Below are 144179 nucleotides of genomic sequence, written 5' to 3'. Positions count from 1 at the left end.
GGAGATGGGTTAGAGTTTGTTCATCCTGATTGCAAAAAGTGCATTGTATATCAAAAACTATTATGGGATTTATACAAAAATATGCCTGTTTTTTTTTTATGGTTTACAAAACTAAGCTTGTTTTTTTATTTCTTACAAAATTAGACTAGTTTTGACCAAAAAAAATGGATAGAGAGTTATCCCCGTTAAGTGGACCTAAAAAGACCTAATTGTCTTTGGAGTCCGTCATTGATAGCTGACTCGATGATTTGACTCTGTACCCATCATTGAATATTGCATACATGGCACTATATAATATGTGGCACCATCTTTCAAGCCTTTAATGCAACAATTAGTTATATCATCTTAAGCTCAACCGTGCTTAAAACATTTCAACAACATCACCCATTTCAGTTACACGGCAAAACACTGATCTTCAATAGCACAACCTCAAAACCATCTCAAACCACCTGTTTCAACCTCAAACACCACAGAATCACCCAACTTATCTCCAAAACTGCATCTGCACCATTTTCTTGAATTCACGCAAACCCATCTTTGTTTTCTCAACTACACAACCTGACAACCACCTAACCTGCAATGCCATAACAGCACCAGAACCCATCTGCTCAACATTCAACACCCTACAAAGTCAGGATAAGAGCCATGACCTGCAATTTCATCTTAAACTCAACTATACCTTCCATCTCTGTTCATACCAATAACACCATCAAACCATAGTTCAGAATTTCTAAAATTTACCTTGCACATTAAATAAAATTAAAATAAAATTCAATCCCAAGTTTTCATTTTGATCAGTAAACAAAAGACATAAGTCAATTAGCGAATTTACTTAGTTGGTGACTCCGTCTTTGTCTATTTGGTAATCTTTGAAGAACAATAGAATAGTAAACGAAATCGAATAACCTGATGATGGGATTGATATGTTGATTTTGCTTGTAATCTTTGCACATCCACGAGATATCCTTGTATGAGATTTTGACGATAAATTGACTAGTCAGCGCGAAATATTGCCTGACATAACGGATTTGGATGGAATCCGTTCAATAGGCTTAGTTTTGTAAGAAATAAAAAAAGAGGCTTAATTTGAAAACGAGGGTCCAGAAGACCTGTAAGTGTATATATTCCAACTATTATTCAATCTGTTTATATCCTGGGGAAGTTGACTGCAATGTAATTGTGTAATCCTTTTCTTTAGTGAAAATATGGATCTTAGGGATAATATCATTGACGTTCTAAGATTTTCTTCAGGGAAACTCATGAATAGACGAGGAAGAGGGACTTTCCTCTATTAACAACTTCTTTTGTCTTAAAAGAGATAGAGTTGGATCGAAAAGGAAAAAAGAAATACAAGAAGAGGAGGCGCCTAAGTGCGTACAAGAGGTAAAGCAGAAGCAAACCCAAGCACAGAGAAAATGCATCAACTAGGCCAGACACCTAGACGCCGCAAAAACTAACAACAAACCGAAAAGGGGCTTTCATCTCGTTTTCTTAGCAGGAGTTCTCTTATCTACCAAGCTTCAGGGGCCGATGTATGCACAGGCTTCCCCTGGCTGAAGCTAGAGGTCAATCAAACAAAAAATATTTTTCTAAGGTAGTAAATGATAGCTTAATTTTGTCAAACCCAGCTACACATAGAGTCAATCCAGGGTAGGAATTTAGTGTCAAGCCAGGGTAAGGAATTTTGTTGAGAGGTTCTTAAAAGAAGTATGCAATTATGGATAAGAGAAGTTGTTCTTTTCTTCAATTAATTCCATCGGAACTCAGTAGATGTGGTAATGGTTCGTAAGTGATGTTTTCCATTGAATGCGCTTATAGTTTTTGAAAAAATTACTCATCCGAGTCAGATCTCTGCACATTACTAATGAAGACGACATCGACATGTGTTACTGGGATTGAAAACATAGATTGTTCCATCAATCTCCAATGGAACAGAATCCGGGAGCTGTTAAATTCCAGTGATGGAGGGAGTTCCATGACGCTTTCGGGTTTGTTAAACTCCACTGATGGGTTATGGTCTTGTTGTGGAAGTAAAAGAATATTTATCTTCACTAGAAATCACATTGAGAAACTAGATCCACAATTACTAAGAAGTGGAAGGATGAATATGAAAATAAACATGAGCTTTTGTTCATTTGAAGCATTGAAGGGTTTGCTAAAAAACTATGGAGCAAGTGATATGGTTTTCTTTGCGTCTGTGAAAGGTATGGAGCAAGTGATATGGTTCATTTTAGAGCTTTTTGTTTTATGTGTGCTTCCGTTTGCGATCCTGTGTCCTTTCTTTGCACTTTTCTTGATTTCAGATTCTTATTTAAATTGAAAGAGTGATCTGGTTTCTGTATTATGTTTCTGTCATCCTTATAGCGTCTCCCAAATATGTGTATACATAACTGTTGTGTATGGATCGTACCTGCATAAGAGCTAAACCCCCACAACATGCAAGAACAGTAGAGTCAGTAGTTCACCATCGCAAATTAATCTATAATCGTTATATATCTTTTGTCCGGTTTAGTTATTGGCAGTTGGTGCCGAAGAGAAAACCTTATACACTGCATACACAATCGTGTTATTAAAGAATTTGCAGTTAGAATTGAAAAATGCACTCAGTATAGACAAAATGATCCCCTATATTTTTAGAACAAAGTGTAATACGATCATTTATGAACACCGGCAGTTTGGCACACAAAAAAGTTTCACTTAACAGCGTGCCTTTCATAAAATCCTTTAATTTTTTGAACGAATGCTATTCATAAACTGATGACTTGAGTGGTTTCTATAACAGAAAATCTACTTTGTTGTTTTGGGGCTTGCCTGTGATTTTGCTAATCCGATATGCATTTATTGGGGTGCATTCCTTAGTGATACTTCTAGTAGTGCTTGGCCCATCATGAAACACATTGAGAAGCTGCCGCCCATATCACCCGGAAAAGATTGTCAAAAAGGGACATGATATACAATTATGCTAATAGGACATCCGATGTTCTTTTAATAGGTAATCTTCTTATTTGTCTAGCACCGTAAAAAAAATTTATAAGTGCATAATTTTTTTCTTCCAAACCACCCCAAATTTTCAATCCTGATTACGTCACTGCCAAACTTGTCATTGCAAGAGACCGCATGCAATTCAGTTTAAGATGTTGGCAACATCTACAGGGTTGCCTCTAAGAAGCACATAAAAGAGTATAAAGTTGCATAAACTTGTTTAACTATTTTTGTACATTCAAGGGTCTCCCACCATGGGTCCTCCCTAATATTAAAGCCCATGGACGGCCCGCCCAATGTTTGGTTCAGGGCGCTTACATATATAAAGGAAAGAGAAGGGCATAAATCAGGGCGGAGCTAGGATTTTACGAGAGGGTGCAAGAAAAAAAAATCTGAAAAAACTAGGTATCAACACACTTGCAAGTCTCATGTGCAGTCTCCTGTGATTTGTGTTTATGGGAGAAAAAGAGTTTGGTTAACGTATTTGCTTTTGGGCTTTAGTTTGGGATGGGGTGCATATATTGGACTTTTAGGGGTGCAAATGTTTATATATATATTCTTTAGCTTTAGAAATGGAGGACTTGGTTAAAATTTTGAAAATCAAGGGGGTGCAATTGCAACCCTTTGTAATGGGCTGCCTCCGCCCCTGACATAAATTCTGGTTTCTTTACCCCAAATTTGTGATACAAAACTGAGCGGTGAGAATGGCGAAAGAAAAAGCAAAGGGCAAGAGTGAAATTGAATGGATTGAGAATTTCAGAAGCAATCACAACCAAAGAAGAAGAACAAAAAGGGATCAACCATAGCTGTTGTTCCAACTAGAATCGAAGAAGCAGGAAGGAAATATTGTTGTGCTTCATACGGACGAGTAACCCATGTTCTTTAGAAAGGAGGAGAGTCACCCTGGGAATAAATAAGATAATTTAATTTTGAAATACGGTTCATTTTGAAGAAAAAAATTACTCCCTCTGTTCCTTTTTAATAGGCTGGTTTCTAAAATAAATGTTTTAAAAGAATAATCTAGTTTTACAATTGGGAAAGTCAAATGTTACTTTAGTTTTCTGGGACCACTTTTCTCTTAACTTCTTCTGATGACAAGTGTTATGTGGACCATTTCACTTTACTTCTTTTGTTGACAAGTGTCATGGGGACCATTTCACTCCACTTTCCTTATTGACAAGTGTCATGAGGACCACTTTCATTGATTAGTTCTCTTAATTTCCTTAATTTTCTCTAAAAACAAAACCAACCTATTAAAAAGTAACGGAGGGAATACAAATCATGTTAAATAGACTAGAATTATTGATCATGAAAATCGAAACAACTGCATTATGGCAAATTGATCTTATTTTAGAGTAATAATATCTTGAGAATCATATGGTAACAACTGCATTATGGCAAATTGATCTTATTTTAGAGTAATAATATCTTGAGAATCATATGGTAACAAATGCCATAGATCACGCATTAAATTTTGATTACCGAAAACCCATTATAAATGCGTTCTTCCTCGGTCAATCAAACGACAAAAGATAAAAATGGGAAGTTCCTCAATGAAACTAGTCGTGGTGGCTCTGATTCTATCTTTATTGCTTCTCGGTGGTTTCTTAGCTGAAGCAGCAGGGAGGATTAATGGTTAGTATGTATATATTTAGTTTCAAAAGTTCTTAATTATAAAAATTCAATATTTGTTTTTCTCTTTTGACAATCTTAAGTAATGTAGATCGATAAAATATGATCAATAGCGATCCATTAGATAATCTATGGATGATTTTTTTTTTTTTTTAACACTATGCAGATGATGCAGCAGCAGCAACACTAGCAGTAACAGCAGACAAAGAAAGAAGATGCGTCTACCAAGATAAAAGATGTGAAAGTACTCAAGAATGTGATAGTCGCTGCAAATCACTAGGTTATCCTCGTGGTGTATGTTTTATCGCTGTAGAATATTGTTGTTGTCGTCCAAAGAAGTAGCCATGAATGATGAAGCTAACAGGAAAGAACTAAAAATAATTGAAAATTATGTTATTTATAAGTAGTTTATTTTTAAGTTTTCTTGGTGGATAAATTTATGGTGCTGACCAGTTTGAACTTTGGTCATTGCCGGTAACTGGCCGTCTAGCCCAGCAGTCGTAATATATTCAAAGAGAAACTACATATATACCGGTCGTTGGTAGTACATTAATTTCGAACAATTTCAGAAAGAAAAAAAAAAAGAACATACCAATGATAATAGACTTCCAGCCACATCTACCCAATGGCAAAGCTTTTTACACCCAATTCAAGATATGATACATTATAAACACTAGATTAAACGTGTTGAACTATGAGAGGTAAACCGTTTGTTGGTCTAAGAGAAAGCATGATAGCAGGAGAATGGATGTAACTCGGGGAAAGAGTAAATGTAAACCTAGTGAGTAATAGAATTAAAACAATTTTTTACTCCATAATTGTTAAGTTCCTTCCAATACACATTCTTCCACCAAAACCAAATGGCAGATACCCCATTTTGTGTTTGCATCCTCCATGTAGAGTATCATCTTTAAACCTCTCTGGTTTGAATTCATTCACATCATTCCCCCACAAATCCGAGTCGTGATTCATGCCTACCAAATCGACCCATATGTTTGTTCCGCTCGGAATTATGAGTTCACCAACTTGAATGTCTTCTCTTGCTTGTCTCTGGACATTTGGTGCTGCTGAATATAACCGCAAGACTTCATTCATCACCCATCCCATCTGTACATATGCATATTCAAGACAGTTAATAATTAATTTGTTAGCGTCTACGGCCAAATTATGGGATGAAAGTCTATTTTCAGGGAAATAAATAGAAGTACGAAGATCAGTATACCTTCTTAAGTTTTCTGATATTTGTGAGATCATTTAGAAGCAATTCCCCTTCTCCAATGACTTGTTTGATTTCTTCTCTAAGATGATTTTGTCATTCTGGGTGCAAAGCTAGTAGGAATAAAGTCCATGTGAGTGCCAAAGCTGTTGTCTCATGGCCACTAAAAAACAAAGTCTTGCATTCATCAACTAACTCCTCAACACTTAGTTTCTTATTTTTACTATTATCATGAAGCATAATACCTAGAAGATCTTTTCCAGTAACTAAGACTACATTGTGAGGTTGCTTTGTTTTTTTGGCATTTCCTGACCTAGTTGCCTTTCCATCATGTATGGTTAGGTCCATCACGGTTACCCTATAAAAGGAACAAGTTATCTCCTGAATTTCAAGGATCTCAATGTCTTTCTCTCTAATGTCTCAAAAGGTTGTTATCCCTAGCATTCCAATTTCTATCTTTTCGGTGATAAACAGTATGTAAACTTAGCTAACCGGATACCATGTGACGCTAGAAGTTTCAAAAGTGCAACTAAAACGTTCTTCCCCACCCCCAAACTTAAATCTAACATTTCCTCAATGTTTCTAATGAAAGAGCAATACCAAAAGTAAAATAACACGAGGAGAAGTTGGAAAGATAGTACCTGGGTGAAGAAAATCAAAAACTAGTATACAACATACCACTTCCTCGATCGATGGTCAATCAAGGGTAAACAGGGTCCTCTAGAGGGACCTCCTCAACATCACTTGTAGGAAAGGGCTCTAAAAAGGGTTTCAACCTATGACCGTTAAACTTCGAAGAACTACTACCATCCGGTGTCTCAATTTCAATATCTCCATGAGGAAAGACAGTGCGAACAATAAAAGGACCCGTCCACCGAGAACGTAACTTCCAAGGGAAAAGGAACCCTGATTTTGGGCATACCAAAATCTTTCAAGGCATACCACATGAAGACAAAAAAATGTTGTGAAATAGCAAAATCAGACTACCCCTTAACCCAATTTTTTTTTAATGGAAAATCTGCCCTTTACGATTAGTGTTAGTAATATTGATTAGTGATTAAATCTTTTGTTTAGTGATTAAGATAATTTTCAGAATTATAAAAGGTTGCTTAGATGATTTTTTTGATCATGGTTCGGCGAAACATGTTGAGGTTCGGCTCACATCTATGAGCCGAATCTACCAATTGATGAACGATTCGGCTCACATCTATGAGCCGAACAACATCCTGAATAGCCCAGAAAAATAATAATTACTGGTTCGGCTTATATTTCGAAAATCGTATGAGCCGAACATCAATTTGTTATTTTTTGGGTTAAAATGTTGTTATTGGTTCGGCACATATTGAGAATATCGTAATAGCCGAACCTCATAAATCTACTAGGTTCGGCACATATTCTGATTATCGAATATGCCGAACCCCTATGCATCTCTATCTGTGACTAGGTTCGGCTTGAAATTTCATGAAATTTTAAGCCGAATTGTTCATATACACTTACAGGAAGCTTTTGTGATGAACAATTCGGCTAAAAATGCAACTCAATTTTGAGCCGAACCCAACACTGTAACCGTCATTTAATCGATGTAGGAGATTGGGTTTGTAAAACTTACTTTCTTATCCTTATTTCCGGAGTTGGAGATGCAGTTGGTTCAGTTTCTGGTTCAATTGGTGGTTGATTTTCAGTTTCTACACCTTCATCTTCAATTGGTTCTTCTTCTTCAATTGATGGATTAGAAGACGATTTGGTTTGCCTAGTCCCTAGTTTTCTTTGTACGAGTCATTATGTGGTTGAGTTTAATTGACGATCAAATTTTTACGAATCGACAATTAATCACGATAACGAATTTTTTTTTCGCAGGAGGGGGAAGAGTTCGGCTAGAGGAGGAAGAAGAAGAAGAGATGTTAAGGGAAACTGATTTTGATTAGAAAACTGATTTTAAATTTTTATATTAAGGGTATATAGGTAATTGAACTACCCATAGGGTACCCCTTATAAGGTCACCCAAGATGGGACTATTGTTTTGTATGCCTTGAAAAATTTTGGTATGCCCAAAATCAGGGTTCGGGAAAAGATGTAAACGGGTATCATACAGAAGAACTTTTTGACCTGGAGAAAATGACTTCCGTAAAATATTTCTATCATGCACAAGTTTCATTTTGTTCTTATACTCCTTCGCACTATCATAAACATCTATACGAATCTCGTCCAACTCATTGAGTTGAAGTTTCCTATGGGCTCCTGCCTTGTCAAGTGAAAAATTTATTTTCTTAACAGCCCAATAAGCTCTATGTTCTAACTCAACAGGTAAATGACATGTCTTGCCATACACAAGACGATAAGGTGACATTCTAATGGGGGTCTTAAACGCAGTACGGTAAGCCCATAAGGCATCAATAAGCCTAGACGACCAGTCTTTCCGATTAGGATTAACTGTTTTCTCTAATATACGTTTTATTTACCTATTGGAAACCTCTACCTGACCACTATTCTGCGGATGATACGGGGTATCTACCTTATGTGTAATACCATATTTCTTCATCAGAAACCTAAAAGGTCCATTACAAAAGTGCGACCCTCCATCACTAATTATAGCTCGCGGTGTACCAAAACGTGTAAGTATATTATTTTTCAAGAACTCAATCACAACCCTATGGTAATTGGTTTTACACGCAACCGCCTCAATCCACTTAGAGACATAGTCTACGGCGACAAGGATGTATAGGTTACCAAAAGAATTAGGAAACGGACCCATAAATTCAATTTCCCACACATCAAATACCTCAACAACTAAAATAGGGTTCAAGGGCATCATGTTCCTACGGGAAATGGTTCCTAATTTCTGGCACTGCTCACAAGTAACACATTAACTATGGGAGTCTTTAAACAACGAAGGACAATAGAATCCACACTGCAATATCTTAGCAGCAGTCTTCTTAGCACTAAAGTGACCTCCACAAGCATGATCATGACAAAAGGAAAAAATACTGGACCGGTCACTCTCAGGTATACATCTCCTAATAATCTGGTCTGGACAATACTTAAATAAATAAGGATCATCCCTAAAGAAGTGCTTAACCTCGGCTAAAAACCTAGAACGATATTGTTTACCCCAATGTTGGGGCATTCGACCAGTAACAAGATAATTCACTATATTCGCATACCAAGGTGATTGGGTAACAAAGAACAGTTGTTCATTAGGAAAGCTATCCCTTATAGGAAGGGATTCCTCATGGGAATCAACAACTAGCCTAGACAAGTGGTCTGCTACTACATTTTCAGCACCCTTTTTGTCTCTAATGTCTGGAGAAAACTCTTGCAACAAAAGTATACAACTAATCAATCTAGGTTTCGTATCCTTCTTAGACAAAAGATATTTCAAAGCAGCATGATCAGTATATATGACGATCTTAGAACATAAGAGATATGGTCTAAACTTGTCTAAGGAAAACACAATGGCTAAGAGTTCCTTCTCGGTAGTGGTATAGTTCAACTGGGCATCATTCAGAGTATTGCTAACATAGTAAATCACATGAAGTAATTTGTTTTCTCGCTGACCTAGCACAACACCAATAGCATAATCTGAAGCATCACACATGATTTCAAAGCACTAGTACAAATCTTTACATTGGCCACACTTAATCACCGTGTCCATAGGATTTTGGTCATGGATTTTTTTCACTCCAAAAATGTGGCATCAGGTGCCGAGACAAAAAGGTATCCCTATGGCTACATAAACTTTGAGTGGCTATAAAATATGATTTACCATGGCCATAACTCTAAAATCGTGTCTATATGGTACTCAATATTTTTTTTTGTAGTTAAGCATTTTCACTATCACCATGGCCATAGGATCCTTATAGACACACAATTTAATTATATGTGGCTAAAGTTTACCTTAAAGTCACGTGAATTTTATTATAGTCATGGCCTTTGTCATCAATTGGACACGCAAAATTCATTTTATCATGGCCAATTCATGAGTTGCAGTCACACTAATTTTTCTCAACCATGGACATCTCTATCATTTGGACACACGGAAAATAATTTAACATGGCTAATACATGATTTGTAGTCACGTTTAATCTATGGTACCATGGCCATCCATATTTTTGGACACATGATAAACATTTTACATGGCCAATTAATAAGTTATGGCCACTAAATATTTGTAGCATCGTGGCTAAATTTTTTCGAAAGACACATCAAGTGTTTTGAATGTAGCTATTGTTCACCTTTTGGACACATAAAGTGTTTTCAATGTAGCTATTGTTCACCTTTTGGACACATAGGATACCACAAACCATGGCGATAACCTTTATAAAATGACATAAAACGTATTCAACGTGGTAAATATTAGCTTTTAGTCACTCGAGAAAATTTCAATTTTATTGCTCAATTTATCTTCAGGGACCTATTGGCCCCTCTTTTAATGTAGCTAATGGTTAACTTTTACCTACCCTTATCTGAGAGAATATGTAGTCAGAATTATTAATATATCAAAATTGATATAAAATATCTTTTATTAATCACATGAGGGAAACATCACATATCTTTGATAAGTTTAGCAGTAAGCAGAACTCGGAAAAATCACCATTTCAGATGGAGATTCAATAATTAATAATTCACATAGTAAATCCATAGTACCACGACTATATATTTATCTGTAACTAGACTGTTGTACTCTTCATTTTCTTACTATTTCTCATATTCTTCAGTTCCCCATAATCCAGATCCGAAGCTTTAGCAATCTTCTTAATCTTCTTGGTCTTTGGGTATGTCATCATACTTATCTTCTTAGTGTTCTTAAGCTTTAGTCCACTCTCTTGACATCATCATGAAACTCAAATTAAACTCTTATTACTTTGGAACAGTTGTAGCTATCAAAGCCAGCACTTGTACCAGTCAAAGCTAACACTGATACCCCAGGAACATGGTTCCTTACAGGCGAAAGGTTGGGATAGCTGGGCCTGAAGAAGTGCAGGGAAAAAATATTGAGAGTTTGAGACTACAGATAGAGTATGATGATAAACTACTGAAACTGATAGATTCGAATGTCATTCCCGCTGTTAAGCAAAACTAAGAACAAAAGTTATTCATCCTGTTTGGTGCATTACCTTGTTATGTCGTCATCACATACTACTTAATAGCTCCGAGATGCGCATCTGATAAAAAAACACCATCCCCACATGGAAATGACAAACTCTACCATAAATGAAGTATCCATCTTGACAAACTGATTGAACATAATTACATGTATATGGGTAGACAGTCGAATATATACATACCTCACCTATGAAAAATAGATTCAGTAAACCTCTAGGATATAGCTTGGTCTGCTTTGACGATGAGATTCAATAAATTAACCTTGAGGTGTTGCAATAAGTTCTGGAAGTAACCTTAACACGGCTCTCGGAAGTTGAATCTAATGACAAAACCAGAATATACAAGTCAGAATATATATGTTCTAAGTTTACCTCCCTTTACAGTTTTATGTTTAAAAACATAAATATCCAACACCATGATCAAATTTAACCCCCATCGTAGTTCTACTAAGCGTATATTCTTGGGTGTTTCACATACCAAAAAGGATAAAGAAGTTACCCTTTTCCCGATTTCTAATGTTTGAGTGGATGACATATATTCTACAATAATCCTTTTTTCTTTAGTGTCATAACTTGATTTTCCTGTTAAAGCATGACATCGATATGATTATATATAACCCTTCATAGCCGAAAGAGAACTTCACTTAAATAGATAGATTTGATATAAATAAGAGAGATTGCATGCATACTACCAAAGTTGTCAAAGGAATTCAAAAGAGCAACATAAACAGTTGGAGTGAACACAACATGAACTGACCTCTTCTGTAAGCTTGAAATTTTTAACCATCAGAAATGCATAAATATGGAAAAATGCTTTCGCCTAGTAGTGGAGAAAAAGCAAGACCAAAACCTATTTTTGCGAGGGACGGTATCTGGCAACACAGGGACTTCCCCCTCTATGACACAAAAAAATCCCTACATTAAAATGAGATAGAAAAAAGATCAAGTATAAATTTATAGAGAGACCAACTATCTATAGGATGCGTTATATACAGAGGCCTTTTTCTCAGAGTGAGATGTGCACACAAAGCGTAATGTATGTTTTAGACAACTATAGAAAGCCACAACGAATATCTTTACCTTTTTAACCTACAACACCAAGCCTGAACTTCAAAAATTCCCTACTCTTGGAGGATTTTTCCTTATATTGACGCTCATGTGATCAAGTTCATTGGTTTCTGGGTCCCCAATCTGATTTATAACTTGTGTCATATACCTATCCAATTTATGCCTAACCTAAGCTGAACCTTAAACAGCTAAAGAAAGAACCTTCAATCACTTTTGCAGATACATTTAGTTTTATAACCTTTTGTCGGTCAATAGGTAGTTCAATAAATAGGGATGTAATCCCTCTTTCAAGCATAAAAAGACACTGTGTAGACGCGAATTTTGTGGCAGTTCAGCATTTAAAACAACTGTTTTGATTCCAAACTGTGACAATACGTGATTGAGTCAATTATAACCGAAGAAGTGAAGAAAGCGTATCAACAAAACAAGAAAAATTGCTTTTGGAGTAGATTTACACCTTACCTGTTCTAGAAAGAGCTTCAGAAACCCATATCAATAGTTCCAACTTCAAGAGTGACAGCATGTAGAGTTGCTTATCACGAGTACTGCATGAAATCTGCCAGCAAAAGATGCACAAGATGAGTTCTAAGATTTCATCTTCATGTGTGGCATACCCTTACTCTTTTAAAATAGAAATACTAATAAACTACTGGCTCACCCAGAACTGTTGAACGTTTTTTGGAATCATCTCATCCTTGACATCTCCAACTTCGAAAAGAGTCAAAATAACTGGACTGTGCAGCACAAGCTTTTCCAGCTTCTCAACATCAGCACTGCCAAAGTCACGTAAAACAAAATAAGAAAATTGCATTATAGCTAAATATGTATATTCATACCCGCTAAAAAGATGTTGTCAGTATAAGCAGTAGAAAAAACTGCAAAGATATAATTTATGCAAGTGGGCAATAAAAAATCACAAGAGATCAGTAGACTTTCCCCTTCTTAACATCCTTGTCTTTGGGTCTGTACTTCAGCAGCATCTTGAAAAGATGCGTGGCCACAGTAAATGTAAGACAACGTACTAAGAACGCAAAATGGATGGAAAAGTCTCAGGCCAGTCTGGTTTCTCAACATGCGTTCAATATATTCTTCAAAAGCAAGATCTATATTTAAATACACATCAAATACTCTTGCTGAACAGTACAGATGCATCATTGGAGTCTGGAAAACAAATCCCCAGAACAATCAACCCATCATTCAAAAAAGAAAAATAATATAATTTAAAGTAAGAGATAAGAGAAATGTGAAACTGGGGATCAAAAAATTCTTCCAAACAAGAGACAAGTTCTGAGTTTCAAACTTGGATTTTACTGAAAGCAAGCACCGAGAACCTTATATCTTAATAACCTCTAGATGTTCTAAAATTTAGCTCACCAAATAGAAAAATAACAGACTCAGTAAAACTAAATACAGCAACATACCATACAGATTTTGAAACTCCTTGAATCAAGAGCTGTTATTGACTAATATTCCTCCCCCAATCAAGTATGAAACTGGGTTTCATGTAATTACAGATTCAAAAGCGAACACACTGGAACAAAATCACCTGCTCGGCTAAGAACCGCAGTTAGTTAACACAAAAATTTCCAGACTGAGCTGGATTTGGCACCTAAAAGTTCTCGAATATATACATCATCTGCAAAATGAGATCATCCTGCTAATTTTCTGAGTCTTTTCTATGCGACTTTTGCAACCTTGTTCTGTGAGATTCCAGAAAAAAACTGCTCATAACTGTCCAGAAAAGCATTGAACCCTTATTGAACTAGTTGAAGTTGAAATTGTTAAACCAATTGTAACATCTCTTCTTTCCCTTTCATCAACGAAGTGGGTCTGTGTTTTCTAGATTTACAAGGTTTTGTTGAGAAGAATTCGAAGGCCTGGTGATGGACAGAGTTGGGGTTCACTGATAGTGTTGCTGCTGGGAGGAGCTTGAGAAATCATCTGAGAATTATTCAAAGCGCTGAGTTGAATTGAATCCGGCGAAAAAGAACAAAATAGAAGAACGGGTTTGAGGCACAAACTTATTATATGGGTGGATTTCTGGTTTATAAAGACCAGATGTTGCTGGTGTTTGCACTCAAATCCAAATTCATCCACCACCCAACATTACTGATCTGATGTAATTTGAAATCCGCGTAAAACCCATCCCTCAAAGATTTATTTTTTCTTCGAAGATTTTGATTTTGAAATCTAGGGTTTGTTTTTTTCAGCTCAACATTTTTTACTTTTGTTTTGGAATTTAGGGTTTGAAATCTACAACTTCCATACGTTTTTTACATAGAAATTGAGAGCGAAAAAGAGATTTGGCGGTAGTTAGAGATTTGTGGGTTAGGGTTTTCTTCTGTTAGGAGGCGGAAGACGACAGAAAGAGTAAGGGAGGAAGAGATGGGAGAAACAGATTAGAAAAACTGAGGGAACCGAGAGAAAAAAATATTGATCGTTTTGTATAAAGGAATTGGACGGTAAAGATTTGATGAAATGCATTCATACGGATTATGAAAAATCTATAGACGGTAAAGATTTGATTTAAGACTGTCATACGGATCAAGGCAAGTGTGTTTCTTTGTGCTTTCTCTTTGTGTTAATAAGAACTCATGTTTTCGGTTTAATTATCAACCTTCGACATGAAAAAAATTCAAAAAAAAAATTAATAAATTTAGGACATTGTTATCGACATTCAGATATAAAAAAATCCAAAAAATAATAAGAATGAATCGGGAAAATGAAAAATGAATTCGATAATTGGTGTGCTTCTTTGTGCTTTTTTTTGTTTTTCTGCTTTCTCTTTGTGCTTCCGGTTTGAATTTCGACTAGTCGCATAGGTCATGAAGTAATTTTGACAAGTCATACAGGTCATGAAGTAGCTTTAAGTTCACACTGGTAAACTCAGGTTATAAGATTACTAGAGATGGACCACGAAATTCAGGATGGTTCTGACTTTAAACTTAGCTGGATACATCATCGAAATTGATATATATGAAGCTCAACGTTAATTCGAACTACAAATGTGGTATAACGACATACAAGTAATACCTACGAAGCTGTGGGAGAGTTCTAACTTCAAACTTAGTATGATACATCATTGAAATCGATAAATATGAAGCTCGATGTCGATTCGAACTTCAAATGTGGTATAACGACGCACAAACTATGAACCAAGAAGCTCTGAGAGGGTTCTGACTTCAAACAGCATGATACATATCGAAATCGATAAATATGAAGCTCGGTGTCTATTCGAACTTCAAATGTGGTACGACGACATATAAACTATGAACCAAGAAGCCCCGTGAGGGATCTGACTACAAACTTAGCAGGATACATCATCGAAATCGACAAATGTGAAGCTTAGTGTCGATTAGAACTTCAAATGTGGTATAACGACATACAAACTATGAACCAAGAAGCTCCAGGAGGGTTCAGACTTCAAACTTAGCAGGATACATCATCAAAATCGATAAATATGAAGCTCAATGTCGATTTAAACTTCAAATGTGGTATAACGACATACGAACTATGAACCAAGAAGATCCGGGAGGGTTCTGACTTCAAAAGTAGCAGGATACATCATCGAAATCGATAAATATGAAACTTAGGAGTTAAATCAAACCTGGCCGGGATTGACTGTTATAAGTCGGAAACTTAGTAAAAACGATGAATCCAACCATTCGTAGGTAAGATTCCATCGAGACATTTTTCAAAACCTTAACAAACCCTTTTTTGGCGACTTTGATAAAAAAATTGCTCCGAGATCGAAACCTTAAACAAAACCTTTTTACAACTTGCATCCAATGTAGCTTGTGATCGGTTATACCTTGATTTTCAAAGTAGCTTGTAACCGGTTATACCACCTGCCATCTACTAATGACTACAACCATGGCTAGTATTTTAAAAGTTAAAATTCAATCTCATGTGTCCAATGGATCCGACGCTATGGTCACAATTTGTTTTCATATAGCCATATCATAATCCTCCCAAAAAAAAAGAAATGGTGTAACCATATGTCAATGTTTTGTCATGTTTGATTAAATGTATCAATTCGTCAGTACATGTGTGTCTAATAAACCATATATTATGGACACATAAACAAACCAATGTGACTAAATAAATCCTTTTTCCGCCACGGATTAATAGGTGTGTCTATTGCCATCCTACAATTTCGACATACATAATTATTTAATGTGGCCATATACGCATCTATGGCTACATATGATAGGATTAGACTGAAAACTATGACCAAACGATACCCTATGGATACAGTTGATGGGTTTAGGATTAAACCCATGACCAAATGGTGCACTATGGCTACATGGTAACACAAAACGTGGCTATAGTTATATTGATGACATGTAGTCACACAAAAACCTGAAACGTGGCTGGGCTGTAAACAAAAAAACGTGGCCTATGTGAAGATTTGTACTAGTGAAGGGTAGGTTCCACTTGGGTGCCTGGACTATGGGGGCGGTAGTGAGTAAAGTCTTAAGCTTCTCAAAAGCCTCTAAACAAGCATCATCAAAGACAAACTTAACATCTTTTGCAAGCAAGTTGCAAAGAGGTCTAGAAATCAAGCTAAAATCCTTAATGAATCGACGATAAAAACCTGCATGCCCTAAGAATGACCTAATATCTCTTACGGTTTTTGGGACCTGTAAAGTCTTGATAAGGTCAACTTTTTCTTTATCTACCTCTATACCCTTAGAAGATACGATATGCCCTAAGACAATTCCTGATCGAACCATGAAATGACATTTCTCCCAATTAAGCACTAGATTCTTTTCCTTACACCTAGTCAACACTAATGACAAATGATGCAAGCACTCATCGAAAGATGAACCAAACACTGAAAAATCATCCATAAAGACCTCTAAAAACTTTTCTACTATATCGGAAAATATGCTCATCATGCAACGCTGAAAAGTCGCAGGGGCATTACATAGCCCGAAAGGCATGCGTCTATACGCAAAGGTACCAAAGGACAAGTAAAAGTAGTTTTTTCTTGGTCTTCTAGGGAAATGACGATCTGATTGTAGCCTGAGTAGCCATCTAGAAAACAGTAATGACTATGTCCAGCTAATCTCTCAAGGAAAAGGGAAACATCTTAAGTTTCAAAACTTCATCAGTGAGGTCTTTTATTCTAACTTTCCCACAGATTTCCTCAAATTCCCTAATATGAAAATAAGGGTTCTCATCATCTTTTCCTAATAACATAGGGATAATTTGAATAATACTAGGTTTTATCTCGAAATTAGACGTACTGGCTGGCAATTTTAATGCACGAATCTCGGTTGGTCCTAGTTGGGAACATGTAATCTTTCAAAGTTGCCATCGCTGGCACAACTGAAGTACTAGGGGTACCTTCCTCACGAAGAGACAGATTTTCAAAACTGAAGTTTCCAAAAACGGGGCTCTCAAAAGAAGAATCTTCGAGCTCCCCGCCTTCACAAGAAGAACTACTAGGTTTATCACTAATCAAACGACCTAGAGTGTTTCTTTTCCAAGCCCGCTCTCTGATAACCTCGGGCATACACTAGAGAAACAAAAGAAAAAAAATTCCTAAAAGGAAGAGAAGTTCTATGCAAACACAAACAAGGCTGACTCCACCACAGAAAACCTACTGATTTCTAGCAAACAAAAAGTATGATGACTCCACTTAGATTGTTTCTAGACCAGCTTCTAATCCTTCGAATGGGAATTCGTTACAATTTGTGCAAACCCCTCTGGAATCAATCCGAGTCAAAGTAAGTTGAATAGAGGTGAGGGAAGCTGCGTAGAGCTTTGATACCCAAGGCCTCATCGCATTCCAAGGCGGCGCAGTCACCCATTCAACTCACAGAAACCATCATGAACTTCGAAGTATGCTCAAAAGATTAACCAATATTTTTCGAACGACTTTCCTATTAAGCCTGTTACCCTATAGGTCTCGTTCTATTCCAAATTTTAGGTTTAGGTTCACGTTTGGTTTTGTTTTCCTAAGGCGGGCAAGAAGAGAACGGTGATGAAACCCGAACCCTTATCTTGTATGGCCAGTCCTTGCCCTTTACTAGGAAATTAAAGCAGTCGTTTTCATGTCCTCAGCATATATGCAAACGAAGGAATACAGTAACTCGCTGACAGGGGATTCACGAGTGTTTCGACAAACTTACCTCCCGTTCCAGACGGGGGATGAATCGCTGAAGTCGACTCGGGCCACAACTCCAATGTCGTGTACGAACCCGAGGGGCCGAGGTGATATCGTAATCACCGTCCTTCTCTGCAAACAGTTTAATATTTAATACTACCCTTCTGTAGGGTTTAAAAAAAAGAATGTCCAAATGTCCAAGTCCAAAGTCCAAAAGAAAAGGAAAGTCTAAAAAAAAAATAATAAAAGAAAAAAAATGTCTTTTTTTTTCTCTCCTTTTTTTAATAAAAACAAAAAAAAATTCTTCTTTCGCTCCTTTCGCTTTGTCTTTTACTCCAAGTCTTTAAGTATTCACCAAAGCTTTGGCAAAATTTTCTTTCGCTCCCAATTCCAAAATCTGTAAGGAAAAGACAAAAACCCAAAACGTAAAGAAAAACAAATAAAAACCTAAAAAAATCTAAAAACTCTAGCCTAAAGACAAGTACGCGTCGTCGGCGCAAAAAATTTGATGTGGTTTTCAAAGTTGTTGTAGATAGTGATAAAAGGGTTGATTTAAGACTTGTGAAGGCAATGAATTTTAGACTTAATAAAATTTAAAAACAAACAAAACTTATTACAAAATTGACTTCAAGATATGAGAAATAACCAGACACTGATTCCACTATTACACATGAATTAATGATGGTAAATAATTCAAAACTCTAATTATCTTTTAAGTCCTTTATATCTTAATTCATTAATAATCAACCAAATTCTCAAACATCAATTGTATCCTTTAAGCATAGATTATCTAAACAAAGCATAACCTATCTAATTGAATCACAACTGATTAGGAAAATTACACAAACAATTTAAAACTCTACAAAAGCAGTGATTGAGTGAATTATAATTAAAGATTAGAGAAAATGTCATAATTTCCAAATTATCCATGCGTAAATAGCTTTCTCATTGCCTTGGTTGTGAGAGAATTAGCCGCTCATCATGTTGGAAACACGCTAAAAAATCATTATTATTGCTCAAAAGGTGTTTACAAATGATGAAAATGGAGAAATAATTCAAAACCGGGTTTTGCAACAATTATATTTGTTACAAACCAAAATAAAGACGATACAGAGGATGTGTCACTGTTACTGTTGCTCTACGACCCACGGCTGTGAGTCGTTGTTACTGTTGGGAAACGACGGTCTTGGATGGTGCGTTCTTCGTGTTCTTCAATGGCAGCAGCAGCAGGTCTCTCTGCAACTTGGTGTTTCGACTCTGTGGTGCTCTATTTCTCTCCCAGACTCTCCGTAATCCATCTCTGCTATCCCAGAAACTATTTATAACCCAACAGCCTCAAAATATCACGCAATAACTTCATCGAATTCTCCATTACTCGGTATTGATGAAAAATATTCTCGGGAATATTTTCTTCCACTTTTAGCTCTTCCACGCGTATACAGCTACTGAATCTTCCTCATTTAACTTCTCCACGCTTCTGGAGACCCAGCTCAATCCAAACACGATCAGCACACGTTTAACCACGCTGTCATCCCGTGAATATCTCATCCAGCGTACGTGTTGCTCTGATTTTTTCTTGCGGGTTATCTAGTCAATTTAAACCGACGAAATCAACCATATCCTTCCTATTAACCTTAATAGAGTCCCCCCCATCAATATGAGCCATTGAGTCTCTGTATAATGCCTTCCAAATTCGAACGAAAATTCTTCAGGTGAGAACCATGCTTTCCCGCCTTTTTTCAGAATTCAAAAGATGAAGATGGGTGCCCCTTATCCCTCTGTGGGGTGTGAATATAAAATGGGTGTTGTGGACAAAAACGGGTGTTGTGGACAAATGGGCTACACATAGCCATGGGTGACACATAGCAAAACTGGGGGTCCGTATAGCAAATGTCCTCCGGGGTGCTCCGAGTAACTTTTCGAGCCAAATTTTCCAACAATATTTATTTCCAAAAAAATACCTACAAACACACAAACACCATAATAAGGACGAAAAAAAGTACTAACAATACGAAACATTGAGGACAATTTAGACACATAAATGCGTCTATGAATGGTGTACCCCATACTGAGGATTTCTAACCTTGCAGGAATATTTGCAGTTGTGATCTTGTCACTTTAGCGACATTAGTGTACATTCTGAAAATCGATTATTCTTTGTCACTTCTCATTTACATTTGTGGAGTGAAAAAATCAATATGAGACACAGTGGGAACACACCACGACAATTCCTGTCGTTCCTTAGAAAATATGTTTTCTTATCTCCCTCTAACGACGGGAAGACTGTCTCATTAAAATGACAACCCGCAAATCTAGCGGTAAGAGATTTACTGTCAAAGATTTTAAAAATGCAGATAATTTTTGGGAACTCATTTACAACATAACTTAACAGTTTTGAGACCCACCATAGTACGCGTGGAGTCGTAATGGCACATGTGTAGTGCAACCAAAAATACGTAAGAACACGTATGTCAGGCTTAAATCCAGTTACCAACTGGTACGCAAAAAAGGTGACTAGTATTGGGGTTTAAAACGAATTAAGTAAAGATTATCGCTAATATTGCATATCCCCAAAGCAATAAAAGGTAGGTTAGTACGCATTACCTATTCCTTAGACACCATATCTAACCTTTGATGGTAGCGTCTGCGAGACCATTGGGTATAAGATGCTCTATATTGATCCTATTAAACATGCAATATTCATCAAGACCTTTTGATGTAAATTCTCTAGCATTAACAAGGGTGGTGAGCCTTTGCATTGTGTTATATGTGCTAGGAATTTTCACACGCAAATTTCTTGGGAACTATAACTAGTCCAAAATGTCAAAACATTCACCAGATCCATAAGTCACTTTAATGGTCCGCATTCTGCATGGATATTTTTCTAAATTTCACCTTGTTATCTTTGTAATATGGATTGTTTACCATTTGCATCTTAGGATGGTCTCTATCCTGTTTTACTGAAGAATTTGTAAAATGAGTGATATGCTCTCTTACTTAAAAGCATAATGGGAGGGAGGAGGGGGTTGTGCATCTGGTACTTTAGAAAACACTTATTGAGGGATATGTCGTTGATTACTTCGCATTCTGTCAATCTTTTTTGCGTTGTCTCGTCCACTCAAACACATCGATGTACGTATGAGTCCTTTCAAAAAGAAACATCATGTCACAACCAAAGTGCCTTTATGGTTATGTCAAAGTGTGTATGAGTCCATTTCCAACATTTCATCGTCGGAGTCAATATGGATTCAATAATCCAAATTAATAATATAGTGATTCACATTTCACTAAATTGACTCACTAGTTTCTCTAATACATTAGAGACTATAAAAGATGCATTCAATTACATTCTCATAATCTACCGCCGGTCTTAATTTCGACGGCCAGAAATCCGTTGATTTTCAACGGCTCATTTTCAAAGTAGCAGATGGTGGTGTTATATGTCTCGGAATACGCTCATTTTTGGTAGGCATGTAGAACTTGGTAAGAGGAACATATCCCCAAAATATTAGCTTCAAATCCGCTACAGTTTGGTTTTTATTCGCAAAAATGATGCCCAACGTGTGGTATAGTGTGATAATAAAAGTTTGAGGGGATCCCTCCTCATTAATTTATTTTTAAATCTTGGAGAATCTTATTAGTTAATGCCAGCGCGCGTGGACCCTAGTTATGAGTATATGATTACCGAGAAAAACCATTACAAATATATTCATCAGTAAATCAAACCACAATGTAATAGAGATGAAAATGGGTAGTAGTTCCTCAACGAAGATAGTCATGGCTTTGGTTCTTTCTTTTTTGCTTCTTGGTCATTTCTGTGCGGAGGCAGAAGGAAGGATAAATGGTTAGTATATACTTATTACGAACTATACATTTTACTTTTTCTTTAAATCAAAATCCTTTATCTATCACCCGTGTAAATACCGCGAACAATAAATTACGATTAATGACATATGATGCAGATGAAGCAGCAACACCAACAGTATGTTTCCAGCAACAAGAAAGATGTCCGAGTGGTCAGGATTGTAATAGTTGTTGTAAGTCATCATTGGGTTACTCCCGAGGAGGCGTTATGCTGCTAGGATCTTGTTGTTGCATTGAGGGTTCGATCAAGGTCTAAATTCATTACAATAGTTTGCTAATAAGAACATCTCCAATGGGAATATGATATGGTTCCTCCATGAAACGCAATGTAAAAGCAAAAAACCTTTAATCAAGGAAGATAAAATAAATCTCTAATCGTGGTGTTTTATATACATTTCTATAAATTTAATAGTGATTCTACACAGACCCTATAGAAAGAAACCATAGAAAAACCGCCCCTCAAATGGGGACGAATCCCACCCCTCTATGAATTAGTAGGGTGCCATTTTTAGGCCCCACCATTGACAAAAATGTGAGGATTTTTTCTGCATGGCATTTTCATGTGGTCCGTGAAGAGTGTTTTGGATAAGTTTACAAAATAACTAATTTAGAAAGAATCAACGACATCCTTTAAGCAAACCTCTTAAACAAGAGGATAAAGCCGAGGATGTGATCGAAATAGCCAACCATATCACCTACATATTTCTGTTGCCGTTGGAGAGGATTTTTTTATTAACATAAAGAAATCCAATTAAGGTGGCCTAAAAAACTAAAAAGACAACTCAATCTCGTTTGAGACTCTCTAAGCCTCTAAGTAGTTGGAGTTGTAAAAGAAAAAAGAAACATAAATTAACATCATCTTGAACAGAAATGGTTCTTTTCAGCCGTTTATTGAAGTGAAACAGTACTGAATCCGTCAGACTCATAGCACTGGGTGATTGGATCATATGCTACCAACAACTCAAAAATTCAAATTTGAATCAGAAAGTAAAGCTATCATCACAGAATATGATAAATAACAACAATGAGTTAGACTTGTGCTAAGGTGCAAGAAATTGTACTGGTCTTGCATACCCCCCTCACACTTGTTGGTTACCATAATCTCATGTGTTAGAAATTCCCGTGCCTAACTAATCTCGAAAACCGGCTTGCAAGGTTAGGATTGTCCATGGCTTATTGAGCATGGATCCTAGGTTGCCCTAGACGATGTGGTACTATTTAACATCCCCCTCAATGACTAGGGCTACACTGAACTGATGGGTATGACAGCCGCTGACTGGACTACACTGACAGGTATGATACGAAAGCCGCTGACTGGGCTACACTGATGGGTGATACGGAAACCACGGACACACGGATGGACATGGGTGGGTTGAGAGGGGCCTGACTCTGATACCATGTTAGAAATTCCCGGACCTAACTAACCTCGAAAACCGGCTTGCAAGGTTAGGATTGCCCATGGCTTATTGAGCATGAATCCTAGGTTGCCCTAGACGATGTGGTACTATTTAACATCATGAATATATGCTGATTGGTTTAGATAAAAATGGATACGATATGAAATGATTCGTAACAATTTTGAAGAATGTAACATTCACCACACCAACAATTTATTAACAATCATATGAATGGTAATACTGATACATTTCCAACAATTTCAAAAATGGAAAACAAAACAAAAAGACCATCCAATGGTAGTACTATTAGGTGAGTTAAAAGAAGTGAGTTGTGAACATCACATGCCATTATTTGTAAGTCACAAATTGTCTTCAGAGAACCCGCCACTTGAAAATGTAAAATCATTTGGTTTATTGCTTTTCTGATATTTTTCATATAATACATGCACCCATTTTCAGCATATTTTTATCTGAAGATTGTACCTATTCAAGGATGAAGCATTTTGGATTTAAATGGCAAGTCCAGCGCAATTGTAGACTTTTTATAGATTTTGCTCGCGGTGGGACATTCAACAGGAGATGGGTTAGAGTTTCTTCATCCTGATTGCAAAAAGTGCATTGTATATCAAAAACTATTATGGGATTTATACAAAAATACGCCTGTTTTTTTTTTATGGTTTACAAAACTAAGCTTGTTTTTTTATTTCTTACAAAATTAGACTAGTTTTGACCAAAAAAGATGGATAGAAAGTTATCCCCGTTAAGTGGACCTAAAAAGATCTAATTGTCCTTGGAATCGGTCATTGATAGCTGACTCGACGATTTGACTCTGTACCCATCATTGAATATTGCATACATGGCACTATATAATATGTGGCACCATCTTTCAAGCCTTTAATGCAACAATTAGTTATATCATCTTAAGCTCAACCGTGCTTAAAACATTTCAACAACATCACCCATTTCAGTTACACGGCAAAACACTGATCTTCAATAGCACAACCTCAAAACCATCTCAAACCACCTGTTTCAACCTCAAACACCACAGAATCACCCAACTTATCTCCAAAACTGCATCTGCACCATTTTCTTGAATTCACGCAAACCCATCTTTGTTTTCTCAACTACACAACCTGACAACCACCTAACCTGCAATGCCATAACAGCACCAGAACCCATCTGCTCAACATTCAACACCCTACAAAGTCAGGATAAGAGCCATGACCTGCAATTTCATCTTAAACTCAACTATACCTTCCATCTCTGTTCATACCAATAACACCATCAAACCATAGTTCAGAATTTCTAAAATTTACCTTGCACATTAAATAAAATTAAAATAAAATTCAATCCCAAGTTTTCATTTTGATCAGTAAACAAAAGACATAAGTCAATTAGCGAATTTACTTAGTTGGTGACTCCGTCTTTGTCTATTTGGTAATCTTTGAAGAACAATAGAATAGTAAACGAAATCGAATAACCTGATGATGGGATTGATATGTTGATTTTGCTTGTAATCTTTGCACATCCACGAGATATCCTTGTATGAGATTTTGACGATAAATTGACTAGTCAGCGCGAAATATTGCCTGACATAACGGATTTGGATGGAATCCGTTCAATAGGCTTAGTTTGTAAGAAATAAAAAAAGAGGCTTAATTTGAAAACGAGGGTCCAGAAGACCTGTAAGTGTATATATTCCAACTATTATTCAATCTGTTTATATCCTGGGGAAGTTGACTGCAATGTAATTGTGTAATCCTTTTCTTTAGTGAAAATATGGATCTTAGGGATAATATCATTGACGTTCTAAGATTTTCTTCAGGGAAACTCATGAATAGACGAGGAAGAGGGACTTTCCTCTATTAACAACTTCTTTTGTCTTAAAAGAGATAGAGTTGGATCGAAAAGGAAAAAAGAAATACAAGAAGAGGAGGCGCCTAAGTGCGTACAAGAGGTAAAGCAGAAGCAAACCCAAGCACAGAGAAAATGCATCAACTAGGCCAGACACCTAGACGCCGCAAAAACTAACAACAAACCGAAAAGGGGCTTTCATCTCGTTTTCTTAGCAGGAGTTCTCTTATCTACCAAGCTTCAGGGGCCGATGTATGCACAGGCTTCCCCTGGCTGAAGCTAGAGGTCAATCAAACAAAAAATATTTTTCTAAGGTAGTAAATGATAGCTTAATTTTGTCAAACCCAGCTACACATAGAGTCAATCCAGGGTAGGAATTTAGTGTCAAGCCAGGGTAAGGAATTTTGTTGAGAGGTTCTTAAAAGAAGTATGCAATTATGGATAAGAGAAGTTGTTCTTTTCTTCAATTAATTCCATCGGAACTCAGTAGATGTGGTAATGGTTCGTAAGTGATGTTTTCCATTGAATGCGCTTATAGTTTTTGAAAAAATTACTCATCCGAGTCAGATCTCTGCACATTACTAATGAAGACGACATCGACATGTGTTACTGGGATTGAAAACATAGATTGTTCCATCAATCTCCAATGGAACAGAATCCGGGAGCTGTTAAATTCCAGTGATGGAGGGAGTTCCATGACGCTTTCGGGTTTGTTAAACTCCACTGATGGGTTATGGTCTTGTTGTGGAAGTAAAAGAATATTTATCTTCACTAGAAATCACATTGAGAAACTAGATCCACAATTACTAAGAAGTGGAAGGATGAATATGAAAATAAACATGAGCTTTTGTTCATTTGAAGCATTGAAGGGTTTGCTAAAAAACTATGGAGCAAGTGATATGGTTTTCTTTGCGTCTGTGAAAGGTATGGAGCAAGTGATATGGTTCATTTTAGAGCTTTTTGTTTTATGTGTGCTTCCGTTTGCGATCCTGTGTCCTTTCTTTGCACTTTTCTTGATTTCAGATTCTTATTTAAATTGAAAGAGTGATCTGGTTTCTGTATTATGTTTCTGTCATCCTTATAGCGTCTCCCAAATATGTGTATACATAACTGTTGTGTATGGATCGTACCTGCATAAGAGCTAAACCCCACAACATGCAAGAACAGTAGAGTCAGTAGTTCACCATCGCAAATTAATCTATAATCGTTATATATCTTTTGTCCGGTTTAGTTATTGGCAGTTGGTGCCGAAGAGAAAACCTTATACACTGCATACACAATCGTGTTATTAAAGAATTTGCAGTTAGAATTGAAAAATGCACTCAGTATAGACAAAATGATCCCCTATATTTTTAGAACAAAGTGTAATACGATCATTTATGAACACCGGCAGTTTGGCACACAAAAAAGTTTCACTTAACAGCGTGCCTTTCATAAAATCCTTTAATTTTTTGAACGAATGCTATTCATAAACTGATGACTTGAGTGGTTTCTATAACAGAAAATCTACTTTGTTGTTTTGGGGCTTGCCTGTGATTTTGCTAATCCGATATGCATTTATTGGGGTGCATTCCTTAGTGATACTTCTAGTAGTGCTTGGCCCATCATGAAACACATTGAGAAGCTGCTGCCCATATCACCCGGAAAAGATTGTCAAAAAGGGACATGATATACAATTATGCTAATAGGACATCCGATGTTCTTTTAATAGGTAATCTTCTTATTTGTCTAGCACCGTAAAAAAAAATTTATAAGTGCATAATTTTTTTTTCCAAACCACCCCAAATCTTTAATCCTGATTACGTCACTGCCAAACTTGTCATTGCAAGAGACCGCATGCAATTCAGTTTAAGATGTTGGCAACATCTACAGGGTTGCCTCTAAGAAGCACATAAAAGAGTATAAAGTTGCATAAACTTGTTTAACTATTTTTGTACATTCAAGGGTCTCCCACCATGGGTCCTCCCTAATATTAAAGCCCATGGACGGCCCGCCCAATGTTTGGTTCAGGGCGCTTACATATATAAAGGAAAGAGAAGGGCATAAATCAGGGCGGAGCTAGGATTTTACGAGAGGGTGCAAGAAAAAAAAATCTGAAAAAACTAGGTATCAACACACTTGCAAGTCTCATGTGCAGTCTCCTGTGATTTGTGTTTATGGGAGAAAAAGAGTTTGGTTAACGTATTTGCTTTTGGGCTTTAGTTTGGGATGGGGTGCATATATTGGACTTTTAGGGGTGCAAATGTTTATATATATATTCTTTAGCTTTAGAAATGGAGGACTTGGTTAAAATTTTGAAAATCAAGGGGTGCAGTTGCAACCCTTTGTAATGGGCTGCCTCCGCCCCTGGCATAAATTCTGGTTTCTTTACCCCCAAATTTGTGATACAAAACTGAGCGGTGAGAATGGCGAAAGAAAAAGCAAAGGGCAAGAGTGAAATTGAATGGATTGAGAATTTGAGAAGTAACATTTAACTTTAGTTTTCTGGGACCACTTTTCTCTTAACTTCTTCTGATGACAAGTGTTATGTGGACCATTTCACTATACTTCTTTTGTTGACAAGTGTCATGGGGACCATTTCACTCCACTTTCCTTATTGACAAGTGTCATGAGGACCACTTTGATTGATTAGTTCTCTTAATTTCCTTAATTTTCTCTAAAAACAAAACCAGCCTATTAAAAAGTAATGGAGGGAATACAAATCATGTTAAATAGACTAGAATTATTGATCATGAAAATCGAAACAACTGCATTATGCAAATTGATCTTATTTTAGAGTATATATATCTTGAGAATCATATGGTAACAACTGCATTATGGCAAATTGATCTTATTTTAGAGTAATAATATCTTGAGAATCATATGGTAACAAATGCCATAGATCACGCATTAAATTTTGATTACCGAAAACCCATTATAAATGCGTTCTTCCTCGGTCAATCAAACGACAAAAGATAAAAATGGGAAGTTCCTCAATGAAACTAGTCGTGGTGGCTCTGATTCTATCTTTATTGCTTCTCGGTGGTTTCTTAGCTGAAGCAGCAGGGAGGATTAATGGTTAGTATGTATATATTTAGTTTCAAAAGTTCTTAATTATAAAAATTCAATATTTGTTTTTCTCTTTTGACAATCTTAAGTAATGTAGATCGATAAAATATGATCAATAGCGATCCATTAGATAATCTATGGATGATTTTTTTTTTTTTTTAACACTATGCAGATGATGCAGCAGCAGCAACACTAGCAGTAACAGCAGACAAAGAAAGAAGATGCGTCTACCAAGATAAAAGATGTGAAAGTACTCAAGAAATGTGATAGTCGCTGCAAATCACTAGGTTATCCTCGTGGTGTATGTTTTATCGCTGTAGAATATTGTTGTTGTCGTCCAAAGAAGTAGCCATGAATGATGAAGCTAACAGGAAAGAACTAAAAATAATTGAAAATTATGTTATTTATAAGTAGTTTATTTTTAAGTTTTCTTGGTGGATAAATTTATGGTGCTGACCAGTTTGAACTTTGGTCATTGCCGGTAACTGGCCGTCTAGCCCAGCAGTCGTAATATATTCAAAGAGAAACTACATATATACCGGTCGTTGGTAGTACATTAATTTCGAACAATTTCAGAAAGAAAAAAAAAAAGAACATACCAATGATAATAGACTTCCAGCCACATCTACCCAATGGCAAAGCTTTTTACACCCAATTCAAGATATGATACATGATAAACACTAGATTAAACGTGTTGAACTATGAGAGGTAAACCGTTTGTTGGTCTAAGAGAAAGCATGATAGCAGGAGAATGGATGTAACTCGGGGAAAGAGTAAATGTAAACCTAGTGAGTAATAGAATTAAAACAATTTTGTACTCCATAATTGTTAAGTTCCTTCCAATACACATTCTTCCACCAAAACCAAATGGCAGATACCCCATTTTGTGTTTGCATCCTCCATGTAGAGTATCATCTTTAAACCTCTCTGGTTTGAATTCATTCACATCATTCCCCCACAAATCCGAGTCGTGATTCATGCCTACCAAATCGACCCATATGTTTGTTCCGCTCGGAATTATGAGTTCACCAACTTGAATGTCTTCTCTTGCTTGTCTCTGGACATTTGGTGCTGCTGAATATAACCGCAAGACTTCATTCATCACCCATCCCATCTGTACATATGCATATTCAAGACAGTTAATAATTAATTTGTTAGCGTCTACGGCCAAATTATGGGATGAAAGTCTATTTTCAGGGAAATAAATAGAAGTACGAAGATCAGTATACCTTCTTAAGTTTTCTGATATTTGTGAGATCATTTAGAAGCAATTCCCCTTCTCCAATGACTTGTTTGATTTCTTCTCTAAGATGATTTTGCCATTCTGGGTGCAAAGCTAGTAGGAATAAAGTCCATGTGAGTGCCAAAGCTGTTGTCTCATGGCCACTAAAAAACAAAGTCTTGCATTCATCAACTAACTCCTCAACACTTAGTTTCTTATTTTTACTATTATCATGAAGCATAATACCTAGAAGATCTTTTCCAGTAACTAAGACTACATTGTGAGGTTGCTTTGTTTTTTTGGCATTTCCTGACCTAGTTGCCTTTCCATCATGTATGGTTAGGTCCATCACGGTTACCCTATAAAAGGAACAAGTTATCTCCTGAATTTCAAGGATCTCAATGTCTTTCTCTCTAATGTCTCAAAAGGTTGTTATCCCTAGCATTCCAATTTCTATCTTTTCGGTGATAAACAGTATGTAAACTTAGCTAACCGGATACCATGTGACGCTAGAAGTTTCAAAAGTGCAACTAAAACGTTCTTCCCCACCCCCAAACTTAAATCTAACATTTCCTCAATGTTTCTAATGAAAGAGCAATACCAAAAGTAAAATAACACGAGGAGAAGTTGGAAAGATAGTACCTGGGTGAAGAAAATCAAAAACTAGTATACAACATACCACTTCCTCGATCGATGGTCAATCAAGGGTAAACAGGGTCCTCTAGAGGGACCTCCTCCAACATCACTTGTAGGAAAGGGCTCTAAAAAGGGTTTCAACCTATGACCGTTAAACTTCGAAGAACTACTACCATCCGGTGTCTCATTTCTCAATTTCAATATCTCCATGAGGAAAGACAGTGCGAACAATAAAAGGACCCGTCCACCGAGAACGTAACTTCCAAGGGAAAAGGAACCCTGATTTTGGGCATACCAAAATCTTTCAAGGCATACCACATGAAGACAAAAAAATGTTGTGAAATAGCAAAATCAGACTACCCCTTAGCCCAATTTTTTTTAATGGAAAATCTGCCCTTACGATTAGTGTTAGTAATATTGATTAGTGATTAAATCTTTTGTTTAGTGATTAAGATAATTTTCAGAATTATAAAAGGTTGCTTAGATGATTTTTTTGATCATGGTTCGGCGAAACATGTTGAGGTTCGGCTCACATCTATGAGCCGAATCTACCAATTGATGAACGATTCGGCTCACATCTATGAGCCGAACAACATCCTGAATAGCCCAGAAAAATAATAATTACTGGTTCGGCTTATATTTCGAAAATCGTATGAGCCGAACATCAATTTGTTATTTTTTGGGTTAAAATGTTGTTATTGGTTCGGCACATATTGAGAATATCGTAATAGCCGAACCTCATAAATCTACTAGGTTCGGCACATATTCTGATTATCGAATATGCCGAACCCCTATGCATCTCTATCTGTGACTAGGTTCGGCTTGAAATTTCATGAAATTTTAAGCCGAATTGTTCATATACACTTACAGGAAGCTTTTGTGATGAACAATTCGGCTAAAAATGCAACTCAATTTTGAGCCGAACCCAACACTGTAACCGTCATTTAATCGATGTAGGAGATTGGGTTTGTAAAACTTACTTTCTTATCCTTATTTCCGGAGTTGGAGATGCAGTTGGTTCAGTTTCTGGTTCAATTGGTGGTTGATTTTCAGTTTCTACACCTTCATCTTCAATTGGTTCTTTCTTCTTCAATTGATGGATTAGAAGACGATTTGGTTTGCCTAGTCCCTAGTTTTCTTTGTACGAGTCATTATGTGGTTGAGTTTAATTGACGATCAAATTTTTACGAATCGACAATTAATCACGATAACGAATTTTTTTTTCGCAGGAGGGGGAAGAGTTCGGCTAGAGGAGGAAGAAGAAGAAGAGATGTTAAGGGAAACTGATTTTGATTAGAAAACTGATTTTAAATTTTTATATTAAGGGTATATAGGTAATTGAACTACCCATAGGGTACCCCTTATAAGGTCACCCAAGATGGGACTATTGTTTTGTATGCCTTGAAAAATTTTGGTATGCCCAAAATCAGGGTTCGGGAAAAGATGTAAACGGGTATCACAGAAGAACTTTTTGACCTGGAGAAAATGACTTCCGTAAAATATTTCTATCATGCACAAGTTTCATTTTGTTCTTATACTCCTTCGCACTATCATAAACATCTATACGAATCTCGTCCAACTCATTGAGTTGAAGTTTCCTATGGGCTCCTGCCTTGTCAAGTGAAAAATTTATTTTCTTAACAGCCCAATAAGCTCTATGTTCTAACTCAACAGGTAAATGACATGTCTTGCCATACACAAGACGATAAGGTGACATTCTAATGGGGGTCTTAAACGCAGTACGGTAAGCCCATAAGGCATCAATAAGCCTAGACGACCAGTCTTTCCGATTAGGATTAACTGTTTTCTCTAATATACGTTTTATTTACCTATTGGAAACCTCTACCTGACCACTATTCTGCGGATGATACGGGGTATCTACCTTATGTGTAATACCATATTTCTTCATCAGAAACCTAAAAGGTCCATTACAAAAGTGCGACCCTCCATCACTAATTATAGCTCGCGGTGTACCAAAACGTGTAAGTATATTATTTTTCAAGAACTCAATCACAACCCTATGGTAATTGGTTTTACACGCAACCTCAATCCACTTAGAGACATAGTCTACGGCGACAAGGATGTATAGGTTACCAAAAGAATTAGGAAACGGACCCATAAATTCAATTTCCCACACATCAAATACCTCAACAACTAAAATAGGGTTCAAGGGCATCATGTTCCTACGGGAAATGGTTCCTAATTTCTGGCACTGCTCACAAGTAACACATTAACTATGGGAGTCTTTAAACAACGAAGGACAATAGAATCCACACTGCAATATCTTAGCAGCAGTCTTCTTAGCAAAAGTGACCTCCACAAGCATGATCATGACAAAAGGAAAATATGGACGGTCACTCTCAGGTATACATCTCCTAAATTGGTCTGGACAATACTTAAATAAATAAGGATCATCCCTAAAGAAGTGCTTAACCTCGGCTAAAAACCTAGAACGATATTGTTTACCCCAATGTTGGGGCATTCGACCAGTAACAAGATAATTCACTATATTCGCATACCAAGGTGATTGGGTAACAAAGAACAGTTGTTCATTAGGAAAGCTATCCCTTATAGGAAGGGATTCCTCATGGGAATCAACAACTAGCCTAGACAAGTGGTCTGCTACTACATTTTCAGCACCCTTTTTCTCTAATGTCTGGAGAAAACTCTTGCAACAAAAGTATACAACTAATCAATCTAGGTTTCGTATCCTTCTTAGACAAAAGATATTTCAAAGCAGCATGATCAGTATATATGACGATCTTAGAACATAAGAGATATGGTCTAAACTTGTCTAAGGAAAACACAATGGCTAAGAGTTCCTTCTCGGTAGTGGTATAGTTCAACTGGGCATCATTCAGAGTATTGCTAACATAGTAAATCACATGAAGTAATTTGTTTTCTCGCTGACCTAGCACAACACCAATAGCATAATCTGAAGCATCACACATGATTTCAAAGCACTAGTACAAATCTTTACATTGGCCACACTTAATCACCGTGTCCATAGGATTTTGGTCATGGATTTTTTTCACTCCAAAAATGTGGCATCAGGTGCCGAGACAAAAAGGTATCCCTATGGCTACATAAACTTTGAGTGGCTATAAAATATGATTTACCATGGCCATAACTCTAAAATCGTGTCTATATGGTACTCAATATTTTTTTTTGTAGTTAAGCATTTTCACTATCACCATGGCCATAGGATCCTTATAGACACACAATTTAATTATATGTGGCTAAAGTTTACCTTAAAGTCACGTGAATTTTATTATAGTCATGGCCTTTGTCATCAATTGGACACGCAAAATTCATTTTATCATGGCCAATTCATGAGTTGCAGTCACACTAATTTTTCTCAACCATGGACATCTCTATCATTTGGACACACGGAAAATAATTTAACATGGCTAATACATGATTTGTAGTCACGTTTAATCTATGGTACCATGGCCATCCATATTTTTGGACACATGATAAACATTTTACATGGCCAATTAATAAGTTATGGCCACTAAATATTTGTAGCATCGTGGCTAAATTTTTTCGAAAGACACATCAAGTGTTTTGAATGTAGCTATTGTTCACCTTTTGGACACATAAAGTGTTTTCAATGTAGCTATTGTTCACCTTTTGGACACATAGGATACCACAAACCATGGCGATAACCTTTATAAAATGACATAAAACGTATTCAACGTGGTAAATATTAGCTTTTAGTCACTCGAGAAAATTTCAATTTTATTGCTCAATTTATCTTCAGGGACCTATTGGCCCCTCTTTTAATGTAGCTAATGGTTAACTTTTACCTACCCTTATCTAGAGAATATGTAGTCAGAATATTAATATATCAAAATTGATATAAAATATCTTTTATTAATCACATGAGGGAAACATCACATATCTTTGATAAGTTTAGCAGTAAGCAGAACTCGGAAAAATCACCATTTCAGATGGAGATTCAATAATTAATAATTCACATAGTAAATCCATAGTACCACGACTATATATTTATCTGTAACTAGACTGTTGTACTCTTCATTTTCTTACTATTTCTCATATTCTTCAGTTCCCCATAATCCAGATCCGAAGCTTTAGCAATCTTCTTAATCTTCTTGGTCTTTGGGTATGTCATCATACTTATCTTCTTAGTGTTCTTAAGCTTTAGTCCACTCTCTTGACATCATCATGAAACTCAAATTATAACTCATTACTTTGGAACAGTTGTAGCTATCAAAGCCAGCACTTGTACCAGTCAAAGCTAACACTGATACCCCAGGAACATGGTTCCTTACAGGCGAAAGGTTGGGATAGCTGGGCCTGAAGAAGTGCAGGGAAAAAATATTGAGAGTTTGAGACTACAGATAGAGTATGATGATAAACTACTGAAACTGATAGATTCGAATGTCATTCCCGCTGTTAAGCAAAACTAAGAACAAAAGTTATTCATCCTGTTTGGTGCATTACCTTGTTATGTCGTCATCACATACTACTTAATAGCTCCGAGATGCGCATCTGATAAAAAAACACCATCCCCACATGGAAATGACAAACTCTACCATAAATGAAGTATCCATCTTGACAAACTGATTGAACATAATTACATGTATATGGGTAGACAGTCGAATATATACATACCTCACCTATGAAAAATAGATTCAGTAAACCTCTAGGATATAGCTTGGTCTGCTTTGACGATGAGATTCAATAAATTAACCTTGAGGTGTTGCAATAAGTTCTGGAAGTAACCTTAACACGGCTCTCGGAAGTTGAATCTAATGACAAAACCAGAATATACAAGTCAGAATATATATGTTCTAAGTTTACCTCCCTTTACAGTTTTATGTTTAAAAACATAAATATCCAACACCATGATCAAATTTAACCCCATCGTAGTTCTACTAAGCGTATATTCTTGGGTGTTTCACATACCAAAAAGGATAAAGAAGTTACCCTTTTCCCGATTTCTAATGTTTGAGTGGATGACATATATTCTACAATAATCCTTTTTTCTTAGTGTCATAACTTGATTTTCCTGTTAAAGCATGACATCGATATGATTATATATAACCCTTCATAGCCGAAAGAGAACTTCACTTAAATAGATAGATTTGATATAAATAAGAGAGATTGCATGCATACTACCAAAGTTGTCAAAGGAATTCAAAAGAGCAACATAAACAGTTGGAGTGAACACAACATGAACTGACCTCTTCTGTAAGCTTGAAATTTTTAACCATCAGAAATGCATAAATATGGAAAAATGCTTTCGCCTAGTAGTGGAGAAAAAGCAAGACCAAAACCTATTTTTGCGAGGGACGGTATCTGGCAACACAGGGACTTCCCCCTCTATGACACAAAAAAATCCCTACATTAAAATGAGATAGAAAAAAGATCAAGTATAAATTTATAGAGAGACCAACTATCTATAGGATGCGTTATATACAGAGGCCTTTTTCTCAGAGTGAGATGTGCACACAAAGCGTAATGTATGTTTTAGACAACTATAGAAAGCCACAACGAATATCTTTACCTTTTTAACCTACAACACCAAGCCTGAACTTCAAAAATTCCCTACTCTTGGAGGATTTTTCCTTATATTGACGCTCATGTGATCAAGTTCATTGGTTTCTGGGTCCCCAATCTGATTTATAACTTGTGTCATATACCTATCCAATTTATGCCTAACCTAAGCTGAACCTTAAACAGCTAAAGAAAGAACCTTCAAATCACTTTTGCAGATACATTTAGTTTTATAACCTTTTGTCGGTCAATAGGTAGTTCAATAAATAGGGATGTAATCCCTCTTTCAAGCATAAAAAGACACTGTGTAGACGCGAATTTTGTGGCAGTTCAACATTTAAAACAACTGTTTTGATTCCAAACTGTGACAATACGTGATTGAGTCAATTATAACCGAAGAAGTGAAGAAAGCGTATCAACAAAACAAGAAAAATTGCTTTTGGAGTAGATTTACACCTTACCTGTTCTAGAAAGAGCTTCAGAAACCCATATCAATAGTTCCAACTTCAAGAGTGACAGCATGTAGAGTTGCTTATCACGAGTACTGCATGAAATCTGCCAGCAAAAGATGCACAAGATGAGTTCTAAGATTTCATCTTCATGTGTGGCATACCCTTACTCTTTTAAAATAGAAATACTAATAAACTACTGGCTCACCCAGAACTGTTGAACGTTTTTTGGAATCATCTCATCCTTGACATCTCCAACTTCGAAAAGAGTCAAAATAACTGGACTGTGCAGCACAAGCTTTTCCAGCTTCTCAACATCAGCACTGCCAAAGTCACGTAAAACAAAATAAGAAAATTGCATTATAGCTAAATATGTATATTCATACCCGCTAAAAAGATGTTGTCAGTATAAGCAGTAGAAAAAACTGCAAAGATATAATTTATGCAAGTGGGCAATAAAAAATCACAAGAGATCAGTAGACTTTCCCCCTTAACATCCTTGTCTTTGGGTCTGTACTTCAGCAGCATCTTGAAAAGATGCGTGGCCACAGTAAATGTAAGACAACGTACTAAGAACGCAAAATGGATGGAAAAGTCTCAGGCCAGTCTGGTTTCTCAACATGCGTTCAATATATTCTTCAAAAGCAAGATCTATATTTAAATACACATCAAATACTCTTGCTGAACAGTACAGATGCATCATTGGAGTCTGGAAAACAAATCCCCAGAACAATCAACCCATCATTCAAAAAAGAAAAATAATATAATTTAAAGTAAGAGATAAGAGAAATGTGAAACTGGGGATCAAAAAATTCTTCCAAACAAGAGACAAGTTCTGAGTTTCAAACTTGGATTTTACTGAAAGCAAGCACCGAGAACCTTATATCTTAATAACCTCTAGATGTTCTAAAATTTAGCTCACCAAATAGAAAAATAACAGACTCAGTAAAACTAAATACAGCAACATACCATACAGATTTTGAAACTCCTTGAATCAAGAGCTGTTATTGACTAATATTCCTCCCCCAATCAAGTATGAAACTGGGTTTCATGTAATTACAGATTCAAAAGCGAACACACTGGAACAAAATCACCTGCTCGGCTAAGAACCGCAGTTAGTTAACACAAAAATTTCCAGACTGAGCTGGATTTGGCACCTAAAAGTTCTCGAATATATACATCATCTGCAAAATGAGATCATCCTGCTAATTTTCTGAGTCTTTTCTATGCGACTTTTTCAACCTTGTTCTGTGAGATTCCAGAAAAAAACTGCTCATAACTGTCCAGAAAAGCATTGAACCCTTATTGAACTAGTTGAAGTTGAAATTGTTAAACCAATTGTAACATCTCTTCTTTCCCTTTCATCAACGAAGTGGGTCTGTGTTTTCTAGATTTACAAGGTTTTGTTGAGAAGAATTCGAAGGACTGGTGATGGACAGAGTTGGGGTTCACTGATAGTGTTGCTGCTGGGAGGAGCTTGAGAAATCATCTGAGAATTATTCAAAGCGCTGAGTTGAATTGAATCCGGCGAAAAAGAACAAAATAGAAGAACGGGTTTGAGGCACAAACTTATTATATGGGTGGATTTCTGGTTTATAAAGACCAGATGTTGCTGTGTTTGCACTCAAATCCAAATTCATCCACCACCCAACATTACTGATCTGATGTAATTTGAAATCCGCGTAAAACCCATCCCTCAAAGATTTATTTTTTCTTCGAAGATTTTGATTTTGAAATCTAGGGTTTGGTTTTTTCAGCTCAACATTTTTTACTTTTGTTTTGGAATTTAGGGTTTGAAATCTACAACTTCCATACGTTTTTTACATAGAAATTGAGAGCGAAAAAGAGATTTGGCGGTAGTTAGAGATTTGTGGGTTAGGGTTTTCTTCTGTTAGGAGGCGGAAGACGACAGAAAGAGTAAGGGAGGAAGAGATGGGAGAAACAGATTTGAAAAACTGAGGGAACCGAGAGAAAAAAATATTGATCGTTTTGTATAAAGGAATTGGACGGTAAAGATTTGATGAAATGCATTCATACGGATTATGAAAAATCTATAGACGGTAAAGATTTGATTTAAGACTGTCATACGGATCAAGGCAAGTGTGTTTCTTTGTGCTTTCTCTTTGTGTTAATAAGAACTCATGTTTTCGGTTTAATTATCAACCTTCGACATGAAAAAAATTCAAAAAAAAAAATTAATAAATTTACGACATTGTTATCGACATTCAGATATAAAAAAATCCAAAAAATATATAAGAATGAATCGGGAAAATGAAAAATGAATTCGATAATTGGTGTGCTTCTTTGTGCTTTTTTTTGTGTTTTTCTGCTTTCTCTTTGTGCTTCCGGTTTGAATTTCGACTAGTCGCATAGGTCATGAAGTAATTTTGACAAGTCATACAGGTCATGAAGTAGCTTTAAGTTCACACTGGTAAACTCAGGTTATAAGATTACTAGAGATGGACCACGAAATTCAGGATGGTTCTGACTTTAAACTTAGCTGGATACATCATCGAAATTGATATATATGAAGCTCAACGTTAATTCGAACTACAAATGTGGTATAACGACATACAAGTAATACCTACGAAGCTGTGGGAGAGTTCTAACTTCAAACTTAGTATGATACATCATTGAAATCGATAAATATGAAGCTCGATGTCGATTCGAACTTCAAATGTGGTATAACGACGCACAAACTATGAACCAAGAAGCTCTGAGAGGGTTCTGACTTCAAACATAGCATGATACATATCGAAATCGATAAATATGAAGCTCGGTGTCTATTCGAACTTCAAATGTGGTACGACGACATATAAACTATGAACCAAGAAGCCCCGTGAGGGATCTGACTACAAACTTAGCAGGATACATCATCGAAATCGACAAATGTGAAGCTTAGTGTCGATTAGAACTTCAAATGTGGTATAACGACATACAAACTATGAACCAAGAAGCTCCAGGAGGGTTCAGACTTCAAACTTAGCAGGATACATCATCAAAATCGATAAATATGAAGCTCAATGTCGATTTAAACTTCAAATGTGGTATAACGACATACGAACTATGAACCAAGAAGATCCGGGAGGGTTCTGACTTCAAAAGTAGCAGGATACATCATCGAAATCGATAAATATGAAACTTAGGAGTTAAATCAAACCTGGCCGGGATTTGACTGTTATAAGTCGGAAACTTAGTAAAAACGATGAATCCAACCATTCGTAGGTAAGATTCCATCGAGACATTTTTCAAAACCTTAAACAAACCCTTTTTTGGCGACTTTGATAAAAAAATTGCTCCGAGATCGAAACCTTAAACAAAACCTTTTTACAACTTGCATCCAATGTAGCTTGTGATCGGTTATACCTTGATTTTCAAAGTAGCTTGTAACCGGTTATACCACCTGCCATCTACTAATGACTACAACCATGGCTAGTATTTTAAAAGTTAAAATTCAATCTCATGTGTCCAATGGATCCGACGCTATGGTCACAATTTGTTTTCATATAGCCATATCATAATCCTCCCAAAAAATAAAGAAATGGTGTAACCATATGTCAATGTTTTGTCATGTTTGATTAAATGTATCAATTCGTCAGTACATGTGTGTCTAATAAACCATATATTATGGACACGTAAACAAACCAATGTGACTAAATAAATCATTTTTCCTCCACGGATTAATAGGTGTGTCTATTGCCATCCTACAATTTCGAAACATACATAATTATTTAATGTGGCCATATACGCATCTATAGCTACATATGATAGGATTAATTAGACTGAAAACTATGACCAAACGATACCCTATGGATACAGTTGATGGGTTTAGGATTAAACCCATGACCAAATGGTGCACTATGGCTACATGGTAACACAAAACGTGGCTATAGTTATATTGATGACATGTAGTCACACAAATAACCTGAAACGTGGCTGGGCTGTAAACAAAAAAACGTGGCCTATGTGAAGATTTGTACTAGTGAAGGGTAGGTTCCACTTGGGTGCCTGGACTATGGGGGCGGTAGTGAGTAAAGTCTTAAGCTTCTCAAAAGCCTCTAAACAAGCATCATCAAAGACAAACTTAACATCTTTTGCAAGCAAGTTGCAAAGAGGTCTAGAAATCAAGCTAAAATCCTTAATGAATCGACGATAAAAACCTGCATGCCCTAAGAATGACCTAATATCTCTTACGGTTTTTGGGACCTGTAAAGTCTTGATAAGGTCAACTTTTTCTTTATCTACCTCTATACCCTTAGAAGATACGATATGCCCTAAGACAATTCCTGATCGAACCATGAAATGACATTTCTCCCAATTAAGCACTAGATTCTTTTCCTTACACCTAGTCAACACTAATGACAAATGATGCAAGCACTCATCGAAAGATGAACCAAACACTGAAAAATCATCCATAAAGACCTCTAAAAACTTTTCTACTATATCGGAAAATATGCTCATCATGCAACGCTGAAAAGTCGCAGGGGCATTACATAGCCCGAAAGGCATGCGTCTATACGCAAAGGTACCAAAGGACAAGTAAAAGTAGTTTTTTCTTGGTCTTCTAGGGAAATGACGATCTGATTGTAGCCTGAGTAGCCATCTAGAAAACAGTAATGACTATGTCCAGCTAATCTCTCAAGGAAAAGGGAAACATCTTAAGTTTCAAAACTTCATCAGTGAGGTCTTTTATTCTAACTTTCCCACAGATTTCCTCAAATTCCCTAATATGAAAATAAGGGTTCTCATCATCTTTTCCTAATAACATAGGGATAATTTGAATAATACTAGGTTTTATCTCGAAATTAGACGTACTGGCTGGCAATTTTAATGCACGAATCTCGGTTGGTCCTAGTTGGGAACATGTAATCTTTCAAAGTTGCCATCGCTGGCACAACTGAAGTACTAGGGGTACCTTCCTCACGAAGAGACAGATTTTCAAAACTGAAGTTTCCAAAAACGGGGCTCTCAAAAGAAGAATCTTCGAGCTCCCCGCCTTCACAAGAAGAACTACTAGGTTTATCACTAATCAAACGACCTAGAGTGTTTCTTTTCCAAGCCCGCTCTCTGATAACCTCGGGCATACACTAGAGAAACAAAAGAAAAAGAAAATTCCTAAAAGGAAGAGAAGTTCTATGCAAACACAAACAAGGCTGACTCCACCACAGAAAACCTACTGATTTCTAGCAAACAAAAAGTATGATGACTCCACTTAGATTGTTTCTAGACCAGCTTCTAATCCTTCGAATGGGAATTCGTTACAATTTGTGCAAACCCCTCTGGAATCAATCCGAGTCAAAGTAAGTTGAATAGAGGTGAGGGAAGCTGCGTAGAGCTTTGATACCCAAGGCCTCATCGCATTCCAAGGCGGCGCAGTCACCCATTCAACTCACAGAAACCATCATGAACTTCGAAGTATGCTCAAAAGATTAACCAATATTTTTCGAACGACTTTCCTATTAAGCCTGTTACCCTATAGGTCTCGTTCTATTCCAAATTTTAGGTTTAGGTTCACGTTTGGTTTTGTTTTCCTAAGGCGGGCAAGAAGAGAACGGTGATGAAACCCGAACCCTTATCTTGTATGGCCAGTCCTTGCCCTTTACTAGGAAATTAAAGCAGTCGTTTTCATGTCCTCAGCATATATGCAAACGAAGGAATACAGTAACTCGCTGACAGGGGATTCACGAGTGTTTCGACAAACTTACCTCCCGTTCCAGACGGGGGATGAATCGCTGAAGTCGACTCGGGCCACAACTCCAATGTCGTGTACGAACCCGAGGGGCCGAGGTGATATCGTAATCACCGTCCTTCTCTGCAAACAGTTTAATATTTAATACTACCCTTCTGTAGGGTTTAAAAATAAAAGAATGTCCAAATGTCCAAGTCCAAAGTCCAAAAGAAAAGGAAAGTCTAAAAAAAAAAATAATAAAAGAAAAAAAATGTCTTTTTTTTTCTCTCTCTTTTTTTAATAAAAACAAAAAAAAATTCTTCTTTCGCTCCTTTCGCTTTGTCTTTTACTCCAAGTCTTTAAGTATTCACCAAAGCTTTGGCAAAATTTTCTTTCGCTCCCAATTCCAAAATCTGTAAGGAAAAGACAAAAACCCAAAAACGTAAAGAAAAACAAATAAAAACCTAAAAAAAAATCTAAAAACTCTAGCCTAAAGACAAGTACGCGTCGTCGGCGCAAAAAATTTGATGTGGTTTCAAAGTTGTTGTAGATAGTGATAAAAGGGTTGATTTAAGACTTGTGAAGGCAATGAATTTTAGACTTAATAAAAATTTAAAAACAAACAAAACTTATTACAAAATTGACTTCAAGATATGAGAAAATAACCAAGACACTGATTCCACTATTACACATGAATTAATGATGGTAAATAATTCAAAACTCTAATTATCTTTTAAGTCCTTTATATCTTAATTCATTAATAATCAACCAAATTCTCAAACATCAATTGTATCCTTTAAGCATAGATTATCTAAACAAAGCATAACCTATCTAATTGAATCACAACTGATTAGGAAAATTACACAAACAATTTAAAACTCTACAAAAGCAGTGATTGAGTGAATTATAATTAAAGATTAGAGAAAATGTCATAATTTCCAAATTATCCATGCGTAAATAGCTTTCTCATTGCCTTGGTTGTGAGAGAATTAGCCGCTCATCATGTTGGAAACACGCTAAAAAATCATTATTATTGCTCAAAATGTGTTTACAAATGATGAAAATGGAGAAATAATTCAAAACCGGGTTTTGCAACAATTATATTTGTTACAAACCAAAATAAAGACGATACAGAGGATGTGTCACTGTTACTGTTGCTCTACGACCCACGGCTGTGAGTCGTTGTTACTGTTGGGAAACGACGGTCTTGGATGGTGCGTTCTTCGTGTTCTTCAATGGCAGCAGCAGCAGGTCTCTCTGCAACTTGGTGTTTCGACTCTGTGGTGCTCTATTTCTCTCCCAGACTCTCCGTAATCCATCTCTGCTATCCCAGAAACTATTTATAACCCAACAGCCTCAAAATATCACGCAATAACTTCATCGAATTCTCCATTACTCGGTATTGATGAAAAATATTCTCGGGAATATTTTCTTCCACTTTTAGCTCTTCCACGCGTATACAGCTACTGAATCTTCCTCATTTAACTTCTCCACGCTTCTGCAGAGACCCAGCTCAATCCAAACACGATCAGCACACGTTTAACCACGCTGTCATCCCGTGAATATCTCATCCAGCGTACGTGTTGCTCTGATTTTTTCTTGCGGGTTATCTAGTCAATTTAAACCGACGAAATCAACCATATCCTTCCTATTAACCTTAATAGAGTCCCCCCCATCAATATGAGCCATTGAGTCTCTGTATAATGCCTTCCAAATTCGAACGAAAATTCTTCAGGTGAGAACCATGCTTTCCCGCCTTTTTTCAGAATTCAAAAGATGAAGATGGGTGCCCCTTATCCCTCTGTGGGGTGTGAATATAAAATGGGTGTTGTGGACAAAAACGGGTGTTGTGGACAAATGGGCTACACATAGCCATGGGTGACACATAGCAAAACTGGGGGTCCGTATAGCAAATGTCCTCCGGGGTGCTCCGAGTAACTTTTCGAGCCAAATTTTCCAACAATATTTATTTCCAAAAAAATACCTACAAACACACAAAACACCATAATAAGGACGAAAAAAAGTACTAACAATACGAAACATTGAGGACAATTTAGACACATAAATGCGTCTATGAATGGTGTACCCCATACTGAGGATTTCTAACCTTGCAGGAATATTTGCAGTTGTGATCTTGTCACTTTAGCGACATTAGTGTACATTCTGAAAATCGATTATTCTTTGTCACTTCTCATTTACATTTGTGGAGTGAAAAAATCAATATGAGACACAGTGGGAACACACCACGACAATTCCTGTCGTTCCCTTAGAAAATATGTTTTCTTATCTCCCTCTAACGACGGGAAGACTGTCTCATTAAAATGACAACCCGCAAATCTAGCGGTAAGAGATTTACTGTCAAAGATTTTAAAAATGCAGATAATTTTTGGGAACTCATTTACAACATAACTTAACAGTTTTGAAGACCCACCATAGTACGATGTGGAGTCGTAATGGCACATGTGTAGTGCAACCAAAAATACGTAAGAACACGTATGTCAGGCTTAAATCCAGTTACCAACTGGTACGCAAAAAAGGTTGACTAGTATTGGGGTTTAAAACGAATTAAGTAAAGATGCGCGTAATATTGCATATCCCCAAAGCAATAAAAGGTAGGTTAGTACGCATTACCTATTCCTTAGACACCATATCTAACCTTTGATGGTAGCGTCTGCGAGACCATTGGGTATAAGATGCTCTATATTGATCCTATTAAACATGCAATATTCATCAAGACCTTTTGATGTAAATTCTCTAGCATTAACAAGGGTGGTGAGCCTTTGCATTGTGTTATATGTGCTAGGAATTTTCACACGCAAATTTCTTGGGAACTATAACTAGTCCAAAATGTCAAAACATTCACCAGATCCATAAGTCACTTTAATGGTCCGCATTCTGCATGGATATTTTTCTAAATTTCACCTTGTTATCTTTGTAATATGGATTGTTTACCATTTGCATCTTAGGATGGTCTCTATCCTGTTTTACTGAAGAATTTGTAAAATGAGTGATATGCTCTCTTACTTAAAAGCATAATGGGAGGGAGGAGGGGGTTGTGCATCTGGTACTTTAGAAAACACTTATTGAGGGATATGTCGTTGATTACTTCGCATTCTGTCAATCTTTTTTGCGTTGTCTCGTCCACTCAAACACATCGATGTACGTATGAGTCCTTTCAAAAAGAAACATCATGTCACAACCAAAGTGCCTTTATGGTTATGTCAAAGTGTGTATGAGTCCATTTCCAACATTTCATCGTCGGAGTCAATATGGATTCAATAATCCAAATTAATAATATAGTGATTCACATTTCACTAAATTGACTCACTAGTTTCTCTAATACATTAGAGACTATAAAAGATGCATTCAATTACATTCTCATAATCTACCGGTCTTAATTTCGACGGCCAGAAATCCGTTGATTTTCAACGGCTCATTTTCAAAGTAGCAGATGGTGGTGTTATATGTCTCGGAATACGCTCATTTTTGGTAGGCATGTAGAACTTGGTAAGAGGAACATATCCCCAAAATATTAGCTTCAAATCCGCTACAGTTTGGTTTTTATTCGCAAAAATGATGCCCAACGTGTGGTATAGTGTGATAATAAAAGTTTGAGGGGATCCCTCCTCATTAATTTATTTTTAAATCTTGGAGAATCTTATTAGTTAATGCCAGCGCGCGTGGACCCTAGTTATGAGTATATGATTACCGAGAAAAACCATTACAAATATATTCATCAGTAAATCAAACCACAATGTAATAGAGATGAAAATGGGTAGTAGTTCCTCAACGAAGATAGTCATGGCTTTGGTTCTTTCTTTTTTGCTTCTTGGTCATTTCTGTGCGGAGGCAGAAGGAAGGATAAATGGTTAGTATATACTTATTACGAACTATACATTTTACTTTTTCTTTAAATCAAAATCCTTTATCTATCACCCGTGCCAAATACCGCGAACAATAAATTACGATTAATGACATATGATGCAGATGAAGCAGCAACACCAACAGTATGTTTCCAGCAACAAGAAAGATGTCCGAGTGGTCAGGATTGTAATAGTTGTTGTAAGTCATCATTGGGTTACTCCCGAGGAGGCGTTATGCTGCTAGGATCTTGTTGTTGCATTGAGGGTTCCATGAAGGTCTAAATTCATTACAATAGTTTGCTAATAAGAACATCTCCAATGGGAATATGATATGGTTCCTCCATGAAACGCAATGTAAAAGCAAAAAACCTTTAATCAAGGAAGATAAAATAAATCATCTCTAATCGTGGTGTTTTATATACATTTCTATAAATTTAATAGTGATTCTACACAGACCCTATAGAAAGAAACCATAGAAAAACCGCCCCTCAAATGGGGACGAATCCCACCCCTCTATGAATTAGTAGGGTGCCATTTTTAGGCCCCACCATTGACAAAAATGTGAGGATTTTTTCTGCATGGCATTTTCATGTGGTCCGTGAAGAGTGTTTTGGATAAGTTTACAAAATAACTAATTTAGAAAGAATCAACGACATCCTTTAAGCAAACCTCTTAAACAAGAGGATAAAGCCGAGGATGTGATCGAAATAGCCAACCATATCACCTACATATTTCTGTTGCCGTTGGAGAGGATTTTTTTATTAACATAAAGAAATCCAATTAAGGTGGCCTAAAAAACTAAAAAGACAACTCAATCTCGTTTGAGACTCTCTAAGCCTCTAAGTAGTTGGAGTTGTAAAAGAAAAAAGAAACATAAATTAACATCATCTTGAACAGAAATGGTTCTTTTCAGCCGTTTATTGAAGTGAAACAGTACTGAATCCGTCAGACTCATAGCACTGGGTGATTGGATCATATGCTACCAACAACTCAAAAATTCAAATTTGAATCAGAAAGTAAAGCTATCATCACAGAATATGATAAATAACAACAATGAGTTAGACTTGTGCTAAGGTGCAAGAAATTGTACTGGTCTTGCATACCCCCCTCACACTTGTTGGTTACCATAATCTCATGTGTTAGAAATTCCCGTGCCTAACTAATCTCGAAAACCGGCTTGCAAGGTTAGGATTGTCCATGGCTTATTGAGCATGGATCCTAGGTTGCCCTAGACGATGTGGTACTATTTAACATCCCCCTCAATGACTAGGGCTACACTGAACTGATGGGTATGACAGCCGCTGACTGGACTACACTGACAGGTATGATACGAAAGCCGCTGACTGGGCTACACTGATGGGTGATACGGAAACCACGGACACACGGATGGACATGGGTGGGTTGAGAGGGGCCTGACTCTGATACCATGTTAGAAATTCCCGGACCTAACTAACCTCGAAAACCGGCTTGCAAGGTTAGGATTGCCCATGGCTTATTGAGCATGAATCCTAGGTTGCCCTAGACGATGTGGTACTATTTAACATCATGAATATATGCTGATTGGTTTAGATAAAAATGGATACGATATGAAATGATTCGTAACAATTTTGAAGAATGTAACATTCACCACACCAACAATTTATTAACAATCATATGAATGGTAATACTGATACATTTCCAACAATTTCAAAAATGGAAAACAAAACAAAAAGACCATCCAATGGTAGTACTATTAGGTGAGTTAAAAGAAGTGAGTTGTGAACATCACATGCCATTATTTGTAAGTCACAAATTGTCTTCAGAGAACCCGCCACTTGAAAATGTAAAATCATTTGGTTTATTGCTTTTCTGATATTTTTCATATAATACATGCACCCATTTTCAGCATATTTTTATCTGAAGATTGTACCTATTCAAGGATGAAGCATTTTGGATTTAAATGGCAAGTCCAGCGCAATTGTAGACTTTTTATAGATTTTGCTCGCGGTGGGACATTCAACAGGAGATGGGTTAGAGTTTCTTCATCCTGATTGCAAAAAGTGCATTGTATATCAAAAACTATTATGGGATTTATACAAAAATACGCCTGTTTTTTTTTTATGGTTTACAAAACTAAGCTTGTTTTTTTATTTCTTACAAAATTAGACTAGTTTTGACCAAAAAAGATGGATAGAAAGTTATCCCCGTTAAGTGGACCTAAAAAGATCTAATTGTCCTTGGAATCGGTCATTGATAGCTGACTCGACGATTTGACTCTGTACCCATCATTGAATATTGCATACATGGCACTATATAATATGTGGCACCATCTTTCAAGCCTTTAATGCAACAATTAGTTATATCATCTTAAGCTCAACCGTGCTTAAAACATTTCAACAACATCACCCATTTCAGTTACACGGCAAAACACTGATCTTCAATAGCACAACCTCAAAACCATCTCAAACCACCTGTTTCAACCTCAAACACCACAGAATCACCCAACTTATCTCCAAAACTGCATCTGCACCATTTTCTTGAATTCACGCAAACCCATCTTTGTTTTCTCAACTACACAACCTGACAACCACCTAACCTGCAATGCCATAACAGCACCAGAACCCATCTGCTCAACATTCAACACCCTACAAAGTCAGGATAAGAGCCATGACCTGCAATTTCATCTTAAACTCAACTATACCTTCCATCTCTGTTCATACCAATAACACCATCAAACCATAGTTCAGAATTTCTAAAATTTACCTTGCACATTAAATAAAATTAAAATAAAATTCAATCCCAAGTTTTCATTTTGATCAGTAAACAAAAGACATAAGTCAATTAGCGAATTTACTTAGTTGGTGACTCCGTCTTTGTCTATTTGGTAATCTTTGAAGAACAATAGAATAGTAAACGAAATCGAATAACCTGATGATGGGATTGATATGTTGATTTTGCTTGTAATCTTTGCACATCCACGAGATATCCTTGTATGAGATTTTGACGATAAATTGACTAGTCAGCGCGAAATATTGCCTGACATAACGGATTTGGATGGAATCCGTTCAATAGGCTTAGTTTTGTAAGAAATAAAAAAAGAGGCTTAATTTGAAAACGAGGGTCCAGAAGACCTGTAAGTGTATATATTCCAACTATTATTCAATCTGTTTATATCCTGGGGAAGTTGACTGCAATGTAATTGTGTAATCCTTTTCTTTAGTGAAAATATGGATCTTAGGGATAATATCATTGACGTTCTAAGATTTTCTTCAGGGAAACTCATGAATAGACGAGGAAGAGGGACTTTCCTCTATTAACAACTTCTTTTGTCTTAAAAGAGATAGAGTTGGATCGAAAAGGAAAAAAGAAATACAAGAAGAGGAGGCGCCTAAGTGCGTACAAGAGGTAAAGCAGAAGCAAACCCAAGCACAGAGAAAATGCATCAACTAGGCCAGACACCTAGACGCCGCAAAAACTAACAACAAACCGAAAAGGGGCTTTCATCTCGTTTTCTTAGCAGGAGTTCTCTTATCTACCAAGCTTCAGGGGCCGATGTATGCACAGGCTTCCCCTGGCTGAAGCTAGAGGTCAATCAAACAAAAAATATTTTTCTAAGGTAGTAAATGATAGCTTAATTTTGTCAAACCCAGCTACACATAGAGTCAATCCAGGGTAGGAATTTAGTGTCAAGCCAGGGTAAGGAATTTTGTTGAGAGGTTCTTAAAAGAAGTATGCAATTATGGATAAGAGAAGTTGTTCTTTTCTTCAATTAATTCCATCGGAACTCAGTAGATGTGGTAATGGTTCGTAAGTGATGTTTTCCATTGAATGCGCTTATAGTTTTTGAAAAAATTACTCATCCGAGTCAGATCTCTGCACATTACTAATGAAGACGACATCGACATGTGTTACTGGGATTGAAAACATAGATTGTTCCATCAATCTCCAATGGAACAGAATCCGGGAGCTGTTAAATTCCAGTGATGGAGGGAGTTCCATGACGCTTTCGGGTTTGTTAAACTCCACTGATGGGTTATGGTCTTGTTGTGGAAGTAAAAGAATATTTATCTTCACTAGAAATCACATTGAGAAACTAGATCCACAATTACTAAGAAGTGGAAGGATGAATATGAAAATAAACATGAGCTTTTGTTCATTTGAAGCATTGAAGGGTTTGCTAAAAAACTATGGAGCAAGTGATATGGTTTTCTTTGCGTCTGTGAAAGGTATGGAGCAAGTGATATGGTTCATTTTAGAGCTTTTTGTTTTATGTGTGCTTCCGTTTGCGATCCTGTGTCCTTTCTTTGCACTTTTCTTGATTTCAGATTCTTATTTAAATTGAAAGAGTGATCTGGTTTCTGTATTATGTTTCTGTCATCCTTATAGCGTCTCCCAAATATGTGTATACATAACTGTTGTGTATGGATCGTACCTGCATAAGAGCTAAACCCCCACAACATGCAAGAACAGTAGAGTCAGTAGTTCACCATCGCAAATTAATCTATAATCGTTATATATCTTTTGTCCGGTTTAGTTATTGGCAGTTGGTGCCGAAGAGAAAACCTTATACACTGCATACACAATCGTGTTATTAAAGAATTTGCAGTTAGAATTGAAAAATGCACTCAGTATAGACAAAATGATCCCCTATATTTTTAGAACAAAGTGTAATACGATCATTTATGAACACCGGCAGTTTGGCACACAAAAAAGTTTCACTTAACAGCGTGCCTTTCATAAAATCCTTTAATTTTTTGAACGAATGCTATTCATAAACTGATGACTTGAGTGGTTTCTATAACAGAAAATCTACTTTGTTGTTTTGGGGCTTGCCTGTGATTTTGCTAATCCGATATGCATTTATTGGGGTGCATTCCTTAGTGATACTTCTAGTAGTGCTTGGCCCATCATGAAACACATTGAGAAGCTGCTGCCCATATCACCCGGAAAAGATTGTCAAAAAGGGACATGATATACAATTATGCTAATAGGACATCCGATGTTCTTTTAATAGGTAATCTTCTTATTTGTCTAGCACCGTAAAAAAAAATTTATAAGTGCATAATTTTTTTTCCAAACCACCCCAAATCTTTAATCCTGATTACGTCACTGCCAAACTTGTCATTGCAAGAGACCGCATGCAATTCAGTTTAAGATGTTGGCAACATCTACAGGGTTGCCTCTAAGAAGCACATAAAAGAGTATAAAGTTGCATAAACTTGTTTAACTATTTTTGTACATTCAAGGGTCTCCCACCATGGGTCCTCCCTAATATTAAAGCCCATGGACGGCCCGCCCAATGTTTGGTTCAGGGCGCTTACATATATAAAGGAAAGAGAAGGGCATAAATCAGGGCGGAGCTAGGATTTTACGAGAGGGTGCAAGAAAAAAAAATCTGAAAAAACTAGGTATCAACACACTTGCAAGTCTCATGTGCAGTCTCCTGTGATTTGTGTTTATGGGAGAAAAAGAGTTTGGTTAACGTATTTGCTTTTGGGCTTTAGTTTGGGATGGGGTGCATATATTGGACTTTTAGGGGTGCAAATGTTTATATATATATTCTTTAGCTTTAGAAATGGAGGACTTGGTTAAAATTTTGAAAATCAAGGGGGTGCAGTTGCAACCCTTTGTAATGGGCTGCCTCCGCCCCTGGCATAAATTCTGGTTTCTTTACCCCCAAATTTGTGATACAAAACTGAGCGGTGAGAATGGCGAAAGAAAAAGCAAAGGGCAAGAGTGAAATTGAATGGATTGAGAATTTGAGAAGTAACATTTAACTTTAGTTTTCTGGGACCACTTTTCTCTTAACTTCTTCTGATGACAAGTGTTATGTGGACCATTTCACTATACTTCTTTTGTTGACAAGTGTCATGGGGACCATTTCACTCCACTTTCCTTATTGACAAGTGTCATGAGGACCACTTTGATTGATTAGTTCTCTTAATTTCCTTAATTTTCTCTAAAAACAAAACCAGCCTATTAAAAAGTAATGGAGGGAATACAAATCATGTTAAATAGACTAGAATTATTGATCATGAAAATCGAAACAACTGCATTATGGCAAATTGATCTTATTTTAGAGTAATAATATCTTGAGAATCATATGGTAACAACTGCATTATGGCAAATTGATCTTATTTTAGAGTAATAATATCTTGAGAATCATATGGTAACAAATGCCATAGATCACGCATTAAATTTTGATTACCGAAAACCCATTATAAATGCGTTCTTCCTCGGTCAATCAAACGACAAAAGATAAAAATGGGAAGTTCCTCAATGAAACTAGTCGTGGTGGCTCTGATTCTATCTTTATTGCTTCTCGGTGGTTTCTTAGCTGAAGCAGCAGGGAGGATTAATGGTTAGTATGTATATATTTAGTTTCAAAAGTTCTTAATTATAAAAATTCAATATTTGTTTTTCTCTTTTGACAATCTTAAGTAATGTAGATCGATAAAATATGATCAATAGCGATCCATTAGATAATCTATGGATGATTTTTTTTTTTTTTTAACACTATGCAGATGATGCAGCAGCAGCAACACTAGCAGTAACAGCAGACAAAGAAAGAAGATGCGTCTACCAAGATAAAAGATGTGAAAGTACTCAAGAATGTGATAGTCGCTGCAAATCACTAGGTTATCCTCGTGGTGTATGTTTTATCGCTGTAGAATATTGTTGTTGTCGTCCAAAGAAGTAGCCATGAATGATGAAGCTAACAGGAAAGAACTAAAAATAATTGAAAATTATGTTATTTATAAGTAGTTTATTTTTAAGTTTTCTTGGTGGATAAATTTATGGTGCTGACCAGTTTGAACTTTGGTCATTGCCGGTAACTGGCCGTCTAGCCCAGCAGTCGTAATATATTCAAAGAGAAACTACATATATACCGGTCGTTGGTAGTACATTAATTTCGAACAATTTCAGAAAGAAAAAAAAAAAGAACATACCAATGATAATAGACTTCCAGCCACATCTACCCAATGGCAAAGCTTTTTACACCCAATTCAAGATATGATACATGATAAACACTAGATTAAACGTGTTGAACTATGAGAGGTAAACCGTTTGTTGGTCTAAGAGAAAGCATGATAGCAGGAGAATGGATGTAACTCGGGGAAAGAGTAAATGTAAACCTAGTGAGTAATAGAATTAAAACAATTTTGTACTCCATAATTGTTAAGTTCCTTCCAATACACATTCTTCCACCAAAACCAAATGGCAGATACCCCATTTTGTGTTTGCATCCTCCATGTAGAGTATCATCTTTAAACCTCTCTGGTTTGAATTCATTCACATCATTCCCCCACAAATCCGAGTCGTGATTCATGCCTACCAAATCGACCCATATGTTTGTTCCGCTCGGAATTATGAGTTCACCAACTTGAATGTCTTCTCTTGCTTGTCTCTGGACATTTGGTGCTGCTGAATATAACCGCAAGACTTCATTCATCAGCCATCCCATCTGTACATATGCATATTCAAGACAGTTAATAATTAATTTGTTAGCGTCTACGGCCAAATTATGGGATGAAAGTCTATTTTCAGGGAAATAAATAGAAGTACGAAGATCAGTATACCTTCTTAAGTTTTCTGATATTTGTGAGATCATTTAGAAGCAATTCCCCTTCTCCAATGACTTGTTTGATTTCTTCTCTAAGATGATTTTGCCATTCTGGGTGCAAAGCTAGTAGGAATAAAGTCCATGTGAGTGCCAAAGCTGTTGTCTCATGGCCACTAAAAAACAAAGTCTTGCATTCATCAACTAACTCCTCAACACTTAGTTTCTTATTTTTACTATTATCATGAAGCATAATACCTAGAAGATCTTTTCCATGATCATTATTATTACCTATAGATTCCTTTCTTGATTGTATGATGGATACAAGAATCTCATCTATTTCTTGTCCTAGTTTTTTTGCTTCTTGTGTTTGGTTTTGGTAGATGAACTTGCTAAATGGTACACCTACTAATCTGGTCGACTTGAACAGCGCCAATTGCATTGCTCTTAACTTCTCAAATACTTTCCGTCCGTTATCGTCATTAACAATATTACTACCGAAGCTTGTCCTCGCTATAATCTCCGCGGTCATTTTTGTTATATTGTTTTCAACATCGATCTCGTGCTTATTGTTGTTAGAGTCCAACATGTTGCTCCACTGATCTAACATGATAGTTGCAGAATCCACCATTGCATTTGCCATTGCCTGTAAATATACATTAAGTAGATATTATAATTGAACAAGACGCAAAATGACATTGGCAATATACGCGGAGTTGCAGAAGGTGTGTGTCCACATGGATTCCCTGCCACCCTAGGCCCTCAAGGACCTTTAGTATTTAATCCAAAGAGAAAAAGGTGCATGTACTGTAAAAATATAGGACAGCGGATCCGAAGATTCCCCCATAATATATGTAGGTAGGTAGGTAGGTAGCTTTAAGTTGGATGGTGAGAGTGCAGGTGTAATGATGTGTCTATGGTGAACCCAATCTTGACCTTCAACCATAAGAAGTCCATGATTACCAAACATGGGTTTTCTATCATCTTTGAATACTCTCGGCTTTCCCCAACTTTTCCCCATGACTCCTGAAGACATCTGCTTTACAAATTCAGGATCTGATACGTACACAAATGGCTCCGTACCTAACCAATATATGAACACCTTTCCTGCAAACAAAATTTTTACCTGTTAAAAATCATCTTGAACGTATGTCACTGTAGTCCAGTGGTATAAAGTCTTTGGATGATAATTCAAATGACCTGAGCTCGAAAATCGTTACTAGAAAATTCTTTATCAATTAAAAAAAACTCATCATTTTGAAAAGAAGTGGAGTCTCTATGCCCCCAAAAAGTTGTGGAGCCATACTCCCAACATTGGGTCGTACTTGTAGCAGAATCAGTATGACTTTCTGCTATGTTCACCTGAAAGGGTTTCTAGGAAGTACCCTCAAGGCTTCCATATGCAGGATTAGGAGCATGAGCGTACCCATTTTTTGGTGCCACAAAGAAAGACTAGAAGGAGTTAGAAACTGAAGAAGACTTACCGTATAATCTACTCCATCGGGAAAAGTAAGGAAACACTATGGGGTGAATATCATGGGTGATTTCAAGAGATTGATGATGATTGTCAGAAGGTAACACTTTACTTTTCTTATGGGCGACCTTTTTTCTCATGTCGGAAATGTTCCCAAGCGGGAAACATGGCGGAGGGCCTTTGAACCCATTCTTCTTGAGCTTTTGATGAGCAAGAACTGGTGAAATCCAACATGAATAGATTACTGTTACTACTGAACCAAGAATCAAGATGCCAACAGCTGATACCACTCCTTGAACTACAATTGAACGTTTGTATAACTCAGCAAAATCCATCTCTCTCACTCTAAAAACAATATATTGCTAAGTCTAATATCTGATATTTGAAGAATGTAGAGATGGATGATCTCTGTATCTATATATAGATGAATTCCACCGACTGTACCCTTGAAATGGAACATATGGTTGGTTAGACCTTTCACCTACGGTATCATATATCTTGGTACAAAATATGTACTTGTTTATGCCGTATTCAGTGGGAACTAGACCAGCTGACAAGAAAAGTACGTACCAAGCTCTTAGTAACTCCTTTTTTGATGTATCTCTATTTCATTGCTTAACTACCTTGGACGGCAGCATTAATAAATCCAAGATTAATCGGGGATGTAGCTGATCTGACAATGTCTGTATTTTATTTTGCCAGCGAAGTATAGACAATGCGATAATATTCAAGAAAGCTGGATTGTATGATGACAAAAGATGTGTTGAAAAATAATTTGGTCTGTAGTAGGCCGGGGCACGGCTTTTGTATTCCATTCCCTTTGGAATATGTTTTCCTCGTTTTCCACTGCCTTACCTTATAGGTGGGCGTGGGAGTTACAAGAAAAAAAGAAAGCTCATGCAACTGTCTTTAATCTTGTTGTATGTTATACAGAAATTCTATTGGCTAATTGACTTTAATATTCAACAAAGCGGCAAGATTGAATACCTAAAAAAGGTATAGTCAGTATGATTTGTTCAAAATTTATTTACTGGTCTTTGTTGTTAGGGGCTAGGGGTGTTCCGTTCCCCTTTGCAAAGTTTGGTCTAGTATTTGTTCTTCGTTTCTCACGTTCGGTAAAGGTTTAACATTTTTGTCGACTGGAAAGGACCATTAAGAAAAATATCACCAGAAGTGGCTAGAGTACGTCCGTCAAAGGAATAGCAGCTAAGAGAAAGTCATGGACTGCTAACAACTACGTCCCAGTTAGGAATAAGGGTTGGCAAACTGAAGCCATCTTGGCTGAACAATGTGCATTTGACAAAGTATATTTGTCAACGACTGCAGATTTTTTCAGATTGTATAGACCCAGCAGCTAATGCTTGGGATCACCTTAATTAAATGCAGCAAAGAATGGTCCAAGACTATTTGTATGGCTAGGATCTTAATTATTCAAGAATGGGTTTGCCGTATGAGTGCATCTTAGGTCAAAACAACTACTCTTCACAGGCATCGATTCAACCACCACTTGCACCAACTTCAGCATTGTCTGGAAATTTTCCCTTCTCAGCTGAAGATTTTTCTTGTACAAAACCATAGAGCAAGGCCTTCACAAAATCAATGTTACCCATCTCCAATGTGCGCAACACAAAACGAATAACACGTCATGTATCCATCTAACCTGCAAATTTTATTGGGCCGACCGAGCGAAGCGAGGGAGAGAAGACCTTCTGTATGGTCACTTTGTTTTTGTAAAATGTAAGTGATCACTTTTTTGTAAAATGTATAATTGGACAGCAAACTAGAATATAACAAATCTAAAAATCCTTGTCTCAGAATTTACAAATTTTATCTCGTTGGAAAGATTTTAAAGAGATTTACACACTGAGTACAAAAAATAATATCAAATTTATGAAAAATTCGGAGGTGTTTGCCATTTTAGGCACAAGTTTCAAAAATTTATTTCATAGCCATTAAGCGAACCACCACAAAGGATGTGTAACCCATTATGTAGCCGTACTATGGTTTATGCATCAACTAATTTTCCATTGCGACTAATAAAACGATGTACTCCCTCCGTTTCCGGAAAAGTGACACTTTCACTTTAGACACAAATTTTATTTTACATTCCAATTGCAGCAGTGTTTTCTTTTTTCTTCAATCGGCCCTCCCCACCGTGATAGCGTTGTTCTAGTTTATTTTCCCTATAGTGAGTATTTTACTATTTTACTATAACATTTCCACCAAAAAATTTACTATAACAATTAAATGACATGAATTCACAAAACCATCCTAATTTAGCATTGATATTTGATATACAATTATTTATTTTTTTAATAATTGTATGGAGTTCTTAATGGAGTCGAAAGCTTTCGACATGATTGAATGAAAGTATTTAATGGATATCATGAAGCAACTTGGTTTCTGCAATAAATGGTGTCAAATGATTAACCAATGCATTGGTACCATTTCAGTGTCTGTTCTTCTTAATGGTTCTTCGTGCCAACCTTTCACTCCATCAAGAAGCATAAGGCAAGGTGACCCAATATCACCATATTTATTTATTCTCTGCATCAGGGCTTTTCAAGATTGTTATGTAAAGCAGAAAGTTTAAAGAAAATTCAGGGAATTAAACCAAGTCAGCATAGCCCAAGTATCAACCACTTGCTATTTACAGATAACTGTCTTCTCTTCTGCAAAGGCAAAGATCAAGATATCAGAAATCTCTCGGACATCATCAACAAATTCAGTTCTGCCTTAGGTCAAGTTATAAACTTCAACAAATCCAGTGTGTTCTTCAACAGACACATGCAGCCACAGAGCTCACATAACAGGTTTACTCCAAATGAAGAGTATGGGCCTAAATAAAAAATATCTTGATTTGCCTCTCTTTTTGGGCAAAAATAAGAGAGAAAGTTTTAAACCAATAGAAGAAAAGGTTCAGAGAAGGTTAAGTACTTGGCAAGAAAAAATAATTGATCAGGCTGGAAGATCAACTAAAGTGCAGTCAATTCTAAGTACTGTGGCTAATTGTTAGATGAGATGTTTCAAAATGCCAAAGTATGTCACTTATTCTCTTGACAGAGTTCAAAGAAGATACTGGTGGATAAAGGACAACAAGAGAGGAATGATACCAATTTCTTGGGGCAGCGTCTGCAAACCAAAAAGACATTGAGGAATGGGCTTCAAAAACACCACAAAATTTAATAATGCTTTGCTTGCAAAATTGGCTTGGAGGATGATTACATACCACAATTCTCTTTGTGCTAGAATACTGAGAGCTAAATACTTCTATAATAAAAACCCTTTCTGTGATGAAATTACTGCTCATGGATCATGGATGTGGAAAATCATTCATAAAGGTCTACAGATTGTTTAGAAGTATTATGTGTGGAGTGTTGGTGATGGCTCAAGAATAAAAATCTATAGGCATAATTGGATTGCAAATACATATCACACGCAGCTTTCAAATGCAACTCAGTACTCAAGAAATAATGGCATAGTTCAGAGTTTGATCAAGCAAGAAACTAAACATTGGAATGATCAAAAGATAAATCAAATATTCAACAACTCAGAAAACAAGAAAATTCAGGAAATGCAAGAGATACCGTCAACTGGAGCTTAACAAGAACTGGTACTTTCATTGTTCAGTCTACCTATAAAGCTTTGATCTAAGAAACCAATGGAGAAAGCATCAGTAAAGAAGAGCAAAAAAAAATTCTGAAGATTTGGCACTTAAAGATTCCTTACAAGCTCAATTTGTTTCTCTGGAGATAGTTAAAAGATATTCTGCAAACTATAACAAGAGTTGGAAGGCACATTCAGCTGGAGGATTATACATGCCCATTCTGCAAGCAAACACCAGAAACAGACACTCATATCCTTCTGCACTGTGATTAGCAAAAGTAATATGGTTCACTATCCTACCAGAAGCTATGCACTCTTAACAACATTTCAAGTCCCTGAAAGAGTGAATCAAATCATGGAGTCAAGACCAAAGCATCATCTCTTTCAAAAAAGAGAAAAGCATCCTTTTAACAACAATTATAATATGGCAAATCTGGAAATATAGATGCATGACATTCTTTGAAGGAAAAACCTCACACCCTAACAACATCATCATGAGCATTAGATATTTTTGCACAAAATATAACATCCTAGGTTGTGAAACTAACCCTATATGCAGAGATCAAGCTAGTACAATTAAGAAAAAATGAGAGAAACCTCCTGAAAACAGGTGGAAGTTAAATTTTGACGCAACTTTTGACAAAGAGAATAAAATATGTGGTATTGGTCTAATTTTAAGAGATTGTGCAGAGAGATATCTGGAGGGCATGGTGAAAGTTACAAATGCCGGAGATGCTGAGCAGGGAGAAGGCTTAACTCTTCTAGAAGTTGTGGAATGGATAAAGAGTAGGAACTGGAAAAATGTTATCAAAGAAGGAGATTGTAAGACCATCATTGAAGCTGTGACTCCAAATTTTATTAACGCTAACTGGCAGGACCATAATCTTCTATCGGATATTAGTAGGACAATAGAATCTATTAGTAACATCAAATGTGTTTTTTTTCCTAGGACTGGCAATGAAGCGGCTGATGGGCTAGCCAAATATGCCAAGAAGTTTAAGTGTAATCAAGTGTGGCTGAAAAGCCACCAAGATGTATATCTACTCAATTTTTAAGATGGACAACTCTATGTAATCTGGTTTCTTTTAAGTAATGAATTTGCTTTTATGATATAAAAAAGAAAGAAGATTATTTACTTTTTTGAGAAACGCGAAAAAAACAAAAACAATTGAAAATCCCATGAAAATATAAATAGGGAAAAGAGTAAAATATCTTACTCCTAAGCCAATAGTAAATGCATTGCACTGTTTGCACCAATTAAACATGAAATGATGGACAAGGAATATAATATAACAAACACAGTGAAAGTGTGTAGTTCCTAAAAGTACCAAATGGTGTCTAATTTCATGGCTACTAAGATGGTTGCAGATCTAACCCTATACTTGTTGCTTCTGGGTAGTTTCTCTATTGAGGTGGATGGAAGGATTGATGGTTACATCGGTAAATAGTTTTCAGATAACCATAAGAAGTTGTAATGATCTTCCTTCGGTGAACCCATGTACTTTGACCTTCAACCATAAGAAATCCATTATTACCAAACATGGGTATTCTATCATCTCTGAATACTCTTGGTTTTTCCGCAACTTTTTCTCATGACCCTTGAAGACAGCTACTTCATGAAATTAAGATTCATTATTTTTATTTTATTTTATATTTTTTTTTGATAAATCGCATAAAATTTTGTTATGACAAAATAGTGATTACATGGACTTCAAGATTAAAGATTGAAATACTACTAAAAGGTACTAACGTAATCTCTCTGACTAATTAACGTAATTTTAAAGAGAAGTGCAACCACTACTCCACTGCACCAAAAAATTCTTATTAGTTGTCGAATAGGATTTAAGGTAGGGCTGTTCATGGTCGGTTTTGGTTCGGTTTCTAGCCAAACCAAAACCGAAACAATATTATTGGTTTCTAAAAATCTAAACCAAACCAATCCATTAACCATTGGTTTGGTTTCCAAATGGTTCCAGTTGGTTTCGGTTTGTCCCAGTGGTTTTTGGTTAACCAATAATTATGTCAAACCAAAAAAAAACACAAATCTACAGATAAAAAATCGTAGTTGCCGATAGTAATGGTTTACACAAATTTACACACAAAAAAAATATAAAAAATATAAAGAATAGTTAAAGCTTACTCTAATTCTAGAGATCAAAAGAAGATATATAATATATCTTAATTTAGTTATTGACAAATAAAAAAGAAGGAAGACGGGAAGAAAAAAGTCGAGTAACAGCGGCTGTAGTTGGGGGTGGAGAAGGGAGGCGACTGAGAGAAGGAGAAAGAGAAAGAGGGAGAGTATCATAATGAAATATTAAATTTAGGGTTTCTATTTATCCTCTAAATCAATGGGTAGAATCTAATACTTGTAAATTAAAGGTAGAAACTAAGTTTAAAAATTAATCGGTTTTCTAATGGTTTTTGGTTCGGTTTTAGAGGTCAAACCAAACCAAAACCAACCCTATCGGTTTTCCACTTTCTAACCGTAACCAATCCATTAATAAATGGTTTGGTTTGGTTTCTTCCTAATTGGTCTGGTTTGGTCCGGTTCCAGCAAAAAACCGAAACCATACTCAGCCCTAATTTAAGGTCCAAGTTTCAAAAGAAATACATGGGGTCGTAAAGTTGAGTTATGGCCTGGACAAAGAAATGTTAAAGTGAAAGCCTTGACTTGACTTTCGGGAAAACGGGTTAAATCCCCAGAAACGCATAAATTCTGGTTGTATTGGACTTGGACGACTAAAATGTTGAGCTAGGCAAAATGGATGGGAATTAATTAAATAAAAAACTGACACTGACAATAGTACCCCTATAATTTCATTAATACAGGGGAGTGTAATATAGACATTATTAATTTCCAGTGTTCTACTCTCCTGATATTATTTAGGGTTATTTATTAATCTCTCCGTTCCGATTTACTTGACGTTGTAAAATTTTTCACGGATATTAAGAAATATCAGAAAGAGTAAATTTTTTCCAATAATACCCATATTAATTCCTACTTAAAGAGTCAAATAACCTAGTTTTGTGTTTCTAAAATATAGGGAAAGTTATCAATCCCATAGTTATGTACTTGGGATGTACAAGATTGAGTATATATCCTCCATGAGGTTATTTATAAATTATAGAGTAATTATTTTTGTGTTGATTACTATGAGAATTAATTCTTTAGTATGATTCCAAAGCAGAGGTAGATTAGTGAAAATTGTAAAAAAAAACTAAAACTATCATCTAATTTTGAACACAAAAAAAACCCTAAAAAAACAAGTAAAATGGAACGGAGGGAGTATGTTTTTGCTATTTAGAGACTTTTAGAACTCTTTGGTTGTTTTTACTTTTCCCCTTTTGGTCTATAGGGGTGCGGGCTCTTTACGTCCCCATGTAATTCTTGTAATTATGTTTTTTTGTTTAATAAACTATTGCTAGCAAAAAAGAAAAAGAAAAAAACCCTATAATTTCATTTTCAATTACACACCTTGAAATTATCCTGAATATCTTATCTTTCTCTCGTGCATCCTTTCTCTTTCCTATGTTTTCTACATCATTTTTCTCCCAACTAACAAAAAAAACAACAACAATGAACTTCAATGTTCTCCACCGCCTCCACCGTCATCTTTGTAAACAACAAAAAAACGTTTTCTCCACCATTGACAATTTCCATTGCTACAACATCTCTTCATCCTTCTCCACCATCGACATCATTAACTTAAAGATTTTAGCAATTCGAATTTTGTTGTATGAAGGATGCAGGCTTTAATGAGTCCTTGTTTTGAGACTTTAAAGACAAATGTTATCCGGCACCGTTTTGCGGGAAATTATCCCGCTCAAACGGGCTTCTTTACCGTTAGATGATCAAATCAACGGTTAGATTCGCATTCACAAAAGGACCCACCATTTTTCTTAGAGGATTCAAGGCTGCTAGATCTGAATTTTAGCGTGATCTAACGGTAAAGAAACCGCTTGAGCAGGATAGCTACCCGCAAAATGGTGCGGGACAGCATTGCTCGACTTTAAATAACATGAATTTCTTAGAGCCATTGGGCATCATCTCAAATGCGACTCCAAGATGAATTTCCAGGGAGAGGAGTTTATTAACTTCATCGAATACCAAGTTTGGTGTTTTGATTCGAAAATTCTGATAACTTCGCAGAGTTGGTCGGGTTTGAATTAGAGGATCGGAAGGATATTTAGGTAGTATAGGAATGGGAAAGTTAATCAGACAGCAGATATAACGTGGAATGTGATCAATGAATTTGAAAAGTTTGGCCACAATCTTTTCTTATGTCACATCACCGAGCCAGATTATATGAGAGGACAATATATATGTCGTAGTGATCTCGCAATTAGATTATATGAGAGACATCATGCTGGATCGGCAATGATGCAACTCATTGCGGATGCCTGCGTACCCTTCCCTACTTTAAAGGGATCACTAAATGTAGTTCATCCATGAATGGACAAACAATTTAAGCCAACTCGTGTTGCAAGGCCGTGGCGCAACAACAATGCCCTAGTACCGTATAGACCATTGCGTCGAAAATGCATCAAGATAATCCATTACTTAGTTCGCAACATGCCATAGTGATGCTTTTGCATCATGTGTCCCATTGGCAAGGCTAGGCAACTATAAATGAGGCATAAGTATCATTTATGCTCTTCCATCTAAGCTATGAAGCTTACTTGTGCATAATCCGCATATGCACCTTCAACCAACACTACAAGAAAGTCTAGCTATTGCTACACCATATATTGCCACACCATCAATATAGGTGTTGCAAAAGCAAACTTTTAGTCACAGCACTTTTCAGCTGCAAATAAAAGCTATAATTAACTGCAAAATGAAACTTTTGCCACACAAATGTAGCAAAAATATGAAAAGAGTGCGGCAAAAAAGTATAATCTCTTGCTGCAGCAATAAAGATTGGGTGCAACAATAGACTTCTTGCTACATAGGTTATCGCGATGCTAGTAGGAGTTTATGCCATAATCATTGGGTGATGCAATATATTAAGTTTCTTGTAATGCAACTACCCCTCCCTGTATATGATTTAGAGATAATTTTACAATTTAAACACGGGGACCATATTGACGTGCTTGTTGTACTATTTATGGCCGTTGTCATGTATTTCAGAATAACCGGCCATGATGGCTATATTTTCGTTTTGTCGCATAGGCCAATTCCAATATTTACATCCATGATATTGTATATTATCTCCGCTACTTTATGCACTGTTATGATGTGATATTGGCCATAGGTCCATGTCCCCCATGTAATGCGTTATGTTAGCTCTACTTTGTTCAAGGCCATCCTCCCAATTGGCCTGATGCCTATTTGGTCCCACATTTGCACTTGGCTCCGAAGTGGCGGAGTTTTATCTTGGGCTGGTGAACTGAAATATTGAGTACACCTTCCAGCACAATTAAGAATTGTACAACAAAATTCTCTTCAATGACGTTACACATGCTACTCTATCAAATTTGAATTGTTGTCTTTAAAGTCAGTTATGATAAGTTACGACGTTATCCATTACCTTTTAGTAGTAAATTAACAAAATCTAAACATTGGATTCCAGTTATAGAATGAAGGAGCAAGGGATTACAACGACGAATTTGATGCGAAAACTACAAAACCGGTGGAAGAAATTATTTCAAACGAGGAAGAAATTGGTGTGGTGGAATTAATTGTACGACATTCCGATTCATCCCATGACGTAGAACCTGCACGACCTAATATTGGTGGACCAAAAGTATTTATCAAGGAATAACAGTCAGATAATTTTGATGACAGTCAGATAATTTTGATGACCAAGTTGATGAGGGAGACGGTGAGAACCAAATTCCTCGGAAGGTGCCGAAGAAGTGTCCCAAAACAAGAAAAAGACTAAGAAGAAACACAATGTTAACCGGTTGTTACGGCTTGAAGAGGTCGGTGATGGACTACCCAAGGATAATGGTGAAGTCCTACCACAACCGACATAATTAAAATAGAAAATCAGAAGCGGTAACACATCCTTGGGTAGCCCAAAGAAAAGTCAAGTGGCATATAAAAGGAAAGGCAATGTCGAGGCTCGAGGGTATAATTCTAGGTTTCTAGAAAGGAATGGCGATGGGAAAACCAAGAGCAAGGTTGAATGGTTTAAGAATATCAGAAGTATCCACCAAAGTTGTTCCAACGACAACCGAATAATTCAAGAAAATTGAAGAAGCAGGAAGTAAATATTGTTGTTCTACATGCTATATAACTCATACGGACGAGTAACCCATGGAGCTTCAGAAAGGGCTAGGTAAAATTTTAAAGAACTTCAAACTTTCCATAGAAACAGTAATACATATATAATAATCATTCAATGGTAGTAGATTTCCAACAATTTCAACAAAAAAAATAAACAAAATACAAATGGTAATACATTTCCAACCACATTAACTCAATGCTCTACGCAAGCATTCTGTCCCTGATAAAATTGTAGTCTCGATGTTGCATCACAAGACATATACTGTGTATTCTTTCGGTTCTTTTATTTAGGAATAATTTAGGTTTTCTCTTGCCCATCTAAATAGGCATAATTCCATTTTCAAGTAATAATTTTAATTTTTTTCCCATTTTGTACATTAGTACCAAAAACAGTATTTTAATTTAAAAAAATCTCAAAAGGTAAAGAAAATATGATTTTGTTTTTATTTTATGAAAACTAGATAAATTCTTGATTTATGAGAAAAACTCAATCCCGCCTATGTAATGCATGACGGAAGGATTATATTAAATACGTTGAATTATGAGAGGTAAACCATTTGTCGGTCTAAGAGTAAGCATGATCACAGGAGAATGGTTGTAACTCGGGGAAAGAGTAAATGAAAACCTAGTCAGTAATAGAGTTAAAACGATTTTGTACTCCATAATAGCTAAGTTTCTTCCAACGCACATTCTCCCACCAAAACCAAATGGCAGATACCCCATTTTGTGTTTGCATCCTCCATGTGTAGCATCATCTTTAAACCTCTCTGGTTTGAATTCATTCACATCATTCCCCCACAAATTCGAGTCGTGATGCATACTTACAGAATCCACCCATATGTTTGTTCCGTTAGGAATTATGAGCTCAGCAACTTGAATGTCTTCCCTTGCTTGTCTCTGGACATTTGGTCCTGGCGGATATAATCGCAAAACTTCATTCATCACCCATCCCATCGGTAGCATGGATTCAAGATAGTTTAATACGTTATTGAAATTCGATTTGCAAGGAAATAATTGTCCCCTGGAGGTAGAATTACACAGACATCCCCATGAACTACCTTGAAATGGAAACAGACTCACCACTGACTATAACTAAATTAAAAGAAATAAAAAAGATTATTTAGTACCTTCTTTAGTTTTACGATATCTGTGGGATCATCCAGAAGCAGTTGTCCTCCTCCCAAGACTTGTTCAATTTCTTCCCTAAGATAATTTTGCCATTGTGGGTGCAAAGCCAGTAAGAAACAAGTCCATGTGAGTGCCAAAGCTGTTGTATCATGGCCACCAAAAAATAAAGTCTTGCAATTATCAACTAACTCCTCAACACTTAGTTTCTTATTTTTGCTATTATCTTGGAGCATAATTCCCAAAAAATCTTGTCCACGGTCCTTATTATTACCCATAGATTCCGTTCTTGATTGTATGATCGATACAAGAATATCATCTATTTCTTCCCCCAGTTTGTTTGCTTCTTGTGATTTCTTTTGGTATATGAATTTGCTGAATGGTACACCTACTAATCTGCTCGACTGGAATAACGCTAATTGCAATGCTCTCAGCTTCTCAAATACTTTCCGGCCGTTCTCTTCATTAACAAGGATATTACCGAAGCTTGTCTTTGCTATAATTTCCGCAGTCATTTTTGTTATATCGTTGTGGACATCGATCTCGTGCTTGCTGTTGTTATAATCCAATATGTTACTCCAATGATCTAACATTGTAGTTGCAGAATCCACAATTACATTTGACATGGCCTGTATGTGTATATAAAGGAAAGATAATAATGGATCAATACAAATTGACATCCGTAGCATTTGGCAAATTGACATAGTATACGTATGGACGCACCTTTAAATTTGATGGTGAGAATGCAGGTGTAATTATGTTTCTATTGTGAACCCAATCTTCACCTTCAATCATTACAACTCCATTATTACCGAACATGGGTTTTCTATCTTCTTTGAATACTCTTGGCTTTCCCCAATTTTTACTCAAGACCCTTGAAGACATCAGCTTTATGAATTCAGGATCTGATATGTACAAAAATGGCTCCGTGCCTAACCAATATGCGAACACCTTTCCTGCAAACGAAGGGCATGTGTTATTGTTAGATTTTGTAAAACACATATATCAAAATAGTTTCGTATATCATTCATTCATTCAATCTGCCTCTTATACAAGATATACAACCCTAGAGTTCGACCTTACAATGGACTGTCCATAACAGTTGAATCATTGGACTGTCCATCACAGTGGAATCATTGGACTGTCCATAACAGTGGTGATAACTGTGAACTGAGACTGTGGTCTTGGGTCTCAAACTGAGACTGTGAAGATGGGTCTCAATCCAAGAGTCTCGAGCCCATAAATATAACTCTCCTAATACCCTCCCTCAAGACGGAGCATGGAGGTCACACATGCCCATCTTGGACATAAGAAACTGAAACTGAGCTTTCCCTAAAGATTTAGTAAAAATGTCCGCCAATTGCACTGTTGTAGGAGTGTAAGAAGGCGTAATAAGCTTCTGCACGATAGCATCTCTAACCAGATGACAATCAACTTCAATATGCTTTGTTCGTTCATGAAAAACTGGATTCTGAGCAATATACAAAGCCGATTGACTATCACAGAGAAGACGCATTCCATGTGGATGATGAACTCCCAAATCACCCAGTAATTTTTTCAACCATTTTAATTCACACGTCGCCGCTGCCATAGATCTATATTCCGCTTCAGCTGACGAACGAGAAACAATATGTTGCTTCTTAGTTTTCCAGGATATTGGAGAATACCCAAGAAGAACAAACCAACCCTTCAACGAGCGTCTAGTTAAGGGACAACCAGCCCAATCAGAGTCACACCATCCTTTCAAATTAAGACCACTATCAGAGCGCAACAGAATTCCTTGCCCAGGATTCTTCTTCAAATATCGAACCACCCGAAGAGCCGCTTCCCAATGTGCTATTCTCGGCAGTTGCATGAATTGAGACAAAATATGAACAGAATATGCTAGGTCTGGACGAGTCACGGACAAATAGATTAAACGCCCAATCAATCTTCGATATTTTTCCACATCCGTGAACAAATCTCCTTTGTCCAAAGAAAGACGGTGATTAGTTTCCATTGGAAATTCTGCAGGTTTTGCACCTAATAAACCTGCTTCCATGATGATATCCAACGCATATTTGCGTTGACACATATAAAAACCTTGTGCACTCCGTGCCACCTCCAAACCCAGAAAATACTTCAATTTTCCCAAATCTTTCATCTTGAAGCATTGTCCCAAGTAACGTTTGAATTGATCAAGCGCAACCAAATCATTACCCGCAACAATCAAATCATCCACATAGACCAAAACATTAAGTTGGGTTTTTCCCTTAGTCATGATAAAAAGAGAATAATCAGAATATGATTGCCGAAACCCATAATTCTTCAAAGCTGCAGACAATTTTGCAAACCAACACCGAGGTGCCTGCTTTAAACCATATAAAGATTTTTTCATCCTACACACCATATTAGACTTACCTTGAGAAAATCCAGGTGGTATTTTCATATACACTTCTTCTTCCATCTGATGTACTTCCCAATTCTGAATTGCTGCCACAGCTAGGAAAGTCCGCACTGTCGTCATTTTCGCCACTGGTGCAAATGTCTCATTGTAATCCAACCCTTCTACTTGATGATTCCCAAAGATCACCAGTCTATCTTTGAGCCGCACCAACTGTCCATTCTCATCATACTTCTCTGTGTAAATCCATTTACTACCAAGAGCTTTCTTTCCCGGCGGTAATTCTTCTAATTCCCATGTTCCTTGTTCTTCCAAAGCTCGTATTTCTTCTGCCATTGCCTTACGCCATCCTGGATACTTCATGGCTTCTTTGAAATTTTTAGGCGCAAACCCAGCAGTAATTGCTGCAAGAAACTTTTTATGAACTGTAGAGAATTTATCACAACTAACATAATATGTCAAAGGATACGGCGTACCTGAGGATGACGATTGTGGAGAGTGAGCATGAGATGGACTATTTTGTCGTACAGTGTGCGTTACAAAACCTTTGAGCCTACTAGACGGAATCTTCTGTCTCCTTCCTTTACCCATACTATCGTCCGTCACTTCCTTCGAGACCATAGGGTTCTCAGTAATATATTCTGGGTTCTCAGTATTATCTGCAGGGTTCTCAATAATGTCTTCCGGGTTCTCAGTAATGTTTTCTGGGTTCGCAGTAATACCTTCCTGGTTCCCAGTAATATATTCTGGGTTCGCAGTATTGTCTTCTGGGTTCTCAGTAATGTATATTGGGTTCTCAGTAATATCTTCTGGGTTCTCTTGCTGCACTATTTCTTCATCATCACTCCAACACACGTCATTATTAGCCTGAACTGTCTCAGTTGGCTGATCAGGTACCCTAGATATGTAAGGAAACTGATGTTCATGAAACTCTACATCCCTTGAAACTAAAAATTGTCTCTTGTCTAAGTCATATAATTGCCATGCCTTCTTCCCAAAAGGATAACCCAGAAAGACGCATCTTCTTCCTCGACTTGCAAACTTATCCCCTTTACTACTTTGATCATGTGCATAACACAAGCAACCAAATACTTTCAACTGACTATATGGTGCCGGTTTCCCAAATAGAACTTCATATGGAGTTTTGTTATTTAGAACCGGTGTAGGCGTACGATTAATCAAATACGCTGCTGTCAAAGCACATTCTCCCCAAAATCTGATCGGTAAATTTGCTTGAAACCTCAAAGCTCTTGCCACATTCATTATGTGCTGATGTTTTCTCTCAACTCTTCCATTTTGTTGAGGTGTTCCTACACAGGATGTCTCAAAAACTATTCCATTAGTCTTAAAGTAGCCACGCAATGCATTAAATTCGGTTCCATTATCACTTCTGACAATTTTGATTTCTTTACCAAATTGACGTTTCACAAGCGCAATAAAGTTAAGAAATATTGTTGCAACCTCAGTTTTGCTTTGAATTAAATAAATCCACACACCTCTTGAAAAATCATCTACTATTGTCAAAAAATATTGTGCTCCAGAAGACGAGCACGTCTTATAAGGACCCCATAAATCTATATGAACCAAATCAAAACTACAACTGGATTTGCTCAAACTACTAGCAAAACTACTTCTACGATGTTTTGCACGTGGACAAATATCACACGCATCATTATTTTTCTTCAATAATCTACCCAGACCTGGTAACTGTTGTAACACTTTCTCTGATGGATGTCCCAATCGCTGATGCCACAGCTCATACGTATCTTCACTCACCGTAAGCACTTTAACTGGAGGCACACCACAGAACATATATAGTCCACCTCGTCGCTCACCCACTCCAATCACCTTCCTCGTCAACCGGTCCTGTATAAGACATAAAGTGTTAGTACATTGAACATTACATACTACCTCATCAATGAGTTGTGTAACCGAAATCAAGTTACAAGTTATCTGTGGCACATAAAGCACATTGTCCAATCTCAAACCACCAGGAAGAATAACTGTTCCTATTTTCTCAGAGTGAGCATATTTTCCGTCCGGCAGTCCCACTGAACATGCTCTAATATCTTTACATTTATCATATCATCTCTTTTACACGTGACATGATTTGTAGCTCCTGTGTCTATAATCCAGGATGTTTGATTTGTCTTACCTTGGAGTTGGGAACTGATTTTTCTTGAATTTAAATATTCAAGAACCTGCTGAACTTGACTTGCAGTCACGCCTGTCAGTCCTGATGCATCTCCTGAAGATCCAGTGGCAGGATGAGATGATGCTGTTGCTCCCGAGATGTTCAAATTATGCGCACGTATATTGTCTTGTCCTCTACCTCCTCTGCTGTTCACAAAACCGGCACCAGCACGTCCTCTACCACCAGCTCTACCACCAGTTCGGCCTCCTCGACCATATCCTCTTCCACCTATTTGTCTGTCACCCCACCATTCCGGGTATCCAATCAGCTGAAAACACCCTTCCTTTGAGTGCCCTTCTCGGCTACAATGCTTGCAAAATTTGTTAGGATCATACATATTATTGTATGGACGCTGATCTGACTGAACCTTGAACGCCATAATATTTTCCTGTGTCTGAGACGACACAACTCCTTCCCCCAATTTTAGACGTTCCGAATTAACCACAGCTTGATAAGACACATCTATAGATGGCAGTGGTTCTCTTGCCAGTAATTGTTCACGCAGGGAGCTATACATGGTATCCAAACCAATCAAAAAATAGTGTAAGAAATCCTCTTCTCTCAACGTACTAACCTGTGTTGCAATGTTACACGTGCACTGGCCACAGCTACACTTTGGTATCTTCATGTACGTCACCATCTCATCCCATATCTTGTTCAATCTCCCATAGTACACTGAAACCTCCTCAGTTTTCTTCTGTTTGCATTCACTTAAGGCAGCTTTCAACTGGCAGATCCGAGTTCCACTTACAACACAAAATCTCCTCTTCAAGTGCATCCATAACATGCTCGCATCATCATAATCCCCCAACGTTGATCTAATATTTGTCTCCAATGTATTGCTGATCCAAGAGACCAGCATCGAATGCACTGCAATCCACTCCTCTAACTCCTCAGGTTCTGTTGGTTCTTTGATGGTTCCATCAACAAAACCAAATTTTCGTTTGGCTATCAATGATCTTCTCACTGCTCTAGCCCATTCATCATAGTTTGCTCCCTTTAATACAATAGGTGTGATGATAATCCCTGGTCCATCACTTGATCCCAGATGATATTCTGGTTTCTTCTTTTGCATGTTGTTTTCTACCTCTTTTCCTCTTTTAGATGATTCTGTATCATCCGCCATGGTTACTGTTCTAGGGTTTATTCGTGTTAATCAACTTTGGCTCGTGATGCCATGTTAGATTTTGTAAAACACATATATCAAAATAGTTTCGTATATCATTCATTCATTCAATCTGCCTCTTATACAAGATATACAACCCTAGAGTTCGACCTTACAATGGACTGTCCATAACAGTTGAATCATTGGACTGTCCATCACAGTGGAATCATTGGACTGTCCATAACAGTGGTGATAACTGTGAACTGAGACTGTGGTCTTGGGTCTCAAACTGAGACTGTGAAGATGGGTCTCAATCCAAGAGTCTCGAGCCCATAAATATAACTCTCCTAATAGTTACACTCTCTCTCAGAATAATTAACATAAATTTGAAATAAATGGAGCACAACGTAGTCAATCTATCCAGAGACTATGGAGATCTCGCAGAAATCCCCGAGTCTTGATCTAAGGCTGAGACTGTCACGAATCTCTCAAGTTAGTCTGAAATGCCTAATATCTTCATCAACTCTTGGATTAAAATGTATAAAGTTTGGAAACAAGGACTCAAAAACTCTGTCGTGATAAAACTATGAAGGTGCCCCAATTTCGGATGAGAAGAGACTCAGATCCAGAGTTCACTACACATTGCCACATTGGTATCATACCTCTAATTATCAATCTCAACATATATATATATATACACACATTGTGAAAAAATCCTTATACAAGAGTGCATGAGATAATATTTTCTTTTGATCACATGCAAAGTTCCTGCATTGAAAAGTGCAGTGGTCTCTTTAAAGAAAAAATCGACACACATAAAGTAGATAAATTAATCAAAAGGTCTTTACAGACCGAGAATAAAACTACACAAAAAAACCCGCCACACACACCCACCATAAGGCGGTAGAAGACAGTCAATATGAGTTTCTTCCATATGCAGGATTGTGTCATGAGTGTGCCGTTTTACTGGGTGCAAGTGCAACAAAGGAAGATTAGAATGAGCTAAAAGACTTACCATACAATCCATTCCATCGAGCAAAGTAAGGGAGAACTATGGAGTGGATATCATGGCTGATGTCAAGAGATTGATAATGATCGTCCAAAGGTAACACTATAAGCCTTTTCTTATCCGCGACCATTTTTCTCATTTCAGCAATGTTCCCAAGCGGGAAAGTTGGTGGAGGGCCTTCGAATCCATTCTTTTTGAGCTTGCGGTGAGCGAGAATTGGTGAAATCCAACATGAATAGATTACTACGACTACTGACGAAAGAATCAAAAGGCCAACAGCTGATACCACTCCTTGAACTGCAATTGAACGTTTGTATAAATCAGTAAATTCCATCTCTCTCACACTCTAAAAGCGATTGCTAAGTCTGCAATCTAGTATCTGTATTAGAATGTAGATATGGTTGATCTATCTATCTTTTTTTTGGATGGACTGTTGATCTATCCATCTGAATATTTATATAGGTAGATAGATAGATAGATGACAAATTTTACTCACTATACCATTGATGGCTAGGCAGCTAGAGCTTTCACTGATGTATATATATCATTCTTTATCACTTTCCATCTCTTGGTATACAAAGCTATTTCCATTTTGGGCGTATGTATATTTTGGATATAGATATCCAGTTGAATGCCCAACTAACTGTTTATGTCGGCATGAACTTCTTTATGTCGCTTTCAGTGTCATGCACTTTGGGGATCGCTATCCATTTGAATGCCTAACTAATTAGTTTTCACCATGGACGGCAGCAACAGTAAATCCTGGCGTGATGGTGGCTGCAGCAGATAATGCGTGTTTGGTATTTTCACCAATAATTGTTTTATGGTGTTGCGATAAGGACACTTATTGGAATCCTGTTCTTGATACGAGTACATTATCTTATGATTTCTTGTATGGTCTTTTCTCTTTAATATTCAAGAAAGAGAAAAATATATAGGTAGGCAATGCTATAATATTCGGGAAAGCTACTTTATTTAGTTAATGACTTAAAATTATATTAGAAAAATTCCATTTTGCTGCATTGTTTGAATAATATAAATGTGTTGTTCATCTTTCACGTTTGCAAATAATTAAGTCATGACTAACCTTACTATAACATTCTTATGCTTGTGTATAACGTGTTGTTCTTTTTTCACGGATATCAGCCTATTCAACATGCTTACATTTCTTTCAAGCTATCAATTAGGCTTTTCATAAATATGTTTACTAGTTTATGCTGATAGATAGTTCATCAGGCGAAGTAAGTACGTGCATTAAATCTGCCATTATCAAATGACAACAAGCCTAGCAAAGGATGATAATAACCAGTGTCATTCCTACTAGTTCATAAGTGTACTTGAATTTTATGTACCCTTTAATATATAAACCAAACCATGACTTTAATATCAAGCTCCGATTAGTTGTCCTCACCTCAGTTTCATAATGTAACTCTTCTTTGTGATCGTAAAAAGTTAGCTGATGATCTGTTTCGGTCTAAACAGAGTGTTTATTGGCTTGACAGGTCTTTGTTGTTCGAGTGTGGTGGGTCTGCTACATAGTATGTCAGTCCAATTAATACATTAGCGAAGTTAATAACAGGACCACCGATAAGCTAAGTAGTATGCAAGGGTGGCATTCTCCACATCTAGTCCAGTCTAGTTGTAATGGGTCTAGCTATTTAATCCGTCTTTGTTTCATTTCAATGAAAGCTCCTGGTAGTTTTTCGAAAAGAAACCCAAAATCTCACTAATAAAGATTTAATATTATTCCAGATTTATATCTAGGCAAATGTTAACCTTTGCATCCATGCAGGCTAACAAATAACATCCTACTTCTTCAAGTATGGCAACTTATAGCAGGACTTAGTAGAGAACTTTCCTGACGGAGCACAAGCCCAAATTAAAGTATCTTGAGAATCAGTTTCGTTGCTTAAAAATATTGAAGTGATGTGACGAACAGTCTCAGGAGGAAATAGTTCAGTCAGCAGAGGTATATTCCAATCCCTTGAATTCGTAATCATCAAGTCAGAGACCTTATGAATATTGATCGGCAGAGTTGTAGGTCTTTCGATAAGGTGATCCATACTTGGTTGGAGCCATGGATCATTCCATATGTCGATCTTGTTACCATTATTAACTTGCCAGAATATTTTATTCTCCAAAATGCTACGTACCTCTAGCATACTGCTCCATGTAGCTGAACATTTATCAGGTTTCTCGACTAGCCAAAATGAAACTTCATTCATATATTTAGCACTCATCAATTGAACCCACATAGCATCTTTGTTCTCTAAGAATATCCAGACCAATTTGCAGATTAGAGCAATGTTCATCAATTCAATGTTCTTAATCCCCAGTCCACCAAATTCTTTGCTTAATTCCATCTTCGACTAATTTATAAAATGAAACTCACGTTCTTCAGTCGAATGACCCCACCAAAAAGATCTTTGTAACTTTTCAATTTCATTGGTAACACCTTTAGGCAGCAGACAATATCCCATGAAATAGATTGGAATTGAAGAGATAGTTGATTTTGATAAAACCGCTCTCCCTGCAGAGTTAACAAAATGAATTCTCCAGCCGGGTAATCTTGAAGTAACCTTGTCAATTAGAAAAATCAAAGCTTGAAATTCTGTAATCCAATTTTAATGGATAAATGTCAAGGTATTTATCATCCACTGTCATTTGTCGCACACCAAGATCAAGGATTGTGGTTTGTTTCCTCCACTACGGAATACCTTTGCTAAAGTGAATTGCAGATTTATCGTAGTTTATCAACTGACCTGACATCTCCGCATATTCTTTAAGCAATTTCTTTAGATTTTGGATATTTACTCTTGTGTTTTCACCAAGGAAGAATAGGTCATCCGCGAACATGAGATGTAAGATGATTGGTGCTCTTCTGTTAATTTGATAACCCTGGTAAAGTCCTTGTTGTTCAAATTGATGCATAAGAATGGACAATCCTTGAGAGCAAATGATAAACAAGCTGGGTGATAGAGGACACCCCTGGCGAATACCTCTTTCACTTCGAAAACAGCCTTGAGGAGATCCATTTATGTTGATCGAAAAAGTAGCAGTCGAAATACACTCCATAATCAAAGAATGAGCAGCCCCTGCAACCCCCATTATTTTTTAACATATTGTTGATGGTGGTTTTTAGACAAGGGGTAAAATCGTAAAACCTTACGCATAACATGACGTCATCGGCGACGCTAAACACATTTATTAGAACATTTAATGCACTTATGTAAAAAATTACCAGGGTATTCTTTTTTCAAATGCTAAACTAGGGTTTCGACACACAAAACCTTAAGCCGCACAATCGCTGTGCATCATGGCAACTATGCCAAAACCAAAGCCGCACAATCGCTGCGCATCATGGCACCTATAACAAAACCAAAGCCGCACAATCAATGCGCATCATGATAACCATGCCAAAACCAAGCCACACAATCATTGCGCTTCACGGCAACCGTGCCAAATTCGAGCTGCACAATTATTGCGTCACACGCGCCATTGGCACATGCCAAGCGACGCTTGCAACCTAGCATGCCAAGCCGTGCAAACCTAGTGCCAAGCCGCCACACGCGTCATTGGCACATGCCAAGCGACCCTTGAAACCTAGCATGCCAAAGCCGCTACGCGCGCCATTGGCACATGCCATGCAACTCTTGCATTTTGGCATTACCACTTGCACCCGATGTGCAACCTACAGCCAAGGCATTCTGCACAAGCCATTGGTACATGCCGTGCAACCCTTGCACTTTGGAATGTCGCGCCTACATCAAAGGCCACGATTTCTCTTAAGATGCAAAATCTCGACCGTCGAAGGTCGCCACTGAGCTGGCACGTCTCTCAAGCTCAACTTATCAAACACCAGCGACATGCTACACGTTTTCCACGAAAACACTCGAGACATCAATACATGTCACAAACTGGGGGATGCTCTTTAGGGTTTTGGTTTGGCGGTTTACAGCTTGCGGCATACACAAATGCCCGTTTCAAGACAGTGTATTAAGAATAAAACGGTTAGTAAATGCAGGAAGTAATGGTGAAACTCTCTTTCATTATGGAACATCAATTCCATCAAATTCTATCAATACCAGGCGTTACCACCTCTTCCCATTCAACTCATCTGTATCTTTTTCTTACGAGGCCAGAGTACGTTTCACTTAGACTTGTATAAATAGGTCTTTCCTATTTCCACCAAGACAACAAGTTTTTGGTCAGGAGAAATACAATACTCAGAAAGGAAACTTTGCTAGATTTCCCAAAAGATTTCACCTTTTGATACAAGTCAAGTACTACTCTTCCAGAACTGTTCTGGTCTCAACACTCTCTTCGCTTCCCTCCCTAAACCAGCCCTTCTCCTCCTCTTTGTGACCGAAGAAAATCCGGAACGGCCATTTTTTGGTTTAGGCCGGAGTTGTACATATTGATCTCTCGAATCTAAAGTACTCACGTGCAGTACATTTGTTTATGGTTTAAATTTGTTTCTCACTCACCTACCGAAATTACCAAAATCGGCAGAAACGATTTTCACCCATAAATAACTGGCGACCACAGTGAGAGATTAATCTTTCGGTTGCAATATCAGATCCTAGATTTCATTCTCTATTCTAGATTTCAGAAGATGGTCGGTTTTCGGACTGTCTCTACAAACTCAAATCCCACTCATGCGAATGACGATCTTTCCGCTCCAGCTAATGGCGCAACCAACTGAGAAAACCAAGACTTGTCGATCTGGCACGAGCTCAGGATATCCATACCAAGAACATGGACCTGATGAAGGAAGCAATCAACAGCATACTTGACTTCCTCATCAGTTTGACGTCGGAATTAAGTGACTCATGCTTCCCAGAAGATCAAGGACCGGGGACTAGTATCCCAAACGAACATTCTCAAATCAATGGTTTTGTCACTAACTGGAAGCCAGTCGACCAGGAAGCAACCTCACTGGCGGAGAACTTATGTGAACTGCTGCACCTTTCTAAAGATCAGCGGGTAGAGACATTCTCCGCTATCAATCAGATAGCACTGAATGCGTCCCTGGTTCCTTCACACGTGGGGACTTTGAGGACACCAGAGATATCCATCAACAATATTGTGTTCACTGATGACGACATGATGGTAGAAGAAGGTCATAATCGAGCCCTACACGTCACGGCTCTCGTCAGGAACACGGAGTTCCAAAGGGAACTCATCGACACAGGAGCATCCTCCAATGTCATCACTCGTGGAACGCTCAAGGCTGCCAGGGTGCGGCCTGGCGAAGTCATACGACAATGTACGACGATGACAGATTTCGAAGGTAACCAAACCAGCACGTACGAGTACATCAAATTGGAGTTGACAGTAGGACCAATCCGATACAATGTGAAATTCGAAGTGATCGAGAAAGAACCAGATAACCACATGATACTAGGAAGACCGTGGCTACACGACCACAAAATCATTCCTTAAACATACCACCAGTGCCTAAAAATTATGTTGAACGGGGAAGTTGTTCGTATCTCCGCATCATTATCTCCCTACGCGCCGATCTATTGCGTAGAGACGTTTGAACCAAAGAAGGGTTCCCGAGACACGATGGACATAGTTCACAACTTCTTGCTGCCGAAATGGACGTCGCTCAAGGAAAGCGATAAGTCGACATCGCTCCACGGATAAGTACGCCCCCCCACCATCTCCGAAAGGAAAGTCGCCAGTCTTCCTCTGCCAAGCCAAGGCATAAACCGGGCCCGCACCAAACGAGGACGCAATCCCGCCGCAGGTCATGACAGAAAAGGAAAGATCACGTATCGCCACCACTGTTAGCAATTAGCAGGGGAGACCACGACCCGGTCTCTCCGCCCAGCAGAATATTTTCACAACAACCAGGAGGAAGTTCCGGACGCACCTCAGCAGCTGCAGGACGGGACCAATTCGACCATGGACGAACCCGAGACTACCAATATTGGGAGCGAGGAATCTCCACGACCCATCCTGATCAGCTCAACTCTATGCTCAGCGGAACGCTCGAAGCTGGTCGACCTACTCAAAGAGTATCAAGATGTATTTGCATGGACATATGAAGAGATGCCTGGCTTAGACGAAAAGCTAGTCACCCACCATCTGCACATAATACCCGGATCTAAGACGGTCAAAAAATCCCCGAGATAGTTCAGACATGACGTAGAAAACCAAATTAAAGCGGAGATTCAGAAATTTCTAGCCGGTGGTTTCATCAAACCTATTCACCATCCCACCTGGTTGGCTAATGTCGTTCCAGTAAAGAAGAAGAATGGCCAGATCAGATACTGTGTCGACTTCAGAGATTTAAATAAATGCTGCCCTAAAGACAATTTCCCACTTCCTAACATCAACATGCTGGTAGACGCTACCAATGGGAACGACATGTTCTCTTTCATGGACGGGTACAGTGGCTACAACAAGATAAAGATGTACGAACACGACGCAAGTAAGACCGCTTTCCGAACTCCTCTCGAAAATTTCTACTATACCATAATTCCTTTCGGTCTGAAGAATGTTGGCGCCACCTACTAACGCGCCATGACTACCATATTCCACGACATGATGCACAAACAAGTCGAGGATTATGTAGATGATGTGGTGGTTAAATCAAAAACTCGAGCAGCCCATCCGGAAACACTACGAAAAGTGTTCGAAAGGTGTCGCGAATACAAGCTAAAGATGAACCCTTTGAAATGCGCCTTCGGTGTCTCTTCAGGGAAATTATTAGGGTTCCAGGTAACAGCCGAAGGGATTAAAGTCGACCCAGTCAAGACACAAGATATTCTTACAATGCCACCGCCACGAACTGTGAAGGAACTCCAGAGTTTCATGGGTAAAATAAACTACATTCGCCGATTCATATCGGGACTGGCGCAGCTTGTCACTGCATTTACTCCTTTACTAAAGAAAGGGGCGAGCTTTCTGTGGACCACGCTTCAACAAACGTTGAAGCATATCAGAAAATCCAACAAACGTTGTCCTCCCCGGCCGTCATGAAATCCTTTGTACAAGGAAGACCGTTGTGTCTTTACACGGCCTTCAGTGATACTGCTGTTGGAGCCCTCCTCGCTCAAGAAGGCGACGAAAGGATCGAACATCCCATATACTACTTCAATCGAACATTAAGAGATGTTGAACTCAGATACCCCAAAGTGGAAAAGGCGTTTCTGGCTCTAATTTATTCCATCCAAAAGTTCCGACACTACTTTATCTCCAACAAGGTGTTACTGATATCCAAATATGATCCTGTAAAGTTTCTCCTCTCAAAACCGGCCCTGATAGGGAGACCGGCTAAATGGCTCCTTCAGATGTCAGAATTCGACATAACATGCGCTTCCCCGAAGGATATCAAAGGACAAGCTGTTGCAGATCTGTTAGCAGCATTCCCATGAGAAAATACTGCAAAGTTACGTGAGGATCTTCCTGGAGATCTTACAGAAGTTTTTCTAATCAAAGAAGAGGCATGACTATTATTTTTCGATAGATCTTCCACTCCTAGTACTGACACCGGATGAGCAGGCGTGGTTCTGGTATCCCATGTTGGTGAAGTCTTCTCGTATTATTTCAAGCTAGACTTCCCTTGCACTAACAACTCAATGGAAGCCTTCCTCATAGGACTATCACTGTATAAACAAGCTGGGGCCACACATCTGGAAATAACATGTGATTCCAAACTACTCGTCAACCAGATGAACGGAATCTACACGCTAAAGGAATTAACATTGGCGTCATACAAAGCTCAAGCACAAAAACTGCTAAACTACTTCGCTGATGCAAGCATCACACACATCGGCCGTAATAGCAACAAGCACGCTGATTGTCTAGTTACACTAGCATCAAAGCTGCAGTTCGAAGAATTCGAAAAAACCCTGACAGTGAAAAGGCGAACCATAGCTTCCACGTGGCTTTCGCAACCTGAAAAGGCCGGAGACGATGACTGGAGAACTTCTATTATCTAGGAACTCAACAGATCGCTTTCCCATGGAAAGGTCAGTCTCAAGACTTTGTGAAGTTTCTTTATGCTTCAAGGCGTTCTATACCAGCGAAACCCAGACGGCTCCCTGTCAAGATACCTCGGAAAGGAAGAGGCGCAACAGCAACTTGACCGCGTCCATGTCGAGGTCTGTGGGATAACATCGGTAGTAACCCTCTATCGTCGTTTACAATGACTTGGTTACTACTGGCCAGAGATGGAGGCTCAATCCCGGTTGCTTCAGAAAACATGTTCCAATTGCCAAGCACCACCGCATCAGTCAGAAGTCTTCAATATTAATCACGCTTGGGACTGGCAGAGGCCATACATCAGCTACCTCTGCGATGGCATACTCCCTACCAACAAAGAAAACACGTCCAAGGTAAAACATGGATCCAAAATGTTTGTGTTCCATGACGGGATTTTATATCGCAAAAGTCTTGAAGGAAGTTTACTGCGATGTTTGAATGAGGGGGAAATCCCGGTCATTCTCAGAGAAATGCATGAAGGCGAACACCAAGGGAAACATAAGTTGTTTCTTTAAATACATGAGAAATACTACTAGCCGACCATGGAAGATGACGCAGCTGCTTTCGTTCAGAAATGCAGGGAATGCCAGGTCCACGGGAACCTTATCCACGCACCTCCAACACCCCTGCACTCGATGAGTAGTCCATGGCCCTTTTACAGCTGGGGACTCGACATCATCGGGAAGATCAATCCTCCATCTTCAAAGCAGCATGACTACATAATAACCGCGACCGAGTACTTCACCAAATGGGTCGAACCTATCCCCTTGAAAGGAACCACCGGAGTCACAATCGCGGCGTTCATCAAGGAACACATCATCTACCGTTTTGGCGTACCTAAACACATCATCACCGAAAACTGCACGCCTTTTGCTAACAAACAAGTACATGAATTACTCGAGAGGTACGGTATCAAACAAGTTTTCTCTACCGTATACTACCCCAGGGAAACGGGCAAGCCGAGAGCACCAACAAGACCCTGATTTGAATTCTCAGCCGAACGATACATGACAATCCCAGAACTTTGCATGAGAAGTTTCCAATGGCCCTCTGGGCATACCGAACATCTCCAAGAAGCTCCACCGGCGCTTCTCCCTACTCTCTCATCTACGGTGCGGACGCAATCCTCCCAGCTGAAATCAAAATCCCGTCTTCCAGAATTGCCGCAGCAAGTGGAGTTCAAAGGGATGAAGCCGAAACACTAAATGCCATAATAGCGGAACTAGAAACCATAGATTCCAGAAGATTCAGGGCAGAAAACATGCACAGGCATACAGAAACAGAATTTCCAGAGCATACAACAGACTGTGAAACCCAGAGTTTTCAAAACAGGAGATTTGGTGCTGAAGACTGCTAAACACATCCAGCAAGACGTATCTGCACCAAAGTTTTCCCCAAAATGGGAAGGCTCATATATAATTACGAAGGCGTATGACAGTGGGTACTACAAGATTATCAAGGAAGATGGAGGAAAGCTAGAGGCAGTCATCAACGGGAAATGGCTCAAGGCATATTATGCCTAACCACTATCTCACAACGTGCTACATCAGGGCGCGGAAATCCAGGCACCCTTTTCGCTTTCTTTTCATTTCCAATTATCAAGTTTCTATGCAACCTCAACAGATCAATAAAATTTATTTATTTATTCAAAAAACAAGTAAAAAAAAACCCTACATCTCGTAACACGAGTCAGAAAAGCCCATCCAATAGTTTGTAATCCCTAGAAAGCATCCTCTTTAATCGACTCTGATATCTTTCAGTTCTACTCTTCAAATTCCGGGTTAACTCTTCAACCTTCTGCCACTCCATAGCCAAAGCTTTCTCCTCTTCCAACATAGCTTTTGTAGCAGGGACCACACCAGCAAGGATACCGGCCCTGTCGACTTTCACAATATCAAGACGATGTCGCAACCAGCTGACATTAACTCTAGAGATTCACAGGTAGACACCATATTCTCCCACTTTTGAATGGATGACTCCACAACAACACGGATAGACATACTCTCCATTTCGGCGACCATCGGCAAGAGGCAATTCACTATGGAAACTAGAGCCGACGAACAATACTTCACCACGCTCCTGGTAGCAATGTGACCATATATTTTCCATATTCTCGTGTAAAGAGCCACGAATTCTTTCCGCACTAGGAACCCACCGACATTCTGGTAGTTGGAGGAAAGAAACCTCATACGGGTCCCAAACGACAAACCCGCATTGGGATACTCGTGACAAGAAATCCCTAAATCGGCATTCTTCAGATCTGCAGCAGTCAATGAGATCAGTCTTGAAGAAAGAGGCGTGACCAGATCATCTTCATAAATGATGGTAACGCATGCTACGATAGGATATCTCTACACAGAAGAAAACTTTTTTCATTTATCAACAAACAATGAAACATATGTCGATCAGTAGAAACATGCCGGTATAATCTTCTTGACCCGAGTAACCCTGATCGGGGTGCTGTTGCAAGAGTCAAGCCTCACATATTTATCCGGAGAATCTAGCCGGTTCGAAGATGATTCACTTCTGGTCGACATGATGAGGATAGGTATACTCAACAAGAAAAACTTTTTTGGGAAGACGTTGCAATTTCACTGGGCATAAATACTGGAGAACCTAAAAAGGAAAGGAAAGAAGAAATGACGGGTGTAACGCTTCCGGATTTTGAATAAGGAAAGAATGCCTTGATTAAAGCCGTGCGTGAAGGAAGGCAATCGGGTCCACAAGGAAAAATCTCGCCACTCCCAAAGCATATGCACCTCCCTTACTCACACCGGCTCTACCAAGCGCCTACTTTCCAACATCATCCATGATCCCCTTTGCCAATTCCATGACAACCAGATGGTCCACACCCGCTTCAAGCTCATTGATGCTGACAAGTCCCTCTCACACCAATTATATGCTAGCAGCTCCGCCTCGCGTTCCAAAGCCAGGCCACGAAGGCACCTGGTCACACTGGGGTTTGTGCAAAGCTACCAGACGCAAGGATTGCGAATCCTACTTACATCTCGAAAAAGGTCAGACAAGTCTCCTTAGCCTTATTTCACGAGCTACTGTCTCTGTTCTATCCTCGTCTGTCACCATCTTATGCTTACCTTGCAACAAGGCCCCTGTTCCAAGCTAAGTAGGGGACTTAATGTTGATGGTGGTTTTTAGACAAGGGGTAAAATCGTAAAACCTTACGCATAGCATGATGTCACCGGTGACGCTAAACACATTTATTAGAACATTTAATGCACTTATGTAAAAACTTATCAGGGTATCTTCTTTTTTCAAATGCTAAACTAGGGTTTTGACATACAAAACCTTAAGCTGCACAATCGTTGTGCATCATGGCAACTATGCCAACACCAAAGCCGCACAATCGCTGCGCATCATGACAACTATGCCAAAACCAAAGCCGCAAAATCGCTGCGCATCATGGAAACTATGCCAAAACCAAAGCCGCACAATCGCTGCGCATCATGGAAATATGTCAAAACCAAAGCCGCACAATCGCTGCGCATCATGGAAACTATGCCAAAACCAAAGCCGCACAATCGCTGCGCCACTTGGCGACGATGCCAAAAGAAAAGCCTCACAATCGTTGCCCATCATGGCAACCATGCCAAAACCAAGTCACACAATCATTGCGCTTCACGGCAACAGTGCCAAATTCGGGCTGCACAATCATTGCGCCACACGCGCCATTGGCACATGCCAAGCGACGCTTGCGACCTAGCATGCAAAGCCGTGCAAACCTAGGGCCAAGCCACCACATGCGCCACTGGCACATGCCAAACGACACTTGAAACCTAGCATGCCAAGCCGTGCAAACCTAGGGCCAAGCCGCCACACGCGCCATTGGCACATGCCAAGCAACGCTTGCGACCTAGCATGCCAAGTCGTGCAAACCTAGGGCCAAGCCGCCACACGCGCCATTGGCACATGCCAAGCGATGTTTGCGACCTAGCATGCCAAGCCGTGCAAACATAGGGCCAAGCCACCACATGCCAAGCGACGCTTGCGACCTAGCATGCCAAGACGTGCAAACCTAGGTCCAAGCCGCCACACGCTCCATTGGCACATGCCAAGCGACGCTTGCGACCTAGCATGCCAAGCCGTGCAAACCTAGGGCCAAGCCGCCAGACGCGTCATTGGCACATACCAAGCGACGCTTGCGACCTAGCATGCCAAGCCGTGCAAACCTAGGGCCAAGCAGCCACACGCGCCATTGGCACATGCCAAGCGACGCTTGCGACCTAGCATGCCAAGTCGTGCAAACCTAGGGCCAAGCCACCACACGCGCCATTGGCACATGCCAAGCGACGCTTACAACCTAGCATGCCAAGTCGTGCGAACCTTGTGCCAAGCCTCCACACGCGCCATTGGCACATACCAAGCGACCCTTGCAACCTAGCATGCTAAGCCGTGCAAACCTAGGGCCGAAGCCGCTACGCGCGCCATTGGCACATGCCATGCAACCCTTGCATTTTGGCATTACCACTTGCACCCGATGTGCAACCTACAGTCAAGGCATTCCGCACAAGCCATTGGCACATGTCGTGTAACCCTTGCACTTTGGCATGCCGCGCCTACATCAAAGGCCAAGATTTCTCTTAAGATGCAAAATCTCAACCGTCGAAGGTCGCCACTGAGCCGGCACATCTCTCAAGATCAAATTATCAAACACCAGCGACATGCTACACGTTTTCCACAAAAACACTCGAGACATCAATACATGTCACAAACTGGGGCATGCTCTTTAGGGTTTTGGTTTGGCGGTTTACAGCGTGCGGCATACACAAATGTCCATTTCAAGACAGTGTATTAAGAATAAAACGGTAAGTAAATGCAGGAAGTAATGCTGAAACGCTCTTTCATTATGGAACATAAATTCCATCAAATTCCATCAATACCAGGCGTTACCACCTCTTCCCATTTAACTCATCCGTTTATTTTTCTTACGAGGCCAGAGTACGTTTCACTTAGACTTATATAAATAGGTCTTACCGATTTCCACCAAGACAACAAGTTTTTGGTCAGGAGAAATACAATACTCAGAAAGGCAACTTTGATAGCTTTCCCAAAAGCTTTTACCTTCTGATACAAGTAAAATACTACTCTTCCAGAACTGTTCTGGTCTCAACACTCTCTTCGCTGCCCTCCCTAAACCAGCCCTTCTCCTTCTCTTTGTAATCGAAGCAAATTCGGAACGACCATTTTTTGGTTTAGGACGGAGTTGTACAGATTGATCTCTCGAATCTAAAGTACTCCCGTGCAGTACATTTGTTTAGGGTCTAGATTTGTTTCTCACTCACCTACCGAAATTACCAAAATCGGCAGAAACGATTTTCACCCATAAACACATATCTCCCAGAAACTTCCAATTAACCCTATCATAAGACTTTTACGTATCTACTTTTAATGCAAAGTGACTATTTATTTCTTTAGAGTTATTCATCGAGTGAAGAAGCTCCTTTGAAACTATAATGTTATCAAGTATCTGACGTACCGGAACAAAAGCATTCTGTGACCAACAGATAAAATCTTCCAAATATGGTTTTAGTCTATTCGATAAGATATTTGCCACTATCTTATACAATACATTACAAAAGGATATAGGACGGTAATCAGATGGTTTAGAAGGACTCTTAATCTTCGGAATTAAATTAATATTGGTATGATTTAAAGAATCTGGTAATGTGGAAGAAATACATGTTGTATGGATTTGAGTACATCATCACCAACTATTGGCCAACATTTCTTATAAAAACCGGCGAAAAACCATCAGGACCCGGGGAGGTAAAAGAACCCATTTTTGAAATAACCGTCCAGATTTCTGCCATAGTTGGAATTCTACATAAAGCATCATTGTCTATTGTGAATGTGGATTGACATTGCAGAGAGAAGTTTTGAGATTCTGGCCTACTCTGCTCTTGAAATAAGGACTGAAAGTGATGAATAAGAACACTAGTAATATCTTTCTGATCAGTAATCCAACCTTGATTATCAACCAGTAAATGGCTGATTGTGTTTTTCCGTCTTCGATTTTGAACAGAGAAGTGAAAGTGTTTAGTGTTTCGATCTCCATCTTTCGCCCATTGTTGTTTCATTCTCTGATCCCAATATGTTGCCTCCATGATAAGGTAATCATTTAGTTCAGCCAGAACTATTTTTTCTCTCTGAATATTAGCCGCAGTGGGACGCCAAGACTGAATTCTCAGTAACCTTGTTTTCAGGATTAATATTTTTTGCTTTATACACCCAATTCTTCTTCGGATCCATTCTGTTAGAAAACCACCCAGTTTTCGAAGTTTTGACAGAATATTCTCATCTTCATCCACTGACCAACATTCTCTAACTATATCCATGAATTCAGGATGAGATAACCAAAGTGCTTCCAATTTATAATCAGGAGGAGCAGTTGCGATATTCTGCAAGTGTTCAATAGAATTGGAGAATGATCGCTAGCAATTCTTAGAAGATGTAGTACAGCTGCATTATGAAAGGCAATACACCATTCTGGATTATCAAGTACTCTATCCAGACGTTGTCTGATAAAATTTTCCATAGAACGTCCATTAGTCCAGGTGTATGCATGACCCTTGTAACCCAAATCAATCAAATGATTTTGATGAATGAAATTGCTAATGTATGAAATATTTGAGTTTAAGACTGGCAATCCTCCAAAATTTTCAGTACTAGAACAAATTGCATTAAAATCCCCGATAAAACATTTACAACCATTGAAATTTTGTACATATGATGTCATACTTTCCCAGAATCTAGTTCTGTGAGAAGTTACAGGGGGACCATAATACAAAAGAGATGCCATGGAAGTCCCTTATCCTCTTCATGGGTGCATAGGTTAACAGGACCCTTATATCTAGACCAATATTAAGTCCATTGGCCCAACACTTTAATGTCACCCAATAGCAGGGACGGCCCTGGGTCCATGCAGGCAATTCCTTGCATTGGGCCACAAAATTTAGGGGGCACATTTTACGACGATAACCCAAGAATCATTTAGGATTAATTTTTTCATATACATAATGGAATTAAATGGATCAAGCTCTTCTCTCTGTAAGGACTGGGTTTGAGCAGTTTTAAATTTATGAAGAAAAGTTTGGGTTCTTATTTGATATGCAAAAGTTAACGTTTATGCATGATAGGAAATTGTTGAATTCATTTACTGAGCTTGAAAGTTATCTGAAATATGGAACATCAAGTGATATTAGTCGACGAAGCAGACTTGTTTAGTGAATTAAAAGTGATGATTTGTTTGTTACCGAACGAGGTAAGAAAACCCGTTGAAGTGCTGGAAGCTTAAAGAATGTGGTTGGTTTATTTCCAAATGCTTGGGTAGCCTACAGAATTTTGTTGACTATACCGGCAACTGTTGCAACGGCGGAGAGAGTGTTTTCTAAACTCAAGTTGATCAAAAAGTATGTTCGATCTTCTATGTCGCAGGAAAGATTAAACGGGTTGGCTATATTGTCTATCGAACATGTAATGTCAGCAAATATAGACTATGGATCGCTTATACATGATTTTGTATGTAAAAATGTACAAAGAGAATCGATTTTCAAGTGATTACATAGAATTTTTTCTAGTTAATAACATTAAGTGATTTATTTGTTATTTTTATAAGGTAGCTGTGGGGACAATGAGTAAGCTAATTAATAATATCTTTTAATTCTTATGTCGGGTTGTGTACTAATTCTCTTTTTGAATTTAACTTCAATATTAGGACGGATAAGCATTGTCGTTTAAGACAATACAAGTAGTCCTTGCAGAAAGAAACTATTGCTGGATTCTCAGGAAATACTTACAAGATCATGGAAGGAGCCAAGGAGGTTCCAAAAAGCTTACTGTGTTTGACTTAACAAAGTTCGATAATGGTTTTTTGCGAAGCAAATAGCTTTAAGGTAACTCATTAGACTCAGCTTCTTATTCGTAGCTTAAATTGATTGATTTTTTTTCTGAGTGTTTTAACTATTATTATAGTTACGAATACCATTCTTTAAGTCAGGGGCCACAGATTTTTTTGCTTGCATAGAGCCACCAAATTGTCAGGACCGGGCCTGCCCAATAGCCACAGCTAGGTACCTTACAAATATCTCAATTCTCACGGCGCGGATTGGCAATGACATTTTAATAAGTATAAACTGCACTGGGGTCTACAAAACCTGAAAACATCTTATTTCAGTTCAGGACTGCAGGGTATGAATGCACCGCACGTGAAAACAACCACACTCCACATGTGTCCAACCTCCTCTTAACATGCATCCAACCCCCACTTCCACCATGTAGTAGCCTTTGGAAATTTATTCCCTAGAAATAATGAAGGCGTTACTACCTTTGGTCCGGTACCTGACAATCACTAGTACCTCATCTCCTATAATCCTGTAATTCTGTGAGCTTGTGGTCACATTAAAATGGACAACACCGAAAGGTCTTTCATGTCCGTTTCCGGTCGGAAAAAGAATTCTCCCAATCTACCCTCAACAGAGTGTACTCTCTAAAAATCGTGGAGGCTTCCACTCAAATAGAGTGTGCCCTCTAAAGATCCAACAACCCTTTATAATATCGTCGTCGCCATTATCTCAAGGGAAAACATTTTTAGACCTAGTATATAGCTGGAGAATCGAGCGGTGTTATTTAACATACTAGTATTTACTGTCCAAATGATTCTCGCTGTTTAAGATTCTTGCCGGTTAAGAGAATAATTAGTTAGAAAGTCAACATTTACCTACGGGCCCTGTAATTGAGATGGGAAGTAGATATTTTCTGGCGACTTAAAGCCATCGGTTGTCCATATACAGACAGGACCACATCAAATATGAATTAAAATTAAATAATTGCTCAATTAATTTCTCCACCATATTCCGTGACAACTACTAACTCCCACACTTATGGAGGCTTAACTGTTGATGGCCCATTATTTTTCCAAGTAAATAAACTCTTGTTAGCCTTGGAACTTAGAAGAACAGAAGGCATGCAATTTTCTTCCCACATGGTATATTTTTTAAAAAATCTAATGGATGGATGATGCTCGTCAGCTCGTGACATGCATGCAATTGAAGATACATGGTGATGTAGCAATAAGAGAAGGAAAACCAAGATGATTGGCACTAGAATCAACGGGTTGAATGACAAATCAAAATGTTGCAGTGTTGAGTTTAGCTTAACTAGTTGAAATGCTGAATGATCATAATCTACCCAATTTTGGCAACTAGGCCATATATAAATCAAGCAGTGTACATAAAAAGAAGTAAGCAAAAAAAAAAAGAAAAAGGATAAATTGGAAAGAGTTGTATCATATTCAGAACTACCATTTTATATTTTTCAGACCACGCACCACCGCTCTATCTCCCTTTCTCGAGAGAAATTGCATCGATCAGCAATCATGGGCCACTCAATCTTCTCTTCGTCTTATTTTCGTGTCTTGTTTTAGATGTTTCAGTCATAGGAAAATCATCCTCAGCTGTTTCATCGAGACCAGAGAATGTGATGAACAATTTATATGATGAATCTCGCCTGAGTATTAAACATGGGAAAGTCTTTACAAAAATTGATACTCGAAGAAGACATCTCTATGGCACGTAGTAAAAGTGGTTGTTACTCTCCTACCTAGTAATTTCTATGCAGTTATTTATCTTTGTCCAGTTATTTATAAATTGGTGGAAGATGGGATAATTGTTGCTTGGTACTCAGGTTTTGACCAACACTAGACTTTGGTCTAATATTTATCCAACGTTACGGTTTGGTACCTGGACCAACGATACCGTAGTTGACTAGGTTAAGTCTAATTTGAATTTAGTAAAATCATCAATTTTATGTAATTTTATCTTAACCATTGATATGAGGTTCATACGGACGGCCAACAATATTTCACTTCATCTTCTTCCGCCTTCACCAAACCTAGAGTCTACTCTATTCTCTGCCTCCATCTGTATATACTCTCCAAACCCAGCACCGCCATCACTTTCGTCTTCTGGATTTAGTAGATCAATCCAGTTCCCCTAATTCTTCTTCATTACTCTCCATAGTCACATCTCAATACATCCATCACCCATTGTTATTGTTTTTGATATCTTTACTGTTATATCATTCTTTCCCCATTTTCAAACAAAAACAACAAATCCATCACTTTGAGTTCAATTTACAGAACGTTTTCAAGAAAATATCCGTCAATTTCTCATCCAAAATTTTAAATGTCAGCTTCATTCAAGCTTTTTACACCCAAAATTTAATTTCTGAATCTCCTTATGACCATGATGTTAGTTTCCACACAATGAAATTGATTCAAAAAATCTAATCGAAGAAACTCAACATTCATAATATTTGTATAGATCGAAAGAGAAAATTAATAATCAGAGGGTTATAAAAGTGGAAGAAGAAGACCCAACCCAATTGATTTCATAACCTCTAAATCAGATCCATTACCGATGCTTTTGGTTTTGGTGTCAGATCGGATTTTCTTCAATAGTAACTTCTGCTGCTATGAGTTTGAGAAGAAGACAACAAGGAAGAAAAGGGATTGTATGGTTATGAAGGTGGAGAGGGGGTGACTGCTGTTCGTCTACGACAATGGAAGATTGGTTTGCTGGTTTTGGGTTTTCATGGTGGATGAGCTGGTGGTACTGTTTTAATGGGGAAGAACTGTTTTGTTCTCTTTGAAAGTGGTTGCGGCGACGGTTTGAGGAGGAGAAGGACAATAAGGTGAAAGAATTAGGGAAAATGAATGGTTAATGTGTAAATATTAGTAGAGTAAAGGGTATTATTGTAATCCATCACTTTTATTTACTCCCTCTGTTTCAGGAAGATAGTCTGCTTTGACTTTCTCAGAATATTAAGGAGACCATACTATTTTATTTGAATACCCTTAGTTACTTACCCATTTTATTTTAATAAAAATACTAGTAATAAAGACTATCCAAAATTGTTGTGAGAATTATTAATACGAAATATAAAAGGAAAATTTAAAAGATATCGAATTTATGAAGTATAAACTTTATAAGGAATTTATTTTTTAGAGTTAAATGTATATTTTCTTAAAAGGAATGAATGATATATTTGTTTCCTCAATTATACTAAATTCTCTAATATTTTAGATTGGATCACGTTAAAAATGGATTTATGATTATAAAGAATTCAAGGATATATTAGAGAGTTCATTGAAAAAGTATGACTATAAACAGAAGTTGGACACAATTTTGAAACTTACGAAAAAGGAATAAAGGACGGTCTTTCAGAAACAGAGGGAGTATATTTTATATGAATTTACTAATAATTACTAAACGGAAATAGGACTTAACCTAGTCAATACGGGTTAACGTCCAGTCCAGGTACCAAGCCCTAACGTTGGACAAATGTTAAACCAAAGCCTAGTGTTGATCAAAACAAGTACCAAACAATAATTATCCTTTTTGATTTTGTGATTTACATGCTGATACACACTTTTCTATTATATAAAGAAAGAAATTCTGATAAATATGTAACTATTATAGCTCTAGTTATTCCTATGCGCACATATATATTTTAGCTTCTTAAATCAAGGTTTTCAATTAAGTTTAAATGTTTGACGTAAGGGAACTTACATCTAATATGAGGGTCAAATCTTCAAAGTCAATTATCTTCTCTTGATCAGTTGGGCATTGATATTCATCATTTAGAAAATGTTAGCTATGAGTAGTAACTCTCTATTTTAAACCTCCTTGAGGTTTATATGTCTTTCGTTTTATTTGGTTTGAGCTTGTTTCGTTCCCTCCTCTTCGGTTAGCATAAGCCTTTTACGCCCTTTTGATCAATGAATTTAGCTTTAATGAGTAGAAAAGAGAAAGTGAATGTGAATGCACGGTGAAAGATAAGTCTCTTGTCATTTCTCGTTGTTTTATTCCTTTCCTGAGATGTACCTTGAGATATCACACAATGCCGGCATGCAGTTCTTTGAAAGAATTAATTAAGGTGGTGTGGGTTTGCAAATGGGACGCCTGGATTAGTAGAATTTTCTCTCTGAATTCTGGTTTTCATTTGTTTCAAGAGAACAACCGGATTTTTTCCTGGAATCAAACCACTTATTTATGTAAATCTAAGTTAGGGAATGTGGGATCCTATATTTAATTTCCCAAGTTTTTTTAAACGCTTTGTCCAAAATGTCGGTTAGTGTCACAACTATGTGTAATTTGTGTTGATAATGCAGAGGGTTCTAATCCATCTGGAAGTATTAATGGTTAACTTGACTTTTTTTTTTAGTTTATAACCCAAATAGTGGTATACTTATTTTTCTCTTAAGAAATGAAGCTATCAGTGTCGTTTTATTGTTCTTCGAATTTCTACTCATACATTATAAAAGAAAAAAAAAATTAACAAATGGTTGACGCTTGTGCGGACAAATTAGGTTGTACAGTACCAGTCAACAGGATGATGGTCAATAAGCTCTTTAGTGATAACCGCTACGATCAGGTCTGTCACAGCAGTCCATCCAAGCTCGCAAAATCCACCGACATACATCAATAAAGGGGAGAATCCTTACCTTCTTATCTCCTGATCCTTGATAGCTAATCACATCTATGGAAATTCCTGTGAAAGTTGGGACGAGTGCAATCCATAAATATTTTTTTTATGTCGAAGGTTGATAATTAAACCGAAAACATGAGTTCGTATTAACATAAAGAGAAAGCACAAAGAAAACACACTTTCCTTGATCCGTATGACACTCTTTACTTAAATCTATACCGTCCAAATATTTTCACAATCCGTATGACCCCATCCTACCACATCTTATCCGTTCAAATTCTTTTAGATAAAACGATTTTTTTTTCTCTCACTTATCTTCATTCACTTCTCTCGTCTCTCATCTTCCCCTCCCTCATAAAAAAAAACCTTAACCCAAGTTTCGTTAGCTTCAATTGCTTCGAATCTTCATCACAGAACTCGATTCTTCCATCTCTATATTTCAGTAAAAAATCATCTCTAATCTTCCCTGAAGACTCTCAATTTCATCTTCTACATATTCCTTTGAACAATTCCACGAAACCTTAATTCACTGATTTCCCAAATCCCTGATTCTCTTTTCGATTTCATACTGAATCCTCAAAAACCCTAGCTTTAGTTCAAGTGGAAACCCTTAATTTCATCACTGATTTCTCTATTTTACTTCATCTTGAACTCATCCCCAAAACCCTAATTTATATCATCGGATTTACATGTTCTTCTGGTTCTGAATCAAATCACTTACTCGTATTAACACCACCTCTAATAGACACACCTAGATCATTCCCTACCTCTCTTAATCTAAAAAGATATCTATTTCATATTCTGACAATGTTTATGCTGCTACTGATCGAGAAAAGAGGGAAGAACTGATCTCGTTGATGTTGTAGAAGATGAATCTGTAATGGAATTAGGGAATTGATGTCTGTAAGATTTCAAGAAACAAGGGTTTGAGGTGAACTTGAGATGAAGTGAAGATTTAAGGGTTTGATGTCTGTTTTGTTGATGTAGATTACGTTGAGGGGTGCAACAAAATCAAAAGATTAAGGGTTTGATGCATGTTTTGTTGATGTAGATTACGTTGAGATGAAGTGAAATTGATGTCTGTTTTTTTGATGTAGATTACGTTGAGGGGTGCAACAAAATCATACTTAAGAACAGTGGAAAACTCTTACATTGACAGCTCTGACGAGGTTCTCTTCTTTTGATTTGGTTGATTTTGATTATAGAAATTTAATTTTTGATTTCTAATTTTTGTACTGATTCTGTAATTGTTGGTGTAAACAGGGGAACCAAGTGGAGGAGGATATAAAGAATGGGATTGAGAAGAAGAAGGTGGAAAAGAGGGAAGAAGAAAATGGAAGATGAATTACAGAGGAGGAGAAGAACAAGTAGAAGTTGGTTCGTTTTCTAATAATTGTTTCTTAATCGAATTAGAGTTGAATAACATGCTCCCAAAGGATTTGCTAAGTATCTTGTCTTTTGATTTTGTTTAATTTTGGGCTTAATTTTACTGTACTCAATTGATTTTCCTTTTTAGGTCTGTTTAGGTTATGTATTTTAAGAGACTCTGGGTATGGGATTTTTTTACTGAAGTAATAATTTCTGCTGGATGAAGATGCTCGATCACTCATATCTCTTTGTAGTATGCAGTTAATTGAAGGCGAAATGAACCAAGAAATAATTTCTTATGATGAAGGATGCTTCCCCAATGATGAAATGATGTTAATCCCAGTAATTTGGATTCTTTGCACTTGGTAGGCCATGTAACCTCTTTACCAAATTAGTAAACTTTTGTGCTATAATCTCGTTAAACGAACCTAAAGCATTAATATTGTGTTTAATTTCTTTCGGGAGAATGAGCAGAGTGCCCTCTTTGCTACGATGGTTTTGCAGTTCTGCTACAAAGAGAATTATTACTGCAAAAGACCATTCTTCAGTTCAGCTTAACCTTGGTCATATTGATGACAGTGGTATCTATACTAGACATTTATCCACTTTTTCCCTTAGTGGTTTCGTTCGTTGCCCGGGTAATTGTTGTCATTGTGCTGTTAATTCTAATTGAGTTAATCTTTATTAGGATTTGAGCTAGCTAGTTATGGAGAACTTTTGAAGGTGCATTGTGAGGTTTGATGGCTTTATCCAGCAGAAATTATTACTTCCTTCATGCTACAGCCTAATCCCTCACGGTGCTTTTGATTCCTTCCATGATGTTATTAGAGTATGAGTACTCCATCAAGATCCCAATGATGAATGATCAGAGAGGAACTTAAACACAAGAATGATGGAAGTATGAATCTCTTATCATGAGCTTGGTGCTACAAAGTCGAAGGAGTGTTCATTTTATTTAAAAATTAAGGAAATTGTAATCATCATTTTTTAAAGAAAGATTGGTTAGTATTTTTGATCTTTTTGTTCGTGTAAAGATTGTCTTTTTTTTTAAGAAATGATGTAAATTGATCTGTGATATAATAAAACTTGATTCAGTTTTTAATTTGGTTCATAATTTGTTTTAGTATCAATTTTAATTGTAAGTTTCATTTTAATTTCCATTTGGGATTTATCTAAATCGAAATCGGCTAGATACTTCCGGGCAAAAAGTTTGGTAGCTCAAAAATGTAAGCAACCAAACTTCAGGTTCACTTGTTCTAATATGGTTGGTCTATCTATGAAGCGATCAGTGTTTCACTTGTTGTATTTTGGTTGGTCTAGCTTTAAAGCGATCATTATTTTGGTTGTTGTATTTTGGTTGGTCTAGCTTTAAAGCGATCATTATTTTGCTTGCTCTAGGAGGGTCTGTCTAGCCATGAAGCAATTAATAAAAAAAACGTTATATGATAGTTGCTTGATTACTAAAGCGATTGCCTAGCTGCTTTAGACTCGTAGAAATCCCACCTTTTGCAACTCGAGAGCGAGATCCAAATTAAGTCGCTTTAAGGGTTAGAGCGATTCAATATGGGCTTTTCCAACAAAAAATGCCTGGTCGCGTAATCCAACTTTTCTTGTAGTGAATGAGTACTATGAATGAACACAAACTACACCATACATCACTAATTTCCAACTAGTATTCAAATGTTACTTCTTTTCATAGGTTTGAAAGAACACCATGGTCGAGTGGTTACAAGTATGTTTGAGATGCGCCTTTCTTACTAATCCCAATTATAATGTTGGCATCATATTTCCATCACAACAAACCCAATGTCACGTTGCAAGATGCTAGAACCAAAGTGGACAATATACATAAACAATTTTACAATACGGAAAATGGGTCATTTGTCCAAATATTTTTAAAACACGGTTCAAATGGACGAGTAAAAAATAGTTTGGGTGAAATGGACAAAAAAAAATAGCAAGGATGAAACTGGATTCATCCTGACTTAAATTTAAAAAATAGCAAAAATAAAACTGGATGCATCCTGTGTAAATTAAAAATAAGAAAAAATATTTGAAAATGGGCATGATGAAACTGTTTACATCCTGGCAATTTTTACATTTTTGTCCATTTAAACAGTATCAAAATCTAACTGTCCTTTTCACCCAAAAATTGTTGATTTTGTTCATTTTAACCAATTTTGTGTTTACAATAGTCGACAACATTGGCTACAACAATTTTACATTATACACGGATTGTAGAGATGTTGTCACTAAAAGAAGTTACGAAGATAATTGAATCACTATTAGGATGTCTGATCGCACCTCTTTGGGTTTTAACACTTACTTCATAACAAACCCGATGTCTTTTTGCATGATGTTAAAAACCAAACACATTAATCGAATTCACCAATCTCCACATCATTGCATGGCTACTAACTAGTTAACTGACACTATTAACAAAACTAAGAAATGCTTCACTTTAGTGATAACCGCTACGATCAGGTCTGTCACAGCAGTCCATCCAAGCTCGCAAAATCCACTGACATACATCAATAAAGGGGAGAATCCTTACCTTCTTATCTCCTGATCCTTGATAGCTAATCACATCTATGGAAATTCCTGTGAAAGTTGGGACGAGTGCAATCCATATATAAAAAAGAAAAAAAATGTCTGAATAGCATGATACATGAGTGACGATATATTACTATTTCCACATGCTTACGATTTAAACCATTCTTAGCTTACTAAACATGTTGGATAAGTTGAGAAATATTTTTTTCCTAAACTTTTAAGTGACTAGGAGCTGACATGCTTAATGGCGTGCTATATCTAGTAAAATTGCTAGGAACCCGAAGCAGCACTCGGAAGCAGTCCCCGTACCCGAGATCATTCTCATATACATTGTCTTGTCTCGCTATGTATTCATCGGAATTTGTAAAGTGATAATGTAACCAGCGCAAAAAGACTTCGCTTTATAAAATTATTGTTATGCATTTTTAATTCGGTAAGACATCAATTGTTGAAGCATGATAATACAATTTCTGAATGCTTTAGCTTTATATAATTCCGTACGACGCAACTTAGCATACTATATCGTCACGAACAAATCGTAATCTTGTGTTCTAATGCATATATAACATGCTATTGGAGAAGTGGGGCATCATAATACCACTCTCTAAGCCAGTTCCAGAGCTTAAGTCTCTCGCATGCAGTAGTATGATCTGGGGGCATCCCGATTATTTTATTGAACTCATTACCCTTGTTACACAAGAGCATATTAACCTCCCATGACACTGAGCACTTCGTGAAAGACATAGTCTGATAAAATCATATCGTGAAAAATTGCATAGCATGTGCGGCTTACCATGATGACAACTGCAAGAATTGGAGTTATAAACGCTAGCTTTTGGTGTGTATTAGCAGTGTTATGTACCATTTTATATATGTAATGGAACTGATTGAGAAATTCTGATCATGATCCAACATAGGATTCGATATTCAAATAAAATAACACAAATCCTGTCAAAATCGCGTCACTGTGTACAATTTAAAACTAAGAACAAGGAATATACGAATTTTACCTTGATTATCTGGAAAACTTAGCTAACCTAGGATAATATCAAACTGTCATGTCAAGTGTCAACCCTCTCCTTCAATCTATTTTACAAATGCTATGCACGTCTAAAGTTTGCACGCTTCCTATAAATTCCCCCATGAGAACTTCAACGATCACATAGTTTTGCACATAACTCAGCTAAACTCTCCAGCACCACTTCTTCTGTCTTCACTATACTTACAATGGCATCTAAGGGTGGACGCGATGATGGTATTAAGGTTTTCAAAATTTCTTCAACAAGTAGTCTGAAAATACAAAGAGGTGATATCACAATGTGGTCTGTTAATGGTACTTCGGATGCCATTGTGAGTAAAAATTCCGTCTTACATTGTTCTGTCGGGACTATCCTATGATGATTATTCGATGACCGTTTTCCTCTGACAGGTAAATACAGCTAATGAAAAGATGCTTGGAGGTGGGGGTCTTGATGGAGGTAAACTTTAAACCTATGACATGATTTTAGTTTCTTAATTTGGTTGATTCCTACGAGTTAGCTAGACGGTCTCATACTTGTTGGAAATGTTTTTGGCTAGTGATACATGGAGCTGCAGGACCTGAACTACGAGAAGCTTGTTATACTGTTCCAGAGGTTAGTCTTGGAATTCGCTGCCCAAAAGGAGAAGCTAGAATTACTCCGTAGGTGTACCTAACATTAGATGCGATTATTTGAACCTTCAATCACGAACTTATGATTATGGAAAACCTGTGTTGGTTATAAAGTTTATAACATTTATGCAGAGCATTTCAGTTGCCCGTTTCGCATGTTATTCACACTGTTGGTCCTTTTTATGATAATGAAAATCACCCAGAAGTTGCTCTAAGAAATGCATACAGGTATGTCTATCTTGATTCCAGAAAACTGAGCAGATGGATAATCAATGTTTACTTTTGTTGCGTGCTGGTTGGTTTCTCTGTAATCATCGTGCAGTTTCTAATGCCATTTTTTAACTCAAGTTGCTGCAGAAACTGCATCAAGCTTGCAAAAGAGAGCAACATAGATTATATTGCTTTTCCTGCCATATCTTGTGGTACTTACCGGTAAGTTTCACATGAGCACTTACATGTTGTTTTGCTGATATTATTTACAGCCCGTTCAATACGCAGTGGTGCATTTCAGGGTTGAATGGTTGATACCGATGTTTATGATTTACGTTTGAAATCTCTGTTGGTGATTCTAGTGAGAGTGTGAGCAAAATCAATAGAAGATTTGTGAATTTTTGAAGGATAGATTGTTTGTCAGGTGAAACGATATATTTTAGTCTTTTATATATTTTCTACTAAAAGTAGTGTCATTTTCTATTCAGTTATCCATTAGAAGAAGCTGCTACAATTGCAATTTCTACTGTAATGGAATCAGATGGTGACTTCAAAGAGGTAATGTCTGTTTGTTGTTTTTCTGGTTGGAAAACATTTTTAGTCGTACAAAGTTTCTCCTTGAATCGCATATTGCTCATCGAAACTCCGGTGGTTGATTTAGGTGCACTTTGTTCTGCTTGAAGATGATGTTTTCAATGCTTGGTTGGAGAAGGCGAACGGATTGCTTTAGGTGCTGCCCACACCCAACAATGGATTTTAAACAGAGTGATGATATTTAATATGATATTGTGATGGTTTGAGCTGTGGAAAGGAGAAAAACATGATTTGTGTGTTCTTGTAAATCAAATAAGAGAAAAAAGAAATTTCATTTTGTCCAAAAAGACGGAGTAAACATCAAAGCTTACATATATGAGTCAGCAGTAAATGTATCATGTGTGGAATGAAGTAAAAAAAAAATGAACCTGACGTGAATCGAACACGCAACCTTCTGATCTGGAGTCAGACGCGCTACCATTGCGCCACAGATCCATTTGTTGATGTTACCTATACATCTGGCTTTATTAAGGACCTTCTAACTCAACTATCATGACATCCCTCCTCGTATATTTTATGAATACACACCCGGACTTTTGTGGAGGGCACGTCCAAAAAGTCTTGGGGAGAAAGTGTAGGTTTACGATTGATTCCAAGATATGAAAAGGGTTGAAGAAGTATAGGTGTGATTTCTCTATTACAGATAATGGTGTAAACTGTAAAGAAATCGTGAGACTCTCTCCGGTGAGCCAAATCAAAATGATGAGCGAGAAGGCCATTTGGGCTCGAACTTGTCGACCTATATTTCCAGAAACAAATTCTATAAATCGGTTTCAATACACACAAAATTTCCGTGAAAGCACCAATAACCTTGTAAACATAAAGTCCTCCTGCTCGAGAACTTCAACTGTCAAACTTGCAAATAACTCAGCTACACTCTCCGGCATCACTACTTCTGTCTTCCGTGCACTTACAATGGCATCTAAGGGCGGCGGAGGAGAAGGAAATCGCGGTGATGGTGTTAAGGATTTCAAATTATCTTTATCAAGTAGTCTTAAAATACAAAGAGGTGATATCACAATGTGGTCGGTTAATGGTACTTCTGATGCCATTGTGAGTAAAAATTCTTTCTTTTAGCTTCTTATACAATTTGACTCCGAGCTTTCAGTTGATCGCCTCTTTAGTTTCTTTCTAGTGATTATTTTACTACCCTGATGGTGGTGGTGGTTGTGGTGGTCAGAATTGTAATTGTAAACCCCATTCTAGAGGTGTTGATGTGTGATTGGTGACCAGAAATGTAAACTTCATGGTGAAGGTGCTGGTCAGAATTGTAAACCTCATTGGGGAGGTTGAGGTGGTAGTCATATTTGTTCTAAAAGTCTTTGATAAGCTTACATTGTCCAGTTAGGAATATTCCGTGATGATGATCTGATGACCCTTCTCTTATGACAGGTAAATGCAGCTAATGAAAAGATGCTTGGAGGTGGGGGTGTTGATGGAGGTAAGCACTTAAACGCATCACAGGGTTTTAATTACTTTCTTTAGTTTTTAGAAAATCTACATTGGTTCCTATTAGTTAGGTAGATGGCCTCATACTGGTTGGAAATGTTTTTGCTCAGCCGTACATAGAGCAGCAGGACCTGAACTAAGAAGAGCTTGTTATACTGTTCCAGAGGTCCGTCCTGGAATTCGCTGTCCAAAAGGAGAAGCCAGAATTACTCCGTAGGTGTTCCTAACATTAGATATTGTTTGGATCTTCAAATGCGAACTTATGTTTATGGCAAATCATGTTGGCTAAAATAAAATTTGTGCAGAGCATTTCAGTTGCCCGTTTTTCATGTTATTCACGCTGTTGGTCCTGTTTATCACGTTGATAATCACCCAGAAGTTACTCTAAGAAATGCATACAGGTATATCAATATTGATCCCGGAAATTTGAACTCATGGATATTCAATTCTTGGATTTTTATATGTCAGTTGGTCGATTTTTCTGTAATTGTCAATAGTTTCTAAATGGAAGTTGTTAACTCCATTTCTTGCAGAAACTGCTTAAAGCTTGCAAAAGAGAACAAGATAGAGTATATCGCCTTTCCTGCCATATCTTGTGGTGCTTATGGGTAAGAATGTATAATATGAGCACTTAATGTTGTGTACCAACAAGATCTGTTCTATAGGCTTGTAGCTATATATATGTATCTTGTAGTTCTCAAGCGAGTTGGATAAATCCCATGAATCTGTTCTTCTTTTACTCTTTCATGTATTTTCTCCTAGATTCTTGTGATATATTGTTTACAGTTATCCCTATGACGAAGCTGCTGCAATTGCAATATCTACTATAATGGAATTAGATGGTGACTTCAAAGAGGTAATCTTAATTTGGTTGTGTTTGCTCTGTGTGCATTGAAATTCTTCAATCACTTTTCATATGATTTTCCTGTTCATGACATTAACTTCTTTCAAGTGATGTGCTCAGTGGAGCATATATAAGATGCTAATTGTTGACATGAAAACATAATCTTGAAACAAGTTGGCTTTTATCATAGTTTGAGGCATTGCCTCTTGCTGTTGTTTTATGGAAAAAATAAAAACAGAAAAATGTAATATAACGTCACAGGATATGAATTTGAACGTTGCACTCCGTCTTGAAAGCATTTCCTTGCTATTCCTGGTTGTATAACATCCAGTTTAACAAGTTTTTCTCCCACCCTTCTTGAATTGCACATACTACTCATCTAACTCTTTCTGTTCGATTGTAGGTGCACTTTGTTCTATTTGAAGATGACATTTACGATGCTTGGTTGAATAAGGCAAATGCATTGCTTTAGTTGCTTCCCACACCCAACAGTTAGTTAAAAGTAAAATACACAGGGTTATAGGAGTAGCAGTTTTATGCAGTGTGTGGTTGAACAGTTTGTATGGAATTAAATTAGTTGACTTAAACCGGCTGGGAAAGAAGCAAGATGGTTTGTGTTCATTTTCTATTTCTTTCATATGGTAAAATTGAACCAGTTCGCTTCTTAGGTTGCTTCCTTATGTTCATCACCAAAGCTTACATATATAGTCTATATATAGTTCACTTTAAATGTCAATTGTCGTTTGTTCTTTGCGTTCACTGCTGAAGCAAGCCCTTTTTACTTGTGCTAATAACTGGACGAGAGTCATGAGATCACCGTATCAGATGAATATCTTTAAATATGAGTCGGTAATATCAGTTAGGCGACGGCTTCTAAAATTAGTATTAATACGACATCCCTCCCTTGATATATTAGACACAAAAACAAAAGAAAATACAAAAGTTTCTTGTGTTGAGGGCTAGTCTTGAAGGTGTAAAACATGTCGGCTCAGCACAGCCCAGTCCACGAAATCGCGTGCTTATTATGCTATGTGCCGTGTAGTGTTGTGCCGGAGATTATGACGTGTCATGTTGTGCCGCACCAAAAAGCGTGTTGTGCTGGGCTATGCCTGGAAAATAAACGTGTTGTGCCTGGCACATTTATTTCGTATTTTCTAATATAAATGTTTTGCAAATATTTAGGTATTATATGTGTTATTATGAAAAAATAAATCAACATAACAATAATAAAATGTTTATAATTGGCTATTGTTCTCCTTTATGAAATATACACAAAATGGGATGTATTATGCATGTTGTGTATTATATACATATTATTACGTGCTTTCTTAACGTGTTGTGTTGTGCCGTGCCGCGTGTTTATTCGTGACGCGCGCTATATTAGGCTGGTTTTCCGATTAGTTAAACCCAATCCATCTCATAAAAATAACGTGTCGTGTCGTGCTGGCTAAGTCACGTGTTGGGCTGGACTGTGCTCAAAGTTTAGCATGCTTTGTCGGGCTGAGCTCCTACTGGCAATTCAACCAACATTATCTAAGTTTGAAGCCTACCTGGGTACCCAAATACCCTTCCTCCGGTTGTGGTTGGTAAAATCCATGTTTTTCATGTTTTCCTTCTTCATCTTCTCTAACTTTACTCTCTCAATAATTCTACTTCTTAAAAAAAAATTATCTGATTTTTTAATCTCATTAATTATCTTTAACTTAATCATCTCACTAATCATTACACTAATTATTATTAACACTAACTAATCATCACCCAAAATTAATCAGGAGGATAATTTAGGTATTAATATAAATATCTAGATAAGGGGTGACCTAGATTTACTTCTAATGTCTTTATCCAAAATAAAATCATGGTCCCAAAAAAAAATCATGATCCCCAAAAAAATCGTTAATTGGTGAGAAAACATAAAACGAGAGGGGTGGAAAAGCCCTATAATGTTAAGTCTGGCATCAACCCCACGCAGCAAATAAATAAGTTTCCCATCAAACCATTTGTTATATTAGTGACTCATGATATTATATTTTTACTTTTAGGTAAAATTCACTTGGGATTTTATTAGTAAAAACAAGAAAACATAAAACGCGAGGTGATGGACTTGGCAAGAAAGAAAAAGACGTTATAGAATAAAATGCATAACAAATTGTGCAAAACAATCCTGTTCTTACTAAGAGTTGATGCCTACCCGTTGGTTCAGTAATTTAGTATCCCTTGTTAGGTTTGGCATCAGCCCAGACCAGTAAGTAATACCTTCCATCAAGACGCACACATCATCACACTTGGAGATAGCCCCGATTCCAACAGCGGATTTAAATAATGATGCAATTACAAGAGCAGATAGCAAGCCCTGGGGGACAACTGCCTCCACCTCTATCCTTACAAGCAACGGTGCATTTTTCATCGCAATCCGGGGTGCCATAATCATAAACTTCTACTGGTGGCCTATCGGGATCATAAGTACAACTTAGCTCTGTGCATACAACGACCAAAAAAGAATTAGTTTGCTGATCGATTATATATATACTAAATAATTAAAAGAATATGCACATATGGAACAGATTATCATAATAAGAAAACCTCCGGCTCAGTTCATAAAAAGACCCCTAAATCATTGTAATCAATTCTTCTTTATATAAAGGAGGATGATTTTGCTGGTGTGTCAACACCAAATTCATCCTCCATTTTTCCTGCAAATTTAGGCTGCCAGGTGGATGCATTTTAAGATACGTCTTATGGAAAAAGACGTAACTGTTTCCATAATATACGAGATGACACACCTTTCGGATAAACGAACACGACTCTTCATATGCAAAAATAATGTGTACCAGATACACAGCAATCCGGTTAACTTGATACCATGCAACAAGCCTTTCTTCATCATCATCTTCCCAGGATTCCAAGTTCTAATTTCGTTCTTACTTTTATTTTATTTTTCTTTTCACAAATTTTGGTACACACAGACTCTTCCATACCGAGGGAAAGAGATTTGCAAGGGGGAATCGTTTTTACCTGCTAAGAAAGGAAGTGAGGAGTTTCATCCAAATTTTGGGTCACGCCACTTCATGGGTAAACCTTTTCTCAAAAACCTCCTGTTTTCCTTCATCGAAAGCATCTTTCGATCAATCAACTTAGGTATTGAATAGTCTAAGATTTGGGGGCTTGAATTAATTTGATTGGTATTAATCCTTGCTTTTAAACCATTAATCTGGAGGTATGATAAGCCATCGAAAGAGAACTTGAAGGTATTACCCATCGTCGTTATGCGAAGCCGCGAAGGTATTAGACAGCCTTTCGAAAACTGTATGCGGAAACTCAAGCCCAACTGCATAATATACAACTTCAAGATTTGCTTCATCTTTTTCTTCTTCTTTTTTCGCAGAATCATCCATTGCAAAGATGAAAACTGAAAGGTTGATTTTATAGAAGAAAGCCCTACGAAGAAAGTAAGTCCGTATTTTCTTTATGTATTGATGGTTGGATTTCACGTATACGTTAATTTTTAAATTTCTTTGTTGGAGATTTTTAATAGGACGAAGGTTTGAAAAGAGTACCAAATGGACAGAACAAGAATCATCTGAATTTCTCTGCGTATTTGTTTGATGACACTCATTTAAGAGCGCTCGACAATCTATTAATTGACATTATTTGGAAATTAGGTTGTCATCCGTATCCATATTTGGTTTCTTATTTCTGGGTTGACTTCTTATGGCGCTAAAGAGTTTCTTATTTCATGGATATTAGTGTTGTTTGTAGATACCAAATATATCATAGACACGTGGCAGTAGATTAAAGTTTCATCAACTTACAACTCTACATCAACATACACTACAACTTTCTATGTTAATTTAATTATTATGCTAAGGATAATATAGTAAATGTCTTTGTACCTCTCTCCTTATATAAATGAAGAGATTAGGGTAGAGTGGGGGTCTTCTCTTTTTCATCAGTTTTACCTCTTTCACTTGCAGAACTCCTCTTTAATGGAGGCTCTTCTTACACACTTAATAAAATCACTAACCCGTGGGCGTACGCCTCAGTATGCCGAACCACGTTAAATCCGGTGTCAGCATTTCAGTATCTCTCATCTTTTTCTTCTTACATTACATTTATCATTCCATTGATATCATTTTCACCATTAAATCAGATTTGGTTGTGCTACTGGATTTTTAGTAGTCACAATTTGGCGCTAAGAAATTGGGAGAGATGTTAAATAATTTATTTCTCCTGTATTTTATTCAAATCAAGTCCATTCCAGCGAGGGATCTATTCTCTTTTCTTATGCTTCAGTGAAGAATTTACATCGATGTAAAAAATCAGATATCACCAGATCTATGAAGATATCAACAGATCTAAACACCGCCCCTATACTGTTTATTCCTCATTAAAAAAATATCCCATCTTTCCATTTTATTTATGGATAGAAACTACTAACTACTTTGATCCCTCGCCGTTACAGGAAAGTAGAAGTGTACGCAGTTGGAAACCGACGTACAAAGAATCACGATGCCACGTTCGTGTCATATTACTAATAACTTGTTTGAAAAAAATCTAATATATTCACTCTCCGCAGGGAGAAGAGATCGGACACTCCAACCAAGCAGCACCAGCAACGCAGAGAAATTTGGACCTTGCAAGTCGCAGCCGAAGAAAATAAAGTTACATAAGCTGCGTTGTTAAACTTTAGCTAATCTTTTGACATTTGTGAAAACGCAGGCACAGATACGCAGATGCAAGCTTCATTCCCGCAGCTAAATCTCTGAAGCCTCAAAATCCGCTGCTCAGGTCCCTCCCCGAAGCTTCAGTTTCGCTGCTCAGTTTCCGATGCTCAACTCCTACTCCGAAGCTCAAAGCCCGATGATCAACTCCCGCTCCGAAGCTCAAAGTCCGATGATCGAATCCCGCTCCGCAGCTCAATTCAACTCCGAAGCTTCAGGCCCGCTTCCAAACTCCCACTCCGAAGCCTCAATCTGAAGACTCAATTCGGAAGCTTCAATCCGCACACTCAATTCCGAAGCTCAATTCCGCAGATTCAATTCCGAAGATCAACTTCGTGGTTAAATTCTGCATCTCAGGTTGAACTCCCCAGATTCAATTCCGCAGCTACAGCTCCATAGGATATCACCCAGCGTAATCACAACCTCCTCGCAACAGATAAGTTTCATTTCTTTTTTCGTTTCATTTGATATAATTTAACATGTTTTGTTCAATCCATGTCTCTACTCTGTATGGATTATCCGCTCATGTGAGAAATGATCCACTTCTTAAACATTTTCTTGCGTACCCAAAGGCTGCAGGTATGATTTTCCTTTTGTGTGGCCTAAATAACAAATTGGTTAGTCACACCTGAATTTGTATGCTTAACATGTTTGGTAAAATGCCTAGCCGAGACACTAGTATGGTTTTAAGTTTCACGTCTTCTGCTTAGGTCTAATTCATGTTCAATACCACTAGGCTTCCGCACTTCAATTTCATTTAAGGTTAAGTTTGACTAACCATTTCGATCTTATTCTAGTTTAACGACTGAAATTCAGGTTCTTAAATCAACGGATAGTTTCTATTGAATCTTGTTTTTTGGGGCATTGGATTCAGTAAAGCCACAAGAGAAGTTCCGCGTTGTCACTGCGGATACAGAAAATAAGTTGAGTCACCTATGAGATAAGCAGTGGTTGATTTTGGAAATGATAAGCTTTACCTAATTCTTTAAGTTTTAATTCTGGGTTCACTTATTAACATGACTATTTTGGTTTTTAATCTTTTACCAAGGGGACTAACTATTCAACTCGTGTTCTAGTCGGATTATTGATTTGTAGGCTCATCTCAGAATCAATGGATGATCACTACTCGTACAACGTTCTGGAAAGCAGAAGTCGAGAGTTTGCCAAATGACATTTCACACCACATATACAGATAAAGTCCTTGACTACCTCATTAATCTTTGATACATTTCATCGTTTTGTTTCATGAAAGTGCAGAGGCAGAAATGAGCTATTAACAAATTATTTCTTAACTAATGATTGTTCCTGCTTTATATGTTTAACCATTTGCACTAACATTTATTGCAAAAGAATTCAGTAACACATGGTGGGAGAAAGCATTAGTTTGATTTCTGAGTGTGCAAGTTTCTTCATTCCTTGTCAATTCACTTTATACTGATATAAATTGTATTTTTGTGGTAGTGATACCAACGAAATTAGGTGATACTTATGCAACACCAGTTTAAAATAACAAGGGGCAGTGAGAATCAAGATACAGGCGTACACAGACTCGCAAAAGTCCCAAAATTGGATGAGTTTTAATTTCCTTCTCTTTTTGATTTTCAGGATTATAAAAGACTTCACCCAAAAGTGACAGAGCATCATAACTAAGGAAGGAGCAGCAACATTTTTGGTGCGAACATGGATGAGAACAACCTGGCACACAATTGTCCCCTTACTACACTCTCATCATGGAGGACTTTGGCCTATACACTTACTGTATCACTAGAAGCGCCTATGATTGTTATTGTTATTTCTCTTACTACTATTATATCATTGCTTACCTCTTAAGTTGCTCCTTTCAGTTCTTAATGCGACATGGTGTAGTCCTCAATGCCACAAACAAAGCTGACCATATAGAAAAAAGATAAGTGTTAGATTCTATCGTTACTCTTTAATGGAATTTTCTGTTGTTCTTCTTCTTCTTGACATTGCAGGGGGCAAGAAATGAGATTTAGGCAGGTTGCTTCTCAACTGAATTTTCTTACTGTTTCTTCTAATCCTTTCTGCGAATCTTTAACACTTGATACCATTTACGTGTTTAACCCTCTCTTTAATCCGCAATGTTGCATCTTCCAAGGGTTTTTTCTTGATACTGTTGTGTTTATCTTTCTTGTTAATCTAATCTTTACTGTTACATCATACTGGGGAAAGCACTTTGCATGCAATCTCTCAGGACTCCACAGTAAGTGTCTATGAGTGTATGACCGGGGGGAAGGCTTCCAGAAGAAAGAGATACCCAATATGACATGCCTTTGGAAGCTCGGCGGAACGGGTGCTTGTTAATATTGCATACACCACGTTACCGAGAGTTTCGGATCCCCACCGCTTGGTAATCTCCTGGACAAGGTTTAGCTAGCGGGGTGACAGGTCCACACGTAACGCAAGGTAAAACTCCCTTATGAATTTACGCGATCAAACACTCATCCCACACCTACAAAACATGAACTTCAGCACCAACCAATGGTTTGATCCACACTAGAGGAGACTTAAAGCTGCAATGTACTGGGAAAGCTCAAAACCAAGTTCTAGGAAGCACCTATCAATCAGAAAGGGTAAGATACATTTAACTTCTTTGTCTGCAAGAATGTCTCAGAACTACGGTAAAGAATAAGGGCAAGTATTAATACTTTGGTATAGCATATTCTTTACCCAAATTCTTCTACAAAGAGACCGAGCCTTTCAACAAGGGGGGTACTTCTTATTAACGGTGAAGAGTGGTATTTCTCATTGCTTCATACTTCTAATTGGTCATATTTCATATATACTTCTGATTGGTCATATTTCATATATACTTCTAATTGGTCATAGTTATCCTTCATACTTCTTATTGAGTATACTTCATACTTCTTATTAGGAATACTTCATGTTCATTATTGGTAATGCTTCATACTACTCCAAGGATTGATACTTCTTATTTTGGCACTTTATACTTCTTACGCGCAGTGTACTTCTTCAACAATTTATACTTCTTACTTCTTATACTTCATGCTTCTTGTCGAAGAGTACTTACTGCGGAGTTGTTATTTTTATCATACTTTTATTCGTTAGTGACCATTGTTACTTCGTGTACTTGCACTCCACATACTTCTTATACGTTTCTCAACGATACTTATCTCATTACCTCTACACTCATAAAGTGCTATCAGTCGGCAAGTTTTGCTAGAATATATCCTTTATACAGGAATCGTTGCTTATTATTATTAATTGTTTCCATATGGACTAATTTGGCATACACAGGAACAACAAAAGATGCAGGCGCCATTGGCTTCAGTCAGGACAAGGTGCTAGTACATACGAAGGAGAACGGAAATCGTTCGGCTTGTACAACTGTAACAGAATGATGCAGGCAACTTAACCCAACTCACATGTGTATGCATCCTGCAAATGTTAACAGATCCGTTTCAATGTTCTTTGGTTTTGCAGGTATGTAAGCCTAGAGTAGTACATGCAGTATACCCCAAATGGCCTTCGACAGGACACTCCGTACCACCATCACTACGTGCATGTGCTATGGACGATGCAACTACAAACCTTCGCAGATTAATTCCTTGAGTCGTACTAGTTTTTTGTACATTTAAATAACTTTTCATCTTAAATTTGCAGGCGCAAAAGGAGGCATAGGTCCATTCAATATGGCGAGTACACTTTGCTATGAAAATGTAATTTACATTTGAAACTATTTTGTTGCAGGACATTGATCAAGGATACCTCAGAATCTCGCAAAGAATGGATGCAAGTATGTATACTCCAGCGTTAGCGTTACATTCTTCACCTCATTTCCTTCACCTTCAACAACAGCAGAAGAACAAAATGAAAGCTGTGACTAATGCAGTCAAAGTGAAGAAGTGCAGCTAGAGCAGCAGAGCGTGAATCTTCCACAAGGGCAGAATCAACTCAAAACCGAAAGACAACTCCATCAATCAAAGAAAAAATCAAGCCACTTGCAGGTCAAGTTAAAACTAAGTTAATACATATTTGAGTCGCTGATCAGTATCGTTTGGTTTTCTTTTTTCAGAAACATAACCAAGCCTCCAGTACAATACAATTCAACGAAGTCTACCACGCTCCTAGCAAGACAAGTAGCACCAATGGGAAACCATCTCCATAAGAAGTAAGTGCACCAACCTAAATCTCAACCCTTTTGGCAACATGCAGGTCTAGCCCACAACTATTTACAACTAGAAACAAGCAAAGCTACACACCAGTTGAGACAGATCCACATGGACACTCGCAACAGAGCTAAGTACTCTTACCTCTTGAATCTAACATTTAAAAAATATAAAAATAAAATAAAATAAAAGTTTAATTTTCAACTAAAACTGTTTCAAAATTTCTTGCTTCATCAATTTTGTATTTATGAATTCCTCGTATCTGTGGTATTTGGCCATCAGTATGAGTCATGAAAAGGTCTCTTACTGATAGTAGCGGCACACTCGAGATGCCAGGTACCATTACAGGCATTGGCATGTACGTACAAATATGCGTCCAATGACACCTTACAAACTACCCATCTCGATAACCCTCTTGAATTTGAGTCCCCGATTGACTTATGCTTGTGCACTAGATGTTGTAGTACACATTTTCATAAAGATTGAATGGATGGCGAGTTCCATTCATCTAGTTATCATCTCTGTTCATAACGTATTGGGATGAGATCTTTACACTAATGTGTGCTTATGTGTAAGTATTGGCAGCAAAACTCTGTACTTAAGTGAACATTTCAGGGAAAAATCTCTCATCATGACAAGGCAGGGAAAAAGCAACCACCAGGGAAACACATGATCCAGGGAAAAAATGCTCTGCACTATTTCCAAGCATCAACGACACGATAGCAGCATCAGACCTAGTCAAGACGAAGCGCAGAGCATCAACAACATCAATTATCAAAGCAAAAGTACAGTCAAGACATGGAGATATTTTCTTAAGGATCGTTCATCAACAACCCTCAAGAAAAGGGGAAAATTGTAGATACCAAATATATTATAGACACGTGGCAGTAGATTAAAGTTTCATCAACTTTCAACTCTACATCAACATACACTACAACTTTCTATCTTAGCTTAATTATTAAGCTAAGGGTAATATAGTAAATGTCTTTGTACCTCTCTCCTTATATAAAGGAAGAGATTACGGTAGAGTGGGGGTCTTCTCTTTTTCATCAGTTTTACCTCTTTCACTTGCAGAACTCCTCTTTAATGGAGGCTCTTCTTACACACTTAATAAAATCACTAACCCGTTGGCGTAGGCCTCAGTATGCCGAACCACGTTAAATCCGGTGTCAACATTTCAATATCTCTCATCTCTTTCTTCTTACATTACATTTATCATTCCATTGATATCATTTTCACCTTTAGATCAGATTTCGTTGTGCTACTGGATTTTTAGTAGTCACATTGTTGTTAAGGTGTTTATGAAAAAGTTACCAAGAAGATAAATGTGGTTTGGAAAACTATAGCGGTCTCGGAAGAGGGGCAAGCCCTACCGTTTATATGGTGGAAATGACATGACAATAATTTGCCAAGTGCACTCACCGATACAACCGTGGAGCATACGCATAATAGTATTGGCCACTAGAGATGAGAAGAAGTACTTTGGTGACATTTTTTCAGGTCTGTCCTTGGAGATGTAAATAAAACTTCTCATATTACTTTCTCAAATTTTCTAACTTCAGACTCTTTGGGATTTGGTAACTGAAGAATGCATATGCTTGGAGAAGGGTATAACCACGTGCAAAGATGGTTCAAGTTTTAAACCAATCGGGAAGTAGATATGGTAAGTGATGACATGCGGGAGAGAATAGTGAACATTTTATTACAAATTGTATTCTTATCCGTTGATTAAGTTATCGAACCCGTTCCAAGAATAGAATGAGTATAGAACAATATGAAAAGATACGTGGATTCATTTTATCGCCGTGTATTTTATGTTGGAAAACGATTAATAAAAAAATAATTTTTTAAAGTTTTAATAAAAAATTATAATTTATTATTTTATTTTGTGAATGAAACTGTTTAGTTCCACATGGTGGAGTTTCCAATTTTTAGTAGTTTTAAGAAACTATATAAAGCTTTTAGTCCCACATCGGGGAGTTTTAAGTTGTATTTGTCAATTATATAAAGAAATTCACTACTTTTATAAAATCTATGGGAAAGGGGTTGCTCTATATTTTAGAGGGACCCCTAAGGGAAAATATTTTATAGCGGTTTTTAAGCATTCGCGATTTTCCTTAACGGTTTTTTCGGAGTTGCCAAGCTCAAGTTGAGCATCTACTACATATGCTAGTAGTAGGTGTATTAGGGTGTTTTATCCTGGAGATATCCGTCCTGTGAGGGCTATAGCATCACTCTTGAGTGTAGCCGGGCGCTAATGTCTTAATAACCCTAATCACTTCATTTCTTGAAGAACAGTGGGATAAAATTGGATCCATCAGCTCCAAGGGTGTCCTTTCTCTCCAATTTTTCCATGCCTGCATTTAGGAAATTCGAGGAGGTTAGTTGTAGATTGACAGAGGCATTCTTTTCTTCCTTTTTTTTCTTATTTGAGAAGGAACATTTCGGCAACGGGTTCATACTTACATAGCTTAAAAGATCTGGTGTTGGAGATGACCGATGAGAACTGGTAATCTTACGACCACTTACGATTTCCAAGAGCAAAACCCCGAAACTATAAACATCTGACTTTACAGAAAATAGTCCATGCAATGCATACTCGGGGGCCATGTAACCACTGTAGATCGTGCCGTCACGTTATTTACAAACAGTTAAAGGTTTTACGTAAAACATACGTTTTTGCTGAACACTACTATACTTACAGTGTCCCGGCAATTCTACTTGTGTTACCCTGTGTTTGATCGATCTCGAAAAGCTTAGCCAGCCCAAAATCTGCAATTTTCGCTTCCATTTCTTCAGTTAACAAAATATTACCTGCTTTAAGATCCCTGTGAATAATAGTAAGCCGAGAGTCTTCGCGAAGATATAAAAGTCCCCTGGCAATCCCTGCTATGATTTTGTAGCGCTTTTCCCAATCCAAAAGAACTTTTCTTCTGGTATATGCACATTCTCATCAGTAACAGTTAAGCACATCATGAAAATATATAGGTGATTCTCAAAACAAAAGGGAGACATATATAGGGCCGCCGTGGGCATCCCAAAGATGTACTTGTCGAGACTTCTATTGGCTACATGTTCGTAGATGAGTATCTGCTCATGGCCTTCGAAACAGAAACCCAAAAGTCTGACAAGATTTCTGTGTTGAAGCTTATTTAGCAAAACCACCTCGTTCTTGAATTCCTGCAAACCTTGTCCCGAATTCACAGAGAGACGTTTTACCGCGATTTCTTGCCCATTTTGAAGCTTACCCTGTTAATGTTTAAGCAGACTTAAGAAATATTTACCTGCTTACCATCTATTGCCTTTAATAAGTAGTTATTAAGTTTCAACCACACTTTCAATCAAAAAAAAGTTTCAACCACACTGTTTAAGATGACCACGGGAGAGGCTTAGGTACTCTAGAAATCCATCGTGGAGATACAAAATTAGCGGGTAAATTGGAAATTTTTGTTAGTTATTCTGTTTTATTCACAATTTTAACACTTTTCTAATTGCAAATAAAACCTTTATTACCATACTATATAGGAAAATATTTGGGCGCAAAGCGGTAGATGTATAACGCATGCATCGACCATTTTCAAAATCAACCATTTAAAATTAATAGTTAAAATTAAAATTGGGAGATGGTGAGGTTTGCTATCTCAGATTCTGCTTATTTTTAGTAATAATATAGAGTTTTGTAAAATGAACATACATATCACAAAAAAAATTAGCTTTAAATTTATTGTTATTTGAGTTTTATAGAAAAATTAGGGCTAAAATTATAAGATAATGTATGAATTTCAAGGGGCTTTTATTCACGGTAAAAAAATCCTTGATGGTGTTCTAATTGCCGACGAGTGTGTGGATAGCGGATTGAAGGCTAGGAAACCGGGAATCCTTTGCAAGATTGACATGGAGAAAGCTTTTGATAATGTTAATTGGCAAGCTTTGTTCACAATTTTACAGAAGCACGACTTCGGCGTCAAATGGATTTCTTGGATCAAATGGTGTGTAACTTCTACTCATCTTTCTCTTCTTGTAAACGGAAGTTCGACTGGAAAGTTTAAACCAAGCAAGGGTTTGAGACAGGGCGATTCATTATCACCGTATTTGTTTCTTTTGGTGGTCGATATTCTTTCTAAGTTGATTAATGATGCGGTTGATAGAGATCAGATTTTTGGTTTCAAAGTGGTTGATCATGGTACTATTATCTCTCATCTTCAATTAGCAGATGATACTTTTATTTTCATTGATGCTTCGGTGGAGGAAGTCAGACATCTTTTAATCATTCTGGCAGTTTTTGAAACTATTACGGGTTTGAAGCTGAATTTAGATAAAAGTAATTTGATCAGTGTGGGAGCAGATGAGGTGATCGATGTTTTAGCCAGAGAGCTAGGTTGCAAGACAGAAAAATTGTCGTTTACTTATCTTGTGATGCCGATTGGTGCACATTGGCGTAATACTTCTGTTTGGGAACATGTTCTGCTCAGAATGGAGCGAAAGCTAGCATCTTGGAAGAAAAGGCAACTTAATAAAGCAGGTAGACTAATTCTTATTAAGAGTTGTCTTGCGAGTTTACCTATTTATTTTTCTTGCGTGGAAAAAAGAATGATTAAGATTATGCGTAATTTTTTGTGGGGTGTGGTGTAAGGTAGAAAGAAATTGGTGTGGGTTTCTTGGAAGAAGCTTTGTGTTCCTAAAGTGAACAGGGGTCTAGGCGTGAAAAATTTGAGGAGAATTAATCAATCTTTGCTGGTTAAGTGGATTTGGAGATTTTCGAAGTGCAAAACTAGTCTATGGAGGAGGTTGGTAAATGAAAAATTTGCTCATAATAGTAATTTTTTAATTCCTGATGTGGATGATAAGACCTAGGGTAGAAGTTTTTGGAAGAACGTTAATTACTAACATGGTGACGACGGTTCAAAATATGGCGACTTTCACCGTAGAAAATGGTAAACGCATCCGCTTTTGGAAGGATCGTTGGTCAGATAGGTGGAAATTGCAAGACCTTTTTCCTGTTGTTTACCAGGCATCGAAGGCTAAGGATGCAACTGTTTATGACTGATAGCAAATGAAGTTTGGGTTTGTGATTTTAAGAGGCCCCTAAATTCTAATGAGCAATTAGAATGGGATCTTTTAAGGCGCGACTTAAATCGTTTCCTTGAGCTTGTTGAAGCGGATGATGAGGTGGTGATTATGGAGAACTTTAATACCTCAAGATGTTACGAAATACTTTCAGGTAACCTTGAAGAGTGCGGTTTTGATAAGTTTATTTGGAAAGGTAACATTCCAAACAAGGTGAGCTTTATTATTTGGGCTACTTTTCATGATTCGTTACCTACCAGGGATATGTTGCGACATTGAGGTGTGAACATTGATCGTGAGTTGTGTGCTTTATGCAGCAACGTCAGGTAGTCAGCAAATCATATGTTCATTCATTGTAAGTACTTTTTGAGATCTGGAATTATTTCATCAAATCCTTTAGGATAGCTTGGCCATTTCCAAATACTTTGATTCAATTGTACGAAGCATGGTCTAACAATGTGTTTCAAGGGAGAGGTAAGGATGTATGGAAAATCTTTCATTATGCAGTTTGTTGGATTTTGTGGAAGGAGAGGAATGGAAGAGTTTCTGGAGAACGTCACAAGAGTGTGCAAGAAAATATTGATTTGGTAAAACAATTGGTAGTCTTATGGTTTTGTGACAACGATACTATTAAGTATATTAATCCTAGCTTAATTTGGAGTAATTGGGGTACTCTAATATGTATGTAAATTTCGTTGTATTAACCTTGGATTGATCCTTGGTTCTCTTTTTTCTTTTAATATAACCTTCTCTTCGAAAAAAAATAACATCGTTCACTTATCCTTCCTCTTTGTAAATTTGATCTCGCTTCCATTAAAATCTTTGCAGAATAATTTTATTTCACTAATCATTTTTCGTATTCATATCATGCCTAATGTTATTATCGACCAAAACTAGAATTTTTTTTTGCAATTATTTCAGTTATGTTACCGAGAATTTATTATGGTTTAAAATTTGAGTTTTCACCAACTGTCCTTAGTTATCATTGGTGAAAATTAGAAATTTCACAAGTATTTCTATTTTGTTAAAAGAAACTTATTATTACGGGTGAAAACTAGAATTTTCTACTATTTGTTATGTGGAGAGAAGAGTAATTTTATGAAATATGAACTTATTATCATACCTTTTTCGTAAATGTTTTGGTAAAAGCGATGATTTTTTGCTGGGACTGAAGTAGTATTATTAATGAGGAATTAGGGGTGAGCATTTTATCCGTAATCCGCGGATTTAACCGGGACCAACCTTGTTGTTGCGGATGGATGTCCGGACCGTTTGTTAATGGGCTGGGTGCGGATGAGATTTTTGAAATCCAACGAATTACGGATTGGACACGGATATACCATGAAAATCCGTTGGACATCCATACCCGTTAGATTAAGGGCATTTATATGGTTTCTAGAAAATATAAAAACAATGTTGGAATTGTTAAGGTGTTTGCTTGGAGTGTTGTCCATGACATTTCTATATTTATATACATATATAAAATGGGTAGGTTCTATAAGAAGTCATCTATATTGACTTTATTTTTTCATTATAAATTTTAATTAACACAAATCCATTGGATTATCCACACCCAATCCGTTCATTCGTACATCTGTTGGATGCAAATCCGTTGGATGTTGGATTGGATGCGGATGCCGAATTTGAAATCCGTATTGAATTGGATTGGATGCGGATGAGGTAAAAACTTGTCCATACCGGCCCATGCTTACCCGTGGACTATGATTGGTTTTTGATACATGTGATCTTATTGGGCTTGTAACGCTGAAAAATAATAATTGGGCTCTTGGGTTTGTAATTCTTACCTTGTAGACTGCACCAAAACCACCCTCCCCAAGCTTGTTAGCATCAGAAAACTCATTTGTAGCATCTCTAATTGTAACCAGGTCAAATTGCAAAGAATCTTGATTTTCCATTGGATCCCTGGAAGCTCCTGCAGTAAAAAAGAAAAAAAAAATTGCACAGTTTTAATCGCCGGTTTCATATATTATTACTAGCATAGAAAATCAACATTAAACCAAAAAGTGAAAAGCTTAATTACCTTGAATGTCAGATTTACTAGTCACACTTTTCTTTCTCCTTAAGCAGTAAAAACACACTGCTACTAACACCAACGAAATTCCAACTACTACGGGAACAGCTACTGCAACAGTATTCACCGACGGTTCTGGCCCTGGCGGCGGTTCTGTTACCGCAATGTCAAGAAATTAAGCTCAAGTTTTCATGAGATCAACTAATTCATTCATCCTTAAAACAAAAGCCAAATAAATAAATAAATAAATAAAATAAACCTTTTCCAGAATCTGACGGCAGCGGCGACATAGAACCTGGAACTGTGTCCGGTGGCGGTGGCGGCGGTGTTTGTAATTCGTAAAACATGTTATCATCATATCTTATAAAACAACTTTGAGTCATTATATGTCCACTTCTTGATCCATTATATAAACTTGGAATTCTACCAATCATATCTTGTAAACAAGATGTACAAGAATCTCTTGACAGATCTCTAGTACATTGAACCATACCATATATTTTACTGAAATCATTATAGTTAAATGATCCAACATCAAACTTAGACGAATCCGATGAAGCATCAGCCATGAGATCATTCATCAAATTACCTAGTTGACCATTAAATATATCAAGATTATTAACCTTTTCCTGATTCGGAAACCAAACAAGCAAACTTTCATCAACTTCTCCGAAGAATCTAGTATTGGAGTAGCGTAAAAGACATTCATAAAGACGAACATCGACGTCTATATGATTAGTACATTTCTGAATGACAACAACACTGGAAGAATTTAGACAAGATTTGCAAGAATCCATAGAAATATCACCTCGGCACTGAACAAGTCCGTAAACAGTATTGTTTGGATTCGTACCCACCGAAGTATTGAAAAATCCATTAATAGAACCATTTGAAACCAAAGAAGGAAGAAGAAATTTTCTGAGGTTGGTTTCGTATTCACTACCAGAAGTATAATTTGGAGTATTAGCAGGACAATGGAGAAAAGTGTCTTGAGCTTGAATATGTAATCCACGTAATAAGATGATAAACAGAAATGGAATTTGGATAAATTCTGTTGCAGAGGGATTGTGAGTTAACATCTTTAAAATGTTTAGAATTTTCTTTGAATATTGATGAACAACATACTTCAACAAAAATATAGATATATTTTGATGTACTTTTTTATTCAACTTTGGACTTCTTGGACCAAAAAATTCCAGACGCGTATATTAAAGGCTAACTGGCCAATTGTCTATGGAACATTCTTTTTTTCTTCAAAACTATTAATTAAATTTCCGTTTATTGACTCAGAACTGATAAAGTAAGCTTCACTGTGTTGGGGTTGGACCGCTGGGTAAGGAAATCCCATCTCAAGCGTTTTACCGTAGGTGCACTTTGTTTTACTTGAGGATGACGTTTTGGATGCTTGGTAGGAGAAGGCTAAAGGATTGCTTTAGCATCTATGTAGTTGCAAGAAATCTTACAACCACATCCTTAATGAACTTAGATCAGATTTTAAGTAAAATTATGATCAAATTCTTTTATTATTTATCAAGTTCTATAATTGGTTATAAAATAACACAATGACTTTACTTGCTTTCCAAATAAACTTTCTCTCTCCTAGTTTCTTGTCTTACACATACTAAAGAACTCTCTCAATACACAGATTCCTTCCCCTTATATAGGATACTATATAGTGGATGACAGCTAATAGATCCCCTATTTTTGGAATCACTGTGTGTTACAATCGCTCATGTACATTCACTCAACTTCGCACACTTTACTCGTTCGCACAGATCATCACACTTTATTCGTGACTATGCTGACATCATTAAGAACGTCATCCTAATTTTAGTATACGCGATGGTCTTTTCTTTCCTTAAATGACCTTTACTTCGCATACATAATGAATGTGTGATATTTCACTCCTACAATTTAGTTGCAGCCCACAAGGCCACACGCAACAGTTGATTTTAAACAGGTTGTATATATTACTCGATGTGTGGTCAACCTTTATATGGGTGAAATTTGCTGGCTTGAGATGTGGAAAGAAAAACATGATTTGTGTGCTTTGGGCATAGCACACGCTGGTGCAAACTTTCATTTTCATTTTCTTTGGTATGTTTGAAAAGATTGAGACGAAATGACAACTAAATATGCTGAAATCAGAAGAGTTGTTTTCATCCTTGGTCGCTTTCCTGTGTTCCAACACCAGAGCTTACATATTAATCAATAATGAACTGTAGTGTTGATCTAGCAATGGTATCTATGCTTGCTTGCAAACAATGGATTTCAATCGCCGTTAAGGAAAAAAGTTGAATCTGACGTGAATCGAATAACGCAACCTTATGATCTGGAGTCAAGCTCGTTACCATTCACTACACCAAAACCAGGATTTTCTCACAGTGCAATTTGTCACAGTTTATTTTTCAGATACGCCTGTGATAATTCTTCCAACAGTTATAACTGTGACAAATTTTGTATTCGTGATATAAATAAGAATATTAAAAAATATTTACTAGTGACAATAATATTTGTTGATAATTATCCAAACAATCACAATTATAATCTAAAATTATAGTTCCACCCAAAACTTCACCACATCTAAAACAACCCCAAATCAACCGCTCTTAGAATTTTGATTGTCACAACTTTCCCACATTTACACAAACTAACAATTTAATTTAATTTCTAAAAATGAAAATCTATTTTTATTTTTCTTAATATTAGAAAACTGAATTCAAGACCAAGTCAACAACTCGTGACCTAGCAGGAAGTTTGACTTGGACAAATTCTAACCCTTTTCTCTTGATTTAGTCGACACAACACAAGAGAAAAATCTCCTTCTCCCTTCTTCTTTGTGGGTGCCGCCATTAACCCTCTCTGATAGTGTAAAAATTTCTAAGTGAGGTTAGTCGTTTCACCAAAACTGAATCTGAGTTTCAATTTTAGCTAGGTTATATATTCTGCTAATTATGTCCATCGATTTGACCTAAATCGATGAAGAAGATGGTTCAGAGTTGATGGATTTTGTTGATGATAAATTGATTTTTCTGTGGGAACGTTGAAGATGGTTCAGAATTGATTCTGCTGATGATAATTTCGTTGGTCATCTTTTTCTTGACGAGGTAAGTGATTGAGTTATCTATATCTTCAGAATCGTTTGATAATTTAGTTATATGAAATTGGGTGAAAGATTAGGGTGAAATTATAGGGTATTTTGAATGTTTAGATTGATTACAGAACTGATTTTTTGATGTGGGTTCTTTTAGTTTAGATTGATTATAGTATGAGATGTAGAAATAAATAAATTGTTTTTGGAGATGAAGTTTGCTATAATCTGTTCTTCAATCAATTGCATGTTTAGTAGAACTAAGTTGATGTCCATATAGATTTATTATGTTGAAAGTTATTTTTCCAAGAAGTTTATAGATGTGGATGCAATGATGAATAAGATTTAGCTTACTGATCTTTAATAAAAACATCACCATGGACTATTGAAACAAAACTGATGTTATTACTGTAATATATGCAATTATATGCATACACAGAGCTGCAGTAGTCGAGGGTAACACTGAATGTTAAATGGTTCCCTAGCTAGTTGTCTTATTTGATGAGTACTTGCTATCCATTTATGTTATTTCCTGTAAGATGACTCAGTGGTATGTTAAATGTTGATACAGGGCTTATCCTGCATTACAACTGTGTTAATTACGATGGCCTGCAAGATTCAGGTTAGTGAAGCAGACTAAAATTTTGATCTTTGTGATGGTGTTGTGGTTACTGAGGCATATGTCGGAGCTGATGTGCTTTGTTGGTTTCAAGATCAATGACTCGGTTGTGTTGTAGGTAGAGGACGACGGACATGATGTTGGTGGTGATTGTTAGATTTAGCGGTGGTGGATGAGATTCTTGGAACTATTCCATTAGGACGGACTATTGCTCGGTTAAATGAGGTGAGTTAGTTCGTCTTGACTGTCCAACTCTGAATAAGTACAGCTCTAGTTGTTTCTGGTGACTACTTAGGCCTTTGTATTTTTATGTCAGGTTGTTTTCCTGTGAAACTCCAGTCTTCCCAAAATGATTGGATTTGAAATTGCACTTTTAAAAGTTGCTATACCTCCAGGCGGTACTGTAGTGATCAACAGTTTCGATGCCATAATATTAATTTATCTCACATTTTTTTATTTTTTTCATTATTAATTATTATTATTTTTATTTTGTTAACATCATTTACTGACTAGGTATTGATTTGGACCTGGGTATTTTAGCAGGGGTAGTTGAGTGGGTTTTAGTGGCTTATGGCAGGAAGTGTAGACGGTTTGCAATGACAACAAACCAACTAGAATTAGGTTGTTTAGACATGATACTGTAGATAAGCTTTGTATTCACTAGCTAGATAGAAAGACACCTCAAGTGACCCCAATTAGATGAATAAGGTGCTTTGAGTTTTCAGTCAAGTATAGATAGCTAGAGAGAGGACAAAGAAAGATAAGATAAGAAAGAGGAAGAGTAGAATTGTTAGAGGAAGAAGAAAAAGTAAGGGCAGGTTAGGATCGGGATTTCCTTAAGGTAATAATTAACTTTCTTTCATTGCTCAAATTTATCTCTTTTACTTATTAATATTTGAGTAGTGATTGGTTTTTATTTGAGGAAATTTTTACTATTAGGCCAGTTAGATAAGCTAATCGATTCTTGTTGATGGAACGATGGAAACTAGGTAATTTTCTTTAGTTTGGGAAAGAAATATGTATGAGAATTAGTGAATTAGGATAATTTTCGATTTCCATACTTAACCAGAATTTTCGACCATCTTACGTTCCTATTAGCTTTAGGTTTACCTTGTAGAGTTTATTGCTCACGCCTATTATACCAAAGGTATCATTTGTCGAAAACCATTGTGCATCCAGAAAGTTATAATCAAATTGGTTGGTGTAGAATATTATGAGAATTTCGTAAGTTGACTAGACTCTTGTTTTATCTTTAGTTTAGCTTCTCTGTGATTTCGACAACTTCAAACTACCAAGCAGATCAAAGAGCTTAAGGTTTGCGTAGCAAAATTAAGGTGGGAACTTATGAAATTTTATTGCAATAATGGTTGTGCATTTCTTATTGTTTGGGTAATTTATTTATGGAAGTCATTCATATCTGTTAGTCGATGTTTGAACTTAGAACTCTTTGAAATGTTCCTGTCCAATTATTTCTGTCCATTGATTGGAAAGGAGTAGGTATATTTATTGATGCTTGTTGTGTGTGGGAATGGAATTCCAAATGGTTTGAGTGTATGTATTGGTATTTCCTCGATATTACGGGATCCAATGATCCCGATATATAATCTTATTATGCTATGGGGACTTCACCATGTTTTTCGGTATGGAATGGTGCCGAGGCCTGACCTTTGCTGGTAGTATTTATTAATTTTATTAATAGAGGAAGTCGCAATATATACATGTTTGCCCAATGTTTAAATTTTTGTCAGTAAGCTTATTTTTCGGCACAAGGTTATCGTTGTTAGAAATGTTTTAAAAATCAATTCTGGTGATTGCTTCTGGACTTTATGAGTATCCACTGGGCACGCTTGCTCACTTTAAATTCCCTTTCAGTTCCAGGTGATATTTCCATAGTTGGTGAAGCAGGCGAGGGCGAGTATTACATGTTGGTTGACTGAAGTTTCTTGGTAACCTGCAAGTTGGGATATTTTTTTGAAAGCTGTACGCCTGTATTTCTTTTTTTGTTTAGTGGTTTAGCATTTCGATTATGAGGTCTTTATTCTATTTCCCATTTTTAAACTGCTTATCTGACATTCACTATGTTGAGGTCTTTATTATATTTCCCATTCCAAATATTCATGGATGCACTAATAGCTTATGCATTTTTGATCTGCAAACCTTTATAGGGACAAGCAGTGGCAGCACCTGGCTGCAAGGGAAGCCATAAATGGCTCATTTCAGAACTGTGAGTGCAGCTGCCACAGGTGTCGTTTCCCATTCAAGAAAGGTACTCTCGGTGACAGGGTTATCCTATTCTTGACAGACTATGTTTGCACCTGGACCATTGCCGGTGGGTCATCAACTTAGAGTTAGGTTACAGTATAACTTTAATAAAACTACTTAGACAATGCTCACTAGAAAATACTTACGTGATCAAAACTTAGACTTAAGTTTGGACTTATTCTGACTGTTTTGTGCGGGTATGCCATGGAGTACATGGAAAAACCACGTGATTCCAATCACCAAGCCAGTTGGGAGGCCTCTGTTGGAGAAGATTCAGAGTATACTGATGTAAGTCATGTGTGTGAAAGAATGTTGTAACAACTATTGTCCTTAGAAGCATTTTAATATCGTAGCTGCTTAACCTCATAATACCTTGTTGATGGAAGTTTAACTCATTTGTTGTAGATGAGTAAAGGTGAAAACTCTACTTAAGCAGCTCGCCTTCTACCAAAGCCTGCTGCTGATCCTCAAGCTGGGATGAAGTCATCCTCGAGTGAACCTCCCGAACTGTTGACATATTTTCCCCTTGGGCCAAGGGTCAAGAGGTTAAATGTTGTACCTAGAGTAGCACAAGAAATGGCATGGGACCATCCATCACCTAAATGAATATGATGTGGCTGATTTCTCTTTCTGAGATCCTTAAGTTACATGCTTAACTGTATTTGTGGAGCAAATCTCTTATGGTTTAGTTCTTGCTTGTTTAGCTACATGTGTGACAGTGCATGTATTTTTCTGAAGCAAATGCATTTTGGCATAGTTGTTCCGTGCGGCTTTTTTTCTTTCTCAAAGACAGTGTTTGTGCTCTTATTTTAATTACGGAATGTAGTTTCTTTATTGTTATTGTCTTTGTTGATCAAACCCTTTTTAACTCCGCCATTGCAATTGCAATGCCGTTCCCAAGCCCGGATAAAGGAAGAGGGAAAAAGGTGTGCTATTTTTTGCAGGCACATGGTTGATTCAAAACATCTCCGGGGTAAGCTTGATTTTCACTCGATTTATATATATCTTTAGCAGAGTAATTGTATTTACTAATCCCTTATTTTTTATTTTAAAAGTAGGATTAACCAACTCCATACTACTCATTCTTGGGCGTCCCTCAAAGTCGGTGCTGCGTTGTATAACCAACTCATGGAAATTAAATCCTAACCTGACGTGATCGTCGACATTCCATGTTTTCGATCCTTCTCTCACTTATAAGTGGTGAAGGACAAATATACATATTGATGGTTCTATTTTCAGAATGCACGACTCCATTAGTCAATTTAAGATGGTAAATTTCAATAACCTAATTTTGTATGCTTCACTTTTACAATGATTATGTTCACCAATTTATTGTTGTCTTGTCAACCAAATTTGTCAGGTACTTGGATTTGGCTGGACAAAAGGGCTCTAAACTCTACATGTTTAATCGCATTGCTATGTTCCTATCTTGGCTGGTACTCTTTACCCTCTTAGGGAATACTATGTTTTTAATGCGGTTATTCTGTATAGAGTTTACGAAATGTTTTTCTAATTGCATATAAAACCTAAACTTTAAGTTCTACTATTGCATTTGGTGGGTGTTCCCTCACATTGCTTGACATTAATTTCCTTTCCATCTCATAATGACGGATGCAAGTATATGCGGCCTTTGAAGTTTTATACCTCAGTTTGCAGTTATCATAAAGATCTTTGTAGTGGCATGATCGATATTTGACTCTAGCAAGTTTGTTTGATATCAGGTTGGAAGGATCTTTCTGTTCATCTATCTCATCGTCCACATGTTTCTCCATTTTGACGAGGTAAATTTTTAGAAGTTGTGGAGTAAGCTCTGCAATCTTATAAAATGATTAAATTTGACCAGGAATGCATTTTTGTGACATTTATATACCTGCATAAAATGCAAAGAAACCTGTGGATATATACAAAGAATTAGTCCAAAAATCTTAAATCGTAAGAGTTTATAACTCGCGCAAGTCTGTCATGATAATAGAGTTTGTAACTCGCAAGTCGGTCATGATTTTATAATGTTTTCCTGATTAATTTGCAGCCTATTGAGTTGTAGTATGTACTAGCCCTTGAAATTTTATGAGTTGAGAATGAGAATTTGAGTTTTATACTTGAAATTATAGGTATCTGGCATGAGTCAGAGAGCTTAAATGAGGAAGGATTAGGTCATGTTCCTAAGAGAACTACTTATTGAAGGACCACTTTTGTGCGGTCACCTCGTGACAACAATGGCCATGGACCAGTGTGATCCACAATATTTAATAATGTGAGCTTATTTGGTATTGTGTCCTATTAAAAAGTAGCCTTTTGTATCCTATGTGTTGGGTTTAATTTGTTACGAATGAAATTTCTTACCAAACTGATTTATTTGGAGTACGTAATAAGAAAGAAGAGAGCTGATATACCTGATATTAACCGAAAATAATGTTTGTGAAGTTATGTATTCCATTATGGCATGCAGCTGGTCCAAATGGATCAGTTAACTATACTTGGAGAAGAAGTAAGAATTTTTGTCTACTTACATTTATGGTTATATCTTTGTCTAGCTCCTGTGCAATTATGTATGCTATTTGTGTCCTGTCTATCAATGGCCAGGAGATGTATTTTCTTTTATTTTGCTTGGCAGGGAGGATTGACAACTCCCCTGTCTATCATTGACGTATTTGTCTTCCCTTGCTCGAGCTGGCATAGGGAGGATTTACAACTGCCCTGTTGTTAGTTTCATTAAACTAACGTACTGGTATTATACTAAAACCTGTAGATTTTAACAAGTTGAAGGCATAATCTAACAAAGAAGTGTTTCAGAAAGTAAAGTCAACCGTTTGTTACCAAGTTTCTGTTAAACTCTGATTTATGTGGTTAGCATTTCAACAGGATAACACAAATATGTACTTTAACTAAGATTCTCTATCTGTTTAATTGTTATTGTTATTTCCAATAAGTGTGGTCTGTGTTAGTATGTATTTAACTTCTGCGCAATAGATTTATCCATGTCTACTTTAGAACCTGTGTCCAAAAAAGTTGCAACGGTGGCATGCAATAAAGGAACATAAATTGGTTGTTTTTAATCCTGAAGTTTCTCAGTATAACATATGAAAAACACTAACTCCATCTCTTAAACTCCAAAACTGAAGAAAGCACAAAAAAAATGTCAAAGTTGTTATATATCAAGTAATTGATTAAACTTACCGATTATCTTTGAACTGAGAAACAACCCCATTTGGTTTTCGCTGATCCACCATTGTAGACTTAATTTTACCCCAACTTTCTTTTTGTAGGCACTGCAGTTACTCAAAGAAATGATAATCAAAAGCATTGCAAGATAACTGAGACAAATTGTCCGTCTGCAGACTTGGTTGAGGCATTTATCAAGATAATAGAGGAGAAGGCTGACACGATGTAAGTTTTATCTGATATTCATTCATACTTTTGCATTACAAGATTATGTTTGTTAGTCCAGTTTTCTATTCTACTTTAGATTACAAGGTGGTGATTCTGGAGGAGGCTTTGATAGGTCTGAGTATGGTTATGAACTTCCACCATTTCCTGATGAACTTGTTCCTAATTATAACCTTCACAGCGACAGTATTAGTCAGGTGTATGGCTGCATAATATAGTAACAAGGAAGAGATCGAGTATGTTAATAATTTTCTTGGCCTAGCTATTTCGCAACCATCTTCCTAAAGAAGTTTAAAAACTAGTGTAGATTTATTTTTGATTTCACCAATATAATTATTTGTTGATTCTGAGCGTCCTGTTTATTTTATTCTTCATCATTCGGAGCAATGCCATATGGTGTATGTGCAGTGTCTAATTTATTTGGAATTTCAATGGGATGAGCATTTTACAAATATATATATCATGGATGATGAGTGCCTCACGGGCATGGTTATGATTTCTCACTAATGGAATGCATTCTTTTAAACAGTGATAAGGTAGATCATTTTGAAATATGGATGCGCTCCACCGCCAGCGAGCAATCTGTGAACTACTTGGCTCAAGTAAGAATCTTTGTATCATAACTTTGATCACTACTTTAGATGGTACAAGATGGTCAGTTTCTGTTTTTTCGGAATGTAGGCAATAAATTACTTCACTGATAGATAACTTCAGGGCGGTGTGATACCAATCTGATGTGAACCTTCTATTGTTGTAGTGTTTGAGAAGAGTAGTAAGCCTTCCCGAACAAAAATACTTTGATATGTTGTATATTGACATTTAGATGAAAATTACGCGGAGCCTAGATTAGGTGCTACCTAGTTAGTAGTGACTAGCATTTCTCTTATTCTCCAGTAATGTCGAGTGGACAAACCTGTACCAAGTCATTTCAGTTGCCACCAACACTAGGACAGCGTACAATTACTGCTCTTAATAAAATTTTAAAGAACAATGTGTTTTCACTTTCTTGAATGATTGAATCGGTCATCATGTTGGTCATTGATTGTTGAATACCATTTTTTTCATCAGCTTGAGTTTTTAAATACTGAAGGCTTGATGGCGAGGCACATGCTGGACAGATTACGCGTCATTAAAGGGCTGCATTACTTTGAGGAGCTTTATGGCAGCTCAGAGTGTTAGCTTTGAATAGTTTTGGGTTAAATTTCATAACGAATGGAACGATTCTGTTGTACTTGTATTCCTAATGAATGTATGAATCTTCTTTGAGAATGCATGAACTGATGAAAAATAAGAAATTGCAGGTCTGGGTTCCAAGTTCAGTTTTAATTGCATTACAGGCCTGTAAACTGGAAGTCCAGGTCCATGAAAATGTTCTGGGCTACCCATTTTTTTTTAATTGTAACAGAACAATTTATCACGGTTATAACTGTGACACGAATTGTGAAGAAAAAACAGCACGCGTCATCATAAGACGTGAAAAGAGGAAGACAGTGTCCTCTGAGTAACTGTTACAAATTAATGCAACAATAACATATGTTACTTTAAGCGTAACAAAAAAGGACACGTGTCGCCAGAGCAATCGTTGCAAAGGTTCAGTAACAGTTATAAGCGTTGTTGTAAATCTGACCCTTAAAGACCCGTGTCATGCTCTGAATTGTGATTAATAGAGAATAACAGCTAAAACCGTTACGATAAATGTGACAAATAAGACACGTGTCGCTATCATAAAATTAGTCCAATTGTGGGTATTAGATATTGTAACGATTTTCAAATGTTATTGTATCTGCGTTTTGTCACAGATACAACCGTTACAAAATACAAACACAGTTATTAATGACGGCCTAGTTTGTACGGTTATAACTGTTACAAATTAAATAAGTAACAGGTATAGCCTGTGACAAAATCATGGAAATGGTGTAGTGATTGCGCAACATATCCAACAGGTAATAATCTGCCTCAAAAGTTTAAATAACTTTTTTATTGTTCAAATGCGCCTAGCCACCCACATACCGACCATGACTGTTAATGGGAGTACCATACGGATGAGGAGGGCAACAAATTTCATATTGGACAAACAAGAAGGTGCTTTATCCTACATTGCATTTAGCACCCTCCCCAATAATCTAGCACTCAAATTAGCAATATTGCATAATTACGATATTTTATTGTGGGTCTTTCTCAAATGCAATACCGACAAGGAAAAAAAATTGCTAGGAGTGTTTAATTTCCAAGTCAAGGTCGCACTGCGCATTAATTCTTGTTGATGAATAAAGCAAAGATAGCTAGCTAAGGATATTAATTCTGAGTGGAGTCCATTGCCGAAAGCAATCCCACAAACCGACCCAAAGGAGACGTTAAGTGGATATACAAGGTCTTATTTTGCATCACATATATGCAAGTAATTGATGGCTGTGGGATCAGATATGCTAACTGCCATAACTTGTAACAGGAATATATACGGGTCATCGGAGGGACCAACTGCAATAATGCTTTTATGGCTTTTTAACTACCCCAACTTGTAATAGACACTAATGCAATTCATCATGTCCCGATAAATACACGGCTACAGTATGCACAACAAGGTGGTTTTATGTAGTTGTCAAATGCAATATGCTATTAAAGACATAAACCATTCAACAAAAAAATTATAGATTCGCATTGAGCTAATTCGGTTTTAGGTAGCGATGAATTCATGTTCTAAGACAACTCAAATGATATCACTTCATCTTCTTCTTATCCATCTTCATTTCCTGTTTTCTTATTAAGCACTATCACTCTGTGCCCATTGCCGTCTCATGGATGCCACGAAGAGGAAATAATGGCACTCTTAACTTTCAAGTCTTCTTTGGAAGACCCATCAAATCGTTTATCTTCATGGCAAGAAGGCAGCCAACATAAAAACTGTTGCAGTTGGCATGGTATTGGATGCTCATATGACACTTTTCATGTTGTATCAATCGACCTCCGGAATGTACACTTAGAAAATTATATGGACGAAGCTATGAACGGTGAAGAAACCGTCATCCAACTAAGCAGTTCATTAACAGGTAAACTGTCTCCTTCTCTATTCAACCTTACTCATTTAGAGTATCTAGATCTTGCCTTCAATGATTTTCATAATCTGGAACCGGAAATCCTATTTCGGTTTTCTGAGCTAACTAAACTCACCCACCTTGATCTCTCAAACACCAACTTTACATCATCAATTTCCACACATTTCGGCAACTTATCATCTTTAGTATACCTTGATCTATCTTGCAAATCAATCTCTTATTTTCATGGAGATTATTTTCCTTTTCCTTATATTCCTACGTTTTGCTTAAATTCGTCATCTACACAATGGATGAGAGGTTTAGTAAATCTCCAGGTACTAAGGTTGAGTGGTATTGATCTATCTGATCAGGCCACATCTTCAAAACTGAATTTCGCACATCATATTCCATATCTTTCGAATCTTAGGAAACTCGACATCTCTAATTGCAGGATATATGACCCAATCCGTCATAAGTTTCACAATCTTTCCCGTCTAGTCTCTCTTAAAATGGGTGGCAACTTCTTTAATTCCTTAATACCATTACAACTGGCTAATTTAACTGCACTTATAACTCTTGAATTACCTTCTTGTGGTTTATATCAAGGTTCGTCGATTCCTTATCTTCCTCAACTTAAAGAGATTGATGTGAGTGACAATCCATATCTTCACACTGATCTAACTAGAATGTTTCCCAGCAGTTGGCCTAAATTACAAAAACTTCAGATATCATCAACTAATGCAACTGGATACATTCCGAGTTCAAATGCACCACAATTAGTCAGTTTTTCTGCCTCAGGGTGTTCAATTCAAGGATCCTCCGTGCCTTTTTCATTCTACAATCTTTCTCTGTTGCAGTATCTAGACCTCTCCAATAATAACATTACAAGTAATCTTTCTTCGATCTCCAGTTTAAAAAAACTACACTTTCTCGACTTGTCTCACAATAATTTTCAAGGACCCATACCAAGTTCAATCTGCAAAAAATTTCTACTTCGACAACTTTTTTTAGATAGTAATAATATCACAGGAGTATTACCAAGTTGCATTACCATGCTCAAAAACCTTGTTGACATTCGTATATCTAATAACGCTATCCGGGGCACTGTCTCACTGATCTCTTTGATTAGCAAATTCAAACTAACAAGTCTAGACCTGTCCTCAACTAAGCTGACCATTGACGTAGATGAACGCGTGCATCTGTACTCTAAACCTACATTGGAGACTTTAAAACTGGGGAAACTGCATCCGAACGTATTCCCTACTTTCAGTTGCAATTTGACTCATCTTAAGCAATTGAATTTGTCTCATTCCAACCTCATGGGACCTATTCCTTCTTGCATCTCCGAACTCAAAAATCTCTTGTACTTGGATTTGTCTAACAACAAACTCCGTGGTCCTCTTCCTGTTTTACCTCAAGGTATCTATCATTTGGATTTATCACAAAACAAGCTTGATGGTGAGATCTCATTAAAAGCTGGAGAAAGAATATCGAGTGCTAGAGAAATTAGTCTAAATGGGAACAAACTTTCGGGTACCATTCCATTTTCAATATGTTCACCAGAACCAAGGAAAACATATGATCCGGTATTCATTGATCTCTCAAAAAACAAACTGTCTGGGACTATACCTTCTAGTATAGGGTCATGCAGTTTACTTTGGTATTTAAACCTAGGCAACAACAATCTTTCTGGAAATGTTCCGAATGAACTTCAACAAGTAGAACGTCTACAATATCTTCAATTAAGCCATAACAACCTCAATGGTACTTTCCCCAAGTCCATAGAAAAACTTTACTCCTTGCAAGGTCTCGACTTAGGATATAACAACTTTGAAGGTAATATACCGTCTGGTTTTGGTTCACCGACTGACCTTAGGATTATTTCTTTAAGGTCAAACAAGTTCAATGGGTCCATTCCTATAGGGATTTACAATACCTTTTTCCTTCAAATATTAGACTTGTCAATAAACAATTTCTCAGGTCCCATTTCAAGAGAAATAACAAAGTTGATGATGCTAAAAGTTACAACTACTCTGTACCTAAGCCGAACGCAAAATGGTAAAATGCAATTTCAGTTAGCCATTAAAGGCAGCGTGGCACAATTTGATGATCTATACGAATATAGTTCAGGAATTGATCTATCATGCAACATTCTGGATGGCAAATTCCCACAGAGATAGCTTCTTTAAATGGGCTTGCTATGTTGAATCTGTCGCATAATCTTTTCTCCAATAATATTCCACTGAATGTCGGAAACATGTCTAAATTAGAGTCTTTGGATTTAAGTTTCAATATACTATCTGGACATATCCCGCAATCTTTGACATCGATCGATTCTCTTGGGTTTTTAAGCTTATCTCATAATAATTTAAGCGGAAAGATTCCAAGAGGAAATCACTTTGATACGTTGAGTTTGGAGGGTTCTGCTTTCGTTGGGAATGAGTTTTTGTGTGGATTTCCTACGGAGAAAGATTGCGAGGGTAAACATAGTATTGGTATCGATAAAACTAATCCTTCAAGTGAAACTGATAACGATGATAAAGAGGATGCAAAACAGAAGCTATTGTTGTATGCTATTGTTTCCTTAGGATTTGGAGTTGGATTTTGGAGTTTGTTTTTAGTTTTGCTTCTAAATAAACAGAAATGGTGGTTCCCTTATTGGAGAATTGTTGATTCAGTTGCCGTTGCAATAGTAAAAAGATGTATACATAAAAATGAGTAAACACATTGTTCTTATTATCTTTTTGAAACGAATTCTAGTTATCTCTGTTACTCTACCAATTTGTGTAATGGAGATCTGTGTATCTAATTGCAATCACAATAATAAAATCTTTATTAATGATTGCAGTCACAAGTTCTATTCTATGTAGAATGCAAGTAGCTTTCTTCTGAATTATGATCTCATAGTCATAGTAGCATTTGATATTAGGAAGGAGTGCGAAGCATCCTTATCGCTAATTTCATCTTTGATGGCTTCTTGCAGAAAGATTAAGGATTGGATGTATATGTAGCTGGGAAATTAAGTTCTAACTGATACTACAATGAACAAACCCTACAATATCTAGGATAACCAACTTGTGCAGGATGGATTTACAGTTATCACCGAGCTTTCCAAACACACAGTGTTGGAAATATACATCTTGAGTTCCGTGCTGCATAAGTAAATCTCACTGCATAAGTAACTTAAAGCGAAACTGAACTAACCATATAATTCCGTGCTGCAGTAAGCCTATCAGTCCAATGAGAATACATCACCATTTCTCTAAATATTTTGTTGTTTGAATCATATAAAATGAATCCATAATCGATCCCCCATAAAATCTTGTAGTTCTTGAAACTCCACATCAACTCCAAATATATACTGCTGGTTATACTCTCGTGGGTAATGGAAAAACTTTTAGTCCAAGATTTTCTAACTCCATATTCTTGCATCATCCATACATCAACCCCGACACCAAAAAAACGATAAATTAAACATATACACCCTCCCAATACTCCTATTCCTAAATCCAACATATCTGCTTCCAAAGGTTCTTCTGGATATGGCATAGGTGTTTCTGGCAGTGCAACCTCTTCGAATCTCTTATTGACAATATCAAAACAAACCAGTACATGAGTGGAGTCTCGCCCGAAGGTACGCATAAGCCAATGAAGAGCTCCACAAAAGAGCACACCACAATATCCTTGGTAATAAATATTGTAAGGTATGATTTGAGTGGTTTTCCATGAATTTGAGCTTACCGTATAGACATCAACATCAGAACACTTTGAAGCCCAGTCGACAACAACCCTTACCAATTTATAATCTTCAGTCCTGTAATCATAACAAAATCCATAACCACGCCTGAGGCTTTTTACTTCTCTTGGCATGGGTATGCTCTTGTAAACTTCTGTTGCCGGATTCCAAATATAATACTCCTTTTCATGACCACCAGTTTTTCTAAGATGTATCCATACCAAGCCATTACATGAAGACAAAAAAACAACTTCGCAATCTTGAAATTTGAGAGGGTAATTCATGTGATTAGTAGTAAATTCACACGTTGTTGATGATGGCAATAAAGACGATACTGACTTATAATCTATCGTGTATATTTTGTTACGTTTAGCCTCGCAAAACATAAAACTAGGATTGTTTCTACTGTAACTAAGCTCATGATTCATACTACGAAAACTAGGGTTATCAATTAAGGTACAAAAAGACTTACTCACGCATCTGAATCGTAAAAGAGACCTCCCTGGTAGCCTTAAAAAGATTTCTTTCAGAATGTCTTCCGGAAAGTATATCATTTCTGCAATTGCCTCTTTCTTCGTCTTCATCTTTATGTCGTGTGAGAAGAAGGAAAAAAATGGTTTTCAAGAAAATAGGGTTGGTGCGGTGGCCATACCTCAAATAAGTTTGTAAAGCCCTAATGCTTTGCCATACCTCAAATTAAGAAAATAGGGTTGGTGATCGGTGGCCGGGATTGAAATAGTCGAGACTTAGAATTAACGTGAAACACGGAAGAAACTTGTTGAACAAGTTACAGAACTTTTTTTTGGGATACAAGAGATACGAGATATATACGGATATTACTCGCACAAAACCCAAATACTACCCCTCGATCGAACCAAATGATCAAAACATTAAACTTGGATGGGATCGAAGAACACAAAAGTTATCCTTTGGAGTAGATTTTGTAAACACATTTGCAACCTGATCTTTGGAAGAGATAAAACGGACATGGAGAATTGATAATCATTTTCTGGGTGCTTCGTGTGACCATGGAGAATTGGGTTCATTGTAAGATAAGTAGCACCTAAGCTATCACACCATAGAGTAGGAGGAAATTCATGAAGAAGTGATTCCACCAATAGTAAGTATCCGCTTCCTTGCAAAATCTAGCACTACAAACTGAAGGCCGCAGGTTTTGCGGTGAATTTCAATCATCGTTTACTCTTCTGATTTGGAGTCAGACGCGCTATCATTGCGCCACAGATCCGATGGTGACCATTTGCCTCACAAGAATACTAAGCTATTCTTGAACTTGATTCGGAAAAAATGTTTATCATCTCTTTGTCAAATGCAATTACCAGCACCTACAAAGCTACAAGCAAGAAATATAATATTGCTACAAGTATTTAATTTCCAAGTCAAGGTCACGCTCTAATACTTGTTAATGAATGAAACACAACAAGTTAATCAAACATAATTCATGAATAATGATAAACAAAGGATGCTAAGGAGATTCTTAGTGGAATCTATTGCCAAAAAGTTTTCAAGAAACCAACCAGAGGGAAATATTATGTGGAGTTCATTATCAGTGCAATGTCGCCGTGAGATGGAATAAGATGGTCCATGCTGCGAGATGGAATACTGGAATAGGATGGTCCAAGCCGGGCAGCAACTGCAAGGTGATACAAAGTCTTATTTTGCATCACATATACAAAGTGGTGGGAGGTATACACACAAAAAGTGGTGCATATATAGCTCTATCATATAGAATGAGCAGTTCAGTTCTAACTGATACAACAATGAAAAACCCAACCCAGAGACAGTCAATGGGTGCATGAACAAACCCTACGGTCACCACAGATCTCGTCAAACATAAAAAGCTGAATAACGTAGAAAATCCAATCACAAGGAGGGTGTGTGTTTCTCATGATTTTCGTCAATCGTTGTATTTTCGTGTACAGTTACAAATGTATGTTGTGCGTAAACATGAATAGACAATGTTTCACGCATACAAGGGCTGTTTAGAAAACTATATTTTATGACATAAAACTTGGTTGATTCTCATAGTTCCCAATTTACAAAAGTTCACTCTCATTAGAATATTATAATTGCTATTATAGTATCAAATTTGAGTGACTAAGATGTTGGTGGAATCTGAATTGGTAAAGCAATGATGGTTTGAGTGGTGACCAAGTAAACAAAGAAGATGTGTAAAAATTTTCCGCAAAACACAACGCAAAATAGAAGGTATTTTAATTAGATCCGAAAATGTAATACATTGACTGAATCAGGAGAGAGGGCAACTTTTAAACTTGCTGCTCAAGTGCGTGCGGGAGGGGCAGCTCCAAGTACTCCTAGAGATCCGGGTCCAGCACCAGCATGATGGCCACCTGTGGTGGCCTTTTAAGTATCGTTCTACAAAAAATAAAAATAACTTAGCATCCATTTGAAAATATCATTATTCCGCATCAAGGCATGCCATTTTTGTGAAAAACAGCATCAAACCAACTATTAGCTGAAAAATACTACAAAGGAACATAACATATACCTCAAACTTCGAACTACCTCCAATGGCGTTTCATTTCACAGTTTTCCAACAATTACGTGATAATTAAAAGTTGTTTAAGTTGCACATCATTAAAAATAAACAAGGTGAAGTGAAACTAAACATTAGCGTGAATGAGCTCAACTAATCACTACAAGAAAACCTGGTTTAAGCGATCAAAATCCCAGCAAGAGCCCATAATTTTAGTCATTTTAAGGGTTTAAGCATCCAAAGTTGCAACTGCCATAAAGTTTGGCTGCTACAAACCTGTGTCATCTAATATCTAGCCATGACCGAATGTGTTTGCTCGCTACATCACTCTTTCAAGTCATCTATAGCAGCTTGAAAAGTGCTCAGGTAGCTATTCACTTTGAGGCACCGACTCCTAGCAACTAAAAAATGAATCGGTTGGTACAACCTCTCTGAGCAACCAAGTTTAAGTGGCCACCACAAGTTCAAAAGAGAAGTCAGTTTTGGAAGTAGGCATTTGAAACCGATCATGATCTCATTTTAGTTTCTTATTGGTTAGATTAGCGTCATACATATCATGGTTGTTATCTTAGTTTACTATTAGGGGTGCACAATGGCCTGTCGGTCCGGTTTTTAGGCAAAACCATTGACCAAACCGTATACACCTCGGTTTTCAATTTCAAAACTGCCACCGAACTGTTGATGGATCGGTTGCGTTTGAAACCGATTCCAGTCTGCTAGGTCATTTTTCTGGCTACTATTGTTTTAACTGGTTCCAAATGAGGAAAAACAAACAAACAAAAGAAACCAAAAAACCATCCTACAACATGAAATAGATCTCGGAGCTTTACCGAAACATTGAAAATTTAAAAATTATATTGATAATTCCTTTGGTCAAAAAATCTGTGGAACTTGGTCAATTATGCCGATTAACGCATCAGTTCTCATCTCGGTGAAAAATAGAAATCAGCTTGGCCAAGGTGAAATTTTTGGTCCCGGATACGTTAAGCGAACTAAATGAATATCTGAGTTGACTTAATAGTCAACCATATAAACCCATGGAATCCAAGAAAATCGAGTAACTATTGAATAAAATTGATTGATAACGGGTGAAATTCGTTTCAAATTAATAGGCAATAATACAATTATACCCATGGAATCCAAGGAAAATCGCGTGGAGCGAGTGATGTTGGATAAGGTTAATATATAACAGGTGAAATTGACTAAACAGTATGGACATGCGGCTAAAATTATCAATAACATGAGAAGCCGACGTAATCCAAGAGAAAGTGAGTGAGGTCGACCGACAAAACTGTTGATATTGAAAACGGTGCTGTATCCATACCCGGTTCATAGTTTGTATCTCGTTAGACTACATTTGAAGTTTGAATCGACACTGAGCTTCATATTTATCGATTTCGATGATGTATCCTGCTAAGTTTGAAGTCAGAACCCTTCTAGAGCTTCGTGGTTCATAGTTTGTTTGTCGCTATATCGCATATTGAAGTTCGAATCGACACCGAGCTTCATATTTATCGATTTCAATGATGTATTCTTCTATGTTTGAAGTCAGAACCCCGCCGAAGCTTCTTGGTCCATAGTTTGTATGTCGTTATACCACATTTTAAGTTCGGATCGACACCGAGCTTTATATTTATCGATTTTGATGATATATCATGCTAAGTTTGAAGTCAGAACCCTCCCGAAGCTTCGTGGTTCAAAGTTTGTATGCCGTTATACCACATTTGAAGTTCGAATCGACATTGAGCTTCATATTTATCGATTTCGATGATGTATCCTGCTAAGTTTGAAGTCAGAATCCTGCCGGAGCTTCTTGGTTCATAGTTTTTATGCTTTTTGAGTCTACCATTGTGAACTAAAGCTACTTCATGACCTGTTTGACTAGTCAAAATTACTTCATGACCTGTGTGACTAATCGAAATTCAAACCGGAAGCACAAAGAGAAAGCACAAAAGCACAAAGAGAAAGCACAAAGAAAACACACTTTCTTATTTTTTCTGTTTCATTCCCATATATGTTTGGAATTTTTTTTATAATTGAAGGTCGATAATAATATCTTAAATTTATTGATATATTTTTTGGATTTTTTTCATATGGAAAGTTGATAATAAAATCGAATACACGAGTTTGAACTAGCACAAAGAGAAACACACAAGCTTCTCAATCCGTATGAGCGTCCTAAAACGAATCTACACCGTCGCTTAATTTATGCAATCCGTATCAACATCCTAAAGAAAATCTTAACTTATGCAATCCGTTTAGGATTCATTCTGTGCATCTACAGGGTTTGGATTTTTGTGGATGGGTATGAAACTCTAATTCTCTGTCTGTATTCTCACCAATTCAATACTCTACGTTTAAGAAGATGAAGGAGCTATGCAAAGAAGAACGAGCGTTGGATAATGACTGAGTACTCATTCTTATAGAGTTTACCAATGTGAACTAAAGCTACTTCATGACCTATATGACTTGTCAAAATTACTTCATGACCAATGCGAATAGTCAAAATTCAAACCGTAAGCACAAAGAGAAAGCACAAAAACACAAAGAAACATACCAATTATCGAATTCATTTTTCATTTTCCCAATTCATTCTTATACATTTTTTGGATTTTTTTATATCAGAATGTCGATAACAATGTGCTAAATTTATTAATATTTTTCCTGGATTTTTTTTATGTCGAAGGTTGATAATTAAACCGAAAACATGAGTTCGTATTAACACAAAGAGAAAGCACAAAGAAAACACACTTTCCTTGATCCGTATGACACTCTTTACTTAAATCTATACCGTCCAAATATTTTCACAATCCGTATGACCCCATCCTACCACATCTTATCCGTTCAAATTCTTTTAGATAAAACGATTTTTTTTCTCTCACTTATCTTCATTCACTTCTCTCGTCTCTCATCTTCCCCTCCCTCATAAAAAAAAACCTTAACCCAAGTTTCGTTAGCTTCAATTGCGTCGAATCTTCATCACAGAACTCGATTCTTCCATCTCTATATTTCAGTAAAAAATCATCTCTAATCTTCCCCGAAGACTCTCAATTTCATCTTCTACATATTCCTTTGAACAATTCCACGAAACCTTAATTCACTGATTTCCCAAATCCCTGATTCTCTTTTCGATTTCATACTGAATCCTCACAAACCCTAGCTTTAGTTCAAGTGGAAACCCTTAATTTCATCACTGATTTCTCTATTTTACTTCATCTTGAACTCATCCCCAAAACCCTAATTTATATCATCGGATTTACATGTTCTTCTGGTTCTGAATCAAATCACTTACTCATATTAACACCACCTCTAATAGACACACCTAGATCATTCCATACCTCTCTTAATCTAAAAAGATATCTATTTCATATTCTGACAATGTTTATGCTGCTACTGATCGAGAAAAGAGGGAAGAACTGATCTCGTTGATGTTGTAGAAGATGAATCTGTAATGGAATTAGGGAATTGATGTCTGTAAGATTTCAAGAAACAAGGGTTTGAGGTGAACTTGAGATGAAGTGAAGATTTAAGGGTTTGATGTCTGTTTTGTTGATGTAGATTACGTTGAGGGGTGCAACAAAATCAAAAGATTAAGGGTTTGATGCATGTTTTGTTGATGTAGATTACGTTGAGATGAAGTGAAATTGATGTCTGTTTTTTTGATGTAGATTACGTTGAGGGGTGCAACAAAATCATACTTAAGAACAGTGGAAAACTCTTACATTGACAGCTCTGACGAGGTTCTCTTCTTTTGATTTGCTTGATTTTGATTGTAGAAATTTAATTTTTGATTTCTAATTTTTGTACTGATTCTGTAATTGTTGGTGTAAACAGGGGAACCAAGTGGAGGAGGATATAAAGAAGGGGATTGAGAAGAAGAAGGTGGAAAAGAGGGCAGAAGAAAATGGAAGATGAATTACAGAGGAGGAGAAGAACAAGTAGAAGTTGGTTCGTTTTCTAATAATTGTTTCTTAATCGAATTAGAGTTGAATAACATGCTCCCAAAGGATTTGCTAAGTATCTTGTCTTTTGATTTTCTTTAATTTTGGGCTTAATTTTACTGTACTCAATTGATTTTCCTTTTTAGGTCTGTTTAGGTTATGTATTTTAAGAGACTCTGGGTATGGGATTTTTTTACTGAAGTAATAATTTCTGCTGGATGAAGATGCTCGATCACTCATATCTCTTTGTAGTATGCAGTTAATTGAAGGCGAAATGAACCAAGAAATAATTTCTTATGATGAAGGATGCTTCCCCAATGATGAAATGATGTTAATCCCAGTAATTTGGATTCTTTGCACTTGGTAGGCCATGTAACCTATTTACCAAATTAGTAAACTTTTGTGCTATAATCTCGTTAAACGAACCTAAAGCATTAACATTGTGTTTAATTTCTTTCAGGAGAATGAGCACAGTGCCCTCTTTGCTACGATGGTTTTGCAGTTCTGCTACAAAGAGAATTATTACTGCAAAAGACCATTCTTCAGTTCAGCTTAACCTTGGTCATATTGATGACAGTGGTATCTATACTAGACATTTATCCACTTTTTCCCTTAGTGGTTTCGTTCGTTGCCCGGGTAATTGTTGTCATTGTGCTGTTAATTCTAATTGAGTTAATATTTATTAGGATTTGAGCTAGCTAGTTATGGAGAACTTTTGAAGGTGCATTGTGAGGTTTGATGGCTTTATCCAGCAGAAATTATTACTTCCTTCATGCTACAGCCTAATCCCTCACGGTGCTTTTGATTCCTTCCATGATGTTATTAGAGTATGAGTACTCCATCAAGATCCCAATGATGAATGATCAGAGAGGAACTTAAACACAAGAATGATGGAAGTATGAATCTCTTATCATGATCTTGGTGCTACAAAGTCGAAGGAGTGTTCATCTTTTATTTAAAAATTAAGGAAATTGTAATCATCATTTTTTAAAGAAAAGATTGGTTAGTATTTTTGATCTTTTTGTTCGTGTAAAGATTGTCTTTTTTTTTAAGAAATGATGTAAATTGATCTATGTGATATAATAAAACTTGATTCAGTTTTTAATTTGGTTCATAATTTGTTTTAGTATCAATTTTAATTGTAAGTTTCATTTTAATTTCCATTTGGGATTTATCTAAATCGAAATCGGCTAGATACTTCCGGGCAAAAAGTTTGGTAGCTCAAAAATGTAAGCAACCAAACTTCAGGTTCACTTGTTCTAATATGGTTGGTCTATCTATGAAGCGATCAGTGTTTCACTTGTTGTATTTTGGTTGGTCTAGCTTTAAAGCGATCATTATTTTGGTTGTTGTATTTTGGTTGGTCTAGCTTTAAAGCGATCATTATTTTGCTTGCTCTAGGAGGGTCTGTCTAGCCATGAAGCAATTAATAAAAAAAACGTTATATGATAGTTGTTTGATTACTAAAGCGATTGCCTAGCTGCTCTAGACTCGTAGAAATCCCACCTTTTGCAACTCGAGAGCGAGAGCCAAATTAAGTCGCTTTAAGGGTTAGAGCGATTCAATATGGGCTTTTCCAACAAAAAATGCCTGGTCGCTTAATCCAACTTTTCTTGTAGTGAATGAGTACTATGAATGAACACAAACTACACCATACATCACTAATTTCCAACTAGTATTCAAATGTTACTTCTTTTCATAGGTTTGAAAGAACACCATGGTCGAGTGGTTACAAGTATGTCTGAGATGCGCCTTTCTTACTAATCCCAATTATAATGTTGGCATCATATTTCCATCACAACAAACCCAATGTCACGTTGCAAGATGCTAGAACCAAAGTGGACATTATACATAAACAATTTTACAATACGGAAAATGGGTCATTTGTCCAAATATTTTTAAAACACGGTTCAAATGGACGAGTAAAAAATAGTTTGGGTGAAATGGACAAAAAAAGAATAGCAAGGATGAAACTGGATTCATCCTGACTTAAATTTAAAAAATAGCAAAAATGAAACTGGATGCATCCTGTGTAAATTAAAAATAAGAAAAAATATTTGAAAATGGGCAGGATGAAACTGTTTACATCCTGGCAATTTTTACATTTTTGTCCATTTAAACAGTATCAAAATCTAACTGTCCTTTTCACCCAGAAATTGTTGATTTTGTTCATTTTAACCAATTTTGTGTTTACAATAGTCGACAACATTGGCTACAACAATTTTACATTATACACAGATTGTAGAGATGTTGTCACTAAAAGAAGTTACGAAGATAATTGAATCACTATTAGGATGTCTGATCGCACCTCTTTGGGTTTTAACACTTACTTCATAACAAACCCGATGTCTTTTTGCATGATGTTAAAAACCAAACACATTAATCGAATTCACCAATCTCCACATCATTGCATGGCTACTAACTAGTTAACTGACACTATTAACAAAACTAAGAAATGCTTCACTTTTGTGATAACCGCTACGATCAGGTCTGTCACAGCAGTCCATCCAAGCTCGCAAAATCCACCGACATACATCAATAAAGGGGAGAATCCTTACCTTCTTATCTCCTGATCCTTGATAGCTAATCACATCTATGGAAATTCCTGTGAAAGTTGGGACGAGTGCAATCCATATATAAAAAAGAAAAAAATGTCTGAATAGCATGATACATGAGTGACGATATATTACTATTTCCACATGCTTACGATTTAAACCATTCTTAGCTTACTAAACATGTTGGATAAGTTGAGAAATATTTTTTTCCTAAACTTTTAAGTGACTAGGAGCTGACATGCTTAATGGCGTGCTATATCTAGTAAAATTGCTAGGAACCCGAAGCAGCACTCGGAAGCAGTCCTCGTACCCGAGATCATTCTCATATACATTGTCTTGTCTCGCTATGTATTCATCGGAATTTGTAAAGTGATAATGTAACCAGCGCAAAAAGACTTCGCTTTATAAAATTATTGTTATGCATTTTTAATTCGGTAAGACATCAATTGTTGAAGCATGATAATACAATTTCTGGATGCTTTAGCTTTATATAATTCCGTACGACGCAACTTAGCATACTATATCGTCACGAACAAATCGTAATCTTGTGTTCTAATGCATATATAACATGCTATTGGAGTAGTGGGGCATCATAATACCACTCTCTAAGCCAGTTCCAGAGCTTAAGTCTCTCGCATGCAGTAGTATGATCTGGGGGCATCCCGATTATTTTATTGAACTCATTACCCTTGTTACACAAGAGCATATTAACCTCCCATGACACTGAGCACTTCGTGAAAGACATAGTCTGATAAAATCATATCGTGAAAAATTGCATAGCATGTGCGGCTTACCATGATGACAACTGCATCGGTAGAAGCCACTGTCAAAACACAAATTATAGCATGACCATATGAACTGACTTGTACCTAATTACTGTGAGGATTTGAAGCGTACCTTTTTGAGGTCACACTTTCTTCGCAGTTACCAACTTGTTGCTAGAATTTTCAGGGATCTGTGAGAGGAATCAGGGACCTAGAATTCACCTAAGAGCCCTGGACAGAGACAGAAGCTAAGATTGTAAAGCAATGAAATAACAGAACAGGTCATATGGACTTGGGAAATTAGACGGAACAGCCCAAGGTGACCTAAGTGCCCTAGGTCGGAACCAGGAGCTATCGACTGGTCATTCGTACACGGGAAATTCCCCGAGGTGACCAATGCGTCTTCAGACCACTCGTACTCGGGGCGACGACATTATGCAAGTGCCGAGGTGGTCTAAGAGTTCTGCACGGAACAGAACTAAACGGGTCATCAATACATAACTCTTGGTGGCCCGACAATCTAAGGGACGCCTTAGGTTGTCGATACAAGGTCATAAGATCTCGGGGCTTTACAGCGGAAATGTGGCCGGGGTGGCCTAAACATAGAGATAAAAATTATTTTTAGAACGATTTTTTGGGGACCATGATTTTTTTTGGGGGACCATGGTTTTATTTTGGGTAAAGACATTAGAAGTAAATCTAGGTCACCTCTTATCTAGATATTTATATTAATACCTAAATTATCCTCCTGATTAATTTTGGGTGATGATTAGCTAGTGTTAATAATAGTTAGTGTAATGATTAGTGAGATGATTAAGTTAAAGATAA

General features: G+C 37.2%; 11 protein-coding genes, 4 long non-coding RNA genes, 1 other non-coding gene and 1 pseudogene across 16 annotated transcripts; 8 read left to right on the top strand and 9 right to left on the bottom strand.

The window, feature by feature from the left end:
* Positions 1-5292: 5292 nt before the first annotated feature.
* On the bottom strand, positions 5293-10134 carry LOC113325275 (annotated as a pseudogene).
* A 424-nt stretch (positions 10135-10558) lies between these two features.
* LOC113321523 lies at positions 10559-10921 on the top strand. Its single transcript, XR_003346725.1, has 2 exons — positions 10559-10602; positions 10702-10921. It is a non-coding gene; the product is annotated as an uncharacterized LOC113321523 (long non-coding RNA).
* Positions 10922-28544: 17623 nt separating this feature from the next.
* LOC113325273 (cytokinin hydroxylase-like) lies at positions 28545-33796 on the bottom strand. The gene is made up of 3 exons (XM_026573475.1): positions 33787-33796; positions 29508-29773; positions 28545-29392 (listed from the first exon to the last, which is right to left on the bottom strand). The coding sequence occupies exons 1-3, from the start codon at positions 33794-33796 to the stop codon at positions 28964-28966; spliced, it is 705 nt and encodes a 234-aa protein (XP_026429260.1). The 3' UTR covers positions 28545-28963.
* An 11729-nt stretch (positions 33797-45525) lies between these two features.
* Positions 45526-46058, top strand: LOC113321277. Its single transcript, XR_003346587.1, has 2 exons — positions 45526-45644; positions 45764-46058. It is a non-coding gene; the product is annotated as an uncharacterized LOC113321277 (long non-coding RNA).
* A 6432-nt stretch (positions 46059-52490) lies between these two features.
* Positions 52491-54988, bottom strand: LOC113325272 (cytokinin hydroxylase-like). The gene is made up of 4 exons (XM_026573474.1): positions 54664-54988; positions 54056-54286; positions 53199-53827; positions 52491-53083 (listed from the first exon to the last, which is right to left on the bottom strand). Exons 1-4 carry the CDS (start codon positions 54986-54988, stop codon positions 52655-52657), a joined length of 1614 nt encoding a protein of 537 aa, XP_026429259.1. The 3' UTR covers positions 52491-52654.
* Positions 54989-65019: 10031 nt separating this feature from the next.
* On the bottom strand, positions 65020-72644 carry LOC113325271 (cytokinin hydroxylase-like). The gene is made up of 4 exons (XM_026573473.1): positions 72317-72644; positions 66343-66575; positions 65623-66248; positions 65020-65449 (listed from the first exon to the last, which is right to left on the bottom strand). Exons 1-4 carry the CDS (start codon positions 72642-72644, stop codon positions 65020-65022), a joined length of 1617 nt encoding a protein of 538 aa, XP_026429258.1.
* Positions 72645-74118: 1474 nt separating this feature from the next.
* On the bottom strand, positions 74119-75418 carry LOC113325269. The gene is made up of 3 exons (XM_026573472.1): positions 75028-75418; positions 74833-74921; positions 74119-74679 (listed from the first exon to the last, which is right to left on the bottom strand). Exons 1-3 carry the CDS (start codon positions 75416-75418, stop codon positions 74119-74121), a joined length of 1041 nt encoding a protein of 346 aa, XP_026429257.1.
* Positions 75419-86037: 10619 nt separating this feature from the next.
* Positions 86038-87125, bottom strand: LOC113325268. The gene is made up of 2 exons (XM_026573471.1): positions 86784-87125; positions 86038-86724 (listed from the first exon to the last, which is right to left on the bottom strand). The coding sequence occupies exons 1-2, from the start codon at positions 87123-87125 to the stop codon at positions 86038-86040; spliced, it is 1029 nt and encodes a 342-aa protein (XP_026429256.1).
* A 6423-nt stretch (positions 87126-93548) lies between these two features.
* LOC113321337 lies at positions 93549-94095 on the top strand. The gene is made up of 3 exons (XR_003346609.1): positions 93549-93837; positions 93910-93981; positions 94076-94095. It is a non-coding gene; the product is annotated as an uncharacterized LOC113321337 (long non-coding RNA).
* Positions 94096-97896: 3801 nt separating this feature from the next.
* LOC113321062 (macro domain-containing protein VPA0103-like) lies at positions 97897-99324 on the top strand. Its single transcript, XM_026568939.1, has 7 exons — positions 97897-98083; positions 98163-98211; positions 98312-98414; positions 98517-98612; positions 98742-98816; positions 99083-99152; positions 99256-99324. Exons 1-7 carry the CDS (start codon positions 97961-97963, stop codon positions 99322-99324), a joined length of 585 nt encoding a protein of 194 aa, XP_026424724.1. The 5' UTR covers positions 97897-97960.
* Positions 99325-99551: 227 nt separating this feature from the next.
* On the bottom strand, positions 99552-99623 carry TRNAW-CCA. Its single transcript has one exon. It is a non-coding gene; the product is annotated as a tRNA-Trp (tRNA).
* A 480-nt stretch (positions 99624-100103) lies between these two features.
* LOC113325267 (macro domain-containing protein VPA0103-like) lies at positions 100104-102011 on the top strand. Its single transcript, XM_026573470.1, has 7 exons — positions 100104-100241; positions 100581-100629; positions 100748-100850; positions 100943-101038; positions 101171-101245; positions 101424-101493; positions 101885-102011. Exons 1-7 carry the CDS (start codon positions 100104-100106, stop codon positions 101951-101953), a joined length of 600 nt encoding a protein of 199 aa, XP_026429255.1. The 3' UTR covers positions 101954-102011.
* Positions 102012-112547: 10536 nt separating this feature from the next.
* Positions 112548-118528, bottom strand: LOC113325266 (cysteine-rich receptor-like protein kinase 10). The gene is made up of 7 exons (XM_026573469.1): positions 117709-118528; positions 117459-117602; positions 117223-117350; positions 113389-113599; positions 113053-113290; positions 112817-112967; positions 112548-112707 (listed from the first exon to the last, which is right to left on the bottom strand). Exons 1-7 carry the CDS (start codon positions 118526-118528, stop codon positions 112582-112584), a joined length of 1818 nt encoding a protein of 605 aa, XP_026429254.1. The 3' UTR covers positions 112548-112581.
* Positions 118529-129626: 11098 nt separating this feature from the next.
* On the top strand, positions 129627-132020 carry LOC113325265 (LRR receptor-like serine/threonine-protein kinase FLS2). Its single transcript, XM_026573468.1, has one exon. The coding sequence runs from the start codon at positions 129627-129629 to the stop codon at positions 132018-132020; it is 2394 nt and encodes a 797-aa protein (XP_026429253.1).
* A 77-nt stretch (positions 132021-132097) lies between these two features.
* LOC113325264 (receptor-like protein 14) lies at positions 132098-132851 on the top strand. Its single transcript, XM_026573467.1, has 2 exons — positions 132098-132532; positions 132711-132851. Exons 1-2 carry the CDS (start codon positions 132098-132100, stop codon positions 132849-132851), a joined length of 576 nt encoding a protein of 191 aa, XP_026429252.1.
* Positions 132852-133023: 172 nt separating this feature from the next.
* On the bottom strand, positions 133024-134160 carry LOC113325263 (F-box/kelch-repeat protein At3g06240-like). The gene has a single exon (XM_026573466.1). It carries the CDS (start codon positions 134158-134160, stop codon positions 133024-133026), a length of 1137 nt encoding a protein of 378 aa, XP_026429251.1.
* Positions 134161-139447: 5287 nt separating this feature from the next.
* Positions 139448-140086, top strand: LOC113321051. The gene is made up of 3 exons (XR_003346439.1): positions 139448-139687; positions 139760-139831; positions 139926-140086. It is a non-coding gene; the product is annotated as an uncharacterized LOC113321051 (long non-coding RNA).
* The last annotated feature ends 4093 nt before the right edge of the window (positions 140087-144179 follow it).

Source organism: Papaver somniferum, chromosome 11, assembly GCF_003573695.1.
Source record: "Papaver somniferum cultivar HN1 chromosome 11, ASM357369v1, whole genome shotgun sequence".
NCBI classification, from domain to species: domain Eukaryota; kingdom Viridiplantae; phylum Streptophyta; class Magnoliopsida; order Ranunculales; family Papaveraceae; genus Papaver; species Papaver somniferum.
Note: the sequence above shows the minus strand (reverse complement) of the source record. Positions and strands in the feature narration are given on the sequence as shown.

Bases quoted from the DNA above. Each gene is read 5' to 3' on its own strand.
- LOC113325267 (XM_026573470.1), top strand. From the start codon at position 100,104: ATGGCATCTAAGGGCGGCGGAGGAGAAGGAAATCGCGGTGATGGTGTT. The intron at 100,851-100,942 runs GTAGGTGTTCCT...AAATTTGTGCAG, and splicing joins GGAGAAGCCAGAATTACTCC to AGCATTTCAGTTGCCCGTTT. The intron at 101,039-101,170 runs GTATATCAATAT...CATTTCTTGCAG, and splicing joins ACTCTAAGAAATGCATACAG to AAACTGCTTAAAGCTTGCAA.
- LOC113325273 (XM_026573475.1), bottom strand. The intron at 29,393-29,507 runs GTATACTGATCT...GCATATGTACAG, and splicing joins ATATCAGAAAACTTAAGAAG to ATGGGATGGGTGATGAATGA.
- LOC113325265 (XM_026573468.1), top strand. From the start codon at position 129,627: ATGGCACTCTTAACTTTCAAGTCTTCTTTGGAAGACCCATCAAATCGT.
- LOC113325263 (XM_026573466.1), bottom strand. From the start codon at position 134,160: ATGAAGACGAAGAAAGAGGCAATTGCAGAAATGATATACTTTCCGGAA.
- LOC113325264 (XM_026573467.1), top strand. From the start codon at position 132,098: ATGTCTAAATTAGAGTCTTTGGATTTAAGTTTCAATATACTATCTGGA. The intron at 132,533-132,710 runs GTAAAAAGATGT...TATTCTATGTAG, and splicing joins ATTCAGTTGCCGTTGCAATA to AATGCAAGTAGCTTTCTTCT.
- LOC113325271 (XM_026573473.1), bottom strand. From the start codon at position 72,644: ATGGAATTTACTGATTTATACAAACGTTCAATTGCAGTTCAAGGAGTG. The intron at 66,576-72,316 runs GTAAGTCTTTTA...CTTCGTTTGCAG, and splicing joins TCGATGGAATGGATTGTATG to GAAAGGTGTTCGCATATTGG. The intron at 65,450-65,622 runs GGTACTAAATAA...ATCCATGCTACC, and splicing joins GATATCGTAAAACTAAAGAA to GATGGGATGGGTGATGAATG.
- LOC113325272 (XM_026573474.1), bottom strand. From the start codon at position 54,988: ATGGATTTTGCTGAGTTATACAAACGTTCAATTGTAGTTCAAGGAGTG. The intron at 54,287-54,663 runs GTAAGTCTTCTT...TTTTGTTTGCAG, and splicing joins CCGATGGAGTAGATTATACG to GAAAGGTGTTCATATATTGG. The intron at 53,084-53,198 runs GTATACTGATCT...GCATATGTACAG, and splicing joins ATATCAGAAAACTTAAGAAG to ATGGGATGGCTGATGAATGA.
- LOC113325266 (XM_026573469.1), bottom strand. From the start codon at position 118,528: ATGTTAACTCACAATCCCTCTGCAACAGAATTTATCCAAATTCCATTT. The intron at 113,600-117,222 runs GTAAGAATTACA...AAACATTAACAG, and splicing joins GTTTTGGTGCAGTCTACAAG to GGTAAGCTTCAAAATGGGCA. The intron at 112,708-112,816 runs GTAAGTATGAAC...TCCTAAATGCAG, and splicing joins CACCAGATCTTTTAAGCTAT to GCATGGAAAAATTGGAGAGA.
- LOC113321062 (XM_026568939.1), top strand. From the start codon at position 97,961: ATGGCATCTAAGGGTGGACGCGATGATGGTATTAAGGTTTTCAAAATT. The intron at 98,084-98,162 runs GTGAGTAAAAAT...TTCCTCTGACAG, and splicing joins ATGGTACTTCGGATGCCATT to GTAAATACAGCTAATGAAAA. The intron at 98,817-99,082 runs GTAAGTTTCACA...TTTTCTATTCAG, and splicing joins ATATCTTGTGGTACTTACCG to TTATCCATTAGAAGAAGCTG.
- LOC113325269 (XM_026573472.1), bottom strand. From the start codon at position 75,418: ATGGGGGTTGCAGGGGCTGCTCATTCTTTGATTATGGAGTGTATTTCG. The intron at 74,922-75,027 runs GTATTCCGTAGT...ATTGGATTACAG, and splicing joins TGCAATTCACTTTAGCAAAG to AATTTCAAGCTTTGATTTTT. The intron at 74,680-74,832 runs GTTTTATCAAAA...TTTATAAATTAG, and splicing joins TTAACTCTGCAGGGAGAGCG to TCGAAGATGGAATTAAGCAA.
- LOC113325268 (XM_026573471.1), bottom strand. From the start codon at position 87,125: ATGGCATCTCTTTTGTATTATGGTCCCCCTGTAACTTCTCACAGAACT. The intron at 86,725-86,783 runs GTACTACATCTT...GAACACTTGCAG, and splicing joins TTGCCTTTCATAATGCAGCT to AATATCGCAACTGCTCCTCC.